The sequence below is a fragment of the Salmo trutta genome, chromosome 17 (assembly GCF_901001165.1).
Source record: "Salmo trutta chromosome 17, fSalTru1.1, whole genome shotgun sequence".
Classification (NCBI taxonomy): Eukaryota; Metazoa; Chordata; class Actinopteri; order Salmoniformes; family Salmonidae; genus Salmo; species Salmo trutta.
The window spans coordinates 36,565,362-36,709,540 of record NC_042973.1 but is presented as its reverse complement, the minus strand read 5'-3'; positions in this window follow the sequence as shown (position 1 = coordinate 36,709,540).

The following is a 144,179-nucleotide window of genomic DNA, read 5'->3' as shown; positions in this document are numbered from 1 at the left end:
GTGAGTAACATACAACAAGAGGAAAACTGCTGATGCACAACCACGTTTTGAAATTGCACATTGTGTATTCTACTATTCTAACTCTCATAAGTAAATTCAGACCGCGACTGAGTTCCAAATTATTTTATAAATTTTAATTTAATCGGTGTTCTCATATCTAGCTACGGTCCTGGCTCTAGTACATAGTGTACTGTAGAGTGTAGCCAGCATATATCAATTGACAGCATGTCAGAGTCTGAACAACACGGGTCCCACTGGGCACAGATGTCAATTCAACCTCTAGTCGACATTGGTTTAATGTAATTTCATTGAAATGCCGTGGAAACAACGTTGATTCAACCAGTGTGTGTGTGGTGCAACCAGTGTGTGTGTGTGTGGGGGGGGGGGACTTTGAGTCTCGGGACTTTGATTAATCAGGCTCATTTGAAAGATTTCACATGTTCTATATTTATTTGATTCACACAGCGAGTGCTAAGGAACAGATGGTATCTGGGAGTGACACACACTCATTAGGAGGTCCAGAATCTGCACTTCTGAGGAAAGAGAACACTAAAAGAAAGAGGGGGGCAAAAAATCCTCAGAGTTTTGGCAGCACTAGACGCTCTGACCTTCTGTCCAGTCTGCTGGCTGGCCGATGGGCAAGAATGAAAGGATGCAGCGGAGGAGAGGAACTGACAGAATGAAAGGATGCAGCGGAGAGCAGAAAGTGACAGGGAGCAGGTACAGGGAGCTGTGATGGGATCTGAGCCAGGCCTAATCAGTAATCACTGTTAGCTGCGTCCACCTTTTACACTCCTTTGGCTACAGAGAACAAATCAATAGACAGGAATAGTGTTCATACAAATACAACGTTTGAGCTGCTAGTAGGGAGGATGTACACTGTGTGTGTGTGTGTGTGTGTGTGTGTGTGTGTGTCACCTTCCAACAACCATTTCAGCACAGCTCTATCTATGAAGGGAATATATACAGTGCTACTGTACAAAACACCATCAGTAAAACTGAAAGACTCATGGACAATCTGAAGACCTTGGTATATCACAACACAATAACATTCTGAATCTCTTCTTTTAACACAAACCAGAGGCAGTTTCTTTCTCTCTTTCCTTCTGTTTATTATTTTCTGTGATGCCATATATGCTTATCTCTTGAGAAGAGCCCTTTGCTGATCAGAAGTGACCCTGAACATATTTCCCAAATCAAATGGGACAAAATGAACAGAGAAAGGCCAAGAGGAAAGCATATGAATCACACTGTGAAAAAATGCAGTGAACAGTGCTGACATTGCTGCTCCATAAAACTGTTCAACATGTGTCACCATTTCATTAGCCAAGGGTGAGCGATACTTCTCACATAAAAGGACCCTCATTTTTTACTTGCACACTGAAGTATCTCTCCACCAACAAACATAGCATAAGAGTTCAACTCAATTAATCAAGCAATTAATTGAAACCTTGATAAAACCAACTAATGGTATTTACCTGGCAACTGAACATCATGCCAAGTAACTGGACTGATACGTGTCAAGCAGGCAGAGGTGTTCCTTTCTGAGTTCAAAGTGTAAGTAAATGTACTGCAGCACAGACCCCCATAGCCCTGGTTTGACGGTTCTTTCCCTTACTGGCACCCCCTCTCTCTCCTTCATTTGTGGCTCCAACAGATGGGAGTCATTACCCTGGTCGCCCCTGCCAATTGTGTTTGATTCATCACTTGGTCAGTCCTCACTCCGAGAGAGCGAGAGAGAGAGAGATTCACACTCACCCAGCCCTCTCTGCTGCCTGCCACTGCCCCACTTAGGGACTCCACAGTAACTGAGGATAAAGGGTATGAGCATGGATGGGGAAGAAGGCCTGACAGTTTAATTGGAGGCAAAATAATGGAATTAAAATGGCCAGACATGGACAACCTGAGTGATGGACTTTTTTTCTATCCAAGTGGATATTGTGAGTAAACAAAAGGATCTGGGGTACCCAGAACATACTTTTTGATACTGACAATATTCAGTCTAAGAGACCATCTCTTCTTCGGAATGACATTATAGAGCTACATAGTAAGTGCCATACTTACAGGAAAGATATACACAAAGATAGATGTATAGCGAGACTGAGAGAATGAGCGATAGAGAGCTCAAATGCTTCCACAACAGCTCCCGATCATCTGCTTCGATGAACCAGGTCCCCACTATCCCCTCTCCGCTGCTTCCCTGTCACTACTCCAGCTTTCCTGCATCTGCTCTGGGCAGGCTGAGTGATGTGGCTCCATGCCTCAGGGCCCGCCAAAGGGGATGTGTCCTTGCACAGCCCAATGTCTGGCTCATCTACTGCCTCACAGGGCAGTAGATGAGCCCTCTGCCCTAGCCACAATTCCCAGGTCTCCCCAGGTGGACGCTGTGAAGCGGGGATCTGTGGAGCCGGCAGGGAGAGGCACAGGTAGCTACCGAACACCTGGCTGTCACCGCGGGTGACGAGGCAGCCCCAGGACTGTCTCTACCACCAGTCATCGAGCCATGGGGGCTACAGGAGGAGCTGCTTTGATATCATTCTGCAGCAGCAGCCAGGCAACACTCACTGCACTGTAAATAACCATAGCGGATGCATCAAAACGTGTAAATTTAAACAAAAGGGCATGGTTTGGTTTGATTTCTGTAAAAGTACAGCATAGACACAAATGGCGGTGGGTTCAATAAATGCAGGCTTCAACTGACGTCAATTGTAGTAAGTAATTGATTCATGTGTGTGCCCAAAATCCATTAATTTACTTGATTAACCACTGGACAAAATTGGAGGCCTGCTGTGCCCTGTGACATGTAATAAACACTGAAGGTGTATCCGCCACAATGTTAATTGAAACAATCATACGTAGCTTTAATTCTACCCATGATCCGTGGTAGTTGCGTTGCCATTTATGAGCCAACGGTGTGGAACAATGAAAACAAATGGAGCCTGGTGGCACAGATAATGAAATTCTATCCAGATATTGTGGCTTGCGAAAGTATTCACCCCCCTTGGCATTTTTCCTATTTTGTTGCCTTACAACCTGGAATTATTATTTTAATTTTTTTTATTCACACATGCCTACCACTTTGAAGGTGCAAAATATTTTCTATTGTGAAATAAACAAGAAATAAGACAAAAAAACTGAAAACTAAAACGAAAGTAATACTTTGTAGAGCCACCTTATGCAGCAATTACAGCTGCAACTCTCTTGTGGTATGTCTCTATAAGCTTGGCACATCACGCTACTGGGAATGTTAACCATTCTTCAAGGAAAACTGCTCCAGCTCCTTCAAGTTGGATGGGTTCCGCTGGTGTACAGCAATCTTTAAGTCATAACACAGATTCTCAATTGAATTGAGGTCTGGGCTTTGACTAGGCCATTCCAAGACATTTAAATGTTTCCCCTTAAACAACTCAAGTGTTGCTTTAGCAGTATGCTTAGGGACATTGTCAAGGTGAACCTCCGTCCCAGTCTCAAATCTCTGGAAGACTGAAACAGGTTTCCCTCATGAATTTCCCTGTATTTAACGCCATCCATCATTCCTTCAATTCTGACCAGTTTCCCAGTCCCTGTCGATGAAAAACATCCCCACAGCATGATGCTGCCACCACCATGCTTCACTGTGGGGATGGTGTTCTGGGGGTGGTGAGAGGTGTTGGGTTTGCGCCAGACATAGTGTTTTCCTTGATGGCCAAAAAGCGACATTTTAGTTTCATCTGACCAGAATACCTTCTTCCATATGTTTGGGTAGTCTCCCATATACCTTTTGGTAAACACCAAATGTGTTTGCTTATTTTTTTCTTTAAGCAATGGCTTTTTTATGGCCACTCTCCGTGATGCCCAGCTCTGTGGAGTGTATGGCTTAAAGTGGTCCTATGGACAGATACTCCAATCTCCGCTGTGGTGCTTTGCAGCTTCTTCAGGGTTATCTTTATCTTAATTTTTTAATAATGGATTTAATGGTGCTTCGTGGGATGTTCAAAGTTTCTGATATTTTTTTATAACCTAATCCCGATCTGTACTTCTCCACAACTTTGTCCCTGACCTGTTTGGAAAGCTCCTTGGTCTTCATGGTGCCGCTTGCTTGGTGGTGCCCCTTGCTTAGTCGTGTTGCAGACTCTGGGGCCTTTCAGAACACTACTGAGATCATGTGACAGATCATGTGACAGCCTGAAAGTAAGCATTTCACTGTAAGGTCTAAACCTGTTGTATCGGCGCATGTGACAAATAAACTTTGATTTGATTTGACTTAAATAAAGTCCACCTGTGTGCAATCTAACTAATTATGTGACTTCTGAACATAATTGGTTGCACCAGATCTTATTTAGGGCCTTCATAGCAAAGGGGATGAATACATATGCACACACAAGTAATTATTTTCATTTAACTTCACCAATTTGGACTTTTGTGTATGTCCATTACATGAAATCTAAAGAAAAATAAATTTAAATTATAGGTTGTAATGCAACAAAATAGTAAAAATGCCAAGGGGGATGAATACTTTTGCAAGGCACTGTATATGTATATTTAATAGTAGTGGTAGAGTTATTATATCATGAACAGCCATATGCACTTTGGAATGTGCGATTTCTGTGCAAAGGATGTGTAAGATCAATGACACCTTCTGTAAGTGATCCCCTCCCCCCTCCTCCCTGAAAAATACATATTTTGGTGGTCCAGTGTAGGGTTTATACTTGTTTGTTTGGTTGCTGGAGCGTAAATACCGTAAGAAAAGTATTATCTCCTCGTAACGTCTAATGGAACGGTGAGTTTTGTAAATACTCTTTCAAAGGTTTAGAAATAAAAAAAACCTTGCTGCATAATGCATACAAATGTATGGTTTCACTCATCTGTATGTTGTTTGTGTCTGATACATTGCAGACAACCAAAAGCAGAGAGATGGTTTTAAGTGTCTAGGAGTTTGAAGATTCTTTGACATAATAATGTTTATCCGAAAGTGGTGCTATTAAGAGTGTTTCTCCAAATGGCTCATATTAGAGAACAAATGTTTTTGGTGCATCAGAGAGATGGAGTGTAAAAGCTTTCTTTCATTTTCACCATACTATCTTTGCATGTTTTACTCACTAAGATATGGAGATCAGACAGCTACGAAGAAAACTGCAATCATACCAAATATAATTGCGATGAAATGATTGCATTCAAATGGGAAGGCGAGGCTACATACTGGATGTATTATACAAATTGATCATGCAGTCAGAAGTGTATGCAATAAATCTACCTCCTGTTGAGTCTCATTGAATTGTCAGTTCTTAATGATATTGAGGATAACATGTTTGTGCAAATCCTTCACATCTGTATTTGTGTGCGCGTGTGTGTGTGTGCGTGCATGTAAGAGAGAGAGAGAGAGAGAAAACAACAAAGCTAAAGAAAAATACAAAATAAGCACTTGCACAACATTTCCCTCTCCTATGCCTGAGCACTTCAGCAGCACTTGCACATATGCTATGGCTGGGTTGTACCGTCAGCTTCGGGGACCACAAATCACTGTTGGTAATGCAGCAATTAATGATGGCTGGGGGAAAACACTCTGAAACACGTAGGTTAGCAGCCTGCTCTGCCCTCCCAATTTCCCCTGCTCCCCATGCTGCTCTGGACCTCCCAGGCTCCATGTGGAAGTCTCCATCCCCCACCCCTCTCCTCCCCAGGAGGCAGAGCACAATGTGGGGGCAATCATCTCAGCATCCACTGGGTCTGGAACCTTAGAGACCAGCAGGAGGTCCACAGACAGGACTATTATCTCAATGGTATGTCTTATCTAAGGGAGGGAAATATGTTCCTGGACAGAATCCCTTTGGAGAGAGCCTGTCTTTAAATCCAGGGAACAAATGCAGGCTTTAGATTGAACAAGGGTTAATCAAGGATCAGATTAATTATGTAATTGTGCCCTCATTACATTGTACTCTCAATGACCTGTATATACAGTTTAAGAAAATGTGTGCATGGATACCATGTTCTTCAAAATAATCAGATTTAAATTCACATACAGTTGGAAGTCGGAAGTTTACATACACTTAGGTTGAGTCATTAAACCTCGTTTTTCAACAAATCCACAAATTTATTGTTAGCAAACTATAGTTTTGGCAACTATAGTTTGCCAACTTTGTGCATGACACAAGTAATTTTTCCAACAATTTTTACAGACAGATTATTTCACTTATAATTCACTGTATCACAATTCCAGTTGGTCAGAACTTTACATACACTAAGTAGACTGTGCATTTAAACAGCTTGGAAAATTACAGAAAATGATGTCATGGCTTTAGAAGCTTCTGATAGGCTGATTGACATAATTTGAGTCAATTGGAGGTGTACCTGTGGATGTATTTCAAGGTCTACCTTCAAACAGTGCCTCTTTGTTTGACATCATGGGAAAATCTAAAGAAATCAGCCAAGAAAATTGTAGACCTCCACAAGTCTGGTTCATCCTTGGGAGCAATTTCCAAATGCCTGAAGGTACCACGTTAATCTTTACAAACAATAGTACCCAAGTATAAACACCATGGGGCCACACAGCCGTCATACCGCTCAGGAAGGAGACGCGTTCTGTCTCCTAGAAATGAACTTGCTTTTGTGCGAAAAGTGCAAATCAATCCCAGAACAACAGTACAAAGTATCTATATCTACAGTAAAACAAGTCCTATATCGACATAACCTGAAAGGCCGCTCAGCAAGGAAGAAGCCACTACACCAAAACCACCATAAAAAAAGCCATACTACGGTTTGCAACTGCACATGGGGACAAAGAGTGTACTTTTTGGAGAAATGTCCTCTGGTCTGATGAAATAAAAAATAGAACTGTTTGGCCATAATGACCATTGTCATGTTTGAAGGAAAAGGGGGAGGCTTGCAAGCCGAAGAACACCATCCCAACCGTGAAGCACAGGGGTGGCAGCATCATGTTGTGGGGGTACTTTGCTGCAGGAGGGACTGGTGCACTTCACAAAATAGATGGCATCATGAGGAAGGAACAGTATGTGGATATATTGAAGCAACATCTCAACACATCAGTCAGGAAGTTAAAGCTTGGTCACAAATGGATCTTCCAAATGGACAATGACCCCAAGCATATTTCCAAAGTTGTGGCAAAATGGCTTAAGGACAACAAAGTCAAGGTATTGGAGTGGCCATCACAAAGCCCTGACCTCAATCCCATAGAAATTTGGTGGGCAGAACTGAAAAAGCGTTTGCGAGCAAGGAGGCCTACAAACCTGACTCAGTTACACCAGCACTGTCAGGAGGAATGGGACAAAATTCACCCAATTTATTGTGGGAAGCTTGTGGATGACTACCTGAAACGTTTGACCCAAGTTAAACAATTTAAAGGCAATGCTACCGAATACTAAATAAGTGTACCTCTGACCCACTTCTAATGTGATGAAAGAAATAAAAGCTGAAATAAATAATTATTTCTACTATTATTCTGACATTATACATTCTTAAAATGAAGTGGTGATCCTAACTGACCTAAGATAGGGAATGTTTACTAAGATTAAATGTCAGGAATTGTGAAAAACTGAGTTTAAATGTATTTGGCTTACGTGTATGTAAACTTCCGACTTCAACTGTATACAGTACATGTACAATTAGCCCCTTACTATATACTATATGATTCGTAGTCTTCCAGTAAAAGGGAAAGGATAGCAAATAAGTGTTCCATTTTCTACGCAAGCCTTTGGTGGCGGTAGCATAAAGTGCATACATGTCACTGCCAAGATAGAGGAAACATTTGAGTAAATGAGGGATACAAAGTATATTGAAAGCAGGTGCTTCCACACAGGTGTGGTTCCTGATTAAGTACAGCTTTTAACATCCCATCCTTCTTCGGGCCATGTATCAAATGCCCAGTTGCCCATTATTTTGCCTACAATTGCCAGAAAAAGAGATCTGAAAGGAGCATAGGAGGTTTTAAGGGCGTGTTTGTGTTTCTTAGTCACCAGATCTCAACCCAATTGAACAGGTATGGGAGATTCTGGAGCGGCGCCTGAGACAGTGTTTACCGCCACCATCAACAACAAACAAATGTTCAAATTTCTCTTGTAGTAATACAGATGTCTGCCTACAAGATCTGAATGTAACTTTTGACTGTCTGACTGCAGGCAGGGCAGATGGAGGCTTGTGGACCTGAGATGATCTGCCCCAGCTGCCTGTGTGCCTCTCAGCCCTGAACCTCTGCCAACTCAGCCTCTACCCACCAATCCTCAGAAGGGTATATTACCATCCAGATAACCAGGCAGGAGCTCGGATAGAGAGGATCACCACTGCACTGCCATCCATCTACCTCTGCTCGCTAGTTAATAAGATAAGCGCCCACTATCCTCACCCACAATGCTCTCTGCTATTAGAGACATGGGCTGCGGTACCTGCTTGGCACTGTAAAAAAGTAAAATGCTTTCAACAGCCTAATCCAAAGAGTAGAGCCTGGCACCCCTCATTCTATTCAAGTACAAAAATGATTTTGGGGGAATGGAAAACAGCTTTTGCTGACCACAACCTGCTTAGGTATGATATATTTATTTCACTGTCAAGTCAACACTGGCTCACCCTGATATTGTGACAGCAGCACTATTTGGAGCGTGACAAGTCATGCGGAGCAGGAATGCAAAACGCAGCATCATTTCAACGTTTGCACAGATGTAATCGAATGGTGTCGAGGCCAATATAAATGTGTTAGGGCTGCACTTTCTTGACGCGATAATACGCGCCGTGAGAATATGGATACTGGATAGTGTGCTGAGGTGTTTAGATTCAACAGAATGATAGTATTCGTGGACATATTCCTGCTTTGGCCAATTTCTGCCTCAGTGGACAAGAGAGGAAATGGAGAGAGGTGCTACTATAGGCCTGTCTGTGGTTCCATTACACATCCAGCAGCAGTAATGACAAGCATTGGTGGCTGTTTGAAGCGTGAGACGGTATACACCAGTGGAGAGCCTTTGAATCCCTGTAGGGCCAAATACTTAAAGCTGACCTGTGTGGTAACTCCTCTGATTTGGACATAACACCAGGGTTGACTGTTAAACATGTTTGAATAGGAAATGGCAGCCCTCTGTGTAGAAACATTTTTGATTTCTCAATTAGATTAGATGCTTAGGATTTTACTCCATCCTTCTCTATGACGTGGCATGTATGCATGGAGAGAAAGGGAGTAGAGAAAAACATGTAAAGTGTGTGTACCATCATCCATAGTGGCCTTACATTTTGATCTATTTTTTACTCAAGGAGGAAGATTGAATGCACTTTAAAACAGCATTTTATAAAGGAACACAAGTGTATGCGCACAATCACTTGAATTTCCTTAAGTTGTTTTAAAGTGAGACCTGCTAATTTGGCAGTAACGGAAGCCAGCCCAGCCATTGTTGTGTAACCGACACCTGGGGAGAGGACTATGGCTCTGAACCTGGTCCAGGAATAATGTATATAGTAGTGTTTCCTGGATAATTACTTCCTGTGTGAGAGTTGTGTTACTTCCTGGCCTGCATGTGGCATCCTCTTCAGTCCCCACTGTGTAATTCTTCAATAACATAATTAGGCAGCATGAGTAATAGCCACTCCAAAGACTCATGATTTTAGTGCTATTGATTAACTCTTGAATTATGTCCATGTCCTGATCTTTTTTTGAAGGGGTGACAAAGACTAGGACATGGGACATACCACCCCAACATACAGTACTGTACATACCATTTTATTTTCTAAATGATATATTGTACTGTCTACAATATACAGTATTTATATTCACTCCAAAATATAGTTATTTCTTGAATTCTTGTTTAGATTTTTGAATTACTTGTGTAGTTGTATTGTATTTGCAAGACATTGTACTTCATAGTAACATAAACATTTCACTGCACCTGCTATAAAACCTGCAAATCTGTGTATGCGACCAATAAACTTTGATTTGATTTGAGGTAGCGGCAGGGCTGGCACGTTTGGCGTCCCACTGGGGGTTACATTGAGTTGGACTGCAATTACGAGGTTACATACCGATCACCTGGAGATGTCGATTTAGAGACAAACTGGGAAATGTTGCTATATTTATACATTATATACCTCCTGTTGATCGGACATTATCCACTTCATATAATAACCCCCTCTCATATTAATGTACCACTGTAGAATGCAGCTGCAGTGAATTAAACCACACAACCTCATCATACATGATCAAAACATGTGGATCTTTCTTGAGTAGGTGCATAATGCACTGTTCAATATGAAATGGAAATGTGAGTGCTTGAAATGATGGAAGAATGTACAGAAGAGTATGAGAACGAAGTGAAGAGAACAGCATCTGGTGGTGGTACTTGGATTACTATTTTTTGTAGTATTGTACTTAAAGAAGGTCAATATTTAAAGTGCAAAGTGGCAATATTTCGAGAATAAAGTCTAAATTAAATTTTGTGAAAAAAGTGCCAATATTTTGAGAATAAAGTGTCAATATTTCGAGAATAAAGTATCAACATTTTGAGAATAAACTTGAAATGTATTTTCGAGAATAAAGTCACACATTTTAAAGTCACAGTTATATTTCAAGATTAATGTAGGGGATTTGGTTACAGGTAAGTGCATGTCTCCCTGGTTCCTTGTTGCTGTGCGCTCCACTGTTAATTAAAATGCCTGCAGTTACAGTAGATGATCTGGTGATACTATACATTAGAATTGGCTTTAGTAAGAAGGAAAACCTGGCACCTTTAGCACATAATAATCATAAGGTTGTGCCACAGATTATTTTCCGAAGGAGGAACTGTGGTTACATACAAAGGTGGAGACGGCAGGTTGTGTGCATAGCCACAGGAAGTATGGGTGCTAAGGGTGTTGCAGCACCAACTGAAAAAATTACAATAAAAACAAATATATAAATTAATAATAAAAAATATGTAATATATCATTTTTAAATAAATATTTTCCGACAAAAGTAGTGCACTGGGCCATTAATAATCCCTTCCCCCCCAGTGATCTAATACACTCATTCAAACATGCTTATCAATCTAATGATCTAATATCTTGCACGCACAAACACACACACCAAGTTTCCCCCTGGCAATTTCAGACTACAGGCATACACTCTTCTAACGACCATGGTGCATTATGAGCACAAACAAAAAACTTTTTTGGCACTGTCACTGAATGGGAAGAGAACTGGGTTTGAGTCCCTGTCAGTCTGCCCTCCGAATTCGCTATAACGTTCTACTGCGTAGCCTAAGCGAACACCTTGTAAAAAATCTGTGCATAATGGCAACTATTAACGACCTTATCCATGGTGATTTACTAACAGTAGTACATTATTTCCCCCTTATGGCAACTATCCTTCTAACGACTATAGACCAGTAGGCTACGTGAGCACACCCAATAAAACAAATTATCTTGGGATCCTGGAGACTGGGGGCTATGAGTGTGTGTATGTCCCATGTCAAGCTGCTCTTCAAATTCTCCACAACACCTCTATTTTGCAGCCCATTATAAACCTATAGCGGCCCACTAGATTGAGTACCCTAACCTGTAGGCTAATCGTACATTACAGTGGATAAGTGAAAGTAAATTATAGGCCTATCCAACGGCTGCGGGATGAATGAACAATGAAACAAGTGTCTGTGGGAGGAGAGGCAAATCAAGGACCACTCGTACACGCGCAAACCAGCTAATCTGAGACGGTGTTTGAATATATTCATGGATGGATTGTCCATTTCTTGATCTAAATATAGGCCTATTAGATAAATGATGATAGACTATATAGGCTATAAAGAAATAATCATTGATCTGACATGACTTGGTTGGTAACCTAACGTAATATCTCCTTTCACTACCCATCTACCAGTCTTCAAGGATGGGAGGAATGAAGGATGCATAGGTTATCCCAAATCAGTGGCATCGTCTCTGTTATAGACTATTTGGCTAAACTATACCACTACCACTTGTTCACCTTATTGAGGCTAGTGGCTAAACCTGTTGGCTGTTAGGTGATAATAATGGAATGTAAACTGTCTCAGACTGGGCTTTACCCAAACCCCTGCCCCGTGGCTATGCAAGTTCCATGACATTGGTTTTGGGTCAGCCTTGAGCCCGACAGAGACGCCCAATCCTTCTCTACACACAATCCGTGACCTACATTCACAAGATAATAAGCATATGCCTATGAGGCTACTTTGGTGAAAGTGTAGCTTACATGAAACACCATGCCATTAGGCACACATTTTTAAATTAACTTTAAGTTTCGACATATAGGCTGCTGGCCTACCTGTTACTCTAAAATATACTATGTACGGTTTCAGTATACGCAGGGGACTGAGGATAAAATTGTAAAGATTTGGAAAGGCACCACACATGCAACTCGATGCCTCTTGCAGTCTGACAAGGCACCATGGCCTTTAGAATGGTATTGCATTGTGGATTCCGTGTGTTTGTGCATGTGTGTGTGTGTGTGTGACGCCTGTTTGAATGACTGTATTGGACCCCCCCCCCCCGCCGACTTCTTAAAAGATAATTTGTGGAATTTCTTTCCTTCTTTATGCGTTTGAGCCAATCATTTGTGTCGTGACAAGGTAGGGGTGGTACACAGAAGATAGCTCTATTTGGTAAAAGACCAAGTCCATATTATGGCAAGAACAGCTCAAATAAGCAAAGAGAAAAGACAATCTATCATTACTTTAAAACATGAAGGTCAGCCAATGTGGAAAATCTCAATAACTTTTAAAGTTTCTTCAAGTGCAGTCACAAAAACCATCAAGCGCTATTATGAAACTGGCTCTCATGAGGACCGCCACAGGAAAGGAAGACCCAGAAGACCCAAGTTCATTAGAGTTACCAGCCTCAGAAATTGCAGCCCAAATAAATGCTTCACAGAGTTCAAGTAACAGACACATCTCAACATCAACTGTTCAGATGAGACTGTGTGAATCAGGCCTTTATGGTCAAATTGCTGCAAAGAAACCACTACTAAAGGACACCAATAATAAGAAGAGACTTGCTTGGGCCAAGAAACACGAGCAATGGACATTAGACAGGTGAAAATCTGTTCCTTGGTGTGATGAGTCCAAATTTGAGATTTTTGGTTCCAACCTCCATGTCTTTGTGAGATGCAGAGTAGGTGAACGGATGCTCTCCGCATGTGTGGTTCCCACCGTGAAGCATGGAGGAGGACGTGTGATGGTGTGGTGATGCTTGCTGGTGACACTGTCAGTGATTTATTTAGAATTCAAGGCACACTTCACCAGCATGGCTACCACAGAATTCTGCAGCAATACGCCATCCCATTTGGTTTGCTCTTAGTGGGGCTATCATTCGTTTTTCAACAGGACAATGACCCAACACACCTTCAGGCTGTGTAAAGGCTATTTGACCAAGAAGGAGAGTGATGGAGTGCTGCATCAGATGACTTGCCCTCCCCAATCACCCGACCTCAACCAAATTGAAATGGTTTGGGATGAGTTGGACCACAGAGTGAAGGAAAAGCAGCCAACAAGTGCTAAGCATATGTGGGAAACCTTTCAAGACTGTTGTAAAAGCATTGCAGGTGAAGCTGGTTGAGAGAATGCAAAGAGTGTGCAAAGCTGTCATCAAGGCAAATGGTGGCTACTTTGAAGAATCTAAAATCTAAAATATATTTTGATTTGTTTAACACATTTTTTTGCTTACTACATAATTATTTGTGTTGTTTCATAGTTTTGATGTCTTCGCCATTATTCTACAATGTAGAAAATAGTAAAAATAAAGAAAGACCCTCATCAAGGCAAATGGTGGCTATTCTACCAGTCAAAAGTTTCCAAACTAGTACTGTTCGTATGTAACCACTCAGAAATACCTCATCTGAATCAGAGTTGTTTCTCCTGAAAATAATCTGTGGCACAACCTCTTCCAGGTCCTAACAGTCCTACCTATAATAATATGGCTATTGTGTGCTTTAGAAGAAACGATTTCCTTGTTACTAAAGCCAATTCTAAAGTATAGTTTTATCAGGTAATCTAACTGCAGACATTTCAATGAGCTAGGTAATCTTACTGAAGGCATTTCAACGGTGGTGCGAACAGCAACAGGAAGCCAGGGAGACATGCATTTAACCAAATCCCCTACTTTAATCTTGAAATATAACTGTGACTTCTCGAATTATTGCCACTTTATTCTTGCAATATTGCCACTTTTTTAAAGTAGCCTGCTATTGTGCAAAAAGTACCATTACTTTTATTTAGTTTTTTCATACTTGGCCTTAATACTCTTCCGTAAGAATATAATCCTTTAGTAGATGTTATTTTGTGACAGAGCCCAGCACAGTCCATACAGTATATGAATTTACACTGGGCAGCATGTGCAGATATTTCAGCATACAGGATGGCTTCACATCTCTAACAACAGACTGCCTCCTTTGGGCCTGAACTAGCTCCACATCAGCTCCACCAGGCCATAAATATTAATCAGACCACGAGTGCTGCCATGGACCAGCACGCTGGTAACTACAGGAGTGCGAGCTCAGACAGTGAAGAAAGAGAGCCATGACACCAAAGCCGATGGAATGGAATGAATTCACTCATTAACAACACCCCATTCAGAATTCCAAACATTGCTTGTTTCTTCTCCCATTGATAGATGAGCGAGACTGTTCCGGTGAAGAATTCCGTCAGGCTAGGTATGTGTTTATTTGACTAGACACAGACAGACAGACAGACAGACAGACAGACAGACAGACAGACAGACAGACAGACAGACAGACAGACAGAGCATACAAAGGTTACCTCAATCATATATAATGCCCACATTACTACACAATCACTTTGAAGTTCCTTCCTTCTCCAAAGGATGCTGACATTACCATAGTCTACCTGTTCAGGCCGATCGCCAGTAAAAGCACTCATTCTGCATTGTGACATGCTGGCTATAGTCATCCAAAGTGTCTTCTCTGTATGAGCCTCAAGCCAGAGGGAATGTCTGGCTCTGTCACGCAACTGCAGTCATTGCAATACAGTGTGTCAGGGCACTCCTTTTTCTTTGTACAGGAGGACTTGACATTTTTGCCCACACCTGCCTTGCAGAAAGTGTCACATTAACGGTACCTCTCTGAAAACATAAGAGTCAGTGGGGATGATTTTCTCTGACAAGTGCCAACTAGGTTAGCTGATAATGGATGTGTGTCCTGTCCCTTATACATATGTACATGTTAGTCATTTAGCAGACACTCTTATCCAGAGTGACTTACAGGAGCAATTACGTGCCTTGCTCAAGGGCACATCAACACATTTTCACCTTTCGGTTAATGGCCCAACGCTCTTAAACACTAGGCTACATGCTGCCCATATATTCCATTGTTTGTTTCTTTAACAATATAAGTTTCAACTAACAAACCATTGGTTACATTTCCATTTAGTATATCTGTCAGGACCAATTATGCTGGAGGTAGGAGTCAACAGCAAAAAAAAAGATAGATAGGCGGTTAATTATCATACAGTGATAGAAACCTGTAATCAGTGTGCATATGCTGTCCCAGTAGAAATTAACACCACATGTGAGACAACACTCCACTGAGGTAATTCAAGCAAACAGGCAATTTAAACAAAGATGTCGGCAACTTAACAGTGTGAGACCACATTCATCTCTGGCGACTCTTTCTATCTCTCAGCAGAGCCAAGTGTCATATGTAATTATACAACAACCATACGGAGCACAAGGGAAACATGCTAACTAGCAGATGTGCATGAGCACGCACACACTGACACACACGCTGGCATGGATGCTCTCTCTCTCTCTCTCTCACTCACACACACACACACACACACACGACCGGTGATCACGTCTCAAGCAGAGAGGAATAGGCGAGATGTTTAAATCCTGTCAAAATTTGTCAATGCAGGAATACAGCGATTCTGCTCTTAATACTCAGACCGATAAGCAGACCGCCTGCCTTCCTGCCTTTGCGACAACAACTCTCATTATTTGGGCGGAGACACAAGCATCACGTCATTATATCCAAATCTCTGTCTCAAGCCATGCATCTTTGGATGCATGTGCAGTCTATACAGGGCAGACCGAGAAAAAGACACAAAAGGGTAAATATGGTTAAATTAATAAATATAATTTCCTGAGCTTTATTATATGTCTGAGATATAGGACAGACACTTCAAAACATACTTCCTTTTGATTACTTTTTTGACTATCTGTTTTGCCATGTATGAATATGTTGTTCAATGTGTATCTATGGGCTAATAGTGGCTAGGCCAAATTCAATGTTTCATCAAATACTTTATTTTTATTTGATACCTACAGTACAGTGGTCCTAAAATACTAAATCAAATAGCTAAATGATCCTTTGTATGACTATCTTAAAACAATTCCATACGTTAGCTTGGAAGAAACCCAGCCTCGAGACAATACACCTAGGGGGTTCTAGGCACTACATCATTTTGGTTCAGTATTTATCAGTTTTGAGCAGTTTCATTAAGCAATAGTTAAATGTATTGTTAACAATTGTTAAAGAAAATCATATCAAAAGTAATGTGAATATTGCATTTTGAAAAGCAGATAGATACTATGATCAAATATGTATACAAATTGAAATAATGATTTGGTGCAGTGAACAAGTGACTTTGTGAATTTGTTTGTTGTACAATAACAATTATTGTTCACATACACATGGTTAGCAGATGTTATTGCGAGTGCAGTGAAATGCTTGTGCTTCAAGTTCCGACAGTGCAGTAATATCAACAAGTAATCTAACAATTTCACAACAACTACCGAATACACACAAATCTAAGTAAAGGGATGTAATAGGAATATGTACATATAAATATATGGATGAGCAATGACAGAGCGGCATAGGCAAGATGCAATAGATGGTATAAAATACAGTACAGTGTATATACATACGGGATGAGTAATGCAAGATATGTAAACATCATTATTAAAAACCTCTTAAGGATCTTTACAGATCGGTGTGTCCCCCGGGGGACGGTTGAGCTAATGTGCGCTAATGCGATTAGCATAAGGTTGTAAGTAACAAGAACATTTCCCTGGACATAGACATATCTGATATTGTCAGAAAGCTTAAGTTCTTGTTAATCTAACTGCACTATCCAATTTACAGTAGCTATTACAGTGAAAAAAAAACCATGTTACTGTTTGAGGAGAGTGCACAGTTATGAACTTGAAAAGTTATTAATAAACCAATTAGGCACATTTGGGCAATCTTGATTAAAAAAAATTTGAACAGAAATGCAAAGGTTTATTGGATCAGTCTAAAACTTTGCACATACACTGCTGCCATCTAGTGGCTAAAATTTAAATTGTGCCTGGGCTGGAATAATAGATTTGCATTTCAAAGATGATGGTACAAAAATAATACAACATTTTTTTCCTTTGTATTATCTTCTTCTAGATCTAATGTGTTATATTCTCCTACATTCATTTCACATTTTCACAAACTTCAAAGTGTTTCCTTCCAAATGGTATCAAGAATATGCATATCCTTGCTTCATTTCCTGAGCTACAGGCAGTTAGATTTGGGTACGTCATTCTTGGTGAAAAAAAAATAAAAAATGGGCGGATCATTTTAGTGGCATTAATAAAGTGACTAGTGACCCATTTGTTAGAGTGGCCAATGATTTCAAGTCTGCATGTAGGCAGCAGCCTCCCTGTGTTAGTGATGGCTGTTTAACAGTCTGATGGCCTTGAGGTAGAAGCTGTTTTTCAGTCTTTCGGTCCCAGCTTTGATGCACCTGTACTGAATTCGCCTTCTGGATGGTAGCGGGGTGAACAGGCAGTGGCTCGGGTGGTTGTTGTCCTTGATGATCTTTTTGGCCTTCCTGTGACATCGGGTGCTGTAGGTGTCCTGGAGGGCAGGTAGTTTGCCCCTGGTGATGCGTTGGGCAGACCGCACCACCCTTTAAAGAGCCCTGCAGTTGTGGGGAGTGCAGTTGCAGTACCAGCCAGTGATACAGCCTGACAGGATGCTCTCAATTGTGCATCTGTAAAAGTTTGTGAGGGTTTTAAGTGACAAGCCAAATTTCTTCAACCTCCGAAGGTTGAAGAGTCTCCGTTGCGCCTTCTTCACCACACTGTCTGTGTGGGTGGACCATTTCAGTTTGTCTGTGATGTGTATGCCAAGGAACTTAAAGCTTTCCACCTTCTCCACTGCTGTCCCGTCGATGTGGATAGGGGGGTGCTCCCTCTGCTGTTTCCTGAAGTCCACGATCATCTCCTTTGTTTTGTTGACGTTGAGTGAGTGGTCTAGTCATTGTTGGTGATCAAGCCTACACTGTTGTGTCGTCTGCAAAATTGATGATCGAGTTGGAGGCGTGCTTGCCACGCAGTCATGGGTGAACAGGGAGTACAGGAGGGGCTGAGCACGCACCCTTGTTGGGCCCCAGTGTTGAGGATCAGCGAAATGGAGATGTTATTTCCTCCCTTCACCACCTGGGGGTGGCCCGTCAGGGAGACCAGGACTCAATCGCACATGGTGTGGTTGAGACCCAGGGCCTCAAGCTTAATGACATGCTTGGAGGGTACTATGGTTTTGAATTCTGAGCTGTAGTCAATGAACAGCATTCTTACATAGGTATTCCTCTTGTCCAGAAGGATAGGGCAGTGTGCAGTGTGATGGCGATTGCATCGTCTGTGGACCTATTGGGGCAGTATGCAAATTGCAGTGGGTCTAGGGTGACAGGTAAGGTGGAGGTGATATGATCCTTGACGTGTCTCTCAAAGCACTTCATGATGACAGAAGTGAGTGCTACGGGGCGATAGTCATTCAGTTCAGTTACCTTTGCCTTCTTGGGTACAGGAACAATGGTGGACATCTTGAAGCATGTGGGGACAACAGACTGGGATAGGGAGAGATTGAATATGTCTGTAAACACACCAGCCAGCTGGTCTGCACATGCTCTGAGGACGCGGCTAGGGATGCTGTCAGGGCTGGCAACCTTGCAAGGGTTAGCATGTTTAAATGTCTTACTCATGTCGGCCATGGAGAAGGAGAGTGTTGGTGGCACTGTATTATCCTCAAAGCGGACAAAGAAGGGGTTTAGTTTGTCTGTAACCAAGACGTCGGTGTTCGTGACATCGCTGATTTTCTTTTTGTAGTCCTTGATTGTTTGTAGACCCTGCCACATACGTCTTGTGTGTGAGCCGTTGAATTGCAACTCCACTTTGTCGCTATTCTGACATTCCCGTAGTTTGATTGCCTTGCGGAGTGAATAACTACACTGTTTTTTATTTGGCCGTTTTCCCGGTCGTCTTTCCATTTTTAAATGCGTTGGTTTGCGCTTTCTGTTTTGCGCTAATGCTGCGGTTTCTGGTTAGGTTTTAATTGTCACAGTGGGTACAACAGCTCCTATTCACTTCCTTATTAACTCACTCACAGAATCAGTGTATATTATTCTCTGAGGCTACACAGAACATGTCCCAGTCCACAAATCAAAATAATCTTGAAGCGTGGATTCCAATTGGTCAGACCAGCGTTGAATGGTCCTTGTCACGGGAACATCCTGTTTGACTTTCTGCCTACAGGAGGGGAGCAGCTAAATGGAGTCGTGGTCAGATTTTACCAATTGGAGGGCGGGGGAGGGCCTTGTATGCATAGCAGAATTTAGAGTAGCTGTGATCCAGTGTTTTGCCAGCCCGGGTACTACAATCAATATGCTGATAGAATTTAGGTAGCCTTGTTCTCAAATTTGCTTTGTTAAAATCCCCAGCTGCAATAAATATAGCTTCAGGATATATGGTTTCCAGTTTGCATAGAGTCCAGTGAAGTTCCCTCTAGCCATCGTGATATCGGCTAGAGGGGGATATACACGGCTGTGACAATAACCGATGAGAATTCTCTTCAGAGATAATACGGTCGGCATGTGATTGTAAGAAATTCTTGGTCAGGTGAACAGAAGGACTTGAGTTCCTGTATGTTGTTACAATTACACCATGAGTCGTTAATCATGAAACATGCACCGCAGCCCTTCTTCTTCCCGGAGAGATTTTTATTCCTGTCAGCGCAACGCACAAAAAATCCGGTGGCTGCACCAACTCCGACAGCATGTCCCCGGAGAACCATGTTTCAGTGAAACAGAGTATGTTACAATCCCTGATGTCTCACTGAAAAGCAACCCTTGCCCTAATTTCGTCTTCCTTGTTATCTAGAGACTGGACATTAGCTAGTTATATACTCGGAAGCGGTGGGTAGTGTGCGCGCCTCCAAAGTCTGACCAGAAGGCCGCTCTGTCGACCTCTTCTGCGGTGATGTTGTTTTGGGTCAGCCTCTGGAATCAGTTTCAATGCCTTGGGTGGTTCGAACAAATGATCCGCTTTGGGAAAGTCGTATTCCTGGTCGTAGTGCTGGTAAATTGACGTTGCTCTGATATCCAATAGTTCTTCCCGGCTGTATGTAATAACACTTAAGATTTTCTGGGCTAACAATGTAAGAAATAATACATAAAATAACAAAATATTGCATAGTTTCCTAAGGACTAGAAGCGAGGCGACCCTCTCTGTTGGCACCATCTTGCTTTTGTTGTACTTAGAGTTTTGAAACATGAGCCATTTTGGTGGTCTGTTTAGATATTGGTGCTTAGAGTTGAAAATGTACCACATTCTTGTGAAAATTGCACCAAAGTGATTGAAAAAAACAATAATATGTTCAATATTAAAATGCAGCAATTTTTTGGACTCGAGAACGTTTTCTACAATCTTTGTCATGGAAATGCTCAGCCATTGCAGTAGCTTTAGTAGTCTGTATGCACTGGCTGGTGAGCAATGCCCATTCTGTATCATTTAGATATTGGCAGGATTTAAAACAATATTAACCAAGTCAGCATTGCTGAGATAAATAAATCTGGGTAACAAATGTATGACTTTTTAATCCTTGTCCTCACAAAAAAAAATTAATATCTTAGACAGAAAATCACAGCTAGTGCTGATGAAATTAGCGGACAATGAATTTGTATGAGATGCTCATTATATTGAGGGTAAGGCTGTACATCTAATCTGAAATCAGAGAACACAGGCTAGTCTATTGGTTCAGAAACACAATTAACCTTGGGCACAGTACAGCATACCCAAACACAAGTCTAAGCCTCTCAGGCACATGTCTTAATCTGTAGAAACCCAGAACATATTCATACTGCAGACCTCATTATCTGTAGGAGTTTAACTTTCACTTTCAGAGCTGAAGAGGCCACTAGGTCCAACTGGATATTGTGCAAATTAGATGATTGTTAGTGCACTAAAAGTCTTTAGAGTTCATATCATCCAAATAACCCTGCCTGGGTAACAAAAGACCGCCAGTCTAATACGAGAATCATAAACTTTTCCCTTGTTCTACATCAGCACTAACACACACTCCATTATTAATTTTTTTAATCCCAACAAGGATCACTGTTTCATCCATGCTTACGATAATCTAGCAGGGAGGCTGTGGTAATTGTTATTTTTTAATGGGAAAAGGAGATGGGTGTTCTACCTCCCTGCGCAGCGGTGTCTCCTAAACACCTGGGGTCTCATTAATAAACATTGCATAGATACAAAATAATCCCCAAATCATACATGCTCCAGTTTTCAGGCAACAGTTAGCATTTATGAAAACATTTATTTGAATTGAAAATATGCTCACCTTCCTGCAAATGTTTGACCATGCATATGCACAGTTTCTAGTGGTTGAAGTATTGCATTTCAAGCTGGCAAGTATGTAGATTAGTATTTTGTGCAAATGGGGGACATGATGGACACGCTTATTCATAACAATAAACAGGTTAATTACAAGACGGAATCATTTGCCATTAGTGAGAAGAGAGAACATCTATTTTGTTTTTAAAAATATACAAAACAAAATTCTAAACTAACTGGGTATGGGCACAGCCATGGGTGGGCCTGGGAGGTCATTTTTCCCCACAAAAGGGATTTATTACAGACATAAATACTCTTCAGTTTCATTAGCTGTCCGGGTGGCTGGTGTCAGACGATCTCTTAATTGGGCCAATTAGATACACTATTATTTCAAGTATTTTGCTATATGCATCAGAAAAGAAGTGTGGTTTATAACATTCAGTAGAACTTAACCTGTTACATCTAGGGGGCAGTATTTTCACGGCTGGATAAAAAACGTACCCGATTTAATCTGATTATTAGTCCTGCCCAGAAACTGGAATATGCATATAATTATTAGCTTTGGAGAGAAAACACTCCAAAGTTTCTGAAACTGTTTGAATGGTGTCTGTGAGTATAACAGAACTCCTATGGCAGGCAAAAACCTGAGATGCTTCTGTTCAGGAAGTACCCTGTCTGAACATTTCTTGCCCTTCTTGATTCTCTCTATCGTTTACAAAGGATCTCTGCTCTTACGTGACACTTCTCACGTCAACAATGGAGTCTCACAGCCCGGGAAAAACAGGAATGATGTCATTCAAAGCCCTGGCTGAAGCACACGAGAGCAAATGCTGAGTGGTCAGTCAATGGACTAAGCCTTAGGCGCGTGACACGCCCCGCCCCCGGCTTTTGGTTTTTTCCTCAGTTTACAGACAGGCAGATTCCCGGTCGGAATATTATCGCTTCTCTACGAGATAAATTGCATAAATATTGGTTTTAAACAGCGGTTGACATGCTTCGAAGTACGGTAATGGAATATTTCGAAATTTTTTGTCATATTTTGCGTCATGCTCGTGGCCGAGATTTAGCGTTGGGATAGTGTCTAGAACGCACGAACAAAACGTCGCTGTTTGGATATAACGATGGATTATTTGGGACCAAACCTACATTTGTTATTGAAGTAGAAGTCCTGGCAGTGTATTCTGATGAAGAACAAGCAAGGTAAGAACATTTTTCTTATAGGAAATGTGATTTTGGTGAAGGCTACACTGGGTGGGTGTCTAAATAGCTAGCCCTGTAACGCCGGGCTATGTACTTACATTATTGCAAAATGTGCTTCATCCGAAAAGCTATTTTAAAATCGGACATATCGAGTGCATAGAGGAGTTCTGTATCTATAATTCTTAAAATAATTGTTATGCTTTTTGTGAACGTTTATCGTGAGTAATTTAGTAAAATCACCGGAAGTGTTCGGTGGGAATGCTAGTTCTGAACGTCACATGCTAATGTAAAAAGCTGGTTTTTGATATAAATATGAACTTGATTGAACAGACATGCATGTATTGTATAACACAATGTCCTAGGTGTGTCATCTGATGAAGATCATCAAAGGTTAGTGCTGCATTTAGATATGGTTTGGGTTTATGTGACATGATATGCTAGCTTGAAAAATGGCTGTGTGATTATTCCTGGCTGGGTACTCTGCTGACATAATCTAATGTTTTGCTTTCGCTGTAAAGCCTTTTTGAAATCGGACAGTTTGGTTAGATAAAGGAGAGTCTTGTCTTTAAATAGCTGTAACATAGTCATATGTTTGAAAAGTGTAAGTTTTCGGATTTAGAGGAGTTTGAATTTCGCGCCCCGCCCATCATTGGATATTGGAGCAGACGTTCCGCTAGCGGAACGTGTAGATTTAACAGGTGAACAGACAGTTGATCTTTTGCAGTGAAGTGTGTATGGCTACCACTGCAAGTAAACAATGTTTGAGAATTTGGGCAGCACAGCACAAGTTTGAGAAAAATTAAATGCAAAACATTAGGCCCTATCAATTTCAAACGGTATGTTTATAGGTCCACAAAAATGTGCAATTGTTGCCTTTCAAAAACATTTTGTCTGTCAGATAGCATAGGCCTACAGAAAATGGAACTGCAAAAGTTTAACATTCTGCCATCCCATATAAAGACATTTGATCAAGTTCACTATTGCTATTTCCTTTAGAAAACTACATTGGCTTAATTTGAATACCTCCGAAGTATACAGCAAATAAGGGCGTTATTGTCACCATAAAAGGTGAATGATTGGTTTTAATGCTTGTTCACGAGCACGAGCACAGTATCAGGATGGGTCTGATTTCTAATGGGAAACATGCGTATGTACAGTAAGAGATTTTCTTATAGGCAGAGCGCATTGGAGTAGGATTATACTGCATTGACAGGTACTGCTCAGACCCCTTCTCTACACAGACCGGTGCACCGTAACCAATCAGAGCTGTAGTCCTCCTATATGCAAATAATCATTGCCATATATGGCTCTGTGCCATTCACTTTGAACTGGACTGTGTTTAGGCTATGGCATGAGCAGTCAAGAGTAGATGCACTTGTTTTGAGATTAAAGTGATAGCTGGATGTAGCCAAGTGTGCACATTTGTTCATATTCTTTACTAGTTAGTGAGTTATTATACCAGTTATAGCTAATTCCTAGTCAACAATGGGGGAGTGGTTGCTTCCTACAAGAGCACAAAATGTGTGCATTTCTAGCCATGTAAAGAGATGTATGTCTTAAAGGGGCAGTGTTGTATGTTGAGACGGTCTTGAATAAGCTAAGTAGCCAATAGGGAGAGTGTAATATACTTGTTTGATTCATTGTTATTATTGTATGGGAATATAAATACATTTTATTTTGTAAAGTGGTTTCTTGCATCAAACAACACAACAATTTTAGTTACCTCCTTGTCTGAAGATCAAGTGGATAAATGGGTTAATGTCCTGCATGTTGTTTTTTTCTCATGAAAGTAGGCCTACATTGAACACCACACATTGGCTGCTACTGTAGGCTTAATGGTGGAACAGCTAATTCCTAGTTAAATTGTTATGGGATGCATTTTGCTCCATTGTTTTTGGTGGTATGCCACTCTGGTAGGCCTACATTATAATCAAATAGCGAAAGTAGCCTACTTGGCCACTGTTAAAACTGTCACTTAAAGCAGGTATAGCCTCCGTGTTCACAGTAAAAGCACCCCAGAAGTTGCACGGAATTTTCACAATGTTCATGTTTGCACTCAGCAGACCTGAAATTTGATCAGGGACAACATTTCTTTAGGGAACATTGAGCAGGAGGTTTAATGCAAAATGTATTGTCAAATGAAAGAGGGAGCACAAGAGAGAGGATAGTAGAGAGGGATGGATAGAGGAAAGAGAGAGAGAGAGAGAGAGAGAGAGAGAGAGGAAGGAGGGAGGGATTGAACAAATGCTCCCTGAAATTTCCATCCTCACCCTTACATCGCTCTGTGATGTCCATGGAGTCAAATGAAAAGGTTGACTTGTGGAGGACTTAAGTGTGTATGTATAGGGTAGGGTGGGAGGTTGATGTGGAATGTGTGTGTTCCCAGGGTGACCATGCTTTTCTCACATCGGTGAGGACTGTCCTATGAGGTTTGTGACCCTGCAGTGTGATCCCAGTAAGTGGCCAGGCCATACCGCTCTGCCTTGGCCCTCAGGGAACCAGTCCTTCTCCATTATCACCACTTCCTGTCTCTGCAGAGCACACTATAGTGCAGGAGGATACAAGGTTGGCCTTCAATTAGAGCAGCATCAAGCAATTTCAGAGTCCTGTGTGCGTCTTACTCTTTTGGGGCCCTAGCCTCCAGGGGAGAAGGTAAGAAATGCACCAGAGTGCATCAGGTTGAGCTTCTGATCGGGATGGTCCATTAAAAGAGAAAGGCAAATCTAGACATTCCGCTCCAAAGTATCAAGACGTTTTAAAAGTAGTGCACTGCCTTCAGGTGCAGGATCTTAATTTGAGCCAGTTTGCTACAGCAGGGAAATAATTATCACATTGATTATAACTAATGGCCAATTTTGGAGGGGTTGATACATTTTTCGTAAGTGGAAATTACAAACATCAAAAGCCTTTTTAAACTTAAAATACAGTACAAGTTTTACATTTCCTGCAGGGCGATCAAATTCAGATCCTAGATACTGTATGTACATCCATGGTTCTATTTATGGGTTGATAAATTACTGCTCCATTGACCATATTACCTACATTGCAGAATCAGTGCCTTACAGCAGTACAGCATGCGGTCTCCCCTTCAAACAGAGGGGGAAAAAGAGGAGCTGAATTCATAGGGTTTGAGTAAAAGACAATCCCTACTGTATACACCTTTCAAACCATCTTTTTATTGCCAGCAACAAAGCCTCTACTTTTATTTCTGCCAACCAACGTAGTCATGATTGCTGTAAAGTTCTGCCTACGGCTATGTATAAAATGTGGCCCGCTCTACGCTCTTAAACTCTTGATGATTGCTATGCAGCGCCCATTACTATCCTCCTGCCAGTTCTAAACTTTGCAAGGCATGTCACCCATCTTTTCGAATAGCCCACCACATGCACTGCTTTTTTTTTACCATAACCAGATGGATCCATAAAGAATTATTGTGGGAAAAAATATCACTGAATGACGAAAATATTTGATTAAAGTAGGCTATTACAATTGAAAGCATCAAATTGTTGCTTACTGAATCTCCTAAAGCAACCTGGTCTCTGCATGTAAATCTGAGACACTCTGTTTAGTATGATATGTTACGTTTAGTATGGTATGTATTAATTTGTGGATGTCCATCATCCATATTGTATGATATTTTCCGAATTACAATTTGTATGATATGTTACGAATTTGCAAAATGTACAATTTGTTACAAATTTGCAAAATGTACAATATTTTACAAATTTGGAAAATGTGTTATTTGTTACGAATTCCAATTTGTTGTAGTCAACAGTAGCTAGGTGGCTAACGTTAGGTCGGCTAAGGGGTAGGAATTAACATTAAGGTTAGGGTTAAGGTTAGGAGTTAGGTTAAAGGGTTAGGGGAATTGCAAGCTAAAAGGGTTAAGGTTAGGGTTAGTGGACGACGGGTTAGCCTGATGAAGACTGTCGAAACGTTGGATATTACATTTTTGCATCTGAGCTCCTAGAGTGTGCGGCTCTCCCTTATTTTCAAGTTTTCTACTCCGCTAGCCAGCACCTCACCTTAATAGGTGTTTGTTTATTTTTCTTCTAGACGACGGGTTAGCTAACATGCTAAGTAGTTGCAAAGTTGCTAAAAAGTAGTAAATAGTTGAAATGTTGCTAAAATGCTAATATTGTCCATGAAGAGATTCAAACATGCAACCTTTGGGTTGCTAGATGTTCACTTTATATGCCTACCCATCCACTCCAACCAACCACCCTCCTTTATTGACCTTATTTTTATTTGATCCTTTATTTAACTAGGCAAGTCAGTTAAGAACAAATTCATAATTACAATGACGGCCTACCCCGGCCAAACCCGGCCGACGCTGGGCCAATTGTGCGCCGCCCTGTGGGACTCCGAATCACGGCCGGATGTGATACAGCCTGGATTTGAACAAGTGACTGAGATGCAGTGCCTTAGACGACTGCGCCTATCGGGTTCTGTCTTATGTAACCATACCAAATGTAACATATCATACTAATTTGACTGTCCCGGATTTACCTTTAATATTTTACGGCTAGTCTATGAGACCAGGCTGCCTAAAATCATCCAATTTTTATAATCCATTTGAAGCAATAGCCTACCGCATGTGGTCAACTGTTTCAGTATCGTTTCGTTAGAGACGAGCATGGGGACTCGTCTTAATAAATCAATCAATGTTAGATTTTTGTGTTCATTAAATCTCTGTTTGGATATCGTTTAGGCCACAATTAGACTGTGAAAATATTAGCTAAATTGAGGTTATGTAATGTGCATGATCATCTTGTCTAGTTGGCTCATTTAACAGCACTGAACAAAACACTTCCCCAGCATATACTGAACAAAAATATAAATGCAACATGCAACAATTTCAAAGATTTTATTGAGTTCCAGTTCATATAAGGAAATCAGTCAATTTAAATAAATAAATTAGGCCCTAATCTATGGATTTCACATGACTGGGAATACAGATATGCAAAAGTAGGGGCTTGGATCAGAAAAACAGTCAGTATCTGGTGTGACCACCATTTGCCTCATGCAGCTCAACACATTTTCTTCACAAAGCGTTGATCAGGCTGATTTTGGCCTGTGGAATGTTGTCCCACTCCTCTTCAATGGCTGTGCAAAGTGGCTGCATATTGGCGGAAACTGGAACACGCTGTCGTACACCATGATCCAGAGCATCCCAAACGTGCTTCTGGTGACTTCTGGTGAGTATGCAGGCCATGGAAAAACTTGCAACTTCCAGGAATTGTGCACAGATCCTTGCGACATGGGATCGTGCATTATCATGCTGAAACATGAGGTGATGGGTCTCAGGACAATGGTCCTCAGGATGGGCCTCAGGATCTCATTACTGTGTGTATCTCTGTGCATTCAAATTGCCATCGATAAAATGCAATTGTGTTCATTGTCCGTAGCTTATACCTGCCCATACCATAACCCCACCGCCACCATTGAGCACGCTGTTCACACCATTCACATCAGCAAACCGCTCGCCCACACACAGCCATACACATAGTCTAGCTAGCCAGCAAGCTAGCAAGCAATCCTAAAGGCATTGCAAAAGGATTTTCCGAAATATTAGCTTGCTAGCTAGTATTTATGAGGCCATCAAACATGTTCTTCACACACTAGGAATGTGTTTCCTCCAACGTTATAATGAAAAGGTGCCTCTGGGTCCCAAAACACAAGTTTTCCGGAGACTTGTGGGAGGAGTGATGATTACATGCCCACTGTATGCGCTTTCGTCAGCCTGATTGGGCCCAGAGTGAGGAGAAATCCGCACACAATGCAACACAATCGGACCACGAAGCAACTTTTGTGTGTCTAGACCGCCTTTTCTTTGCCATCTTCGTATTCTGATAGCATAAGTTGCAATTAAGTGTCAAGTGTAGACACGACCTTAGTCGCCTAGGCCTACTCCCGACCAAAAGCCTGTGACTTGTCTTAATCAATCAATATGATTTGTTTCACTGAATCTCCATCTGTAGCCTATATTTGGTTAATTCTCTGGCTGGGCAAATAAGTAGAGGTGGTATAGCTCATCTATTAGTTTTACTCAACTTTTTTTGATTTGAAACATTTAGCATTTATAAACATTTATCATGTACCCTAAATGAAGCGTAAGCCAACTTGCGTATAGGCAACGTCAGAGTTTGTGAAATATGAACACGAGACTTCATGCTTTAATAATAGATTACTATTATTTTCTATCAGTATCATGATGAAGATACTCTCAATGTAATACCCCAACAAAGTGGAGTGAGGGAAGAGAAGAGATCAAATAACAAAAAATGAAATGTTCACATGCTTCGTAGACAACAGTTCTAGACTAACATTGAAATGCTTACTTACGGGTTATTTTCCAACAATGAAGAGTTAAAGATAAAGTAAAACATTTAATTAAATTAAAATGAGAAATAGTTACACAATGAATAACAAATAAATTAAATATCAAGAATAACACGGGTATATATAGGGAGCAGAAAATATCATGGCTATATACAGCAAGAACCAGTACTAAATTGAAGTGCTAGGTAATTGAGGTAGCTATGTACTGTTGACCTACAGTATAACTAACATTTCAATCTGAATTTGGTTGGCTCACTCAAAAAGTTACATATTGCAGCTTTAAAATAGACGCCCAACCACATTGGCCCAAGTCTACTCCTTCTGCTAAACTTGCCGGCATGTGCACAGGAGCTATAAAAGTCATATCCCGGGAAAGAATGTGGTGAAAATGGGACTGTATGAATTGGGTTCTAAAAAACATTGCCAGGTTTTTTTTTTACAGGCAAGATACCATAACGTATGTCTGTAAAGGGTGTTACTCCTCCCTCCACAACTGGATCCTGGACTTCCTGACGGGCCGCCCCCAGGTGGTATGAGTAGGTAACAACACATCCGGCCCCTCGGGTGTGTGCTCAGTCCCCTCCTGTAGTCCCTGTTCACTAAGGACTGCATGGCCAGGCACGTGTCCATCACCATCATTAAGTTTGCCAATGACATGACAGTGGTAGGCCTGATCACCGACAACGATGAGACAGCCTATAGGGAGGAGGTCAGAGACCTGGACGTGTGGTGTCAGGATAACAACAACCTCTCCCTCAACGTGATCAAGACAAAGGAGATGATTGTGGACTACGGGAAAAGGATGACCAAGCACTCCCCCATTCTCATCGACGGGGCTGAAGTGGAGCAGGTTGAGAGCTTCAAGTTCCTTGGTGTCCACATCACCAACAAACTGTCATGGTCCAAACACACCAAGACAGTCGTGAAGAGGGCACAACAAAGCCTATTTCCCCTCAGGAGACTGAAAAGATTTGGAATGGGTTTTCAGATCGTCAAAAAGTTATACAGCTGCACCATCGAGAGCATCCTGACTGGTTGCATCAATGCTTGGTATGGCAACTGCTCGGCCTCTGACCACAAGGCACTACAGAGGGTAGTGCGTATGGCCCAGTACATCACTGGTGCCAAGCTTCCTGCCATTCAGGACCTCTATACCAGGCGGTGTCAGAGGAAGGCTCTAAAAATGTTCAAAGACTCCAGCCACCCTAGTCATAGACTGTTCTCTCTGCTACCGCACGGCAAGCAGTACCGGAGCACCAAGTCTAGGTCCAAAAGATTTCTTAACAGCTTTCTCCCAAGTCATAAGACTCCTGAACAGCTAATGAGATGGCTACCCAGACTATTTGCATTGCCCCCACCCGTATTTTACACTGCTGCTACTCTCTGTCTGTTATCTATGCATATATCACTGTAACTCTACCTGCATGTACATATTACCTCAATTAACTCAACTAACCGGTGCCCCCGCACATCGACTCTGTACCGGTACCCCCGTATATAGTACCCCCATTTTAGCACCCCCCGGTACCCCCATTTTACTGCTGCTCTTTAATTAATTTGTTACTTTTATTTTATTACTTATCTATTTTTTACCGAACACTTATTTTTTGGAACTGCATTGTTGGTTAAGGGCTTGTAAGTAAGCATTTCACTGTAAGGTCTACACCTGTTGTATTTGGCGCATGTGACAAATACAATTTGATTTGATTTGATTCTGTACAGTAGGGTTCACTTAAATTTGAGATTGGGTAGAGAGAGATGTATCTCTCCAAATGAGACATTACGCAAGCCTCTGAGCAGGCCATGTGGTGTACAGCAGGGGTTCCAGATAAGCACGCTCCCTCCCGTGACATCATAAACACCCAGTTCCTCTCGCTGGGTCTCATCCCCCCTCTCCCCTCTCCTCAACATGCCCCTGTCACAGAAAAGAAACCCAGAGAGTGTACATCTGCCATCCTCTTCACTGTGATCTCAACCCTTTTCAAAGAAACAAGCTTGCATTCTAGCAGATTCAGCTGAAGCAGAGAAATTGACTCTGGTTGTCAACTAGGAACGCATATTGTATATAGTTGTATATAGTTTTACTAGCCAAGAATGCATTGATGAAATGAATGATGGTTTTGAACAAATCAAGTGAAAAATGGCACTAGTCAGACATGTGTTTATCAGACACTTCTGACGTTTCACAAATATTTTTCACATGTGAACAAAACACGTGAAATGGAATGTGGGAAAAACAGACATGTGAGTCAGACACATTATTTTCACATGTACACTACCATTCAAAAGTTTGTTGTCACTTATAAATGCCAATGTTTTGTCCATTAAAATAACATCAAATTGATCAGAAATACAGTGTAGACATTGTTAATGTTGTAAATGACTATTGTATCTGTAAAAAGCAGATTTTTTATGGAATATCTGGTTTGCAGATGTTATTGCAAGTGTAGTGAAATGCTTGTGCTTCTAGTTCCGATAGTGCAGTAATATCTAACAGTAATATAACAATTCCACAACAACTACCTAATACACACAAATGTAAGTAAAGAGATGGAATGAGAATATATAAATATATGGATGAGCGATAACCGAGCGGCATAGACAAGACGCAATAGATTGTATAAAATACAGAATATACCGTACTCATGAGATGACTAATGCAAGATATGTAAACATTATTAAAGTGGAATTATTAAAGTGGCTAGTGATCCATTTATAAAAGTGGTCAATGATTTCAAGTCTGTATGTAGGCAGCAGCCTCTCTCTGTTAGTGATGGCTGTTTAACAGTCTGATGGCCTTGAGAAAGAAGCTGTTTTTCAGTCTCTCGGTCCCAGCTTTGATGAAGCTGTAATGACCTCACCTTCTGGATGGTAGCGGGGTGAACAGGCAGTGGCTCGGGTGGTTGTTGTCCTTGATGATCTTTTTGGCCTTCCTGTGACATCGGGTGCTGTAGGTGCCCTGGAGGGCAGGTAGTTCCTCCCCAGTGAAGCATAGTGCAGACAGCACCACCCTCTGGAGAGCCTTGCAGTTGTGGGGGGTGCAGTTGCTGTACCAGGCGGTGATACAGCCTGACAGGATGCTCTCAATTGTGCATCTGTAAAAGTTTGTGAGGGTTTTAAGTGACAAGCCAAATATTTCCAGCCTCCTGAGTTTGAAGAGGCGCTGTTGCGCCTTTTCAACACACTGTCTGTGTGGGTGGACCATTTCAGTTTGTCCGTGATGTGTATGCCGAGGAACTTAAAACTTTCCACCTTCTCCACTGCTGTCCCGTCGATGTGGATAGGGGGGTGCTCCCTCTGCTGTTTCCTGAAGTCCACGATCATCTCTTTTGTTTTGTTGATGCTGAGTGAGAGGTTGTTTTCCTGACACTACACTCCGAGTGCCCTCACCTCCTCCCTGTTGGCTGTCTAGCCATTGTTGGTGATCAAGCCCACTGCAGTTGTGTCGTCTGCAAACTTGATGGTCAAGTTGGAGGCGTGCATGGCCACGCAGTCATGGATGAACAGGGAGTACAGGAGGGGCTGAGCATGCACCCTTGTGGGGCCCCAGTGTTGAGGATCAGCGAAGTGGAGATGTTGTTTCCTACCTTCACCACCTGGGGGTGGCCCGTCAGGAAGTCCAGGACCCAATCGCACATGGTGAGGTTGAGACCCAGGGCTTCAAGCTTAATGACGAGCTTCGAGGGTACTTTGGTGTTGAATGCTGAACTGTAGTCAATGAACAGCATTTTACATAGGTATTCCTTTTGTCCAGAAGGATAGGGCAGTGTGCAGTGTGATGGCGATTGCATCGTCTGTGGACCTATTGGGGTGGTATGCAAATTGAAGTGGGTCTAGGTTGGCAGGTAAGGCGGTGGTTATGTGATCCTTGACTAGTTTGTCAAAGCACTTCATGATGACAGAAGTGAGTGCTACGGGGCGATAGTAATTTATTTCAGTTGCCTTTGCCTTCTTTGGTACAGGAACAATGGTGGACATCTTGAATCATGTGGGGACAGAAGACTGGTGTAGGGAGAGATTGAATATGTCCGTAAACACACCAGCCAGCTGGTCTGCGCATGCTCTGAGGTTGCGGCTAGGGATGCCGTCTGGGCTTGCAGCCCTGCGAGGGTTAACACGGTTAAATGTCTTATTCACATCGGCCACGGAGAAGGAGAGGGAGGGCCCACAGTCTTTGGTTGAGGACCGCGTCGATGGCACTGTATTATCCTCAAAGCTGGAAAAGAAGGTGTTAAGTGTGTATGGAAGCAAGACCTCGGTGTCCGTGACATGGCTGGTTTTCTTTTTGTATTCCGTGATTGCCTGTAGACCCTCCCATATACGTCTCATGTCTGAGCTGTTGAAATGCGACGTCACTTTGTCCCTATACCGACGTTTCGCTTGTTTGATTGCCTTGCGGAGGGAATAACTACACTGTTTGTTTTCTGCCCTATTCCCAGTCAAAGGCGATGTTTCGCTCTTTCAGTTTTGAGCAAATGTCTATCCATGGTTTCTGCTTAGGGTAGGTTTTAATTGTCACAGTAGGTACATCATCTCCGATGCACTTCCTTATAAACTCACTCACCGAATCAGCTTATAAATTGATATTATTCTCTGAGGCTGCCCGGAACATTTCCCAGTCCACATAATCAAAACAATCTTGAAGCGTGGATTCCGAATGGTCAGACCAGCATTGAATAGTTCTCGTCACAGGTACATCCTGTTTCAGTTTCTGTCTATAGGACGGGAGGAGCAAAATGGAGTCATGGTCAGATTTGCAAAAGGGAGGGCAGGGAGGGCCTTGTATGCATCGTGGAAGTTAGAGAATCAGTGATCCAGTGTATTGCCCGCAGGAGTTCTACAATCAATATGCTGATAGAATTTAGGTAGTCTTGTTCTCAAATTTGCTTTGTTAAAATCCCCAGCTACAATAAATGCAGCCTCAGGATATATGGTTTCCAATTTGCATAGAGTCCAGTGAAGTTCCTTGAGGGCCATCATGGTATCGGCTTGAGGGGGGATATACACAGCTGTGACAATAACTGTCGATAATTCTCTTGGGAGACAATACGGTTGGCATTTGACTGTGAGGAATTCCAGGTCAGGTGAACAAAAGGACTTGAGTTCCTATTATCTAGAGACTGGACATTGGCGATATACTCGGAAAAGGTGGGTGGTGTGCAGCCTCCGAAGTCTGACCAAGAGGCCGCTCTGTCTAACTCTTCTGTGGCGACGTTGTTTTGGGTTGGCCTCTGGAATCAGATCAAATGCAAACAAAGGACCCTTTTCAGGAAAGTCGAATTCCTGGTCGTAATGTTGGTAAATTGACATCGTTCTGATATCCAATAGTTCTTTCAGGCTGTATGTAATAACGCTTAAGATTTTCTGGGCAAACAATGTAAGAAATAATACATAAAAACAAAATACTGCATAGTTTCCTTAGGACTAGAAGCGAGGCGACCCTCTCTGTCGGCGCCGTCATGATGCCAACGTCTTGACCATTAGACCAAGAGTCTAACACAAATTTCTCCAACACCAACTTTGAAGTTGCAGGGTGGTTACCTCATCACATCAGTTAGACTTTTACATGTGCATTTTCACATTTTAATGTCAGCTAGGGGTGTAAAACTATTTTATAAAATGCATTGAGTTAATCGCAGGATTTGCTGTCATTAATCATAATTAATTGCAAATTCATAATTAGCCAAAATTTTGCTGCAATTTAAGATTTTTTTTACACAAAAATCATTACAAGATTATTGACATCTTGATTTTGTCCCAAGTAACGGTTACCTAAATCAGGTAAATTGATAAACACACTTTCTTTAACCACAAAGTCAACTTTTTTTGACATCGTATTGTTGTTTTTACCTGAATAGATTATGCATTTTCAATGTTTTCAGTATATTTCGAATGCTTTCAGACATTGTGATGAAATTATTATTTTTTTTATTACCAAAAGTTAACTGACAGCGCAATTGTAACAAAAAAGGAGATAGAGGACTAGATTCGTTATTTAAAAAATATTTGTTCCACTTTTCCATGGTATCCAATTGGTAGTTAGCTTGTCCCATAGCTGCATCTCCTGTACAGACTCGGGAGAGGTAATGTTCAATATCCATGCATCCTCCGAAACATGATCCAGCCAAGACACACTGCTTCTTGACAAAATGCCCGCTTAACCCTGTAGCCAGCCTCACCAATTTGTCAGAGGAAACAGAACCTGACAACCGTGTCAGTGTGCATGCGTCCAACCCACCGCAGGAGTCACTAGAGCACGATTGGACAAGGACATCCCAGGCTGGCCAACCCTCCCCTAATGCGGTCGACGTTGGGCCAATTGTGTGCCGCCCCATGGGTCTCCCAGTCATGGCCAGCTGCGACAGAGCCTGGACTCAAACCAGGATCTCTAGTGGCATGGATAGCACTGCGATGCAGTGCCTTAGACCACTGTGCCACTCGAGAGGCCCATTCTCTGTTCTTGTAACTAGGCTTCTCCCAATGATCACTGGCCAACCTATGATCACTGGTCAACGACAGTTATTTTTAACGCACTGGAATTGTTACAGTGACTTTTTTTTACATTTTGTTACGTTACAGCCTATTTTTAAAATGGATTAAATAAATAAACTCAGCAATAAACTGCGTTTATTTTCAGTAAACTTAACATGTGTAAATATTTGTATGAACATAACAAGATTCAACAACTGAGACATAAACTGAACAAGTTCCACAGACATGTGACCAACAGAAATTGAATAACGTGTCCGTGAACCAAGGGAGTGTCAAAAAGAAAAGTAACAGTCAGTATCTGCTGTGGCCACCAGCTGCATTAAGTACTGCAGTGCAGCTCCTCCTCATGGACTGCACCAGATGTGCCAGTTCTTGCTGTGATATGTTACCCCACTCTTCCACCAAGGCACCTGCAAGTTCCCAGATATTTCTGGGGGGAATGGCCCTAGCCCTCACCCTACGATCCAGCAGGTCCCAGACATGCTCAATGGGACTGAGATCCGGGCTCTTCGCTGGCCATGGCAGAACACTGACATTCCTGTCTTGCAGGAAATCACGCACAGAACGAGCAGTATGGCTGGTGGCATTGTCATATTGGAGGGTCATGTCAGGATGAGCCTGCAGGAAGGGTACCATCTGAGGAGGATGTCTTCCCTGTAACGCATAGCGTTGAGATTGCCTGCAATGACAACAAGCTCAGTCCGATGATACTGTGACACACCGCCCCAGACCATGACCAACCCTCCACCTCCAAATCGATCCCGCTCCAGAGTACGGGTCTTGGTGTAACGCTCATTCCTTCGACGATAAACGCGAATCTGACCATCACCCCTGGTGAGACAAAACCGTGAATCGTCAGTGAAGATCAATTTTGCCAGTCCTGTCTGGTCCAGCGATGGTGGGTTTGTGCCCATAGGCGATGTTTTTGCTGGTGATGTCTGGTGAGGACCTGCCTTACAACAGGCCTACAAGCCCTCAGTCCAGCCTCTCTCAGCCTATTGAGGACAGTCTGAGCACTGATGGAGTGATTGTGCATTCCTGGTGTAACTCGGGCAGTTGTTGTTGCCATCCTGTATCTGTCTGTAGGTGTGATGTTCGAATGTACCAATCCTGTGCAGGTGTTGTTACACGTGGTCTGCCACTGCGAGGATGATCAGCTATCCGTCCTGTCCAACAGGACAATGACCCTAAGCACACAGCCAAGAAAATACAGAAGTCACTTCGGGACAAGTCTCTGAATGTCCTTGAGTGGCCCAGCCACAGCTCGGACTTGAACCCGATCGAACATCTCTGAAGAGTGTAAGGACCGACACAGGGAGATGTGAAGCAAGTACAGGGAGTGAACATTTAACTTCTTATGGCAGGTGGGACGGTAGCGTACTGCAACATGTTAACACCACTTTTTCACATGTGATGAGAATAAAACTATTTCACCACATGATGTGAACTTGCAATTACACATGTGAAAGTGAGATTTTCACATGGAGTTTTCTTACATGTGAAACTGCAAATTAGATTTTCACATGTGAGCTTGCAATTCCACATGTGAACGTGAGATTTTCACATGTGAAACTACAATTCACATGAGGTGAAATATTTTTTTTCTGAAATATGACTGACCAGCTTGATTCGGTCTTATGTAGCAACATTTGAAATTGTGTTTTTTACATTGGGTAAAAGTAGAGACTCAGAGATAAAAAATGATGTATCATACACTACAGTTGAGGAATAAAGGAAACATTATTCTGCTTTGAATGATGATGAACTTGTAACCTCACTTTTTAGAAAATGGCCCTTGAATATTTTTGGTAAACCTACTGGAGACCTCTTCTTTGTCTACACCCATTCAGCATCATTCACACCCTCGTAAGCCTTAGCCCCCCATCTCTTTAATATTTACATGTGATGCCTTGTACTAAACAACCAAAGATTTCAATACTAAAGGCTGGTCTATACTACGGGTGTGTTTGTAAATTAAATCTGGAATGCCAGAATGCACTCTGGACGTCTGTAAACTCATAAAATCAGAGAGTATCTCTCTCGGAGCATTCAGAGCGCACACTGGACGCTCTGGCCAAGGAGTAGGGTTAATCCGAGGGTTCTGATCTGACAACAGCAGTCAAGCACCCATGCTAAATGTCAAACGTTGGCTAACTTGCTAGCTACTTCCAGAGACAAATGAGAGAACAGCTCACTCGGACCATTTTACTCGCCCTAGCAGTGCTTGTTAGGCTGTTTTTATGTTATCCAGAGCGTTGGTGACTGTAACTGTGCTGCTGGCAACAATTTAATTACGCATTTTTTGCCAACGTTTACTGACACCGGCCATATTCAACGGGTGTTGAGCGTTCGTAAATTCATCGTGCTCTGGCACACAGACTAGAGTGCTCTGATATCGGAGTAGATAGCCAGAGCGAATTTACCAACTGTGTCTATCAACAGTTGTCACAGGGACATCATGAACATTCTATTGAAATGGTTACTTTCATAGTGGAGTCTTTTGATTAGACATTTAGCTAGCTAGATAAACAATGATCCATAATCCCAACTCATAACGTTACTACCCTGCATGAATCTGCAGGTAACTAACCAAACAGGTTCAATGTTAGCTAGCTAGCTAATATTAGGCTATAGCTAGCAATACAAATGTCTCTGAGATTGGAATAATATTACTACACAGATCATACACGTAACATTAGCTAGCGAGCCAACCAGCTAACGTTAGCTAGCTAACTAATAGTACGCTTTAACTTGAAGTGAAAACAACATTCTGAGAAAATTTGAAAAATGTAATATCTGAAAATGTAGCTAGCTAGACTATTTTACCCATATACATGGATGGACGTTTCTCCTTCTCTGTCACGGATGCCATGGTTGCCCTTAGTTTGAAGATGAAATACGGAGACAGGTGTTTTATACAACAGCCTTCTGTGTTCTCTTTTCTACTCCCTCTGCATATTTGCAATCAAAAGCGAATTTTCTCAATCTCCTTAGCTATCATACTGTAATTCCACTGGGCATTACACTGATTTCAAAACCCAGTCCCCCAGAAAGTGGAGAGCAACGCTTTTACAGTTCAACTATGTGATATCTTAAAAAAAAGCTGTGTTAGAAAGGATTACCTACACCTACTGACCAATCCAAACTCATCTCTCGGCAGGTCCAGCCCACCCATTATCTCAGCCAGTCATGGCTAGCTGGAAGGTTCCTGGCTTTTTCTTTGGCTAAACCAACTAGGCTCACATTTTAACAATGTTAATCATATTTACAGATGGCATACAAGTTTGTTATTAAGGCACATGAAAGTTCACATGTTCCAGAAGGCATTTCTGCCCAAAAAAACATTTTGATAAAAAGTTTACGTTCAAATACGCTTAGTTTCCTAACACGAGTCACAAATGTGAAAAGTTGGTGTTAACATGTGAACTCTAAATCAAATACATGTGAAAATATGGTTTCCCATGTGAAATTTAAGCTCAACATGTGAAACTTCAAATGTGGCTTGTGTTTTTTTTAACGAGGAATGTCTTTATACATTTTTCATGTTGGCACCTGAGCTGTGTTGTTGGTGTTTCATGTCAACATTTTATTTGATAATATTTTTATCAGTTCTCCACAGAGATTCGATTATATATTGTTGAGAGGTGAGACTGGGAAATACATCTCAGAGAAAAGATAAGAGAAACACCAGATGTCTATGTTAGTAGATAGTTAGTTGAAATGTTACTGATAGTCTGTAGATAGTCCGTAGAGCATCTACAGAGGGACTTTCCAAATAAAGTGTTACCCAGATCTTTCTATATCAAAGATTTCATGACATTTACACTCAACAATTTGTTTGAGAGAAAATACATCTTCAAGATGCTTTTCCATAGAGGTTTATGTAAGGCTTTAGCTTTCAACACACTATCATCAGATCTCCCTTGGTGAGGTAGAAGAGAACACATATGAAATACATTTGTCTCAGATGGTCTGTGGCTCCAGACAGCTTTGTTGTTCAACGTTAATGAACCTCTTCAAATTCTGACCCCCTTTGAAGAGCGAATTAACAACAAGAACATTTGGGGAAAGAGGAGGACACATTTCAATGACTGCAAAGAAAAGTTGCTGTCTAGTTAGACTGTATCATTTTTATTTATTTAAAATGACATGAATAATATATATAAAAGTACACAAAATCAAAGCACCAGGTTGAGAAAACAGATGTTGTTGTCAATTCTGTCTTTCACTTTACACTCCCTTGTTCATAAATTGTGTTCCATGGTTTGCAGATCCAGAGCTTCACTTTGCAAAGCCCAGGATATAATACAGGAGACACAAATCTGCCTCATCTGTAAGTGTGTTTACTTTCCAGTTGCCTGCTTGAAACCAGCTTTAGCAGAGCTGATAACAGGAGAATATTGTGAGCAGGTGAATGCATGGACATGGCTTTAGGGAGATTATTGAGAGCATAAGATTCTTCGATAGCCTTCTTTGAGAAACTGACTGGGATCTGTTCCTCAGACCATCATTCACTAGAGCCTCAAAATAACAGAGGGACTACCATCTCAGTCTTTTCATCTTTATGTGCTTTATTCTAGCACTAAGTAGGCCTGCTATCCCATTCCATCCCTGAGCTTGGTTATAACATTTGCTGGCTCTTTTCATCAACCTCTTGCCAGGCATCTACCAGCCAACCTTCAAACTTATAGACATTCAGTTTAGATTCTTTCACTGTTTTTGTTTGGGAAAAAATGCAATGTTCAATATCAGATCTGCAAAACTTCAGTGGAAAATGTATAAAGCAGAACTGAAAATAGTGGCTTCAATCACTCCCATCTAAAAATTAAAATTCTCCTAATAACCCTTGCTCTTCTTTCCAAGAGTCAATTAGCTGTCTCTAAATCATTACAGCAGAGGGAGTGTCAAAATAAAATTCTCACATTAGGTACATCATCATGCAATATAGCACAATAATAGGTGTTAAGTTCTATTTCTGTGTTTATCGGCTAAATCTTGATCCACTGGAGGCATCTGAGCATTTATAGATTATCATAATTGGCTGGGTTGTTATGTGGAAGCTGATGAGAGACAGAGGATCTATTTATCGTGCAGCAGAAGCCTGTCAACAACAAGAGCTTAACTCTTATAAGATTCCATTCATTTCAATTATCCCCCATCAGGCTAGGGAAACAGAAATGAACAGAAATTACACAAAAATGGCAAAGAATCACAGCAAATAAAAAACAAGAATGTTCAACCTGCAGCTCAATGATTTTTTAACCTGTTATATGCTGAGCCTGCTCGATGTGTTCTGATAAACTGGATTTAGAGTAATATTACTATGTTTTGGAACATAATGTTCTCATTCCTAGCAGCATCAATATATTGCTTATTGTGCAAGGCAGAGACAAGCTTTACACTCCACTCATTGAAGCATGTTATAATCAGATTGTTTTCAATTCATTTTCAATTATATATTCAAGGTTCAGTAAGACTTAGTACGATATGCTAATTGATAATATAGCTTATGCACAATTAACAGGTAAAATGCATTCATTACTTAACACAAATACTTATAACACTTTGCTTAAATATCATGTATATTATTGTGGTTTTCATTTTATTTCACTGACATGTATGATTTAACTTAACATAAGCGTTTCTGGCCTACTGTATACTGTATGTGTCATAATTTGTTTTAAGTTCAGCAACCTTGAGCCTCATCCACAGTGCTGACATGCAAATCATTTTGGGACTGTATCAACAGGGGAGTAAAGAAAAAATAGCAAAACAGAGTTTCCCTTTAACATAACTATGTTATTTAGCCTACCTCTGCTTTTATCTCTCTGCAGTGGGCAAGGAATACCCTGATCAAATCAGGAGACTCTGCTATACTCTGACAAACCTCTAAAACTAAAATAATTGAATGAAGTTAGAAACAAATAAGGGAAGTAGAGAGTTACAGAAAGAGAGCAAGAGGATGACAGAGAGCATTCAAAGCAAGTCTATGTTGAAAATGTCAAAACCAATTGTCCTTGTGCTTATAGCCACTGAACTCTTAGGGAGTCATCAAAACACAACAGAGGAGCCTTAAAACGTCTGAATTTGTTTGGGAGGAATGCTGCCCTAAATGCATTAATGGTTAAAAACGGGTGGGATAGGACATTAAGAAAGTATAATGGAAAAATAGCTTTTCCTCATACATTCAAATATTTTGAAGTTCTTACAAAACTCAGTAGCATTCCAAATGCAAAGCTGAGTAGAAAAATTAGCAACAAAGAACCAACTTTCAATGACAATGACAGGGTGTTGCTGTACTTTAGCTATGTATCTCAACAACATAACTTGGCTACTTGTGATGTGTGTATCAGCACAAAAGGTGTTCTACTACCAAGGACCAATTGATCTATCTTCTTATCAGTACCTTAAGATGTCCTGTGTGGGACCATCATACCAATTTCCGATCAGATCCAATTAACATTGCATGCCCCCTCCAGAAAAATGCATTACAGAGGGATTACGCAGCTATCTGTACTGCTCTGATTAATGACCGCAGTAATTAATGCTGAAGGGGTCTGTCCAAGAGGCTCGGTGGATACGTGCGTACAGCAGTGATCCAGTTGCAGCCAAGAGAACACACATATGCGCACTCAGGAATGCATGCACACATTCAAGCACACACACATTCGAGCATGCATACACTCAGGAAAAATACAGACAAGATTAGACAGGCTTGTTTATAAATGTTTGCTGTAGACTTTATACTGATGTTAAATAAAACAAGTTGCAATGACAGTTGGTCTAGTTAGAGAGAAAAAAGAGAGATGAGATGATAAATAAATAAGAGATACAACTGAGGAATGGCTGAGGTTTGATGACTACAATATGTCTCCTTGAACGTATGCACAGAAGTTAGTGAATAATTCATTAAATCATTCAAAAGTTAAGAACACCAGAGGCATCTTCAATAATCTGGCACCGATTCACCAATCAAGCATGTAAAACACTCTGCTCTCACAAGCGATTTCACAGATGACTGTGAAGCCTACAAATTGAAAGAAGAATAATCATTCAGACTTATCGGACAGCAGGTCAAATATTCACCTTTAAAAGCTGATCTTAAAGGATAATTCAACCTTGAAGACTCTATTGTTATGGTGTGTCGTGCCATCCTTCTATATTCCAAGATCAAATGTTGTTTATCATTGATCAATGACATTGTTATCCCATATTTGAAAAGAGCTACCTTATGGACCCTGGATCTGGCTGATAAGAGGAGAGAAAACAGTTTAATCCACAGGCCTACTGTGTGGAGAGCCCTTTGTCCTTCTCTGACAGTGCCTGTGATCACACTGGAGGAGAATATAAGGTCTTATCTTTGTCTGGTCCTCTGCATTAAGAAAAAGCTAGCTCTGTTGCAGCAAGATATATACAGTACCAGTCAAAAGTTTGGACACATTCCAGGGTTTTTCTTTTTTTTAAACTATTTTCTACATTGTAGAATAACAAGGAAGACATCAAAACTATGAAATACCTCATATGGAATCATGTAGTAACCAAAAAACTGTTAAACAAACCAAAAGAGAAGAAGATGAAATACGTATATTTAGAATTGTTTAACACTTTATTGGTTACTACATGATTCCATATATGTTATTTTATAGTTTTGATGTCTTCACTATTATTCTATAATGTTGAAAATAGCAACAACAAAAAATGGAATGAGTAGGTGTGTCCAAACTTTTGACACTTGTACTGTATATATTGATCCTCTCATGCAATTACAAAATGTACCTTCAGCTCCCTCATAGGATTATTCAATCCCACCACCACTCTGCAGTCTATTACCAGATTAATACAGCCTTGTGTGAGTGAGGCCTATTGATGCAGATATGATAAATATATAATAAAGATAAAGACTTTAGTGTAACAAAAGACCAATGCATGAATAATACTCTGTCTATGGGGTGTAATTATAGCATCTGGAAGAAATCTGACAAAGGAATGAAAATAAAATTGGCTAATCTGCAGATCCATTATGAATATTAAGTAAGTGCAATTCTAAGAACTGGCCCAAAGGTGCTATTATTTCATAATGTTTCACACTGAGGTTCGAAACCAGGACCTCTGTTTTGCTAGCACATGTTACCGCCATCCCGAAGCGTCTTACTAGTCACACGATGCAAAAAGCTAGCTATTTTCTGGCGTAAGTGGGGACACTTCAAGCTGAGAAGTAAGTTTCACACATCCCCATGTGCTACAATAGTTTGCAAATTACTAGTTGCAGTAGGCGTTATGGTCAGCAAATTGAAAGGCATTGCATGTAGCCAGACTACTTTTTAAGGGCTTTTTAAAGGCAATGTTCTCACATTGGCAGAGACTGCAATTACGTTAAATGTCACATGTTGGCTCAATGGGAAATTACCTTTATATTTCTATTGCACAATCTGTAACACTTCAGCGATACAGATTGAACAGAGCCCTAAGTGTAGAATACATAAAAAACACAACAAATAGATTAATCAGCAACCTTCAGCCTCACCCACAGTAACACTAACTTGCTTAAAACAGATCCAATCCTCCCTCTGATTGAAATACCATTGACCTGGGGCTTGCTGTGGTGTCTGTAAACCAATATGTAATCCAGCAAGTGATGATTTCATAGTTGGTGTGGCTGGAAATACCCGTAAACGTCTGGTAAAGGCCAACCTGCCATCATTATTAAAGCTGTCTAGCCTTTTGAACCAGTCTGGAATAGAAGTAAACAGGCCTGCTGTAGAGCTAAATGTTCTGGTGTACCTTGAATAGATCAACCTGTACAAGAATGCAAAGATGAACACTGGGTTCGCACACAGTAAATAGGCCTTCATACACGTAGGCACATGCTTGTACATGAATGCACATACACACACAGTGCCTTGAAAAAGTATTCACCCACCTTGCAGTTTTTCCTATTTTGTTGCATTACAACCTGTAATTTAAATGGATTTTTATTTGGATTTCATGTAATGGACATACACAAAAAAGTCCAAATTGGTGAAGTGAAATGAAAAAAATTGTTTGAAAAAATTTGAAACAAATTCAAACGGAAAAGTGGTGCGTGCATATGTATTCAACCCCTTTGCTATGAAGCCCCTAAATAAGATCTGGTGCAACCAATTACCTTCAGAGGTCACATTATTAGTTAACTAAAGTCCACATGTGTGCATTCTAAGTGTCAAATGATCTGTCACATGATGTCAGTATATATATACCTGTTCTGAAAGGCCCCAGAGTCTGCAACACAATTAAGCAAGGGGCACCACCAAGCAAGCGACACCATGAAGACCAAGGAGCTCTCCAAACAGGTCACGGACAAAGTTGTGGAGAAGTACAGATCGGCCTTGGGTTATAAAAAAATAGCAGAAACGTTGAACTTTCCACAGAGCACCATTAAATCCATTATTAAAAAATGGAAAGAATATGGCACCAAAACAAACCTGCTAAGAGTGGGCCGCCCACCAAAATTCACGGACCAGGCAAGGAGGGCATTAATCAGAGAGGCAACAAAGAGACCAAAGATAGCCCTGAAGGAGCTGCAAAGCTCCACAGCGGAGATCGGAGTATCTGTCCATAGGACCACTTTAAGTTGTACACTCCACAGAGCTGGGCTTTACGGAAGTGGCCAGAAAAAAGCCATTACTTAAAGAAAAAAATAAGGAAACACATTTGGTGTTCTCCAAAAGGCATGTGGGAGACTACCCAAACACATGGAAGAATGTACTCTGGTCAGATGATACTAAAATGTAGCATTTTGGCCATCAAGGAAAACGCTATGTCTGGCTCAAACCCAACACCTCGCATCACCCCGAGCACACAATCCTCACAGTGAAGCATGGTGGTGGCAGTATCATGCTGTGGGGATGTTTTTCATCGGCAGGAACTGGGAAACTGGTCAGAATTGAAGGAATGATGGATGGCGCTAAATACAGGGAAATTCATGAGGGAAACCTGTTTCAGTCTTCCAGAGATTTGAGACTGGGATGGAGGTTCACATTGACAATGACGCTAAGCATACTGCTAAAGCAACACTCAAGTGGTTTAAGGGGAAACATTTAAATGTCTTGGAATGGCCTAGTCAAAGCCCAGACCTCAATCCAATTGAGAATCTGTGGTATGACTTAAAAATTAATGAACCCATCCAACTTGAAGGAGCTGGAGCAGTTTTGGCGAGACGTGCCAAGCATAAAGAGACATATCCCAAGAGACTTACAGCTGTAATTGCTATAAAAGGTGGCTCATCAAAGTATTTACTTTTGTGGGGGGGTGAATAGTTACAGTGAGGGAAAAAAGTATTTAATCCCCTGCTGATTTTGTATGTTTGCCCACTGACAAAGAAATGATCAGTCTATAATTTCAATGATAGATTTATTTGAACAGTGAGAGACAGAATAACAACAACAAAAAATCCTGAAAAACGCATGTCAAAAATTTTATAAAATGATTTGCATTTTAATAAGGGAAATAACTATTTGACCCCTCTGCAAAACATGACTTAGTACTTGGTGGCAAAACCCTTGTTGGCAATCACAGAGGTCAGACGTTTCTTGTAGTTGGCCACCAGGTTTGCACACATCTCAGGAGGGATTTTGTCCCACTCCTCTTTGCAGATCTTCTCCAAGTCATTAAGATTTCGAGGCTGATGTTTGGCAACTCGAACCTTCAGCTCCCTCCACAAATATTCTATGGGATTAAGGTCTGGAGACTGGCTAGGCCACTCCAGGACATTAATGTGCTTCGTCTTGAGCCACTCCTTTGTTGCCTTGGCCGTCTGTTTTGGGTCATTGTCATGCTGGAATACCCATCCACGACCCATTTTCAATGCCCGGGCTGAGGGAAGGAGGTTCTCACCCCGTCCATCGTGCCTTTGATGCGGTGAAGTTGTCCTGTCCCCTTAGCAGAAAAACACCCCCAAAGCATAATGTTTCCACCTCCATGTTTGACGGTGAGGATGGTGTTCTTGGGGTCATATGCAGCATTCCTCCTCCTCCAAACACAATGAGTTGAGTTGATGCCAAAGAGCTCCATTTTTGTCTCATCTTACCACAACACTTTCACCCAGTTGTCCTCTGAATCATTCAGATGTTCATTGGCAAACTTCAGGCAGGCATGTATATGTGCTTTCTTGAGCAGGGGGACCTTGCGGGCACTGCAGGATTTCAGTCCTTCACGGCGTAGTGTGTTACCAATTGTTTTCTTGGTGACTATGATCCCAGCTGCCTTGAGATCATTGACAAGATCCTCCCGTGTAGTTCTGGGCTGATTCCTCACCGTTCTCATGATCATTGCAACTCATGATCTTGCATGTTGCCCCAGGCTGAGGGAGATTGACAGTTCTTTTGTGTTTCTTCCATTTGCGAATAATCGCACCAACTGTTGTCACCTTCTCACCAAGTTGCTTGGCAATGGTCTTGTAGTCCATGCCAGTCTTGTGTAGGTCTACAATCTTGCCCCTGACATCCTTGGAGAGCTCTTTGGTCTTGGCCATGGTGGAGAGTTTGGAATCTGATTGATTGATTGCTTCTGTGGACAGGTGTCTTTTATAAAGGTAACAAACTGAGATTAGGAGCACTCCCTTTAAGAGTGTGCTCCTAATCTCAGCTCGTTACCTGTATAAAAGACACCTGGGAGCCAGAAATCTTTCTGATTGAGAGGGGGTCCAATACTTATTTCCCTCATTAAAATGCAAATCAATTTATGACATTTTTTACATGCGTTTTTCTGGATTTTTTTGTTGTTATTCTGTCTCACTGTTCAAATAAACCTACCGTTAAAATTACAGACTGATCATTTCTTTGTCAGTGGGCAAACGTACAAAATCAGCAGGGGATCAAATACTTTTTTCCCTCACTGTATGCACGCTCAAGTTTTCTTTTTCACAAGAAAAAATATTTTGCATCTTCAAAGTGGTAGGCATGTTGTGTAAATCAAATGATTACAAACCCCCCAAAATCTTTTTTAATTCTAGGTTGTAAGGCAACAAAATAGGAAAAATGCCAAGGGGGGTGAATACTTTCGCAAGGCACTCTCTTATTGGAAATGTGTTTGCCAAATGATGAGATAGCGAAAAGCAGAAAGCTGGGCCTTTCAGTTTGACATATGTTTTATTATTCTTGCATTAAGCAACCATTGCTAAATGTCATGTAAACGCTTCAATGAATTTCAATTTACCATCAAACCAATATGCCCCCACTTTTATTTTGAGCTGATAAAGGGAAATTGAGGGATGAGAGAAATATGTAGGAGGAGGGAAGGGGGACAGAGGTCCCTGCCGGGGAGCTGTATCAGCCACGGTGAATACAGACAGTGCTGGCAGAGAGAGAAAAGTCATTTGTCAGCCGTTAGTCCGTCAAGTGTCCCGGTGTAATGAATAGAGAATCAGCAGCATTGTGATTAGCCTAGCAGAACAAGTACAAGATAGGAGGCGTCTGTTCAAGCCTGGCCTGATCAAACAGAGAAGGGCCAACCACTAGCCTCTTATATTAGGGATCATAACTAACAGAAGGGGCTGTGTGATGACAAAATGCTGGTCAAAAAGGAGCCAAATTGCATCACAACAGAAATTGAGACACAGCTTTAGTGCCCATTTCAACAAGTGTTGTCTAATATCCCTATGACATACGACTAGCTAGAATGCATCAATGGACTTTTAAATGGATTCAAAAGTAAGTGTTCATTCACACTGCACATTTGTTGCTCTGGCTTCAAAAAGGGCAACCTCCTGGGTGACCAAATTTTATTGTTGCAATCCACTCTGAACAAATTAATGGAACGTACATAAGTAATCTAGTTCCCCTCACAAAGCAGCTAGTTAGCCTTAGTCAATAGCACAGAGCAGGGGGAGAGATAGAGAGAGAGGGGGTGAGAGAGAGAGAGAGTGACACGAACCTACCAGACGAGGTAAATTACTTCTTTGCTCGCTTCGAGGCAAGTAACACGGAAACATGCATGAGAGCATCAGCTGTTCTGGAAGACTGTGTGAACACGCTCTCCGTAGACAATTTGAGTAAGACCTTTAAACAGGTCAGCATTCACAAGGCCGCAGGGCCAGACGGATTACCAGGACTTGTACTTCAAGCATGGGCTGACCAAATGGCAAGTGTCTTCACTGACATTTTCAACCTGTCCTTGTTGGAGTCTGTAATACCAACATGTTTCAAGCAGACCACCATAGTCCCTGTGCCCGAGAACACTAAGGTAACCTGCCTAAATGACTACCGACCCGTAGCACTCACGTCTGTAGCAATGAAGTGCTTTGAAAGGCTGGTAATGGCTCACATCAACACCATTAATCCAGAAACCCTAGACCCACTCAATTTGCATACCGCCCCAACAGATCCACAGATGATGCAATCTCTATTGCACTCAACACTGTCCTTTCCCACCTGGACAAAAGGAACACCTATGTGAGAATGCTATTCATTGACTACAGCTCAGCGTTCAACACCTTAGTGCCCTCAAAGCTCATCACTAAGCTAAGGACCCTGGGACTAAACTCCTCCATCTGCAACTGGATCCTGGACTTCCTGATGGGCCGTCCCACGGTGGTAAGGGTAGGGAACAACACATTCGTCACGCTGATCCTCAACACGGGGGCCCCTCAGGGGTGTGTGCTCACTCCCCTCCTGTACTCCCTGTTCACTCATGACTGCATGGCCAGGCACGACTCCAACATCATCATCAAGTTTGGAGGACCGAGCATGTCCCCATTCTCATCATCGGGGCTGTAGTGGAACAGGTTGAGAGCTTCAAGTTCCTTGGTGTCAACATCACCAACAAACGATCATGGTCCAAACACACTAAGGCAGTCGTGAAGAGGGCACGACAAAGCCTATTCCCCCTCAGGAGACTGAAATGATTTGGAATCGGTCCTCAGATCCTCAAAAGGTTCTACAGCTGCACCATCGAGAGCATCCTGACTGGTTGCATTACTGCCTGGTATGGCAACTGCTCGGCCTCCGACCGCAAGGCACTACAGAGGGTCGTGCGTACGGCTCAGTACATAACTGGGGCAAAGTTTCCTGCCATCAAGGACCTCTATATCTGTCGGTGTCAGAGGAAGGCCCTACAAATTGTCAAAGACTCCAGCCACCCTAGTCATAGACTGTTCTCTCTGCTAACATACAGCAAGCGGTACCGGGGCGCCAAGTCTAGGTCCAAAAGTATTCTTAACAGCTTTTACCCCAAGCCATAATCCTGGCTACCAAGACCCCACTTTTACGCTGCTGTTACTCTCTGTTTATAATCTACGCATAGTCAATTTAACTCTACGCATAGTCAATCTACCCACGTGTACATATTACCTTAATTACCTCAACTTACCGGTGCCCCAGCACATTGACTCTGTACCGGTACCCCCTGTATATTGCCTCACTTGTTATTTTACTGCTGTCACGACTTTCGCTGAAGTCGGTCCCTCTCCTTGTTCGGGCGGCATTCGGCGGTCGACGTCACCAGCCTTCTAGTCATCGCCGATCCACTTTTCATTTTCCATTTGTTTTGTCTTTGTTTTACACACCTGGTTTCAATTCCCAAATTACATGTTCATTATTTAACCCTCTGTTTTCCCCATGGTTTTTGTGCGTGATTGTTTTATGTATGTTCGGTCCGTTATTGTGGGCTCGGTATCACGACATGTTATTGGAATATTTGAGTAAAGTTACTTGTGTTACTCATCTCTGCTGTCCTGCGCCTGACTCCTCTGCACCAGCTACACCCAGACCACTACAGAATCACTCAACCAAAAATGGAGTCAGCAGGAGCAGACAACCCCCCTTTGGTGGTCGACGAGCACGTCCAGCAGCATGTGACCATGTTGCAACGTCTCGGCACCGCCATGGATCGCGTGCTGCAGACAATGGACTAATGGGAGACAGCAGGATTTCTTCCAGCGCCTCCACCGGCACCACTACAACAGACACCACTGTTCACCCCTCCTTCACCCGGTCCCAGTGGGATTCAGCTCGCGCTCCCGAGGGAGTATGATGGGACGGCTGCCGGATGCCAGGGGTTCCTACTCCAGCTGGAACTCTACCTGGCGACCATCCACCCGGCTTCTTCGGGACGTGAGACCGTGTCTGCTATTGACCCCACTATTTCGTGGCAACAGAGGGCTCTCAAGGGGTGGTCACGAAAGTGCTTGGGGAGGGGTTTAGGGGTTTCCGTCGGTGCTACTATGGTGGAAAGTCCAGACCAGGTCTCCACCGTGCGCATCACCTCTGAATATGCCGATTTGGCTCTCGCCTTCTGTAAGAAGAGGGCAACTCAATTACCACCCCATTGACGGGGGGATTGTGAGAAAAATCTCCTGGTAGACGCAGCACTTACCAGGAGTCAAGTGTATCCCGTCACAGGAGGAGATGGCGGCTATGGAAACATATGTCTCCGAATCTCTGGGGCAGGGTACATTCAGCCCTCCACTTCACCTGCCTTCTCGAGTTTCTTTTTTGTGAAGAAGAAGGATGGAGGTCTGTGCCGTGCATTGACTATCGAGGTATCAACCAAATCACTGGAGTCAATGCACGGGGTGCGCTTCTTCACAAAATTGGATCTCAGGAGCGCTTACAACCTGGTGAGTATCCGGGAGGGAGACGAGTTGAAGACAGCATTTAGTACCACCTCAGGGCACTATGAGTACCTCGTCATGCCGTACGGGTTGATGAATGCTCCATCAGTCTTCCAGGCCTTTGTAGACAAGATTTTCCGGGACCTGCACGGGCAGGGTGTAGTGGTGTATATCGACGACATTCTGATATACTCCACTACACGCGCCGAGCATGTGTCCCTGGTGCGCAGGGTGCTTGTTCGACTGTTGGAGCATGACCTGTACGTCAAGGCTGAGAAATGTCTGTTCTTCCAACAGTCCGTCTCCTTCCTAGGGTACCACATTTCCACTTTAGGGATTGAGATGGAGAGTGACCGCATTTCAGCCGTGCATAATTGGCCAACTCCCACCACGGTAAAGGAAGTGCAGCGGTTTCTATGGTTTGCCAACTACTACCGGAGGTTTATCGGGGCTTTGGTCAGGTAGCGGCTCCCATTACCTCACTGCTGAAGGGGGGAATGGTGCGACTGCAGTGGTCGGCTGAGGCGGACATGGCTTTTGGTCACCTGAGGGCTCTGTTTATCTCGGCTCCCGTGCTGGCTCCTCCGAATACATCTTTGGCGTTCATAGTGGAGGTGGACGCGTCTGAGGCTGGGATAGGAGCCATGCTCTCTCAGCGCTCGGGTACGCAACAAAAGCTCCGCCCCGTGCTTTCTTTTCGAAGAAGCTCAGCCCGGCGGAGCGAAACTATGATGTGGGGACCGGAAGCTGTTGGCTGTTGTCAAGGCTCTGAAGGCGTGGAGACATTGGCTTGAGGGGGCTAAACACCCTTTTCTCATCTGGACTGACCACCGCAATCTGGAGTACATCCAGGCAGCGAGGAGACTGAACCCTCGCCAGGCAAGGTGGGCCATGTTGTTTACCCGTTTTGTTTTCACCCTGTCCAACAGACCAGGTTCCCAGAACACTAAGGCAGACGCCCTGTCCCGATGTATGACAAAGAGGAGTGGTCCATAGATCACACTCCCATACTTCCGGCCTCTTGCCTGGTGGCACCGGTGGTGTGGGAGCTGGACGCTGACATCGAGCGGGCGTTACGTACAGAGCCCACTCCCCTCCAGTGTCCAGCTGGCCGTCTGTACGTTCCATCTGCTGTCCGCAACTGTTTGATCTATTGGGCCCACACGTCACCCTCCTCTGGTCATCCTGGCATCGGTCGGACAGTGCGCTGTCTTAGTGGGAAGTACTGGTGGTCCACCTTGGCCAAGGACGTGAGGGTTTATGTTTCCTCCTGCTCAGTGTGCGCCCAGTGAAAGGCCCCTAGGCACCTGCCCAGAGGGAAGTTACAGCCCTTACCCGTTCCACAACAGTGGGCTCGGTATTACAACATGTTATTGGAATATTTGAGTAAAGTTACTTGTGTTACTCATCTCTGCTGTCCTGCGCCTGACTCTGCACCAGCTACACCCAGACCACTACAACTGCTGCTGTTTAATTATTTGTTACTTTTATTTTAAATGTTTTACTTATCTGTTTTTTACTTAACAATTTTTTTTTCTTAACTTCTTAAAGCACTGTTGTTTAAGGGCTTGTAAGTAAGCATTTTACTGTAAGGTCTACTCCTGTTGTATTCGGCGCATGTGACAAATACAATTTGATTTGAGAGGATAAAAAGTACTCATTCAAGGTTTTTAAGGAGTCAGATTGTGCATAAAGCTTTCCGACACGTTTTTTCCTCTTACTGTAGCTGACAAAAAAGTGACAAAATGTCTCATTAATAAGCGTCAGGGTAGTTTGAGGTGGTTGGAGCCTTTACAGCCCACTATGTCTATGCTGAGCCAGCAGCCGCCAACATAGAAGTTCAGCCAGCTGGACAATGTAGCAGCCACGCTACCTGGCTTTCCGTCTATCTGCCATCTCATCTCCAACACCTAATAAATGCATTGAGAATTATTGCAATGAGGTAACAATTAGTCCAATTAAAATAGACAAAACATCTTTGTGTGTGATAATTTGCTAAATATGCCTTTTGTCGAGCAGAATTGGACACGTATTGCAGACAATGGTGGCTGAAGGCAAATCATGAATAGGCTGATTTAAGCATACAACAAAGTGGCTGGGATTTATTTATTGTCTTTGATCTTCACTGGAAAGTGAGCTAATTGTAGCAGAAAGGAATTTTCTGAATTTGAAGTGATCATTGACTATCAAACAAAAAATAATAAGTTAAATAATAATTTAATTGACAGCTTCTCTATTTAACACTAGAACCGCTAAAGCAGTCATTTTGACTGCTTATGAATGTATTTTACTACTCTGCCATTTTTTAAGTCATGAATAAACAAGTATATATAATACACTGCCGTTGTTAGAACCTTAATATAACAAACAGAACTTGAGTTATAACCAGTTTTAGGAGTGCATGTCATAACTGAAATGGTTTCCCCCCATTGTCCCTCCTTTTCTTACTGTAGTGCCTGCTCCGCTCATTCTCCCGACATTGCAAGGTGTAGTGGCCAGTTGATAAACACCCCGATAATTGCCTCGAAACTGAACCTAAACTATACCGAAGCAAATTTCACACAAATAATAGATTAAATAAATGAAGTAAAATATGATGGGGAGAGAATGGGTGAGTTGATGAGAGAGGGGAAGCAGATAATGCATAATTATGTAATCACCAATTGTGCATGAAGAACATGGCGTGCCATTCTATTGTGTTGGTATATTCTAATCTCAAAATGGTATGTACCCTATATCACTCCATCAAATCCAATACGTTTTATCAGTCTACTCTGGCCTCCTTGTAGTACACAGTGAGTGCATGATTTCAAATGGCCAGAAGACCAGGACAAATTAATGAACATGCTGTGTTAGAGCTGCTACAAGATCTGAATGAAAAAAATTATAAATTAATTATTACATCTCTGTTGATTATTCTTCTAAATTTGAGCCTCAGCCTGAACTGAGAATTTTGCTGACCGTGCATGTGTCTGTGGTATGTTAAAAAATAATACACGCAGTACCAGTCAAAAGTACCAATCAAAACACACCTACTCAGTCAAGGGTTTTTCTTTATTTTACTATTTTCTACATTGTATAATAATAGTAAAGACATCAAAACTATGAAATAACACCTTTGGAATCATGTAGTAACCAAAAAAGTGTTAAAGTCTAACTAAACTCAGCAAAAAAAGAAACACCCTCTCACTGTCAACTGCGTTTATTTTCAGCAAACTTAACATTCAACAACTGAGACAACAAGTTCTACAGACGTGACTAACATAAGTTGAATAATGTGTCCCTGAACAAAGGAGGGTCAAAATCAAAAGTAACAGTCAGTATCTGCTGTGGCCACCAGCTGCATTAAGTACTGTAGTGCATCTCCTCCTCATGGACTGCAACAGATTTGCCAGTTCTTGCTGTGAGATGTTACATCCACTCTTCCATCAAGGTATCCGGAAGTTCCCAGACATTTCTGGGGGGAATGGCCCTAGTCCTCACCCTCCGATCCACAGGTCCCAGACGTGCTCAATGGGATTGAGATCCGGGCTCTTCGCTGGCCATGGCAGAACACTGACATTCCTGTCTTGCAGGAAAAACGCACAGAATGAGTAGTATGGCTGGTGGCATTGTCATGCTGGAGGGTCATGTCTGGATGAGCCTGCAGGAAAGGTACCACATGAGGGAGGAGGATGTCTTCCCTGTAATGCACAGCGTTGAGATTGCCTGCAATAACAATAAGCTCAGTCCGACGATGCTGTGACACACCATCCCAGACCATGACAGACCCTCCACCTCCAAATCGATCCCGCTCCAGAGTACAGGCCTCGGTGTAACGCTCAATCCTTCGACGATAAACGTGAATCCGACCATCACCCCTGGTGAGGAAAAACTGCGACTCGTCAGAGAAGAGCACTTTTTGCCAGTCCTGTCTGGTCCAGTGACGGTGGGTTTGTGCCCATAGGTGATGTTGTTGCCGGTGATGTCTGGTGAGGACCTGCCTTACAACAGGCCTACAAGCCCTCAGTCCAGCCTCTCTCAGCTTATTGAGGACAGTCTGAGCACTGATGGAGGGATTGTGGGTTCCTGGTGTAACTCGGGCAGTTGTTGTTGCCATCCTGTACCTGTCCCGCAGGTGTGATTTTCGGATGCACCGATCCTCTGCAGGTGTTGTTACACGTGGTCTGCCACTGCGAGGATGATCAGCTGTCTGTCTTGTCTCCCTGTAGCACTGTCTCAGGCATCTCACAGTATGGACATTGCAATGTATTGCCCTGGCCACATCTGCAGTCCTCATGCCTCCTTGCAGCATGCCTAAGACACATTCACGCAGATGAGCAGGGACCCTGGGCATCTTTCTTTTGTTGTTTTTCAGAGTCAGTAGAAAGGCCTCTTTAGTGTCCTAAGTTTTCTTAACTGTGACCTTAATTGCCTACTGTCTATAAGCTGTTAGTGTCTTAACGACCGTTCCACAGGTGCATGTTCATTAACTGTTTATTGTTCATTGATCAAGCATAGGAAACAATGTTTAAACCCTTTACAATGAAGATCTGTGAAGTTATTTGGATTTTTACAAATTATCTTTGAAAGACAGGATCCTGAAAAAGGGCCGTTTCTTTTTTTGCTGAGTTTATATTTTATATTCAGGCAGCCACCCTTTGCCTTGATGACAGATTTCCACACTCTTGGCATTCTCTCAACCAGCTTCATGGCGTAGTCACCTGGGATGCTTTTCCAACAGTCTTGAAGGAGTTCCCACATATGCTGAGCACTTGTTGGCTGCTTTTCCTTCACTCTGCAGTCCAACTCATCCCTAACCATCTCAATTTGGTTGAGGTAGGGTGATTGTAGAGGCCAGGTCTTCTGATGCAGCACTCCATCACTCTCCTTCTTGGTGAAATAGCCCTTACACAGCCTGGAGGTGTGTATTGGGTCATTGTCCAGTTGAAAAACAAATTTTAGTCCCACTAAGAGAAAACCAGATGGGATGGCATATCGCTGCAGAATGCTGTGGTAGCCATTCCTGTTTAAGTGTGCCTTGAATTCTAAATAAATCACTGACAGTGTGACCAGCAAAGCACTGCCACACCTCCTTTTCCATGCTTCACGGTGTGAACCACACATGCAGAGATCATCCGTTCACCTACTCTGTGTCTCACAAAGACACGACGGTTGGAACCAAAAATCTCAAATTTGGACTCAGACCAAAGGACAGATTTCCACTGGTCTAATGTCCATTGCACATGTTTCTTGGCCCAAGCAAGTCTCTTCTTATTATTGGTGTCCTTTTAGTAGTGGTTTCTTTGCAGGCAGGGGTCGATAATCCAGAGTAGAGGACAAGATACAGAACGGCAGGCAGGCTCAGGGTCATGTCAGGCAGAGGTCGGTAATCCAGAGGTGGAGCAAAGGTACAGGACGGCAGGCAGGCTCAGGGACAGGCAGAGTGGTCAGGCGGCCAGGTACAGGGTCAGGACAGGCCAGGGTCAAAAACCAGGAGGACGAGAAAAGAGAAACTGGAAACTGCAGGAGCTGAGACACAAAACGCTGGTAGGCTTGAACAAACAAGAACTGGCAACAGACAGACAGAAAACACAGGTGTAAATACACCAGGGATATAGGGGAAGATGGGCGACACCTGGAGGGGGATGGAGACAATCACAAAGACAGGTGAAACAGATCAGGGTGTGACACACTGTTAAAAGGTTGCAGTCCGAATGACCGCTCCTTAGCTTGATGGGGGGACCCTCGATGCCTTGCTGTTCTAGTATTAAATGGTCAATATTGGGTTTGACTGACTTGAGTGGTCAAATAGTTCATTGAGTGTCACCATTTTGTCACACACCAAATATATCAAGTGATGATTGGGCACGTTGATTGTTCTTTTAATTCTCTAAATCTATGTTGTGTCATTCTTACAACCCTGCTACACTACAGACATTGGGCCTCCAACACTGCCATCGGCCATTGAGGGAATGCTTTCTTTGAAATCAATGAAAGCTGCTACACTGCTCACGTTGCGTCGTGTCCAATGGCAGTGTCCTGCTCATGAATTGCAGAGGTTAAATCTTTGATGGCTGACGCGTGCATTCATTCTATCCTGGGAATTAAAATAATAAGAAATACAGTTGATTTAGGTTGGTATCTGTCTAGTAGGTAGAACGTCACATTGAAGGCACATTGACGCAGTGGTATAGCGGAAGTTTAATTTCCACCAGTTGAATTGTAGTCCCCTAGCAATCCCACAACTGGGATTATTTTGAGGCAAGGCCAGGAGCCCTAAAAGGGAAAAGAGGGGGGGAGAGGGAGAGGCTACTGTCATGACCATTCTGAACCCAGCAGTTGATCGATTTGATTTGGTCTTGCCACACATGGTTTCCCATTCCAAAACAGTGTTTCCATGGCAGGTGAGGGCTCCTCCTCTGTTGACATGAGATGGTTAAAACACAATGAGTAGGAGGTGTACTGCACATACTGTCACAACATGACAAAGTTTATTTTTGTGAAACTAAAGCTTTGTGTATCAAGCCTAAACTTTAGTTTGCCTTATTGTCATACTTTATTTCTCAGTTGTATCAATAGTGGTGACGTATAAAGAAGGAGAAAAACCCTTGAGAACTTCCAGGGAGATGGCAACCCATGGTTGAACTTCAATTTTCTGATCAGATAAATGGTGCATTCCTAACATAACAAACCAATGTCTGTATAGACTGTAACTGAGATAATCTACTATTTTTTTTAAACAAATGAAATGTTTCGATCCACATACTCCATGAGCACTTATTTATAGCTTCTCTCTTTCTCCATATTTTGCTCTCTCTGTTTATCTCTCTCTCTCTCACACACACACACACACACACACACACACACACACACACACACACACACACACACACACACACACACAAAAGCAAGCATGAACGGACACACACAAACACACGCAAGCACGGACACACACAGACACACACTCACAGCAGCAGCAGATCTGTTGGCAGTATTCTGGTCCTTAAAAAAGCAGTGAGCAGAAACTCCTGACTCTGGGAAGTATTGTAAATTGCATCAGATCAATTGAAAATGAAACCTTCATGGGCTGTTTGATTTAAGGAAACTGCTGAATACTCTTTATTCTCTAGGACCCAAGCCTTAAGTCTGGGGGACTGACATTGCAAAGCAGAACACATTGGGAATGTTGATGAGGAGTAACCTTTGTGCACTAAGCAAGGTGCTGTTTCTGTAACTGCTGGAAACACAACCACTATTAGTATTTTTATTTTTTTGCAGATACTGTTATTCAGAGTGACTTACCTTTGTGTACATTTTCATACTTTTTCATACTGGTCCCACATGGGAATCGAAACCACATCCATGGTGTTGCAAGCACCACACTCTACCAACTGAGGCACACGGAATATGAACTATTTTACTTAAATGTAACTTTTAGAGTTTATAGTTACAGTATGTACTAGAGTTATTCACGGATCCACAGGAACCCAAATACCCGAGATCGGACCCGGGGCCCGAGTGGGTCTCGGATCCAAAATTCTACTTTGTCAACAGGGTTGGGTCCTGTTTGAATGTCATGGGTCTCGGGTCTATGTAACACAGTTGATAGACCAGAGTGGACCTGAATGGACACGACCACGGCTCTGCATAGCCTATAGAATACTTATTTTACACTAATGGGAATTTATTGACTTATAGAAGGCCTAGCCAACATGTAAAGCCCTACTCGTTAACCAGAAGAGCAACTTGGCTGATAAACATATATTTTATTGTCACTTGGGTCCAATCTGGTCTGGTCTAGACCCAGACTTGTTAGGGTACGGGTCGACTCTAGGTCAGGTTGTCCTAGGGTCCATTCGGGTTCGGGTCTGATTGTCCTTGGGTCCTCTTGTATGTACTCCAGCCTCCATTGAGACATGGGTTGAGAGAGAATATGAAGGAAGAGATCTATAGCCAAGTTGGTAGGTACTGAAGCACTGCTGAAAATATGTGTTTTGTAAAAACTCTGTTAGATGCTGACAGGTCACTGCACTCTGGCTTTGGGAGGTGCCCTTTGCCCCTTTCTGTTGATGCCAATCATCCACTATGATTCACTGCACACTGCAAATGTCCACCTTCTTTCTGTGTGCAAGCCAGAGTGGAAGAGAGAGGAGAGTAAAATACCAAGAAGCACAAAAAGACAGTGCATACATGAATGTGTGAGTCCCAGGCATGTCAATATATTGCGGTTTCTCAGCTGTGCAGGGAGGTTGGTGATTGGAGTGTGGGTGTGCGCATGTGAGTATGAGTGTGAGAGTGACATGCCTGTGTGTTTGTGCGTGTGTGTTTGTGTGTCTGGGCACAAGTGTGTGTTTTGATGGTAGTCCACCATCGTTCAGCCTCTCAGTTGTGTCTGACACTTTGCCGCAGGCCTGTGGCATATGTTTTCCTAAGAAACAGCTCTCCAGCCAGGTGGGTTGTCTGCACTTTCTATCATCTGCAGCAGTTCCATTGTCCTTGCTATCTTACTCCAAAACACATTGGCAATTTATTAGCAATTCCACTCGCAGACGCCGCTAGTTGTTTTCTTTACAGCTGCCACTACTCCAACTCTCAGAGCTCACTGTTTTTCTCTATCTATAGTGAGGGGTTTTGTGTATCTAGTCTTTGCTGGACTCAGTGTTACTTCTACTGATGTTATTTTTCCTTTAAAGTAATTTAATCGCTTGTACTGTTAAGCTCCTTTGCTGTGTGATGTGTTAGAAGTGTTTTTAACCTATAAGAGTTTAGCTGGTATGATTCTTCCAGATGGGCCCAGAGGGGATTTTGAAAAATAAATCACGAAAACACAAATCTGTCACATCTTTATTCTCCACTCACCTTTTGTTCTTCTTTTAAAAGTAACCGGTGCTAAGTAGTCAAATCTGTCTCACATTGTAGTATCTGATATCATGGCGTAGGGTCAGCCATGCATGAGAGAGATTACTTGCTAATAGTGTATTGTTTTGTTGCAAATGAATGGTCTGTCTTGTCCACTTTGATTTGACAAATTAAACTTACTCTAAAACAAAATACATTAATGATCTGTGTGAGCGGATGAAAGAGGATGCGAGAGAAAGAGAGACAGACACAGAAACGACAAATAGAGATGCTGTCAGATGTAGAGAGAGACATTAGTTAGGTTTCCATGAACTTATCCAGGGATTTTGTGTCGACATATAGAAAGCTGGGATAGAAAATAGATGCGACAGTTGCCCACCATGGTGTGTTTCCATTGAACTCTCTTTTGTGGATTTAAACAGCTGGACTTATGATTTTTTTTGTTACTAAAAACCTAAATGCCTACTGCTTGCAAAATCCATTTATTAAAGTATATAAAAGTATTTTTACTTTCAATGCAAGGATTGTCTTGACATTCAAGAATGCCTGAATTGCTTTACATTGCGATTTGAAGTTTCACCACCAATTTGTTTCAGATCTCTGTACATGAATGAATGCAAGTGACATTTGCGGGCTACCTGAGAAATGCAACAGATATGTGTGCTGGGCATACAGGCTGTCGCCACTTTATTAATGCACAATTTACCTAAATGGACAAGGGAAAAACTTGAACAACTTAACCTAGAATGTCGAATAATTTTTTTTAGGAACATTTAAAAATCATAGTCCAGCTGTTTAAATCCACAAAAGAGAGTTCAACGGAAACACACCTTCAAAATTATTCAGCAACCATAATTTATTAAAAAACCTCTGTTTCCATCATCATTTGTTGCAGCTTCTACCCCCAAGCCATAAGACTGCTAAACAATTAATCAAATGGCCACCGGACTATTTACATTGACACTGCCCCCTCCATTTGTTTTGTACACTGCTGCTACTTGCTGTTTATTATCTATGCATAGTCACTTCACCCCTACCTACATGTACAAATGACCTCGACTAACCTGTACACCCGCACACTGACTCGGTACCGGTACCCCCTGTATATATGTCACGATTATCGTCGGTGAAGGAGGACCAAAATGCAGCAGGACTGTGTTTGTTCATTTTGAACATTTATTAACTCAAAATGAACACAAAACAAACTCACGCTCACCGAACAGTCTTCTCACGCTCACATACGCTAGACAAGAAACAATCTCCCACAAATGACAGACACAAATACACCCTAATATATGGGACTCTCAATCAAAGGCAAAGGGAAAACACCTGCCTTCAATTGAGAGTCCCAACCCCAATTAACCAATCATAGAAACACACTCACTAGACTACACATAGAAATACATAAACATAGACCATAAACCAAAAACCCGGAAATACTAAATCAAACTCCCTTTTACCAAAACACCACCCCGAACCACATAAAACAAATACCCTCTGCCACGTCCTGGCCAAACTACAATGACAATTAACCCTTATACTGGCCAGGACGTGACAATATAGCCTCGTTATTGTTATTTTATTGTGTTACTTTTTTAACTTTAGTTTATTTAGCAAATATTTTCTTACTCTACATTGTTGGTTAACTTAAGGCCTTGTAAGTAAACATTTCACGGTAAGGTCTACACTTGTTGTAGTCGGCGCATGTGACAAATAAAGTTTCATTTGATTTGATTTGATTTGATTTTAAAAGCTTTGACAAAAGAAAAATCTACCACTGTTGAAAGAATAAAATTGTACTCCATTTTTTTAAAATCACTCCTATAGTAAATCTGCCATTTCCAGTACAAATGTCACAATGATTTTTCTTCAGACATTGTTTTGTCGACTAAACCTGGGTCAATGGAAACCTGCCTACTGTGAGAAAGAAAGTAGGGAAAGCATGGCCACAAAGAGAGGAAGAGTAGAAGGACAGAGATAATTAATATTGGAATGTCTGTGACAGAATATTTTTTTAGAAAATCCATCACCAGGGTTCACTGAGGAGATGGGCTCTGGGTGGCGTGGGGGGGCGGGAGGGCTATATCTCCATCAGAGGAAGCGTGTGCGCTTGCCAAAACGGACCTCATCTCCTATACCCAAGGAACAGTGCCTTCAGAAAGTATTCACACGCCTTGAATTTTTCCACATTTGGTTGTGTTACAGCCTGAATTTAAAGCCATGGGCCTTGTGGCAATCTGTGGCTCTGGCTCAGTCATGTCGGCCCCACACCACTGATTTATCTTGTATGTCTACCTGGCCGGCTTTTCCTGCCAACGCATAGATGGAGATGTGCAGTACAGTGCCTTCAGAAAGTATTCACACCCTTTGACTTATTTCTAATGTTGTTGTGTTACAGCCTGAATTCCAAATAGATTAAATAGTTTTTTTTTCTCCTACCCATCTACACACAATACCTCATAATGACATGTATTGAAAAACGAAATACAAATATATATAATTCACAAAAGTTTTCACACCCCTGAGTCAATACTTTGTAGAAACACCTTTGGCAGCGATTACAGCTGTGAGTCTTTCTGTATAAGTCTTTAAGATTTTTCCACAACTGGATTGTGCAACATTTGTCCATTATTATTTCAAAATTCTTCAAGCTCCATCAAATTGGTTGTTGATCATGGCTAGACAACAATTTTCAGGTCTTGCCATAGACTTCCAATTAGATTTAAGTCAAAACTCTAACTCGGCCACTCAGGAACATTCACTGTCTTCTTGGGAAGCAACTCCAGTGTAGATTTGGCCTTGTAGTTTAGGTTATTTTCCTGCTGAAAGGTCAATTTATCCGAGTGTCTGGTGGAAAGCAGGCAATAACAGATTTTCCTCTAGGATTTTGTTGTACTTTGCTCCATTCCGTTTATTTTTATCCTGAAAACTCCCCAGTCTACGATTACAAGCATACCCATAACATGATACAGCCATCACTATACTTGAAAATGTGGAGAGTGTTACTCAGTAATGTGATGTATTGGATTTACCCCAAACATAACACCTTGTATTCCGGACTAAAAGATAATTGCTTTGCAATTTATTTGCAGTATTACCTTTGTGCCTTCTGTACAGGCTTTCTTCTTTTCAGTCTGTCATTTAGGATAGTAACTTAGTGCCATGTTATTGATCCATCCTTAGTTTTCTCATATTACAGACATTAAACTTTGTAACTGTTTTAAAATCAACATTGGCCTCATGGTGAAATTCCTAAGCCGTTTTCTTCCTCTCTGGCAACTGAGTTAGGAAGTACGCCTGTATCTTTGTAGTGGCTGGGTGTATTGATACACTATCCAAAGTGTAATTAATAACTTCACCATGCTCAAGGGGATATTCAATGTCTGCTTTTTTTTACTTTGAGATGCATTGGAAAACCTCCCTGGTCTTTGTGGGTGAATCTGTGTTTGAAATTCACTGCTCGACTGAGGGATCTTTCTGATAATTGTATGTGTGGGATACAGTGATGAGGTAGTCATTCAAAAATCATGTTAAACACTATCCATGAGATTATGTGAATTGTTACACATTTTACTCCTGAACCTATTTAGGCTTACCATAAAAATGGAGTTGAATACTTATTGACTCAAGACATTTCAGCTTTTCATTTTTTTTATTAATTTGTAAAAAATTTGAAAAACATCATTACACTTTGACATTATGTGGTATTGTGTGTAGGCCAGTGACAAAACAATCTCAATTTAATCCATTTTACTGACGCGCAGTGAGCCAGTATGTAAATCTGCAGCTGGCATCTCATCCTCTCCTCGCGGCTGCAGCCTTAGCCTCCACTCTCCTTCGCCACAGAGACGCCCATCAAAGTCACCTTTGTGCCGGCTGTGTAAGGTGCACGTGTAAGGGGCCATTTGAGCTATGCTAGCTGTGTATCAGCAAGCAGAGACTACTCTGTCTGATACACATGCCATGAGATGAGATGCACATATCTTTTTTTTTGGTAACAATTCTTAATCATTAATTGCCCTGCTGCATTTTGATTTAGTGTGAAATTGATAAAATTGTTAAATCGAATAATCTGAGGTGTATATTTTCTCCTCAACATTAACCTTTTGTTCCTACTCTATATTATTCAGTGAGTGGCTTTGCCAGACACCCAGTGAACAGTACTTGGGAATTTTCTCAATGTTGGTGACTACCTGGAGAATTTGTGCTAAAAACAGAATAAAATGCATTGTCAAGGAAATTGTTCTTGAAAAATAATTAAATGCGTTGTCATAGTATCATGGAAGAGTTAGATGTGTGATCCCACACAGTGTAATGCTTATCATATATCCAGGCACATTTTCTGTTGAGGTAGAGATTATAAGAATGAATAATAGTCCCTTTTCTTTTTATTTCTCTCTATTTCTCTGCATTCTGTATATAATATAATTATCTGTATCTCTCTCTCACAAAGTTGCAACCAAGCTATGTGTAACACTCTCACCACAGACCTGGATAGATCAGCATGAGAATAATGGTAAAAAGTGAAAAGGACATATCAGTAAATTAACTTGAACGATATTGACTCGCTAGGGAAAAAACGAGAGGCTAGTGATATTACTAATAGATATATAAAGACTTTGATTACTGTTTCAAGAATGTTCTCCCATGCAATCAGAATGAATGACTCAAATAAAATACAACCACACACAGAATGCAATTTCACTTGAATGCATTATCTAGTAAAAATGATCAGGTAATACAAATACAATCATTCACAATATAGCAATACAAATAAAACCATTGGGTGTAGAGAGCACTCTCAAAACCAAGTCATGCAAGCTAACATTGGCACATGTTGGAGCTCAACAAATGCCGATGTAAACCGAATGATTCAGCAAATGAATGGGAAAACCCAATGTTACTCACAGCACCATAGCAAACCCCCTGAAACAATAATTCCAAGGTCGTCTCCTATCTGTAATCCATGGTGGAAAATGCCCTAAATGCAATAGAGAGATGTCCAGCGTCACAAATTAAGTTCTCTGGTTATCTTGGAACAAAGCCCTTCTCAGCAGCTCCCGATCCAACAAGCTACGCTAGCTCCTGTTGCAATGATGGCTAATCCTCCACACAGCAGGCAAATTCAGGTTAGTTCGATAGATGGATGTTTAACTACGTAGACTTTTTGTACACTTGCAACATGTAAGTTAAAGCAACAGTACTTTTGCTTAATACAATTTCGTTATCTCTTCACAGGTGTAAAAGTTTTAAGCTCAACAGCAATAGTGTCGTCTCTCTCTTCTCCTCATGTTTCGAGCAGCATCACGAGTCCGAGCAACTCAAAAGTGTTCCTCATAACAGTAATTCCAGAGTTCATGTGATTGGCCCAAAAACTTAACAAGGCTTCTTATTGGCTAAACCAACCCAGGGTACTTTAGTTCACATTAACGTAAAAGTTAAACTAATTACGTGGATAGCATATTAGAGAATTCAATCAAACAGTGACAATTAAATTATGAATATGTGGTTTCTTTGTAGTTTGAAAGCAACACAATTGTTTGCTGCAATGCAAATCAACATAGGGTCAACAGCAAAGGCTGTAGTAAACATAGTGTTTCTAATACATGGTTTTCACAGGGTATTACAGTGCCTTGCAAAAGTATTCACCCCCTTTGGCATTTTTCCTATTTGGTTGCATTAGAACCTGTAATTTAAATTGATTTTTATTTGGATTTCATGTAATGGGCATACACAAAATAGTCAGAATTGGTGAAGTGAAATGAACAAAATAACTTGTTTCAAAAAATTCTAAAAATAAAATACTGAAAAGTGGTGCCTGCATATGTATTCACCCCCTTTGCTATGAAACCCCTAAATAAGATCTGGTGCAACCAATTACCTTCAGAAGTCATGTTATTAGATAAATAAAGTTCACCTGTGTGCAATCTCAGTATACATCCACCTGTTCTGAAAGGCTCCAGAGTCTGCGTCACCAAGCAAGGGGCACCATGAAGACCAAGGAGCTCTCCAAACAGGTCAGGAACAAAATTGTGGAGAAGTACAGATCAGGGTTGGGTTATAAAAACATATCCGAAACTTTGAACATCCCACGAAGAACCATTAAATCCATCATTAAAAAATTTAAAGAATATGGCACCACAACAAACCTGCCAAGAGAGGGCCACCCACCAAAACTCATGGAGCAGGCAAGGATGGCATTAATCACAGTGGCAGAGTATCTGTCCATAGGACCACCTTAAGCCGTACACTCCACAGAGATGGGCTTTACGGAAGAGTGGCCAGAGATTTTTTTTTTTCTTCAAGACAAAAATAGGCAAACGTGTTTGGTGTTTGCCAAAAGGCATGTGGGAGACTTCCCAAACATATGGAACAAGGTACTCTGGTCAGATTAAACTAAAATTGAGCTTTTTGGTCATCAAGGAAAATGCAATGTCTGGCGCAAACCTAACACCTCTCATCACCCCGAGAATATCATCCCCACAGTGAAGAATGGTGGTGGCAGCGTCATGGGAAACTGGTCAGACTGGGAAACTGGTCAGAATTGAAGGAATGATGGATGGTGCTAAATACAGGGAAATTCTTGAGGGAAACCTGTTTCAGTCTTCCATAGATTTAAAAAATATATATATATTTTACCTTTATTTATACAGGTTTTTCTCATTGAGATAACATCTATTTTCCAAGAGAGACCTGGTCCAATAGCAGCAGGAGGAACAATGTTTCAGACAAAACAACTTACATACACTAACACAACATTAAACAAAACTATAAACACCCATACAGTACTCTAGAACAAAAATATTGTACGTAAAAAACACAAAAGTCTTGACTAAAAACAGCTGTCCTGTCACATCCTGACCATAGTAAGATGTTATTTTCTATGGTAGAGTAGGTCAGGGCGTGACAGGGGGTGTTTTGTGTTTTTCTATGTTTTGTATTTCTATGTTTAGGTTCTAGTTTTCTATATGTTTTTTTTGTGATGATCTCCAAATAGAGGCAGCTGGTCCTCGTTGTCTCTAATTGGAGATCATTCTTAAGTAGGGGTTTTTTCCACTTGCGTCTGTGGGTAGTTGGTCTTCTGTTTAGTTTTCTGTACCTGACAGAACTGTGCGCTTTCGTTTTCTCTTTGTTATTTTTTCTTTAGTGTTCTGAGTTAAAATAAATATTCATCATGAGCAATCAACACGCTGCGCTTTGGTCCCCTCTCTATGATAGCCATTACATGAACTAAAGACAATTACACTCTTCTATGATATATACATCGATCAAGTGTTTAAACTCCACCAACAAAACTAGATCATCAAATTTTAAAATGTTCAGGAGAGAATTCAGGACCACGGAGCTAAGTAACTAAAACTATTTCTACCATGACCTGTTATAATTTATGGTACTGTTAGAAGCAAATGAGAATGGGACCGTAATTGATATTTATTTACCAACCTAAAAAAGAACAGAGATAAAATTGCATTTTACCCAATATAGCCTTATAAATCAGTGTTTAAGCCTACGCAAGGTCAATGACGACCAGTCAACAGCGCTGTAGAGATCACAATTATGTGTCAGACGTTTTTGATTTTTATGAAATTACAATCTCAAAATCCCATTTGAGACTGGGACAGAGATTCACCTTCCAGCGGGACAATGACCCTAAGCATATTGCTAAAGCAACACTCAAGTGGTTTAAGGGGAAACATTTAAATGTCTTGGAATGGCCTAGCCAAAACCCAGACCTCAATCCAATTGAGAATCTGGGGTATGACTTAAAGATTGCTGTACGCCAGCGGAACCCATCCAACTTGAAGGAGCTGGAGCATTACCCCAAGAGGCTTGCAGCTGTAATTGCTGCAAAAGGTGGTTCTACAATGTATATTGACTTTGGGGGGGGGGATAGTTATGCATGCTCAAGTTTTCAATTTTTTTGTCCTATTTCTTGTTTGTTCCACAATAAAAAAATATTTTGCATCTTCAAAGTGGTAGGCATGTTGTGTAAATCAAATGATGCAAACCCCCCAAAAATCTATTTTAATTTCAGGTTGTAAGGTAACAAAATAGGAAAAATGCCAAGGGGGTGAATACTTTCACAAGCCACTGTACATACGGGATTGTCATGTTCAGCCATAGTCATTCTAATTGCCAGTCATTAATCAAAATCCAAGAGGTCAAAATGGTAATGTCGCTCCGCTGCTCCGCCATGTTTTGTAATTGTTTATTGAAGCTTGTAGCACATTTTTTTAAATAATCCTCTAATCAAGATTAAATCCATTCAATTGGGTTGCACATCCAAGTGTCAATAATTAAATCACACAAAGGAGCTGTGAGAAAATTGTTAATAAATTAAAGTGTAATTAAAAACCTTAGTGCCTTTGATTTGTCAAAACATGTGGCTATCGAGGCTAGAGCCCAAAAAATTGTCAAAGACTCCAGTCACCCAGGCCATATCGAGCAGCATACCACCCTGCATCTCGCTGCTGGCTTGCTTCTGAAGCTAAGCAGCATTGGTCCTGGTCAGTCCCTGGATGGGAGATGAAATGCTGCTGGAAGTGGTGTTGGAGAGCCAGTAGGAGGCACCCTTCCTCTGGTCTAAAGAAAATATCCCAGAGCAGTGATTGGGGACATTGCTCTGTGTAGGGTAATGTCTTTTGGATGGGACGTTTAACGGGTGTCCTGACTCTCTGCGGTCATAAAGATCCCATGGCACTTATTGTAGGGGTGTTAACCCTGGTGTCCTGGCTACATTCCCAATCTGGCCTTTGTACCATCATAGCCACCTAATCATCCCCAGTTTACAAATGGCTCATTCATCTCCTCTCCCCTGTAACTATTCCCCAGGTTGTTGCTGTAAATTAGAATATGTTCTCAGTCAATTTACCTGGTTAAATAAATAGACTGTTTTCTCTGCTACTCCATGGCAAGTGGTACCGGAGTGCCAAGACTAGTAACAAAAGGCTTCTTAATTAAAAGCTTCTACCCGCAAGCCATAAGACTGCTGAACAATTAATCAAATGGCCACCGGATTATTTACATTGACACTCCCCCCTCCATTTGTTTTTTAAACTTCTGCTTCTCGCTGTTTATTATTTATGCATAGTCACTTCACCCCTACCTACATGTACAAATTACCTCGACTAACCTTTACCCCTGCACGTTGACTCAGTACAGGTACCCCTGTATATAGCCTCGTTATTGTTATTTTATTGTGTTACTTAAAAAAAAAATGACTTTAGTTTATTTGGTAAATATTTTCTTAACTCTTTATTGAACTGCACTGTTGGTTAAGGGCTTGTAAGTAAGCATTTCACGGTAAGGTCTACACATGTTGTATTTGGCGCATGTGACAAATACAGTTTGATTTGATTTGATTTATTATGGCAAATGGCTAGCTGTGCTATGTGTCGCCTTAAGATATTACTGACAACTCCATCTCTGTAAGAGTCATTGACACAATATCTGAGGGCTGCTGGGGGATAAGAGTGCCTTACATTTGAACTAGTGGAATGAAAAAAGGATGCAAAACAGTCCCACTCTTCAGCAGGTTTTAGATCATCAATTTAATTATCTTAGCATTCAGGAGGTACACTCTCCAAACAGCTGTCAGGTACAGCCCATGCCCAGGTCACAAGTGGTGTGGAAACACTAATCAAAAGACTGTTTGACTGAAAGTTTTCATTCAGACTGTTAACTTTGAATGCCTGCAGAATATGTAACATTCCATCAATATGCCATTTACTTTTACCCTAGTAATAAACCTTGACTCAAGATTAGAGATTTGACAGGTCCCGGCTAGTCTGGTCTGTTTCTGAGTCAGCACTACACCACTGGCCTCATGCACTTTGCTCCTCTCTGTCAATGGATCCTGACACTGATGAATAACATAAACCTTTTGGTATGCGACAAGATACCTAAACAGATCCTCCCTATCATCCCATATAAAATAAGTATAGCAACATTACCATGGGATGCATAACAGCAGCGCATCTTCAGTATGTTTATGTTATAACAACAATCTCTATACAGCGAACAGGAAGGTCTTAAACATGACATGACATTTGGGAAGTATTCAGAATGGTGAGGCACAATATGCATTATTAATGCTTCTTCAATGGACTCTGTTCTATGTGCTACTTTATGAACTCCTCTCTAATTTTTATACTTCAATAATCATTTAAAATCCCATTCCTGCCTCTCCATTTATTCAATTATAGTCTGTTTCTCCTCTTTATGTCAACTGGAGCCAATCTGCCCTGATTTTATGGCACCAGCTGATCTCTACTCACACTTGTCAGTGCAATTTATCTATTCAAACACTGAGCTACCTTCACTTCAGTTAGACAAATGAAATAAAAGTAACACAATTCAATGGAAGGTCAATGCCTGGTCAACCAATAGTTTATTTCCTTGACTCAGACTCTGCACCACTTCAGACATTACAGCTCATCACAGGTTCCAACACTAAGCAGTGGAAGTGATTGAATTTAGCACGGTCCATTGTACAAATGTGTCCTTCACAGACAATAAACCACCCTGGAATTTAGATATGCCAGCCTGATTTGTTAGTGCTTGTTCTATAGCACACACTCAGATTCCGCAGGGTTCAATGTGGATCCATCTCATTCCATAGCTACTTGGAGCAACAGTAACTCAGTAGATAAGGGGCATAGTCACATACAGTAGATAAAAGCAATATATGCAGTGCTTGATTACAGCTAACACTCAGCCATGGAACTTTTCTCATTGGTGAAAGAACTGTAGGCCTATACCTGATTTAACTTAGTATTAATTAGTAGTATTAATATTATTATTAGTAGTAGTAGTATAAAACTACACTACACTTTTTGTTTTCCTAGACCAGCCCCATTTTAGCACATCTGTTATAATTCAGTAAGCGATACTGTACCCTTTAATGTCGTATCATTAGCTTGGTCCATTATTTCCTGTGATTGTGTAAAAGAGAGAGAGAGATCATAAGGTGCATACACAAGCACAGATGCAAGACTTCTAAATCAATCTAACTAAGATGAACTAAGACTTCTAAATCAATCTAACTAAGAAGAAATAAAGAGGGTAATCAAATGGAAAACTCTTGTTTAAGGACTATGGAGAGTACATGACGGACGGAAATGTCAACGTAATACACTTGACCTTGCATTCATCCTGCATCAGGGGAGTATTCGGAGAGCGATCGCTGCACTCAGATGCTTGAGTTTGTGTTGGCTCTCAACCTCCCTGTAGACCTGGATTTGTGGTATTTTCTATAGCAGGATCGTAGGGAAGCAGAGGCGGTGTTGTTTTGACTTCTTCATAGCCAAGGGATGATAGCACCATTTTAGTAAGAGTGTATCTAGAACCGAAAAGGGTTCTATGGTTGTCCCCATAGGAGAACCCTTTGAAGAACCCTTTTTGGTTCCAGGTAGAACACTTTTTGGTTCCAGGTAGAACGCTTTTGGATTCCATGTACAACCATTTCCACAGAGATTTCTATATGGAGCCTGAAAGGGTTCTACCTAGAACTAAAAAGGGTTCTACCTGGAACCAAAAAGGTTTACTCTATGGGGACAGCCGAAGAATCCTTCTGGAACCCTTTTTTCTAAGAGTGTAGACTAGAGAGAGGTTAATGACACTGTGTGGAGATGGCTGTTTTTTTCAGTTTCCTTTGTGTCAAGGGGCCATGATTTATACATGAAGGTATCCAAAATGCCAAACCATTCTATTGTCTAAATATAACGGTGCATTTTGCATAATTCAGTCTTGTTCACTGCAAGCATGAATTAAATAAATCAAATCTATTTCATATAAACTGCTGCCGGATACAATGTCCTACACTGACATGCCTTTCACTCCTTGCCTCCTCCCCATCTTTCCATCACCCTGAACACGATTATGAAACAGTGCTTCTGTGTTTATTTTTGTTTTAATGTGTGAGATAACAGCAGACAGTGTATTAGATAATGTGCTGGTGGATCTGGGGATTAATTGTCTCACTAAAGACTTTTGAGGACATCCGCAGTACTGGGCTCATTAACCATTAAATATTGTTTATACTACATAGATCCCCACCATCTTCTTTGACCCATTGAGATAAATAAAATAAAATCAAAACAAGTTGTATTAGTCACATGTACCGAATACAACAGGTGTAGACTTTACAGTGAAATGCTTACTTAGATAATGGTTGTGTGTCTCGCATTGACTTCTGTTTTTCTACTTACTTCAGCAGCACTATCATACAAATGTTCAGAAAAGTCCAAGTGTAGGTGATATCATAGTTTTGATACGATGGCAGATTGTTGATTATTTATGTCAGCATAAATTTAGTTTTTATTTCATAACCTACCTCTCGTCAATTATTCCGATTTTTTTCCCCCCTCTTGATCAAGATTAAACAAGTGTCCCCTATGTAAGAAACTGCTTTCACCCATAGCAATACAGATTAATTACACTGAAAAATCCGAAACTTGCACAATAGTGTAGTGCTGTGCAATGTGTTAATTGTTTTGGCTTGTTTAGATGGTATAGCCCCTGATACATTGACCCCACACCCCACCCCTCCCTCTTCTTGAGAGAATGCCAACCAAAACATGCTCAATACTCCATTAGGTTCACCCCTGCCACATGGGGCAAAAGCTACACACAGCTCAAGTGGATAAGCCTGCTGTAATTGAATTGGCTTCAACACCGTAGAGGAACAGACTGCAGTGATGTGTTTATTTATTGTTGGGGTGAGCCCAGAAAATGTACCATCCACAACATTTTTCAAGCAACGTAAAAAAAAATTCTACCACCAAGGAGTCAACCAGTGCTCTCAGCCAGTGTGCTGTTCCCTCTCTACTGTAGCTCCACTCGAACAGAGCCTGAGAATGAAAATGGCTCTTCTGTTTACCTGGATGAACAGCATAATTTAAACATTTTTTTAACAGTTTTGATTCTAGGTGTGTGTGATGTTATATTATTATGCTCATTTAATCTGTAGCTATATATAGTAGGACCAGTTATTTTAGCTGATGATAGGCTAGGGATTCTTGAAAGTCGGGACAATCATTGTGCGGCAAGGAAACTTTATTTTAAAGTTGAAAATAAATATGTTGTTGCATTATTTGAGCTTAAAAATAACATTTTGGTGAACATTATAAGGGGAATGATTTTCAATACTATTCATTTTCATGCCTATAGAAATGCCCTTCTCCAGAGCAAAGGATCCACATTTCAAACTCTCCAATTGCCAGAAACCACATACTCTCTGGCTCTAAATAATATTTCTCACAAAAATGTTATTCCTAAAAATCAATATGTCTGAAGATTTGGTGAATTTGTATCTAAATTCCTAAATTAAACAGGAATTAACAGGTTCAGCTACATCATAAGGACCACTTCTCCATGACCTCATTACACGTAGTGCAACAAGATCACTCATGGTCGGTAAAGCTCTCTATTTTTGATAGATTTAGGTGCAATTTCAAAATTTGGTTGTGCATCAGCAGATTCTCTCTTTTTACGTCAGTCACTGACACTCCCTTAATTAGCCCACGTAGGCTAAACATTTTTTGATATATAAGTTTGTCTAGCCAGACATCTAAACCTGTAGTAGTCATGGTCGCATTACCGACCGGGGGCCCCCATTGATTTTGTTTCATTTATGGGAAAATATTTGGTTTTAGAATTTTCTAAAATGTTAACATAATTAATTTCCTTGTCGGCTCTATGCCTGGAAATTCCATGTCCGGAGCAAAGGATACCATCTTCAAACTCTCCAAAAAAGTGTCTAGATTTAAACAAACAATATTGGAATCACCATGGTCACAATCATAAACTGTGAACACCATCTGCCTGATCGATTAAGATAGAATATGAATTTTGGTGAAAATATGTTAGATTAAATTAGGTTTTAAGAGTCATAAAGAAACTGAGGAAAAACAACATTGCTGCTGTGTATACTACTAGAATGAAGATGAAAAATACAATAAAAACATAAACAGATTTTTGTCTAACATCAACTCAACACGGTCAGAACGCTGAAAGATTTGATAGAATGTTATGTTTTTATTGGGGATTATCAAATTAATTATTTTTCATATATTACAAATGTCTGTGTTGAACTTTTATTTAAAAAATATGGCAAAATATTTATGTTTTGAGTATCTGTTGTCAAGTCCGTCAGTGGCTTGTCAATTCCGTCACTGATGGCTAACCCCCTTAAAGGGATACTTTGGGATTTTGGAAATGAGGACCTTGATCTACTTCCCCAGAGTCAGTGTAGTTTCGTATTCCTTTAAAACCTTAATATTCAGAAAAAATATTTGTATCACTGTTCGGCAACGTACAGTATTGTATGCGTAAACAATTGAAGTATTTTCTGTGCAAGACCTAAGAGATAATGTTTGCTTCAAAATGTATTTTCATGTTCTTAATCTATAAGAACATGCCAAAATGTACCCCTGGAGCATTTAATAGTGGTATAAAACAAATCAAAAAGAGATTGAAATTGTCCCATCTTTCAATAATCCCTAAACTCTAAAACATGGAAAAATGTGTAAAATAGCATGAGATTAGCTATAAAACTGCACATGTTTCTCTCTGCCCCATTGAAACAATACAACACAATCCCTCCCAATGACTTTGGGGTTGGGAACTTGCCCTTGCTCGAACCTTGCCGGCAAACTGCGCTACTCCACAACACCGTTTACGGTATATACGGTATACAGCCCAAGCCTACTAATTGGTCTTGACAGTCGGGAATCGATTCTGTCTGACTGTACCCTTTACACAAAGAAAAAAACATCCCTTAAAGTAATATGCTGAACCACACTACTGACATCTTACCATATTCTTTAGGTCAGCGTTTCCAAAACTTGAATCTGGGAACTGTAAGGGGTGCACTTTTTGTTGTTGTTGATGTACTTCATTAAACAGCTGATTCAAATAATCAAAGCTTGATTATCAGTTGATTATTTGAATTAGCTATGTAGTCGTGCTAGGCCAAAATGTCCACCCCTTTGTGTTCCCAGAACCGAGTTTGGGAAACGCTGCTATAGGTCCTTGGCAGAGTCAGCAGTCAGATCAAACAATTCAGGAAGGGCCTGAAAGAAACGGGAGCTTGACTAATGTGGAGTTGCAGTAGGGTCCAAAAGCAGCTGGTCAGTGGGTAGAACAGGCCAAGCGGGGTCATGGTTCTTAGATTGACTCAGAATGGACAACTCTGTGGGAACAGTAGGAATATAATAACAATATTCAGTAGCATGTACCACTTCTTACACAGAACAAGACATTTCAAATAGCATGTTATTAAGCTATTTGTTCAAGCTTATAAACAGGAGTTACTCAGAAAAAGGAGGCAAGAGGACCACATGCTGAAATCACTAGCTCTCAGTCTCACTTAAGAAATAGACAGTCATCCATGTTTCTCAAATGTTACATTGCAAACTTAAAATGTCAAAGTGTTTAAGGTTTAGTTTAGGAATTAACTCTGAATGGTTAAGGCAAGGGTTCATGTTGGGATAGGATTCAAACTTGCAACCTTTAGAATCAGAGGCAGATGGTTAGAATTTCCACTGCCCCCATGCAAAACTGAAACCTACTGTTGCCCGTAGTGACCTGTTTCCACGTCATCTTCCGACGTCCTTAGACATGGACGCAGCGTCCCACCTACTCAACAGCCAGTGGAATCCCGTGGCGCGATATTCAAATACCTTAGAAATGCTATTACTTCAATTTCTCAAACATATGACTATTTTACACCATTTTAAAGACAAGACTCTCGTTAATCTAACCACACTGTCCGATTTCAAAAAGGCTTTACAACGAAAGCAAAACATTAGATAATGTCAGCAGAGTACCCAGCCAGAAATAATCAGACACCCATTTTTCAAGCTAGCATATAATGTCACAAAAACCAAAACCACAGCTAAATGCAGCACTAACCTTTGATGATCTTCATCAGATGAAACTCCTAGGACATTATGTTATACAATACATGCATGTTTTGTTCAATCAAGTTCATATTTATATAAAAAAAAAAGCTTTTTACATTAGCATGTGACGTTCAGAACTAGCATAACCCCCGCAAACTTCCGGGGAATTTACTAACAGTTTGCTAAATTACTCACGATAAACGTTCACAAAAAACATAACAATTATTTTAAGAATTATAGATACATTACTCCTCTATGCACTCGATATGTCCGATTTTAAAATAGCTTTTCGGATGAAGCACATTTTGCAATAATCTAAGTACATAGCCCGGCATCACAGGGCTAGCTATTTAGACACCCACCTAGGTCAGCCTCCACCAAAATCACATTTCCTATAAGAAAAATGTTCTTACCTTGCTTGTTCTTCGTCAGAATACACTGCCAGGACTTCTACTTCAATAACAAATGTTGGTTTGGTCCCAAATAATCCATCGTTATATCCAAACAGCGACGTTTTGTTCGTGAGTTCTAGACACTATCAGAATGCTTCATCACGGTCTCGCGCATGGCGCATTGGCGTGTCAAAAATGTCTAAATATTCCATTACCGTACTTCGAAGCATGTCAACCGCTGTTTAAAACCAATTTTTATGCCATTTATGTCGTAGAGAAGTGTTAATATTCCGACCGGGAGTATGCATTGAGCCTAAACAGCCGAATAAAATTTCTCCTCACTACCATCTGTTGTGCCTTGTGGTCAGAGGCCGAGCATTTGCCGTACTAGGCAGTGATGCAACCAGTCAGGATGCTCTCGATGTTGCAGCTGTAGAACATTTTTGAGGATCTTAGGACCCATGCCAAATCTTTTTTGTTTCCTGAGGGGGAATAGGCTTTGTCGTGCCCTCTTCACGACTGTCTTGGTGTGTGTGGACCATTCTTTTTTGTTGTTGATGTGGACACCGAGGAACTTGAAGCTCTCAACCTGCTCCACTACAGCCCCGTCGATGAGAATGGGGCGTGCTCGGTCCCCCTTTTCCTGTAGTCCACAATCATCTCCTTAGTCTTGGTTACGTTGAGGGATAGGTTGTTATTCTGGCACCACATGGCCAGGTCTCTGACCTCCTCCCTATAGGCTGTCTCGTTGTTGTCGGTGATCATGTCGTCTGCAAACTTAATGATGGTGTTGGAGTCGTGCCTGGCCATGCAGTCGTGAGTGAACAGGGAGTACAGGAGGGGACTGAGCACGCACCCTGTGGAGCTCCAGTGTTGAGGATCAGCATGGCACATGTGTTGCTACCTACCCTCACCACCTGGGGGCGGCCCGTCAGGAAGTCCAGCATCCAGTTGCAGAGGGAGGTGTTTACTCTCAGGATTCTTAGCTTAGTGAGGAGCTTTGAGGATACTATGGTGTTGAACGCTGAGCTGTAGTCAATGAATAGCATTCTCACAGAAGTGTTCCTTTTGTCCATGTGGGAAAGGGCAGTGTGGAATGCAATAGAGATTGCATCATCTGTGGATCTGTTGATTGGTGTTAAAATACACCAGATATGCTATTTTGGACCACCAGGCTGCTGCCTGTAGTTTTTTTGTTTATACTTTTTCATAACGACAACGACAAGTTTGATGTCGGATGACAATAGAATGTTCATGATGCCACTGCGACAACTGTCTACAGGCATGTCGATAGATTTAGTATAAACCAGCCTTTAGTCTTGAAATCTTTGGTTGTTTAGTACACTACCATACTCACTCTGTATAGGACGGGCGGCAGGTAGCCTAGTGGTTAGATTGTTGGACTAGTAACCAAAAGGTTGCAAGATTGAATCTCCAAGCTGAAAAGGTAAAAATCTGTCGTTCTACCCCTGAACAAGGCAGTTAACCCTATGTTCCTAGGCTGTCATTGAAAATAAGAATTTGTTCATAACTGACTTGCCTAGTTAGATGAAGGTAAAATAAAAAAATATGGGAATCCTTAAATTGGCTAAGTCTTTTCTGAACGGGTACAGACAAAGAAGTAGGTGTACCAAAATATTCAAAGGCCATTTTCAGCAGAATTACTTTCCCATTGTTCCTCAAATGTAGTGTATGATTTACCATTTTCTAGCTCCGAGTCTCTACTTTTATCCAATGTAAAAACACATTTTCAAATGTTGCTACATAAAACCGAATTGACCTGGTCGGTCACGTATCCTAATCTGAGTTTGAAAGTGTTCAGATACAAATATAGTATAAATATTTTATAAATATCAGATGCTTACCCAGACACACTTGTCTAAATTGATGGGTCATGTGAAAGAAATGCTAAACCACCCCCCAGCCACATCTAGCTAAGTGGATGGGTCACAATTATCTAGACATGTACATATGTTCATAAAATACAATAGATGGCCATAATCACCCCAAGAGACACCTGGCAAACTTGATGGGCCATGTAATCATCTGGCGAAGTGTAGTCTTTTGTTTAGCTAGCAAGCTAAACAATGACCCATAATCCCAACCGATAGCTACAGCATAAACAGATTGTCAAAGTTAGACACCATGCATGAAATGCTGGAATATGTATCTGCAGGTAGCTAAAGCTAACCAACTAGGTTTAATGTTAGCTAGCTAGTTGCAAGTGGCTTTCTGAAATATGAATAATATTACTACCCAGACCATACACGTGACGTTAGTTAGTGAGCCAGCACGTTAACGTTTGTTAGCTAGCTAACAGTATGATTTAACTTACAATGAAAATTACTTTCTGACTAAATTAGAACTGTTTAATATCTGAAAATGTAGCTAGACTTTTACCGATGTACATGGATAAAAGCTTTTCCATTTGGTTTGTAGATAGCAACAGCTGCAGCTAGCTACAGCTTGCTTGGTACGGTTCACACTGACCGTGTGCAGAAAGTAGTCCATCACAAATTTTATTTCGATAGCACTTGCTAAATTCTGGGCAGCAATGTTGTTGAGAGAGGTAGCAACACGTTTGCAGTTGTTAATGGCTAACTTAAAAATCTTTGAAAAAAGCCATGGTAGCAAGGATTATCTACACATAAAGAGCAGCTCATGTTATAGACAGAAGCGGGCTTCATGACAGACCAATCCAAACTCATCTCTCAGCATGTCCAGCCTATCCATTATCTCAGCCAATCATAGCTAGCGGGAAGGTTCCTTGCTTTTTCAGTGGCTAAACAAAGTAAGTTCATAATTTAACCATTTTATTTGTGTTTACAGGTGGCATACAAGTTTGTTATTAACCTCTTAAGAATTAGCAACTTAAAAAAATGTTGGGGCCTAAAATGACAAATCTAACTGCCTATAGCTCAGGCCCTGAAGCAAGGATATGCATATTCTTGGTACCATTTGAAAGGAAACACTTTGAAGTGTGTGGAAATGTGAAATTAATGTAGTAGAATATAACACAATAGATCTGGTAAAAGATAATACCAAGAAAAAACTGACCGTTTTAAAAAAAAAAATTTGTGCCATCATCTTTCAAATGCAAGAGAAAGGCCAAAATGTATTATTCCAGCCCAGGTGTAATTTAGATTTTGACCACTAGATGGCATCAGTGTATGTGCAATTTTTTGGACTGACCCAATGAACCATTGCAATTTCTGTGCAAATGTTGTATCAAGACTGCCCAAATGTGCCTAATTTGTTTATTAATAACTTTTCATGTTCGAAATTGTGCACTCTCCTCAAACAATAGCATGATATTATTTCACTGTAATAGCTACTGTAAATTGGACAGTGCTGTTAGATTAACAAGAATTTAAGCTTTCTGCCAATATCAGATATGTCTATGTATTGGGAAATGTTCTTGTTACTTACAACCTCATGCTAATCGCATTAGCCTACGTTAGCTCAACCGTCCCGTGGAAGGGACACCGATTCAGGCACATGAAAGTTCACACGTTCCAGAAAGCATTTATGCCCAAAAAACACATTTTATAAATTAATAAAAAATTGGTTCAAATGCCTCACCTCTGAACTAGTAATGGGCGACATACGTAGCTTCTTGAAACGGATCACAAATGGAAATGTCATCAACACATCGTGTGTACAGTGTATATTCAACATACAGTGGGGCAAAAAAGTATTTGATCCCCTGCTGATTTTGTACGTTTGCCCACTTACAAAGAAATTATCAGTCTATAATTTTAATAGTAGGTTTATTTGAACAGTGAGAGACAGAATAACAACACAAAAATCCAGAAAAACGCATGTCAAAAATGTTATGAAATTATCTGTATTTTAATGAGGGAAATAAGTATTTGACCCCTCTGCAAAACATGACTTAGTACTTGGTGGCAAAACCCTTGTTGGCAATGACAGAGGTCAGACGTTTCTTGTAGTTAGCCACCAGGTTTGCACACATCTCAGGAGGGATTTTGTCACACTCCTCTTTGCAGATCTTCTCCAAGTCATTAAGGTTTCGAGGCTGACATTTGGCAACTCGAACCTTCAGCTCCCTCCACAGATTTTCTATGGGATTAAGGTCTGGAGACTGGCTAGGTCACTCCAGGACCTTAATGTGCTTCTTCTTGAGCCACTCCTTTGTTGCCTTGGCCATGTATTTTGGGTCATTGTCATGCTGGAATACCCATCCACGACCCATTTTCAATGCCCTGGCTGAGGGAAGGAGGTTCTCACCCAAGATTTGACAGTACATGGCCCCATTACATCGTCCCTTTGATGCGGTGAAGTTGTCCTGTCCCCTTAGCAGAAAAACACACCCAAAGCATAATGTTTCCACCTCCATGTTTGACGGTGGAGATGGTGTTCTTGGGATCATAGGCAGCATTCCTCCTCCAAACACGGCGAATTGAGTTGATGTCAAAGAGCTCCATTTTGGTCTCATCTGACCACAACACTTTCACCAGTTGTCCTCTGAGTCATTCAGATGTACATTGGCAAACTTCCGACGGGCATGTATATGTATTCTTGAGCAGGGGGACCTTGCAGGCGCTGCAGGATTTCAGTCCTTCACGGCGTAGTGTGTTACCAATTGTTTTCTTGGTGACTATGGTCCCAGCTACCTTGAGATCATTGACATGATCCTCCCGTTTAGCTCTGGGCTGATTCCTTACCGTTCTCATGATCATTGCAACTCCACGAGGTGAGATCTTGCATGGAGCCCCAGGTCGAGGGATATTGATAGTTCTTTTGTGTTTCTTCCATTTGCGATTAATCGCGCCAAATTTTGTCACCTTCTCACCAAGCTGCTTGACGTTGGTCTTGTAGCCCATTCCAGCCTTGTGTAGGTCTACAATCTTGTCCCTGATATCCTTGGAGAGCTTTTTGGTCTTGGCCATGGTGGAGAGTTTGGAATCTGATTGATTGATTGCTTCTGTGGACAGGTGTCTGTATAACAGGTAACAAGCTGCGGTTAGGAGCACTCCCTTTAAGAGTGTGCTCCTAATCTCAGCTCGTTACCTGTATAAAAGACACCTGGGAGCCAGAAATCTTTCTAATTGAGAGGGGGTCAAATACTTATTTCCCTCATTAAAATGCAAATCAATTTATAACATTTTTGACATGCGTTTTTCTGAATATTTTTGTTGTTATTCTGTCTCTCACTGTTCAAATAAACCTACCATTAAAATTATAGACTGATCCTTTCTTTGTCAGTGGGCAAACATACAAAATCAGCTGGGGATCAAATACTTTTTTCCCCCACTGTACATACTACCTCAATCAGCCTGACTAACCGGTGTCTGTACGTAGCCTCGCTACGTTTATAGCCTTTTTTTGCACTTTTGGTTAGAGCCTGTAAGTAAGAATTTCACTGTAAGGTCTACCTACACCTGTTGTATTCGGCGCAAGTGACAAATAAACTTTGATTTTGATTTGATCAACCCATCCATTTAAAATTAATTAAGTATATGTCAATCTACCAAAACAAGCAACTAAAATCAACTTTCTAAACACTGTTTTTTTTGTTTCTAGCTTGTTAGCTAGCTAGCTAACATTAAGTTAGCTGGCTAGGCAGTTGAAATAAGGACCATATCATGTTGCTGACAATGTCTTGACTAATTTGTATTTGTCATTACAGGAAAATAAACTTACAACAAGATCATTATATACAAGTCGATGGCGAGCTAATTACAGAAAATACCTCACGTGCATTGTTAAAGATATGTGAGGGGCTAAGGCTTAAGAGGGTGTGAACGATGTTGAATGGGTGTAGAAAAAAGAAGAGCTCTCCAGTAGGTGTAACAAAACATTCAATGGACATTTTTTGAAAATTGGGGTTACAAGTTTGTCAACTTTCAAAGCAAAATTACTTTCCCATTGTTCCTAAACTGCAGTGTATGATATAGCATTTTGTAGCTCTTAGTCTCTACTTTTATCCAATGTAAAAACACAATTTCAAATTTTGCTACATTTAACCTAGTCGAGGCGGTCAGTCACATTCGTGCAAGTAGAGGCACAGCCCTAAAAACAGTAACATCCAATAGAGTTTTTCAATGGAAGTTTTTCAAGAGCCAGGTAAATGAGTTCATAGCTTTTTATTTATCGCTTGCAAGGCCTTGATCAAAGCCAAGGTTGTCACAGTTATGTTAACCTCTTGCGTATATCCTACCACTGGGGGCGCCACAGCGCATTTTGGAAAAAATTCGTTCCCATTTTCAACGGCCTACTAATCAAACTCAGAAGCTAGGACATGCATATACTTATTTTATATGGATAGAAAACACCCTAAAGTTTCTGAAACTGTTTGAATGGTGTCTGTGAGTATAACAGAACTCGTATGGCAGTCAAAACCTCGAGACCGATTGAACCAGGAAGTGGGATTCTGAATTGTGGACTCGACTTCACAGCCTTCCCTGTAATTCACAACGTGAAAAAATTATAATTGAGCACTTTCCAGTGCATCCACTAGATGTCCCCAGTCTTTACAAAGTGTTTTGAAGCTTCTGCTGTCAAAACTCAGTGCAGGAGACGATGTGGCAATTGGTCACAGTAGGAGGGCCATCAGCATTGTGACGTCGGCGGCCGTGTCTGCCCCCACCTTTGGAAACGTTTTGAAACACAATGAAATTGTCCCACTCGAATCTGATTGGCTCTCTTGTTGAAACAGGCCCTGAAGATTAATGTTATACAAAGGTTTGACACGTTTGAACGAACCTAACGAAGGGAAAATAGTCATTTTTCGTTAGCCAAGTGCCGCGCACGGATCAACATTTGGTTACAGCCTTAGGACGCGCTAACAACAGCAAGCTAATGGAACATAAAGGATGGACTTTTCGACCGAAAATACATTTGTCGTGGACCTGCGATTCCTGGAAGTGCTTTCTGATGAAGACAACTAAAGGTGAGGGATTATTGGCAATATTATACAAGATCAGATGTGATGTGCAATTGTTCCAAGATGGTGACGAGCTAGGCTTTCTAGCTCATTTTCTGAGTATCGCATCCCCTTTTATCTCAAAGTGTGATTACCCTGTAAAGTTAATTTAAAATCTGTTATGACGGGTGTTTTCAAGAGATATTCATCTATAAATCTTAGATTGACAATGTAAAAAAAAAAATCGTTTTCGAATAGTAATTTATAAAATTGTAGCACTGTTTCCCGGGACGCATTTTATGAAAAAATAGTTAGTCAATGTCAGGTGCCGATGTCAAATGCTGTTTTTATATAGAAATATGACCTTTATTGAACAAAAGATTGCATGCTGTGTGTAACATGATGTCCTAGGTGTGTCATCTGATGAAGTTTGTAAAAGGTTAGTGCTGCATTTAGCTGTTTTTTGGTTATATGTGATGCATGTGCCTGGTTGGAAAATTCATATGATGCTACTTTTACCATGTACTCCTCTAACATAATCTAATATTGTGCTTTTCCTGTAAAACCTTTTTGAAATCGGACAACGAGGGTCGATTCAAGAGAGGTGTATCTATAAAACGATATGAGACAGTCCTATATTTGAAAAAATATATATATTGAATTTCGTTATGCTAATGTCGCTAGGAGTTTTTCGCTGGAAAATGATCCCGCTAACGGGATGAGAGTCTCTCTTCTAGTCTGATGGTGTTCACATAACAAGCTGTGAAAGTGAATTATTCTGACATCAAATCAAATTAAATATTATTTGTCACATGCGCCGAATACAACAGGTGTAGACCTTACAGTGAAATGCTTACTTACAAGCCCTGAACCAACAATGCAGTTTTAAGAAAAATACCTAAAAAAAGAAATAAAATTAAGAAATAAATAGAGAGCAGCAGTAAAATAACAATAGTGAGGCTATATACAGGGGTTACCGGTACAGTGTCAATATGCGGGGCACCGGTTAGTCGAGGTAATTGAGGTATTATGAACATGTAGGTAGAGTTATTTAGTATGCATAGATAATATTTTTGTTCTATCAAGTTCATATTTATATCCAAAAACAGCATTTTACATTGGCGCGTGATGTTCAGAAAATGTATTTCACCCAAAACCTCCGGTGAAGCAGCACTACAATTTACAAAAATACTCGTCATAAACGTTGATAAAATATTAAACTGTTATTCAAAGAATTATAGATTAACATCTCCTGAATGCAACCGCATTGACAGATTTCAAAATAACTTTACTGGGAAAGCACACTTTGCAATAATCTGAGTACTGTGCTCAGAAAAATACACTACGCAATACAGATAGCCACCATTTTGGAGTCATTCACTTACCTTTAATAATCTTCATCAGAAGGCACTTCCAGGATTCCAGGTCCACAACAAATGTTGTTTTGTTCGATAAAGTTCATAATTGATGTCCAAATAACTCCATGTTGTTTGCGCGTTCAGTAAGCTACTCAAAATGTAGGATGCGCGAGGAAAATGTCACGACAAAAAGTTAAAAAAAAAATCTATTTACGTTCGTTCAAACATGTCAAACGTTGTATAGCATCAATCTTTAGGGCCTTTATAACGTGAAACTTCAGTAATATTCCAACCGGACTCATGCATTGTCTTGAAAAATGTTTTGGAACAGAGCTACCTCTCATGTGAATGCGCGCCAATGAATTGAAATCCTTCCCTGGGTTACCAACTTCCCAGCCTTCTCATTCGGTCTCTGTTCATTATAGACGCCTCAAACAACTTTCTAAAGACTAGACATCTAGTGGAAGCCTTAGGAAGTGCAAAATGAATCCTTAGTCACTGTGTGTTCGATTGGCAATGACTTGAAAAACCTACAGGCACCAGATTTTTCATTTCCTGGTTGTAGTTTTGTCAGGTTTTTGCCTGCCATATGAATTCTGTTATACTCACAGACACCATTCAAACAGTTTTAAAAACGTCAGAGTGTTTTCTATCCAAATCTACTAATAATATGCATATTCTAGTTTCTGGGCAGTAGTAATAACCAGATTAAATCGGGTACGTTTTTTATCCGGCCGTGCAAATACTGCCCCCTACCCTAGAGAGGTTAACAAGAGTCTTGTCTTTAAAATGGTGTAAAATAGTCATATGTTTGAGAAATTGAAGTAATAGCATTTCTAAGGTATTTGAATAACGCGCCACGGGATTCCACTGGCTGTTGAGTAGGTGGGACGACTTCGTCCCACATACCCTAGAGAGGTTAACAGTCTGATGGCCTTGAGATAGAAGCTGTTTTTCAGTCTCTCGGTCCCAGCTTTGATGCACCTGTACTGACCTCGCCTTCTAGATGATAGCGGGGTGAACAGGCTGTGGCTCGGGTGGTTGTTGTCCATGATGATCTTTTTGGCCTTTCTGTGACATCGGGTGCTGTAGCTGTCCTGGAGGGCAGGTAGTTTGCCCCCGGTGATGCGTTGTGCAAACCGCACAACCCTCTGGAGAGCCTTGCGGTTGAGGGCGGTGCAATTGCCGTATCAGGCGGTGATACAGCCCGACAGGATGCTCTCGATTGTGGATCTGTAAAAGTTTGTGAGTGTTTTAGATGACAAGCCAAATTTCTTTAGCCTCCTGAGGTTGAAGAGGAGCTGTTGCGCCTTCTTCACCACTCTGTCTGTGTGGGTAGACCTATTCAGTTTGTCCGTGAGGTGTACGCCAAGGAACTTAAAACTTTCCACCTTCTCCAGTACTGTCCCGTCGATGTGGTTGAGGGGGGGGTGCTCCCTCTGCTGTTTCCTGTAGTCCACGATCATCTCCTTTGTTTTGTTGACGTTGAGTGACACCACACTCAGAGGACCCTCACCTCCTCCCTGTAGGCCATCTCATCATTATTCGTAATCAGGCCTACCACTGTAGTGTTTTCTGCAAACTTGATGATTGAGTTGGAAGTGTGCATGGCCACGCAGTCATTGGTGAACAGGGAGTACAGGAGAGGGCTAAGAACGCACCATTGTGGGGCCCCAGTGTTGAGGATCAGCGGGGTGGAGATGTTGTTTCATACCTTCACCACCTGGAGGTGTCCCGTCAGAAAATCTAGGACCCAGTTGCACAGGTTTGGGCTCGAGACCCAGGGAGGGTACTATGGTTTGGAGGGTACTATGGTGTTAAATGCTGAGCTGTAGTCAATGAACAGCATTCTTACATAGGTATTCCTCTTGTCCAGATGGGATAGGGCAGTGTGCAGTGTGATGGTGAATGCATCATCAGTGGACCTATTGGGGCGGTCAGCAAATGGGGGTGTGTCTAGGGTATCAGGTAGGGTGGAGGTGATATGATCCTTGCCTAGTCTTTCAAAGCACTTCATGATGACAGAAGTGAGTGCAATGGGGTGATAGCGATTTAGTTCAGTTACCTTAGCTTTATTGGGAACAGGAACAATGGTGGCCATCTTGAAGCATGTGGGGACAACAGACTGGGATAGGGATTGGTTAAATATGTCAGTAAACACACCAGCCAGCTGGTCTGCGCATGCTCTGAGGATGCGGCTAGGGATGTCGTCTGGGCTGGCAGCCTTGCGAGGGTTTAAATGTTTTACTCACGTTGGCCACGGAGAAGGAGAGCCTACAGGCTTTGGTAGCGGGCCGTGTCAGTGGCACTGTGTTGTCCTCAGAGCGAGCAAAGAAGTTGTTTAATTTGTCTGGAAGCAAGACTTCGATGTCCGCGACGGGGCTGGTTTTCTTTTCGTAATCTGTGATTGACTGTAGAACCTGCCACATACGTCTTGTGTTTGAGCCATTGAATTGCAACTCTACTTTGTCTCTATTCTGACACTTTGCTTGTTTGATTGCCTTGCGGAGGGAATAGCTGCACTGTTTGTATTCGGTCATGTTTCCGGTCGCCTTGCCATGGTTAAAAGCGGTGGTTCGCGCTTTCAGTTTTGCACGAATGCTGCCATTAATCCACGGTTTATGGTTAAGGAAGGTTTTAATAGTCACAGCGGGTACGACATCTCCGATGCACTCGCTAATAAACTCACTCACCGAGTCAGCGTATACATCAATGTTGTTGTCAGAGGTTATCCGGAACATATCCCAGTCCACGTGAATGAAGCAATATTGAAGCGTGGAATCTGATTGGTCAGACCAGCGTTGTATTGACCTGAGCACAGGCGTTTCCTGTTTTAGTTTCTGTCTCTAGGCTGGGAGCAAAGAAATGGATTCATGGTCAGATTTGCCGAAGACAGGGCGCAGGAGGGCTTTGTATGCATCGCGGAAGTATGAGTTGCAATAATCCAGAATTCTGCCAGCTCGTGTCACGCATTCGATATGCTGATAGAACAATACTCCTTAAAATCCCCAGCTACAATAAATGCAGCCTCAGGATGTATGGTTTCCTGTTTACATAGAGCCCAGTGAAGTTCTTTCAGGGCCGATGAGGTATCTGCTTGGGGGGGATATACGCGGCTGTGACTATATTGGAAGAGAATTCTCTTGGAAGATAATGCGGTCGGCAATTGATTGTAAGGAATTCTAGGTCAGGTGAACAAAAGGACTTGAGTTCTTGTATGTTGTTGTGATTACACCATGAGTCGTTAATCATAAGGCATACACCCATGCCCTTCTTCTTACCAGAGAGATGCTTGTTTCGGTCGGCTTCGATGCGTGAAGAAACCGCATGGCTGTACCAACTCTGACAACGTATCCCGAGTGAGCCATGTTTCCGTGAAACAGAGAAGGTTACAACCTCTGATGTCTTTCTGGAAGGCAACTCGTGCCCTAATTTCATCCACCTTGTTTTCTAGAGATTGGACATTGGCGAGTAATATGCTAGGAAGGGGTGGATGGTGTGTTCGCCTTCTGAGTCTGCCCAGTAGGCCGCTCCATCTGCCTCTCCTGCGGCGACCTTGTTGTTTTGGGTCGGCCTCTGGGATAAGATCGCATGTCCAGTGTTGAGGTCTGAACAAAGGATCTGCTTCGGGAAAGACGTATTCCTGGTCGTAATGATGGTAAGTTGACATCGCTTTTATATTCAATAGTTATTCTCGGCTGTATGTTATAACACTTGAGATTTTCTGGGCTATGTAAGAAATAGAAATAGTACATAAAAAACTAATAACTGCATAGTTTAAGGACCTGAAGCGAGGCGACCATTTCTGTCGGCACCATCTCCAAAACAAATTAACAAATTTGATGTTCAGGAGTCTTATGGCTTGGGGGAAGAAGCTGTTTAGAAGCCTCTTTGACCTAGACTTGGCGCTCTGGTACCACTTGACGTGCTGTACCAGAGAGAACAATCTTTGACTAGAGTGGCTGGAGTCTTTGTCAATTTTTTTTGTCTTCCGCTGACACTGCCTGGTATAAAGGTCCTGGATGGCAGGAAGCTTGGCCCCAGTGATATACAGGGCCGTACACACTACCCTCTGTAGTGCCCTGTGGTTGGAGTCCGAGCAGTTGCAAATCCCGGCAGGGATGCAACCAGTCAGGATGCTCTCGACGGTGCAGCTGTAGAACCTTTTGAGGATCTGAGGACCCATGCCAAATACTTTCAGTCTCCTGAGGGGGAATAGGTTTTATTTTGGCCTCTTCACGACTGTCTTGGTGTGCTTGGACCATGTTAGTTTGTTGGTGATGATCTCAACCTGCTCCACCACAGCCCCGTTGATGAGAATGGGGGCGTGCTCAGTCCTCCTTTTCCTGTAGTCCACAATCATCTCCTTTGTCTTGACCACGTTGAGGGACAGGTTGTTGTTCTTGCACCACATGGTCAGGTTTCTGACCTCCTCCCTATTGGCTGTCTCGTCATTGTTGGTGATCAGGCGCTACCACTTAATGATGGTGTTCAAGTCGTGCCTGGCTGTGCAGTCATGAGTGAACAGGGAGTACAGGAGAGGACTGAGCAAGCACCCCTGAAGGGCCCCCGTGTTGAGGATCCATGTGACGGATGTGTTGTTACCTACCCTTACCATCTGGGGGCTGCCCGTAAGGAAGTCCCGGATCCAGTTGCAGAGAAAGGTGTTTAGTCCCAGGGTCCTTAGCTTAGTGATGAGCTTTGAGGGCACTATGGTGTTAAACGCTGAGCTGTAGTCAATGAATAGCATTCTCGCATAGGTGTTCCTTTTGAACTGTGCCTTCTTTTACTCATGACCTGATGATCTCGGGGCAATCTAACTGCGAATTGGAAGATTGTTTCTCAGTGTGTGCCTAGAAAGTTTTTGCTCATCTGTGAGTTTCTTTCTGTAGTGTTTGTATTTTCAATTGTTGTTTCAACCAAATTTTTCACCATGGTATCCTATCCCATGTGACATATCAAGTTCATTACGGCAAACATTTTGGGGCGATTTGCAGTCCCTGCCACATCCAGACCCAAATATGTCTGTTGTGACTATATGCTACGGCTAATGAGGTTGCTCTGAATGACAGTTTGCTGAAGATGGAAATAAAAAGGAGATCATTAAATAATGTTTTTGGAATGCACTGAGAAAGCTGTGGGACTAAGGGATTTATACAGATCAGTTCAAGACAACTTGTTTATGCTGGATCAGAAAAATTGTGTATTTCAACATTTGAAATATGTTGAGTAAATTGGCCTTCTGGAATAATAAATCATGCATTCACTTGCTCTATTTTACCTCCATGGAGAAGGTTTAAGGTCACAAACAAAACTTTGAAATCCCCACTGTGTTTAAAGCGCCTCCTTTTCTTCAAATAAGGACTAAAACACTAGCACCCAGCAGATTTAGAAACAACAGAGAAAACCATGTCAAAACTGACTAAATCACTAAGTCTGGTTCTGCACTAAACTGATTCATCTTCCGTTCACACCCAGTGTCTGGCCCTTTAGTGCCATTCGGCGATCTATAAAGGGCCAATTAGTTGTCCCCTGGGCAGCTCGTTCACACATTCAGTACTCCCTAACCTGACACAGCCATAAACGCACAACATACACTAACGTGGGACCCTCTCTCATAACCCTCTACAGAGGTGTACATTCCCGTAAGTGATGGATGGTTATATACCAAAGCTCACACAGAAAACTTTAAATCAGACGCTGTCTATGTGGTTATGTGTGGTAAGTGGTATGTTGTTAGGGTTGTATGTTGTCAGCTCTGAACCCATGGATAGCTGCCATCTTTGTACCCCATGTTATAATCAAAATGGTGGACTCTTGTCACTTGAGCATCTCAATGCTTTATGTGTGCGATGTCAGGTTTAAAACGTTTTTTTAGGAGCATGCCACTAGAGGATCAGTGATATGTTAGCTCAGGGTTATGCATAACTCTGCTGGAGTCTTTGTTACACATACGCAGAACGCAGAATTCTAAATGGTGACCTTCACTGCCTGTCCACCCTGCCACCTACATCCAAAGCAGAAAACATTTTCCATTGTTTATTTACAGTCTCCTAGAAAACAAGATGCTCCAGCTATGATATTTTAATGTAAGTAAGATTTTTGAGGAACACCCCTTAATTGATTTATGAGTAATTAGGATACCTGTACAAACAAGTATTGGTTTTTAGAGTATTAATGTTTCCACATCCAACCCTAGAACAGTGCCTGGTGTAAACAACACTGTTGGTTATCATAGCTCTTGAAGCCAAAGACGTGAGATGTAACATCTGAATGCACCAATGAGATCGATGAACAGCTGAGCAGATTAATAGAGTCTCAATGGGTAAATAAATAACCCTGAGAGCTGGGAGAAAAACAGCAATAGAGTAATTGACATGAAAACAGTGGTGGCTGTTGACCAGATGACTAATAGGTGTGTGATGTTGTGGTCAGACACCAGCTCCAGCCAGCCCCATTTTTAGAGGAATTGATTTTTAAGATGTGAAGAATCCAAACAGTCACTGGGGTCGTATTGTTACATGTAGAGATCTCATTCTCTCCTCTTCCCCCCTCCTTTATCCATTCTGCCATCCCCAGTCCCACAGCTCCATATTGATGGATCTCTCTCTGTGAATAACTGGGATGGCTGTCCATGTCTCTGTTACAGCCTTCGTCTTGCTACACCATGTTGTTTATGTCTGCAGTAGCAAATGCCAATCAGTTTTTAGTCTGAAAGACTAGTCTGCCTTTCATTTCCTGCCAAAGCCCCCACTCAATGAGCCATTTGAATCAGAATGTAACATAAGCTGTATTATCCACTGTGTAGTATTTGTCTTCCACCTCATTGTCCCTCTCTCTGTCAGGGCTTTCCACCCAAAATTCAATTTCCAGGGGAAGAGATAAGACTTGATCAAAGAGATACTTGTGTATTATAAGGATGAATGATACTTAAAAAGAGTTAGCTGTTCCGTTTACTACAGCTGACATAAAAGCACCCTGCAGACTCACCACTAGCACCAGACAATTGGTATGGGATCATAAATGGCCCAACAGGACAGGTATTGAAGTGCTTTGTCCCTCACAGCGAAACTGCATCCACCTCTGTTGTTCTGTTCCCTGCTCGCCAATCAATACTGGAAGGCCGCCAACCTGACTATCCAAAAAGCACTGACAACCCTTGCTGTGACCCATAATCAATCAGCCAGGTTATTAATCGCTAATACTTCATAATTCCCTTCGACTGGATACAGGGCGACCTGCAGTTCTCTCCTTCTGACATTACTGAAGGAGAAAGGGATTGCTGTCGCACTCAGAATGCCCATCGATAGAAGGCAAGGTAGGGGGTAGAACATTTCAGCACAGCAATTTTCATACCGCATGTTAGGAAATTGACAGAGTTTTTCCAACACTGGAAATAAAACAGGACTTTTTAGTTGGTTGAGAGAATGCCCAGAGTGTGCAAAGCTGTCATCAAGGCAAAGTGGCTACTTTGAAGAATCTAAAATCTAAAATATATTTTGATTTGGTTTAACACTTTTTGGAGTTATTACACAAATCCATGTGTGTTATTTCATCATTTTGATGTCTTCACTTTTATTTTACAATGTAGAAAATAGTAAAAATAAAGAAAAACCCTTGAATGAGTAGGTGTGTCCAAACCTTGACTGGTACTGAATATCAGAGGAAATGGCTTTCCCTGTCTTTTGTTCTTTATTTTACAGCAAGCAAACACTCAAACAAACAAGTGAGAGGCCCCATAGTTGTGCACGGGAGACGCCTCATCTAATCCCGCTGTTTTTAGCTACATGGGCTTATCGCTAGGCACAGAGTGGGGCTGGCAAAGAAAGGCCCAGCCGTATGTGATGCAAATGAAAGTCATAGCGAGGGGCTCTCAGCACTGTGCACTGTCTGACTGAGGTATTGTGTGCAGTCTGCTGCCAGTGAATCTCCTGAGGTTTGGTTAGAAGAGGAGCGAAAGTGCAGGCAGGCCATGCTACAAATGCAACCAGAGACTGTGAAGGGCTACATGCTCAGCATAAGGTGAGTTGGATGTATACCAATGATGAGAATGCACTTTTATTTAAAGTCCTTTCATGAAATAAAAACAATGTCAATGTGTGTTGACTTTTGTTTATATGTACAGTACATTGTACTTGTGGTTTTTAATGCAAATGTCTGTCTGCCTCTCACGCCACGATTTGATGAGCAGAGCAGAGTACATCTATTTTTGAATTGCGAGAAAAAGGTTGCCTTCAACCTAAACTATGAATGTACAATTAGCTGTCTTATCAAGCCCTCTATATTTAGTCAGAAGGACTCAATTAAATTATTCATTATGGTAATACAATGCTTAGACACATACAAATGACTCTGAGTCATTAGGTTTAAAAGGCCGGCTGACTACTGTGTAATCTATTTACATGCTCCTGGCAGTGAGTACTAATATTCCTTACCAGAACATTACTTACCTAACTGAATGTCTTGTGGACAGCAAAGGAACACGAAAGACTGCTGAGTGGCCATAAAAAATGATTTTCCTAATGTATGTCATTAACTCATGGATTTCAAATTCTTCAGGGCACACATAAGACACACAGTAGAGGCCATGACGCAGTTGTCTGCGCTGTAACTGAGTGATCAAATTCACCATTTTGTGAATAAGAAATTGCTTTATCGTAGTCTTAGTGTTTGCTTACTCAAGCATTTGGAGGTCAACTCCCTCCCTTTTGGGGTGGCAAGTAGCCTAGTGGTTAGAGCGTTGGGCCAGTAACCGGAAGGTTGCTAGATCGAATGCCTGAGCTGATCATGTAAATATCTGTTCTTCTGCCCCTGAACAAGGCAGTTAACCCACTGTTCCTAAGACATCATTGTAAATAAGAATTTGTTCTTAATTGACTTGCCTAGTTAAATAAAAAAATGTATTCAACACCTTCCTCTGGTAAGAGTCATTAAGAATCTGAATTTTAATTAAGGAATTGAGTGCGGCCTAAGAAACAACAATAAAATAACAGGAAAACCAGAAAACAATCCTCCAAATGTTTCAAATAATTGATTCAGAGAAACCGGCCAGGCTTCCCCACAGTTACAGCATTGGGTTCAGACTGGGTTAATCAATCTCTGCACTGCTGAGGATGAGGATAGAAAGGCCTCCAGACAGGTGGCAGAGGCGTGGGCGTTGCACAAAGGCCTCTCATTATATATTTAATCCTTTATGCAATATGGACAGAGATTCAGGTGGACAGGCTGGAGAAGTGGGGCGGGAAAGTTAAAGTACCAACAGTAATGGAGCTCAAGTTGGACGAACTCCACATTATTTACATTCTAAAGACGTCTAATGTTCACATTAGCAGGGTATGTAAGTTCTTCTAGCTAACTTATGTTTGTGTAAAGAACACAGAAGACCCTCCCATAGCTGCAGCAGCCAAATGTTGGCAGGAAGGGAGGAAAGAAGCAGGAAGCGTGAGGCTTTGCCAGTGGTGAACGATTGCTCATCTATGAGTGCTGATATGTTACAACTGTGTCACTTATCATTAACATAATTATACAAGAGCTAAGCTGACAGGCCAGAATATGGAAGGAGAGCAGAATGCAACAGCACTCATAAATTATGAGCACATCAGAATTTCTGCATGCCTTGGCACCGCAGTGGCTGGTGGAGGAGAGAGAGAGAGAATAACAACAGTGGCCTGAACACAGCAGCACAGGCCAGAACACAAGCAGAAAGCTTGAGATAAGCGACCACAGTGGCTAAGACAGATATGCGCACATTATTTACAGTGTGCAGTGTGATTCTATCAGATAAGATTCATGGTGTAGTGGAGGGATAATATCTCATGTACACTCTTTCATCGGCTAACAGGTGTGCTGTCAACAAGTATACAGCTGTAGATAAACTGGTCTTAACTAGCACCTCCACATTTACTAGGGGCATAAATATACTCTACCCCATGCTTACCGTGTCTGTGTGCGTCTGTGTGCTTGTGTGCATTCGTGCCATGTTTGTCTATGTGTATTATGTGTATAACATCCCTGTGTGCCCTTGCTACTGTAAGGAAACATGGAAATAAAATGAAGTTTTCAATGAAGTGATATATTCACAGGAACGGAAAAAAGAAGCCGAATCCCTTTGAATTTTACTGTTGTCTCAGCAGTTTCAAAGATAGTCATGTTGATATGTTAGCTGTGAAATAGCACAGTGGTTTTCCATACAGTGTAATTGATTCTGCCGTTTTGAATAAAGCCTCTTTATTTCTGCATGGGGAAGGGGCATTGTTAACCTGTTATGGATAGGGGGCAGTATTTTCACGGCCGGATAAAAAACGTACCCAATTTAATCTGATTATTACTCCTGCCCAGAAACTAGAATATGCATATAATTATTTGGATAGAAAACACTCCAAAGTTTCTAAAACTGTTTGAATGGTGTCTGTGAGTATAACAGAACTCATTTGGCAGGCCAAAACCTGAGAAGATTCCAAACAGGAAGCGCCCTCTCTGACCATTTTTTGCCCTCCTTGATTATCTCTATCCAATACAGGGGATCTCTGCTGTTACGTGACACTTCCTACGGCTCCCATGGGCTCTCAGAAGGCGGCAAAAAGCTGAATGACGTAATTCCAAGCCCTGGCTGAAAAGCTTTAGCGCATTTGCTAAGTGGTCTATCAGCGGACAATGGGACTCATGCTCGTGCACGAGACGACCCCATGTTTTTATTCTATCGTCTTTGAACGGATACAACTCCCGGTCGGAATATTATCGCTTTTTTATTTACACGGCCGCATAAAAAACGTACCCGATTTAATCAGGTTACTACTCCTGCCCAGTAACTAGAATATGCATATAATTATTGGCTTTGGATAGAAAACACCCTAAAGTTTCTAAAACTGTTTGAATGGTGTCTGAGTATAACAGAACTCATATGGCAGGCAAAAACCTGAGAAGATTCTGAACAGGAAGTGGCCTTTCTGACAAGTTCTTGTTAATCTTGGCTCTTTTTATTGAAGACTGAGGATCTTTGCTGTAACGTGACACTTCCTACGGCTCCCATAGGCTCTCAGAACCCGGGAAAAAGCTGAACGATATCGAGGCAGCCCCAGGCTGAAACACATTATCGCGTTTGGAAAGTGGCCGATCAGAGGGCCGTCAGACTAAGGCTGGTTCACGAGGGGATCCCATGCTTTTACTTTCTCTCTCGTTGAATGTAAACAGGCTTTGCCGGTCGGAATATTATCGCTTTTTTACAAGAAAAGTGGCATAAAAATTGATTTTAAACAGCGGTTGACATGCTTCGAAGTACGGTAATGGAATATTTAGAACTTTTTTGTCACGAAATGCGTCGTGCTCGTAACCCTTCTTTACCATTCGGATAGTGTCTTGAACGCACAAACATAACGCCGCTGTTTGGATATAACAATGGATTATTTGGGACCAAACCAACATTTGTTATTGAAGTAGAAGTCCTGGGAGGGCATTCTGACGAAGAACACCAAAGGTAATCAAACTTTTCTAATAGTAAATCGGAGTTTGGTGAAGGCTAAACTTGCTGGGTGTCTAAATAGCTAGCCCTGTGATGCCGGGCTATCTACTGACAATATTGCAAAATGTGCTTTCACCGAAAAGCTATTTTAAAATCGGACATATCGAGTGCATAGAGGAGTTCTGTATCTATAATTCTTAAAATAATTGTTATGTTTTTTGTGAACGTTTATCGTGAGTAATTTAGTAAATTCACTGGAAGTTTGCGGGGGGTATGCTAGTTCTGAACATCACATGCTAATTCAAAAAAGCTGGTTTTAGATATAAATATGAACTTGATTGAACAAAACATGCATGCATTGTATAACATAATGTCCTAGGGTTGTCATCTGATGAAGATCATCAAAGGTTAGTGCTGCATTTAGCTGTGGTTTTGTTTTTTGTGACATTATATGCTAGCTTGAAAAATGGGTGTCTGATTATTTCTGGCTGGGTACTCTGCTGACATAATCTAATGTTTTGCTTTTGCTGTAAAGCCTTTTTGAAATCGGACAGTCTGGTTAGATAAAGGAGAGTCTTGTCTTTAAAATGGTGTAAAATAGTCATATTGTTGAAAAATTGAAGTTTTCCGATTTTAGAGGAGTTTGTATTTCGCGCCACGCCCATCATTGGATATTGGAGCAGGTGTTCCGCTAGCGGAACGTCTAGATGTAAGTTAAGGGGAGACAAGGGAGGCTGTAATCAAACTGAGAAGTCGCTTAAACCAGATAACCTAAATATTTGACATATTTGATTACAGGCTCAAAATGGCCAGAAACAAATACTTTCTTCTGAAACTCGTCAGTCTTTTCTTGTTCTGAGAAATGAAGGCTATTCCATGCGAGAAATTGCCAAGAAACTGAAGATCGCCTACAACGCTGTGTACTACTCCCTTCACAGAACAGTGCAAACTGGCCCTAAACAGAATAGAAAGAGAAGTGGGAGGCCCTGGTGCACAACTGAGCAAGAGTACAACTACATTAGAGTGTCTAGTTTGACAAATAGACGCCTCACAAGTCCTCAACTGGCAGCTTCATTAAATAGTACCTGCAAAACACCTGTCTCTACGTCAACAGTGAAGAGGCGACTCCGGGATGCTGGCCTTCTAGGCAGAGTTGCAAAGGAAAAGCCATATGTCAGACTGGCCAATAAAAATAAAAGTTTAAGATGGGCAAAAGAATACAGACACTGGAACGAGGAACTATGTCTAGAAGGCCAGCGCTGTTCTGTTCTGTGAGTTGTACACAGCGTTGTACGACATCTTCAGTTTCTTGGCAATTTCTCGCATGGAATAGCCTTCATTTCTCAGAACAAGAATAGACTGATGAGTTTCATAAGAAAGTCTTTGTTTCTGGACATTTTGAGCCTGTAATCGAACCCAAAAATGTTGATGCTCCAGATACTCAATTAGTCTAAATAAGGCCAGTTTTATTGCTTCTTTAATCAGAACACAGTTTTCAGCTGTGCTAACATAATTGCAAAAGGGTTTTCTAATGATCAATTAGCCTTTTAAATTGATAAACTTGGATTAACTAACACAACGTGCCATTGGAACACAGGGGTGATGGCTGCTGATAATGGGCCTCTGTACTCCTATGTAGATATTCAATAAAAAATATCCCGTTTCCCGCTACAATAGTCATTTACAACATTATCAATGTCTACATTTTATTTCTGAATAATTTTATGTTATTTTAATAGACAAGAAAAATTAGCTTTTCTATATACACTGCTCAAAAAAATAAAGGCAACACTAAAATAACACATCCTAGATCTGAATGAATGAAATAATCTTATTAAATACTTTTTTCTTTACATAGTTGAATGTGCTGACAACAAAATCACGCAAAAATAATCAATGGAAATCCAATTTATCAACCCATGGAGGTCTGGATTTGGAGTCACACTCAAAATTAAAGTGGAAAACCACACTACAGGCTGATCCAATTTTGATGTAATGTCCTTAAAACAAGTCAAAATGAGGCTCAGTAGTGTGTGTGGCCTCCACGTGCCTGTATGACCTCCCTACAACGCCTGGGCATGCTCCTGATGAGGTGGCGGATGGTCTCCTGAGGGATCTCCTCCCAGACCTGGACTAAAGCATCCGCCAACTCCTGGACAGTCTGTGGTGCAACGTGGCGTTGGTGGATGAGCGAGACATGATGTCCCAGATGTGCTCAATTGGATTCAGGTCTGTGGAACGGGCGGGCCAGTCCATAGCATCAATGCCTTCCTCTTGCAGGAACTGCTGACACACTCCAGCCACATGAGGTCTAGCATTGTCTTGCATTAGGAGGAACCCAGGGCCAACCGCACCAGCATATGGTCTCACAAGGGGTCTGAGGATCTCATCTCGGTACCTAATGTCAGTCAGGCTACCTCTGGCGAGCACATGGAGGGCTGTGCGGCCCCCCAAAGAAATGCCACCCCACACCATGACTGACCCATCGCCAAACCGGTCATGCTGGAGGATGTTGCAGGCAGCAGAACGTTCTCCACGGCGTCTCTAGACTCTGTCACGTCTGTCACGTGCTCAGTGTGAACCTGCTTTCATCTGTGAAGAGCACAGGGCGCCAGTGGCGAATTTGCCAATCTTGGTGTTCTCTGGCAAATGCCAAACGTCCTGCACGGTGTTGGGCTGTAAGCACAACCCCCACCTGTGGACGTCGGGCCCTCATACCACCCTCATGGATTCTGTTTCTGACCGTTTGAGCAGACACATGCACCTTTGTGGCCTGCTGGAGGTCATTTTGCAGGGCTCTGGCAGTGCTCCTGCTGCTCCTCCTTGCACAAAGGCGGAGGTAGCGGTCCTGCTGCTGGGTTGTTGCCCTCCTACGGCTTCCTCCACGTCTCCTGATGTACTGGCCTGTCTCCTGGTAGTGCCTCCATGCTCTGGACACTACGCTGATAGACACAGCAAACCTTCTTGCCACAGCTCGCATTGATGTGTCATCCTGGATGAGCTGCACTACCTGAGCCACTTGTGTGGGTTGTAGACTCCGTCTCATGCTACCACTAGAGTGAAAGCACCGCCAGCATTCAAAAGTGACCAAAACATCAGCCAGGAAGCATAGGAACTGAGAAGTGGTCTGTGGTCACCACCTGCAGAACCACTTCTTTATTCGGGGTGTCTTGCTAATTGCCTATAATTTCCACCTGTTGTCTATTCCATTTGCACAACAGCATGTGAAATTTATTGTCAATCAGTGTTGCTTCCTAAGTGGACAGTTTGATTTCACAGAAGTGTGATTGACTTGGAGTTGTGTTGTTTAAGTGTTCCCTATATTATTTTGAGCAGTGTATATATATATATACACAACCGGTCAAAAGTTTTAGGACGCAAACTCATTCAAGGGTTTTTCTTCATTTTTTATTCTTTTCTACATTGAAAATACATTTTCTACACTTTGAAATAACACATATGAAATCATGTAGTATTTTTTTTTAAACAAATCAAAATATATTCTTCAAATTAGCCACCCTTTGCGTTGATGACAGCTTTGCACACTCTTGGCATTCTCTCAACCAGCTTCACCTGGAATGCTTTTCCAACAGTCTTGAATTAGTTCCCACATATGCTGAGCATTTTTTGGCTGCTTTTCCTTCAGTCTGTGGTACAACTCATCCCAAACCATCTCAATTGGGTTGAGGTTGAGTGATTGTGGAGGCCATGTCATGCAGCACTCCATCACTCTCCTTCTTGGTCAAATAGCCCATACATAGCCTGGAGGTGTCTTGTGTCATTGTCCTGTTGAAAAACAAACGATAGTCCCACGGCTTTCTTCTGTATGCCACTCCTACCTTGTCACAACACAGCTGATTGGCTCAAATGCATTAAGGAGGAAAGAAATTCCACAAATTAACTTTTAACAAGGCACACCTGTTAATTTAAATGCATTCCAGTTGACTACCTCATGAAGCTGGTTGAGGTAATGCCAAGAGTGTGCAAAGCTGTCATCAAGGCAAAGGGTAAATATATTTTGATTTGTTTATCACTTTTTTGGTTACTACATGATTCCATATGTGTTATTTCATAGTTTTGATGTCTTCATTATTATTCTATATGTAGAAAATAGTAAAAATAAAGAAAAAACCCTGAATAAGTAGTCGTGTCCAAACTTTTGACTGGTACTATATATATATATATATATATATATATATATATCATACAAGATGTAACCTTTACCAGTGAGATTCAGTGGCTTTGGTTGACACCCAATGAGCATTCTCCATTTTGCAATTCCTCTGGATTCAAAGCTACTGTCATCTTCACTTACTGTCATAGTGACTGCCTCTTGCACCCAGTACTATATAATTACTGCATACACGTAAATCATACATACACATATCAAAGCCGGGATATACACTGAGTGTCCAAAACATTAGGAAAACCTGCTCTTTCCATGACCTACTTTGACTATGTGAATCCAGGTGAAAGCTATGATCCCTTATTGATGTCACCTGTTAAATCCACTTCATTCAGTGTAGATGAAGGGGTGAAGACAGGTTAAATAAGGATTTTTAAGCCTTGACAATTGAGACATGGGTTGTGTATGTGTGCCATTCAGAGGATGAATGGGCAAGACAAAAGGTTTAAGTGATTTTGAATGGGGTATGGTAGTAGGTGCCAGGCGCACCAGTTTGAGTGTGTCAAGAACTGCAAACCCGTGTGTTTCAAGTATGCTCATCCACCCGAAGGACATCAAGCCAACTTGACACAACTGTGGGAAGCATTGAAGTCAACATTGGCCAGCCTCCCTGTGGAATGCTTTGAACACCTTTTAAAGTCCACACCCCACGGAATTGAGGCTGTTCTGAGGACAAAAGGAGGTGCAACTCAATACAAGGAAGTTGTTCCTAATGTTTAGTACACTCAGTGTATACAGTCAGGTCCAAAGTTTAATGGACCCTTGATAAAGATGATTTAAAAAAGACTGTTAAATACAACTATATTTTTTTATTATATTATTTTATACTACAATATTTTGTTTAACAAGTGAAACATTTGTTATTGAAAAGGAAGGATTCAACATTATTGGCCCCCCTCTTTTCAATAACTTTTAATACCTCACATTGTGATTGGAGAACACAATGGGAGGGATCTTAAACTATTCTTCTATACAGAATCTTTCCAGATCATTAATATCGTTTGTGTGCACTTATAGACTGCCCTCTTCAATTCAAACCACACGTTTTCAATGAGGTTCCAGTCCATAGACTGAGATGGCCATTACAAAATGTTGAATTTTGTGGTCAATAAACCATTTATTTGTGAATTTTGATATGTGCTTGGGGTTATTGTCTCGCTTGAAGATCCACTTATGGCCAAGTTTTAGCCTCTTGGCAGAGCCAACCAGGTTTTTGGCTAAAATGTTCTGGTACTGGGTAAAGTTCATGATGTCGTTGACCTTAACAAGAGCCTCAGAACCAGTGGAAGCAAAATAGCCCCATGCCATCAAAGATCCAGAACCATATTTTACAGTAGGTATGAGGTTATTTTCAGCATCTTTATTTCAACGCTAAACCCACCACTGGTGTGCTTGGACATAGAGCTGTATTTTCATGTCATCCAAAAAATGGAAATGCCTGGAGTATGTTAAATGGTATTGGCACTTGGATTGGAACTGGTGCTATGTTCAGATGACATAAGAATAGAACTATTCAGTTATGCACACCAGTGGTGGGTTTGGCATCGAATGAGGATGCATTTTTTTATGTAGTTCTATCCTTGAGCTGTTCTTGTCTATTAATGTTCTGTATTATGTCATGTTTCATGTTTTGTGTGGACACCAGGAAGAGTAGCTGCTGCTTTTGCAACAGCTAATGGGGATCCTAATAAAATACCAAATAAGCAGAAAAGAACCAGATAAATAAATCAGTCTTCAAAGTTCAAGTATTCAAAGTTCAAAATAGGCTGGGTATCACACAGTGCTGTTCAAATCCTGACTGTACACATACACATGTAGGATCTTAATTTGACCTATATGCAAAATAATCTTGCAGCAACAGGATTTTAACGTTTAGTCCATATTGTTGCTTGGTCCGTGGTTAGGCTATTAGATGGCCAAAATATCAGTGAATTTCAGTACATTTATTTAAATCACAAAGCTCATCTGCATTCCCGGTGCAGGAAAATTCTCAGCAACAAAAGAGTGATCAAATTAAGTTCCTATATCTGTATGAATTGTACATGTTATATGCACTTTATCATGTGACAGACACGTGTTGGCATCCCAAATGCAATATTCAAAGGCTATTGGTTTGTATTGTGTCTTGGGACTAATGAAGAGCTGAGGTATCATATCTGTGCTTGTTTTGTTTTTGTTTTTATTTATTGTTATTGCACAAACAGATTTTTTCACAATAAAACTTTGTGACAGGAAGTTTGTGCTTGTTTGGGAGCAGTCACATGATAGCACTCTACAAGCCGTGTATTCCCTATTGAATACACTAAGGGTTGCAGCGCCAGAAGACACAGTATCTATCAATAAGGCACAGTATGCACCAACAATTCCCTCTCAGCGTTGACTTCTCCACCACAGGTGCAATGGAACTCTAACTTTACAATATCAAGCACATAGAGAGGCTGTACAGTATCTAGTTAGTAATTAATGCATGGATGAATACAATGCACCAAGCAACCAGGGAAGCAGAAACTTTGCTTAGAATGCTAAAACACTTCCTGTACACCTGCCTCTTGTCCTCCCAGCAGCTGTTGTGGAGCTGATCTTGTTTCCAGCTATCTACCAGGGGCTGTTTGGGCCCTCCCAGACTATGCCACAGATCCCCTAACTCTCCCAAACATCTGCCCAGGCCTCTGAGGTAGAGGAACAAGCCCACACCTCACTACCGCTGAAGTGATTCGCTCATTTCCCCCTCACCAGTGTGTGCCCCCCCCCACAAAAAAGCATGCATTTGGTTGCTTTCTCTCGCTCGCAAAATTTTTAGAGCAGAATAAACTCCATTAAGTTTTATGCTGGAGCTAGAGGTAGAGGAGGAGGGCAGTGAAAGGAATGAGTGCATGCTATCTCTGTGAGACCCAGGGCATGGCCGTTTATGGCAGCCTAATTCTCACTGACCCCTGGAAGGGGGTGCATGCCAAGAGAGTGGTTGCTCTGGGCCCTGGCCGCCGTGCTGCCTTCTCAGCTGAGAGGAAGTGACAGATTGGTGCTGGAAAACTGTGGGGCAGAGCAGAGTATAGAGGATTCAGGGGCCCAGAGCCTGAGGGCTTGGGCTGTTTTCTACACAGCTTAACATTCTGCAGACACACAGAAAGAAGGTTGCTGAGCAGCAGAGATGACCATTCAGGAACCGCTCTCTATTCTCAAAGGATAAGCCTTCGAGAAGTAGAATATTAAAAATGACCAACACCGGCAGTAGAAATGCACTAAATGTGGATTTACATAAACCTCTTCTCAACTAATATATGCTTATATAAATGTATTTTAGTTGATGAATATTCAAATGACCCATATCTGCACCCAAATCATATATTACAGTAGTATGTAAAAGGCAACAAAATAACATTATTTAAGTAAACATGGAGCATAATCCACATATGATTTTGCATACATTCATCCCTCAATAGATTTAGATGAGAAAAGTCACATTTTTGAGAAACCAACAGAAAGAACAAATATCACTCTAAAACAGAATATCCAGATCTGAGCCTGAGCCCAAATTGCGGTGACATCCAGAATAGGGCACTCTGGCTACAAACTACGGCATCTAAACAAACAACTCAGATTTCTGCTGCTCTCGCCAAATTGGGTTGTGTGCATAAAAGGTCACAAAAAAACAGTAGCCATCCACTCTGCAATATGAACACTCAAAATATACTGCAAGCTTATTCACAGCATGCGGATGACTGCAGAAAAAAATGTGTCAAAGGCGTCTGGTATGGCTCCCCCCAGCCTCAGAGCATGCCCAGTAACCAGGGGTCAGGTTGGGCTCATCTTCATTAGCTTTCTGAATAGAACCCAACATTACACCGTTATGAATTTGTATGTGTGATCATGGATATGGCTATCATACTCTTATCGGTGTGTTCAATGAGAATGAGGGCTAATTAGGTTGTTTACATACCATAGTAATGACGATGGCTAATGAACAGGTTGCTATACATAACCAATGCTGCTATTTGTGGAGGGAAATGACAATACCAGACAGAATTATTATTACAACTACAGTTTGCAGGGGCATAGCAACTGCCACGGTATGGTAGTCAGTTTCAACAAAATGAGCGTAAGATAGAAACATCTAGTTGAAGGAGTTTGTTTGTCAGCTTGTAAAGCATGAAGTTCCTTGTTGTCCACATCACCAACAAACTAACATGGTCCAAACACACCAAGACAGTTGTGAATAAGGCATGACAAAACATATTCCCCCTCAGGAGACTGAAAATATTTGGCATGGGTCCTCAGATCCTCAAAAGGTTCTACAGCTGCACCATCGAGAGCATCCTGACTGGTTGCATCACTGCCTGGTATGGCAACTGCTCAGCCTCCGACCGCAAGGCACTACAGAGGGTAGTGTGTACGGCCCAGTACATCACTGGGATCAAGCTTCCTGCCATCCAGGACCTCTATACCAGGCAGTGTCAGAGGAAGGCCCGAGAGTGTTCTCTCTGCTACCGTACGGCAAGCACTACCGGAGCACCAAGTCTAGGAGGTACCGGAGCACCAAGTCTAAGAGGCTTCTAAACAGCTTCTACCCCCCAAGCCATAAGACTCCTGAACATCTAATCAAATGGCTACCCAGTCTATTTGCATTGCCCCCCCCTTTTTCACCGCTGCTACTCTCTGTTATCATCTATGCATAGTTACTTTAATAACTCTACCTACATGTACATATTACCTCAATTACTTTGACTAACCGGTGCCCCCGCACATTGACTCTGTACCGGTACACCCTTTATATAATCTTGCTATTGTTATTTTACTGCTGCTCTTTAATTACTTGTTAGTCTTTTTTCTTACTCTAATTCGTATTTCATTTTTTTAAACTGCATTGCTGGTTAGGGGCTCGTAAGTAAGTATTTCACTGTAAGGGTTTACCTGTTGTATTTGGCGCATGTGACTAATACCATTTGATTTGAGTTGATTTTGATTTGATTTGAAGACAGCTGACCTGACAACACATGTAAGTCATTCTGAAGACAGCCCACATGAAGAAAGAAATACAATACACACACATGCCCAAATACATTTGAAGTGTTTATAATGACGTCTGTGTTTTTGTGTGGAAAAGCAATTGGTCTTCTATTATTTGTCCGTTATTGTATGCTTTTGATTCACTGCATGTGCAATGTCAACATGTGTTGACAGTCACACACATCAAATTGTCCAGTGTTCAATCAACTCTGAGAGTGTTGAATTTAACACTTTTTCAGAATATGTGCGGGTAGACACTTTTCAGAGTTCAACAGCATCAGACCTTTCTCAATGTTACACTTGTAGAAAAAAAGGTTCCATATAGAGCCAAAAATGGTTAAATTGCTTGCTTCAAATATGGAACCCATAAAAGTTATATATAGAAACCTTTATCAGAACCCTAGGGGTTCTTCTTCATTGAACCAAAATTGGCTCCAAATACAGTGGCTTGTGAAAGTGTTCACCCCCTTGGGTTTTGGGGGGTTTGTATCATTTGATTTACACAACATGCCTACCACTTTGAAGATATTGAATAATTTTTATTGTGAAACAAACAAGAAATAAGACAAAAAAACAGAACACTTGAGCGTGCATAACTATTTACCCCCCAAAGTCAATACTTTGTAGAGCCACCTTCTGCAGCATTTACAGCTGCAAGTCTCTTGGGGTATGTCTCTATAAGCTTGGCAAATCTAGCCACTGGGATTTTTACCCATTCTTCAAGGCAAATCTGCTCCAGCTCCTTCAAGTTGGATGGGTTCCGCTGGTGTACAGCAATCTTTAAGTCATACCACAGATTCTCAATTGGATTGAGGTCGGGGCTTTGACTAGACCATTTCAAGACATTTACATGTTTACACGTAAACCACTCGAGTGTTGATTTAGCAGTATGTCTTACCCTGTGCCCTTACAGTACAAATTGGCCATGACAGACCCAGCAGACCTGGAGCAGCTCAGCTACGCTGTCTCCCCGCAGAGAGCCACCATTGAGGAGCTACTACAGGACCCTTTGGAAGGACTTCGTTCCCTGACGGAACACCACGACCAAGGGTTGAAGGCAAATCAGGGAGTTAGCTCATAGGCAGCCTGCCACCTCTCAGAACCCCAAACCACCCAGTAACCTTTTTTCTATTAATGGTGAGTTTGTACAGCCTACCCTGGCTCACCGAGAACCCTGCTTACCTCCTCCGGAGTGATATTCTGGAGATCCTGGAACCCGCCGGGGTTTTCTTTCTCAGTGCTCCCTTATTTTTGAGCTTCAGCCATCTTTGTTCCCTTCGTACTGATCAAAGATAAGGTATATTATTACGCTAATGTCGGGAAGGGCACTCTCCTGGGCTACGGCAGTTTGGGAGCAACAATCCGCCATTTGTCGTCATCTAGAGGATTTCTTGGCAGAACTGAGGAAGGTGTTCAATTCTCCGGTATCCGGGAGAGAGGAGGCCCGAAACTACTTGAATTAAATTACTTGGTGTTATTAACATCACCAACAAACTAACATGGTACAAACACACAGTCGTGAAGAGGGCATAACAATGCCTATTCCCACTCAGGAGACTGAAAAGATTTGGCATAGGTCCTCAGATCCTCAAAAAGTTCTACAGCTGCACCATCGAGATCATCCTGACTGGTTGCATCACCGCCTGGTATGGCAACTCTCCGACCGCAAGGCACTACAGAGGGTAATCCGTACGGCCCAGTACATCACTGGGCCAAGCTTCCTGCCATCCAGGACCTCAATACCAGGCGGTGTCAGAGGAAGGCCCAAATAATTTCCAAGGACTCCAGCCACCTTAGTCATAGACTGTTCTCTCTGCTGCCGCATGGCAAAAGACTCTTGAACAGTTAATAAAATGGCTACTCGGACAATTTATATTGTCCCCACCCCCCATTTTAACTCTCCTGCTTCTCTGTTTACTATGTACATATTACCTAAATTACCTCGACTAACCGATGCCATGCACAATGACTCTGTACTGGAACCCCCTGTATATAGCCTCGCTAGTGTTATTTTATTGTCGCTCCTTAATTATTTGTTATATTTCTATAATTTGTTTATTTATTTTTTCTTAAAACTGCAATGTTGGTTAAGGGCTTGTTAGTAAGCATTTCACTGTAAGGTTGCATTTCACCTGTTGTATTCAGCGCATGTGACAAATAACATTTTTGATTTGATAGCCGATATAAAATAGGTTATGTCACACTTACAGGCAGCATACTTTCTCCCCGTGGGCATATAATATTATAACACAGACTTTGGTGGGATTTACGCACACCCGAACTTGTCACAGTAGTTGGACAAAGATCCAATATGAATAGAAGGGATAATGTCCACTCACAGTTATACTGCTCCCAAATAGGCCTATGTTTTATGAACATAAACGTAACCATTTTACAGATCAGATCGCATTCACACATCTCCAGAAGTTCCATTGCAAGCGGGCCACAGAAGTTGTCACCATAAAAGACATAAGGTGAAAAATTCTATTAAGTTTGGTTGTAATAAAATGAAATGAAAAACAACAACAAGGTAACTTGTAAGATGGCACCGGAGCAGAAGGCAGGTGTTTTACATGCCCCCAACCGATTGTGTTTTTTTTTTTTTTTTATACATGCATTTTTTGCAAATATTTTTTTACACATTTTGTACATTATGTTGCCTCTACTCTCTCTTATGACCGAAAATAACTTCTAGGCCCCGACCCCCAAGATCTGCGTGAAGAGGAGGTGGAGAAAGAGAGTCCGGAGAGCAGACTGCCTTCTGAGAATTCGGAGGCGATCGAATAAACCCCCACTTCCCTCAATTCTGCTAGCAAACATGCAATTTTTGGACAATAAAATCGACGAGTTACGGGGAAGATTAAACTACCAACAAGACATTAAAAACTGTAACATCTTATGCTTTACGGAGTCGTGGCTGAACGACGACAATATCAACATACAGCTGGCTGGTTATACGATGAACCGAGAGGATAGAACAGCGGCGTCTGGTAAGACAAGGGGCAGCGGACTATGTATTTTTTTAAATAACAGCTGGTGCACTTTATCTAAGGAAGTATTTTGCTATTGCTCACCTGAGGTTGAGTATATCATGATAAGATGTAGACCACACTACCTACCAAGAGAGTTCTCATCTGTATTCTTCGTAGCTGTTTGCATACCACCTCAGTCAGAGGTTGGAACTAAGATAGAATTGAATGAGCTGTATTCCACCATAAGCAAACAAGAAAACGCTCACCCAGAGGTGACGCTCTAAGTAGCCGGGGACTTTAATGCAGGGAAACTTAAATTAGTTTTACCAAATCTCTATCAGCATGTTAAATGTGCAACCAGAGGGAAAATAACTCTGGACCACCTATGCTCCACACACAGAGACGCATACAAAGCTCTCCCTCACCCTCCATTTGGCAAATCTGACCATAATTCTATCCTCCCACAAGCAAAAACTAAAGCAGGAAGTACCAGTGACTCACTCAATAAGGAAGTGGTCAGAGGATGCAGATGCTAGGCTACAGGACTGTTTTGCTAACACAGACTGGAATATGTTCCAGGGATTCTTCCGATGGCATTGAGGAGTACACCTCATCAGTCACTGGCTTCATCAATAAGTGCACCGATGACATCATCCCCACAGTGACTGTACGTACATTCCCCAACCAGAAGCCATGGATTACAGGCTGCCGCTTTCAAGGACCGGGACGCTATCCTGGAAGCTTTTAAGAAATCCCGCTATGCCCTCCGACGAACCATCAAACAGGCAAAGCGCCAATACAGGACTAAGATCGAATCATACTTCACCTGCTCTGACGCTCGTCGGATGTGGTAGGGCTTACAAACCATTACAGACTACAAAGGGAAGCACAGTCGAGAGCTGCCCAGTGACACAAGCCTACGAGACAAGCTAAACTACTTCTATGTTTGCTTCGAGGCAAATAACACTGAAACATGCATGAGAGCACCAGCTGTACCGGAAGACTATGTGATCACGCTCTCCGCAGCTGATGTAAGTAAGACCTATAGACAGGTCAACATTCACAAGGCCGTAGGGCCAGATGGATTACCAGGACGTGTACTGCGAGCATGCGCAGACCAACTAGCAAGTGTCTTCACTGACATTTTCAACCTGTCCCTGTCCGAGTCTGTAATACCAACATGTTTTAAGCAGACCACCGTAGTGCCTGTGCCCAAGAGCAGTAAGGTAACCTGCCTAAATGACTACCGACCCGAAGTGCTTTGAAAGGCTGGTCATGGCTCACATCAACACCATCATCCCAGAAACCCTAGACCCACTCCAATTTGCATACCACCCCACAGATTACGCAATCTCTATTGCACGCCACACTGCCCTTTCACAAGTGGACAAAAGGAACACCTACAGTGGCTTGCGAAAGTATTCACCCCCCTTACAATCTAGAATTAAAATACATTTTTGGGGGGTTTGTACCATTTCATGTACACAATGCAAAGTATTTTTTATTGTGAAACAAACAAGAAATAAGACAAAAAAACTGAACTTGAGCGTGCATAACTATTAATTCTTTGTGGAGCCACCTTTGCAGCAATTACAGCTGCAAGTCTCTTGGGGTATGTTTCTATAAGCTTGGCACATCTAGCCGCTGGGATTTTTGCCCTTTCTTCAAGGCAAAACTGCTCCAGCTCCTTCAAGATGGATGGGTTCCACTGGTGTACAGCAATCTTTAAGACATACCACAGATTCTCAATTTGATTGAAGTCTGGGATTTGACTAGGCTATTCTAAGACATTTAAATGTTTCTCCTTGAACCAGTTGAGTGTTGCTTTAGCAGTATGCTTAGGGTCATTGTCCTGCTGGAAGGTGAAACTCCGTCCCAGTCTCAAATCTCTGGAAGACTGAAACAGGTTCCCTTCAAGAATTTCCCTGTACTTAACCTGTTGTGGTATAGGGGGCAGTATCTTCACGGCCGGATAAAAAACGTACCCGATTTAACCTCTCTCGGGTATGTGGGACAAAATCGTCCCACCTAGTCAACAGCCAGTGGAATCGAGTGGTGCGAAATACAAAAACCTTAAAAATGCTAAAACTTCAATTTCTCAATCATATAACTATTTTATACCATTTTAAAGACAAGACTCTCGTTAATCTAACCACATTGTCCGATTTCAAAAAGGCTTTACAGCGAAATCAAAACATTAGATTATGTCAGGAGAGTAACCAGCCAGAAATAATCACATAGCAATTTTTCAAGCTAGCATATATCTCACAAAAACCAAAACCACAGCTAAATGCAGCACTAACCTTTGATGATCTTCATCAGATGACACTCCTAGGACATTATGTTATACAATACCTGAATGTTTTGTTCAATCAAGTTCATATTTATATAAAAAAACAGCTTTTTACATTAGCATGTGACGTTCAGAACTACCATACACACCGAAAACTTCCGGTGAATTTACTAAATTACTCTTGATAAACGTTTGCAAAATACATAACAATTATTTAAAGAATTATAGATACAAAACTCCTTTATGCAATCGCTGTGTCAGATTTTAAAATAGCTTTTTGGCAAAAGCACATTTTGCAATATTCTGAGTAGATAGCTCGGCCATCAAGGCTAGCTAAACAGACACTCGCCAACATCGAGGCTCAGTAAACTCAGAATTACCAGTAGAAAAATTGGATTACCTTTGCTGTTCTTCATCAGAATGGACTCCCAGGACTTCTACTTCAACCACAAATGTTTTTTTGGTTCAAAATAATCCATCTTTATGTTCAAATATCCTCCGTTTTGTTTGTGCGTTCAGGTCCCTGTCCGAAGGGTGACGCGCGGACGCATGTCTTGACAAAAAAATTCTAAATATTCCATTACCGTACTTAGAAGCATGTCAAACGCTGTTTAAAATCAATTTTTATGCGATTTTTCTCGTAAAATAGCGATAATATTCCAACCGGGCGACGTTGTTTTCATTCAAAGGCTGAAAGAAAAACATGGCCACTTCTCGGGGCCGCGCATCTCCTGTCTCTGAGCCACCAGCCTGACCACTCAAACAGCGCTCCTGTACCTAGCCCAGAGACAGCAGAGATCTCATTCCACTTTCTGGCGCCTTCAGAGAGCCTATGGGAGCCTTAGAAATTGGCACGTTACAGCAGAGATGCTGTATTTTCGAAAGAGATGCCACAGAAGCACAAGAAATGGTCAGAGAGGGCACTTCCTGTATGGAATCTTCTCAGGTTTTGGCCTGCCATATGAGTTCTGTTATACTCACAGACACCATTCAAACAGTTTTATAAACTTTACAGTGTTTTCTATCCAAATTTACTAATTATATGCATATTCTTGTTTCTGGAAAAGAGTAGTAACCAGTTTAAATTGGGTACGTTTTTTATCCGGCCGTGAAAATACTGCCCCCTACCCTAGAGAGGTTAATCTGGTTACTACTCCTGCCCAGAAACTAGAATATGCATATAATTAGTAGATTTGGATAGCAAAAATTCAAAAATTTCTAAAACTGTTTGAATGGTGTCTGTGAGTATAACAGAACTCATATGGCAGGCCAAAACCTGAGAATATTCCATACAGGAAGTGCCCTGCCTGACAATTTGTTGTCCTTCTGTTGCATCTCAGCATCTCTGCTGTAACGTGACATTTTCTAAGGCTTCCATTGGCTCTCTAAAGCCGCCAGAAAGTGGAATGGGGTGTCTGCTGTCTCTGGGCAAAGTACAGCAGCTCTGTTTGTGAGTGGTCAGCCTGGGGACAGTGAGACTGAGATGCGCATTCACGAGACTTCTCAATTTTTTTCTTTCATTCTTTGAATGAATACAACGTTGCCCGGTTGGAATATTATCGCTATTTTACAAGAGAAGTAGCATAAAAATTGATTTTAAACAGCGTTTGACATGCTTCTAAGTACGGTAATGGAATATTTTGAAATGTTTTGTCACGAAATGCACTCGCCCGTCACCGTCTGGATAGTTACCTGAACGCATGAACAAAACGGTTGTATTTGGATATAACTATTGATTATTTGGAACCAAAACAACATTTGTTGTTGAAGTAGAAGTCCTGGGAGTGCATTCTGACGAAGAACAGCAAAGGTAATATAATTTTTCTACTAGTAATTCTGAGTTTAGGTGACCCCGAAGTTGGCGGATGTCAAAATAGCTAGCCGTGATGGCCGAGCTATGTACTCAGAATATTGCAAAATGTGCTTTCGCCGGAAAGCTATTTTAAAATCGGACATAGCGAGTGCATAAAGGAGTTCTGTATCTATAATTCTTAAAATAATTGTTATGTACACTGCTCAAAAAAATAAAGGGAACACTTAAATAACACATCCTAGATCTGAATGAAATAAATAATCTTATTAAATACTTTTTTCTTTACATAGTTGAATGTGCTGACAAAAAAATCACACAAAAATAATCAATGGAAATCCAATTTATCAACCCATGGAGGTCTGGATTTGGAGTCACACTCAAAATGAAAATGGAAAACCACACTACAGGCTGATCCAACTTTGATGTAATGTCCTTAAAACAAGTCAAAATGAGGCTCAGTAGTGTGTGTGGTCTCCACGTGCCTGTATGACCTCCCTACAAGGCCTGGGCATGCTCCTGATGAGGTGGCGGATGGTCTCCTGTGGGATCTCCTCCCAGACTTGGACTAAAGCATCCGCCAACTCCTGGACATTCTGTGGTGCAACGTGGCGTTAGTGGATGGAGCGAGACATGATGTCCCAGATGTGCTCAATTGGATTCAGGTCTGGGGAACGGGCGGGCCAGTCCATAGCATCAATGCCTTCCTCTTGCAGGAACTGCTGACACACTCCAGCCACATGAGGTCTAGCATTGTCTTGCATTAGGAGGAACCCAGGGCCAACCGCACCAGCATATGGTCTCACAAGGGGTCTGAGGATCTCATCTCGGTACCTAATGGCAGTCAGGCTACCTCTGGCGAGCACATGGAGGGCTGTGCGGCCCCCCAAAGAAATGCCACCCCACACCATGACTGACCCACCGCCAAACCGGTCATGCTGGAGGATGTTGCAGGCAGCAGAACGTTCTCCACGGCGTCTCCAGTCTCTGTCACGTCTGTCTCGCGCTCAGTGTGAACCTGCTTTCATCTGTGAAGAGCACAGGGCGCCAGTGGGGAATTTGCCAATCTTGGTGTTCTCTGGCAAATGCCAAACGTCCTGCACGGTGTTGGGCTGTAAGCACAACCCCCACCTGTGGACGTCGGGCCCTCATACCACACTCATGGAGTCTGTTTCTGACCGTTTGAGCAGACACATGCACATTTGTGGCCTGCTGGAGGTCATTTTGCAGGGCTCTGGTAGTGCTTCTCCTTCTCCTCCTTGCACAAAGGCAGAGGTAGCGGTCCTGCTGCTGGGTTGTTGCCCTCCTACGGCCTCCTCCACATCTCCTGATGTACTTACCTGTCTCCTGGTAGCGCCTCCATGCTCTGGACACTACGCTGACAGACACAGCAAACCTTCTTGCCACAGCTCGCATTGATGTGCCATCCTGGATGAGCTGCATTACCTGAGCCACTTGTGTGGGTTGTAGACTCCGTCTCATGCTACCACTAGAGTGAAAGCACCGCCAGCATTCAAAAGTGACCAAAACATCAGCCAGGAAGCATAGGAACTGAGAAGTGGTCTGTGGTCACCACCTGCTGAACCACTCCTTTATTGGGGGTGTCTTGCTTATTGCCTATAATTTCCACCTGTTGTCTATTCCATTTGCACAACAGCATGAGACATTTATTGTCAATCAGTGTTGCTTCCTAAGTGGACAGTTTGATTTCACAGAAGTGTGATTGACTTGGAGTTACATTGTGTTGTTTAAGTGTTCCCTTTATTTTTTTGAGCAGTATATTGAGTAATTTAGTAAATTCACCGGAAGTTTTCGGTGGGTATGTTAGTTCTGAACATCACATGCTAATGTAAAAATCTGTTTTTTTATTTAAATATGAACTTGATTGAACAAAACATGCATGTGTTGTATAACATAATGTCCTAGGAGTGTCATCTGGTGAAGATAATCAAAGGTTAGTGCTTTTTAAAAAATATATATTTTTACTTTAGAGTGTTTTCTATCCAAATCTACTAATTATATGCATATTCTAGTGTCTGGGCAGGAGTAGTAACCAGATTAAATCGGGTACGTTTTTTATCCGGCCGTGAAGATACTGCCCCCTATACCACAACAGGTTAAGAATGGATTTAATGGTGATCCGTGGGATGTTTAAATTTCAGATATTTTTTATAAACCAACCCTGATCTGTACTTCTGCACAAGTTTGTCCCTGACCTGTTTGGAGAGATCCTTGGTCTTCATGGTGCTGCTTGCTTGGTGGTGCCCCTTGCTTAGTGGTGCTGCAGACTCTGGGGCCTTTCAGAACAGGTGTATAGATACTGAGATCAAGTGACAGATTATGTGACACTTAGATTGCACACAGGTGGACTTTATTTAACAAATTATGAGACTTCTGAAGGTAATTGATTGCACCAGATCTTATTTCGGGGCTTCATAGCAAAGGCTGTGAATACGTATGCACGCACCAGTTCTTTGTTTTTTTTTGTAATAATGTTTTGAAATACGATTTTTTTTCATTTCCCTTCACCAATTTGGACTATTTTGTTTATGTCCATTACATGAAATCCAAATAAAAATCCATTTAAATTAAAGGTTGTAATGCAACAAAATAGGAAAAAACACCAAGGGGAATCAATTATTTTACAAGGCACTGTATGTGAGAATGCTATTCATTGACTACAGCTCAGTGTTCAACACCATAATGCACTCAAAGCTCATCAATAAGTTAAGGACCCTGGGACTAAACACCTCCCTCTGCAACTGGATCCTGGACTTCCTGACAGGCCACCCCCAGGTGGTAAGGGTAGGTAACAAAACATCCGCCACACAGGGGCCCCTCAGGGGTGCGTGCTCAGCCCCCTCCTGCATTCCCTGTTCACTCATGACTGCACGGCCAGGCACAACTCCAACACCGTCATTAAATTTGCCGATGACACAACAGTGGTAGGACCTGTTCAACGACAACAACGAGACAGCCTGAAGGGAGGAGGTCATAGACCTGGCCGTGTGGTGCAAGGACAACAACCTCTTCCTCAACGTGATCAAGACAAAGGAGATGATTGTGGACTACAGGAAAAGGAGGACAGAGCACGCTCCCATTCTCATCAACAGGTCTGCAGTGGAGTAGGTTGAGAGCTTCCATTTCCTCGGTGTCCACATCACCAACAAACTAACATGGTCCAAGCACACCAAGACAGTCATGAAGCTGGTACGACAAAACCAATTCCCCCTGAGGAGACTGAAAAGATTTGATAAGGGTCCTGAGATCCTCAAAAGGTTCTACAGCTGCACCATCGACTGCATCCTGACTGGTTGCTTCACTGCCTGGTATGGCAACTGCTCGGCCTCCGACCGCAAGGCACTACAGAGGGTAGTGCGAATGGCCCAGTACATCACTGGGGCCAAGCTTCCTGCCATCCAAGACCTCTTTACCAGCCGGTGTCAGAGGAAGGCCCTAAAAATGTTCAAAGACTACATCCATCCTAGTCATAGACTGTTCTTTCTGCTACCGCACAGCAAGCGGTACCGGAGCACCAAGTCTAGGTCCAAGAGGCTTCTAAACAGCTTCTACCCCCAAGCCATAAGACTCCTGAAAATGTATTCAATTGGCTACCCAGACTATTTGCATTGCCCAACCCCCCTCCTCTCTCCACATCACTGCCACTCTCTGTTGTCATCTATGCATGGTTACTTTGATAACTCTACCTACATGTACATACTGCCTCATCTGGCCGTTGCCCCCGCACATTTACTCTGTACCAGCACCCACCTTGTATATAGTGTTATTTTTACTGCTGCTCTCTAATTACTTGTACCTCTTATTCTTATCCATATTTTTTTGAAACTGCACTGTTGGTTAGGGGCTCGTAAGTAAGCATTTCACTGTAAGGTTTACACCTGTTGTACTCGGTGCATGTGACTAATAAAAATGGATTTGATTTGAATAAATAAAGGTCAAATGGAATGAATTATATCATAATATTGGCAGTATAAGACAGAAGTTGGAAGTTTACATACACCTTAGCCAAATACATTTAAACTCAGTTTTTCACAATTTCTGACATTTAATCCTAGTAAGAATTACCTGTTTTAGGTCAGTTAGGATCACCATTTTATTTTAAGAATGTGAAATGTCAGAATAATAGTAGAGAGAATTATTTATTTCAGCTTTAATTTCTTTCATCACATTCGCAGTGGGTCAGAAGTTTACATGCACTCAATTAGTATCTGGTAGCATTGCTTTAAAATTGTTTAACTTGGGTAAAACGTTTCGGGAGACTTCTACAAGCTTCCATAATAAGTTTTGTGAATGTTGGCCCATTCCTCCTGACAGAGCTGATGTAACTTAGTCAGGTTTGTTGGCCTCCTTGCTCGCATACGCTTTTTCAGTTCTGCCCACACATTTTCTAAGGGATTGAGGTCAGGGCTTTGTGATGGCCACTCCAATACCTTGACTTTGTTGTCCTTAAGCCATTTTTCCACAACTTTGGAAGTATGCTTGGGGTCATTGTCCATTTGGAAGACCCATTTGTGACCAAGCTTTAACTTCCTGACTGATGTGTTGAGATGTTGCTTCAATATATCCACATACTGTTCCCTCCTCATGATGCCATCTATTTTGTGAAGTGCACCAGTCCCTCCTGCAGCAAAGCACCCCCACAACATGATACTGTCATACCCGTGCTTCACAGTTGAGATGGTGTTCTTCGGCTTGCAAGACCCTCCCTTTTTCCTCCAAACATAACGATGGCCAAACAGTTATATTTTTGTTTCATCAGACCAGAGGACATTTGATTCCAAGATGGCGTAGCAGTGCAGACGTGATGTGTCGTCCTCTCATTTACTTTTTGTGTTTTTCGTCTTTTTTTGAATATATTTAAATTTATTGACAATCTCTTTTCTATTTTTAAATTAAATATACCTTCTAGTAACCCGCCTCACTCAGTGTGACACGGATCCGCAATTCTTTTTAGACCTTATAGCCAGGACCTCGATCAGTAGCTAGCCGCTAATTAGCTACTACATTTTTTAGTCATTGCTAGCCACTGCTAGCGTCCTTTACCTTCTGCTCAGGCACCAACCGTTTTTTTAGCCTGGATAATACCTACCAACCTCAGACTGTTTTTCACCCCATACAACGATGGATTCCTGCCGTAAACCCTGGATCATTACTCCTGATCATCACAGCTAGCTAACTGCTACAGAGTCATCCAGCCCCGAAGCTAGCCCTGAGCCAGGCCCACCTCCCAGCTCACTCTGTGATCACCCGGCTACCCAGCCGATGCCTCCCGGACACGGCTAGAATCCACTACTTCTACCGGATACTTGTCGTAAGCTCTGGACCTTTGCAGCGGATCATCGCTGCTACCGAGTGGCTATAGTGGCTAATTCTCCTGCCCCAAAGCTAGCACCAGTTAGCCACGAGCCAGGCGCATCTCCCGGCTATCAAACGAAACTACTACAACTACAATACCTCTTTCACCATCTGTCTCGGACCATTTGTCGACACGACACCCTGCCGTACCACCACGACTGGTCCGCAGACGTAATTCCATCCGCTGTGCCCTCAACCGGCTGTTGTCGGACGTCGGAGCAGACGCTTCTACTTACCCCGGCCTGCTAACTTTAAACGCCGTGTCTCCCGCGTGCTAGCATAGTAACGACTACGCCGCAGCTTCCCTGCTCCATTTATTGCTGTTCACTGGACCATATGATCACTTGGCTACATAGCTGATGCCTGCTGGACTGTTCATTTATCACGGTACTCTATTTAAAAAAAAAAAAGTTTTATCTGTCGGCCCTAGCCCCAAACTCAGGCCCTGTGTGTAGTTAACCGACCCTCTCTGCCCATTCATCACCATTTTACATGTTGTTGTTGTTGTCTTAGCTGATTAGCTGTTATTGTCTTACCCGTTGTTGTCTTAGCTAGCTCTCCCAATCAACACCTGTGACTGCTTTATGCCTCGCTTTATGTCTCTCTCAAATGTCAATATGCCTTGTATACTGCTGTTTAGGATAGTTATCATTGTTTTAGTTTACAGTGGAGCCCCTAGTCCCACTCATGATGCCTCAGATTCCTCCTTTGTTCCACCCCCACACATGTAGTGACCTCACCCAGTATAACCAGCACGTCCAGAGATGCAACCTCTTATTGTCATTCAGTGCCTGGGCTTACCTCCACTGTACCCACACCCCACCATACCCCTGTCTGCACATTATGCCCTGAATCTATTCTACCACGCCCAGAAATCTGCTCCTTTTATTCTCTGTCCCCAACGCAATAGACAACCAGTTTTGATAGCCTTTAGCCGTACCATCATCCTACTCCTCTGTTCCTCGGGTGATGTGGAGTGTGGACTGTCTTCCCTGTGGCTGGACTGTCTTCCCTGTGGCTCAGTTGGTAGAGCATGGTGTTTGCAACGCCAGCATGGTGTGTGCAACGCCAGGGTTGTGGGTTTGATTCCCACGGGGGGCCAGTACAAAAAAAAAAAAAAAAAAGGCATGAAATTAAATGTATGAAATGTATGCATTCACTACTGTAAGTCGCTCTGGATAAGAGCGTCTGCTAAATGACTAAAATGTAAATGTTAACCCAGGCCCTGCGTGTCCCCAGGCACTCTCATTTGTTGACTTCTGTAATCAAAAAAGCCTTGGTTTCATGCATCAGAAGCCTCCTCCCTAAGTTTGTTTTACTCACTGCTTTAGCACACTCCACCAACCCTGATGTCCTTGATGTGTCTGAATCCTGGATTAGGAAGGCCACCAAAAATTCGGAGATTTCCATACCCAACTACAAAATTTTCCATCAAGATAGAACTGCCAAAGGGGGAGGAGTTGCAATCTACTGCAGATAGCCTGCAAAGTTCTGTCATACTTTCCAGGTCTATGCCCAAACAGTTCGAACTTCTAATTTTAAAAATGAATCTCTCCAGAAATAAGTCTCTCGCTGTTGCCACCAGTTATAGACCCCCCTCAGCTCCCAGCTGTGCCCTGGACACCATATGTGAATTGATTGCCCCTCATCTATCTTCAGTTTGTTCTGTTAGGTGACCTAAACTGGGATATGCTTAACACCCCAGCAGTTCTACAAGCTAGATGCCCTCAATCTCACACAAATCATCAAGGAACCCACCAGGTATAACCCTAAATCCGTAAACATGGGCACCCTCATAGATATTATTCTGTCCAACTTGCCCTCCAAATACACCTCTGCTGTTTTTAATCAGGATCTCAGCAATCACTGCCTCATTGCCTGCATCCACTATGGGTCTGCGGTCAAACGACCACCCCTCATCACTGTCAAACGCTCCCTAAAACACTTCTGCGAGCAGGCCTTTCTAATCGACCTGGCCCGGGTATCCTGGAAGGATATTGACCTCATCCCGTCAGTCAAGGATGCCTGGTCGTTCTTTAAAAGTAATTTCCTCACCATCTTAAATAAGCATGCCCCTTTCAAAAAATGTAGAACTAAGAACAGATACTGCCCTTGGTTCACTTCAGACCTGACTGCCCTTGACCAGCACAAAAACATCCTGTGGCGGACTGCAATTGCATCGAATAGTCCCCGCGATATGCAACTGTTCAGGGAAGTCAGGAACCAATACACGCAGTCAGTCAGGAAGGCAAAGGCTAGCTTTTTAAACAGAAATTTGCATCCTGTAGCTCTAACTCCAAAACGTTTTGGGACACTGTAAAGTCCATGGAGAACAAGAGCACTTCCTCCCAGCTGCCCACTGCTTTGAGGCTAGGTAACACGGTCACCACCAATAAATCTATAATAATCAAAAATGTCAATAAGCATTTCTCTACGGCTGGCCATGCTTTCCTCCTGGCTACCCCAACACCGGCCAACAGCTCCGCCCCCTCCGCAGCTACTTGCCCGAGCCTCCCCAGCTTCTCCTTCACCCAAATCCAGATAGCAGATGTTCTGAAAGAGCTGCAAAACCTGGACCCATACAAATCAGCTGGGCTAGACAATCTGGACCCTCTCTTTCTAAAACTATCCGCCGCCATTGTTGCAACCCCTATTACCAGTATGTTCAACCTCTCTTTCGTATCGTCCGAGATCCCTAAAGATTGGAAAGCTGCCGCGGTATCCCCCTCTTCAAAGGGGGTGACACTCTAGACTCAAACTGTTATAGACCTATATCCATCCTGCCCTGCCTCTCTAAAGTCTTCGAAAGCCAAGTTAATAAACAGATCACTGACCATTTCGAATCCCACCATACCTTCTCCGCTGTGCAATCCGGTTTCCGATCTGGTCACGTGTACACCTCAGCCACGCTCAAGGTACTAAACGATATCATAACCGCCATCGATAAAAAACAGTACTGTGCAGCCGTCTTCAAAGACCTGGCCAAGGCTTTCGACTCTGTCAATCACCGTATTCTTATCGGCAGACTCAATAGCCTTGGTTTCTCAAATGACTGCCTTGCCTGGTTCACCAACTACTTTGCAGACAGAGTTCAGTGTATAAAATCGGATGGCCTGTTGTCCGGAACTCTGGCAGTCTCTATGGGGTACCACAGGGTTCAATTCTCGGGCCGACTCTTTTCTCTGTATATATCATTGATGTCGCTCATGCTGCGGGTGATTCCCTGATCCACCTATATACGCAGATGACACCATTCTGTGTACATATTTCCCTTCTTTGGACACTGTGTTAACCTCTTTGGGCTAGCGGGCAGTATTTTCACAAACCTGCTCAAATATATATTTACCATGTGGTGTTATACAAATCAAGGACAAACATTTTTCTGATTCACAAGAAAAAATGGGCAGCTGATATTTGGTTTAAACCTAAACTTAGAACGTACACTCTCATCAAAGAGAGCCCTGAACCACATGCCCTGAACCATATGCACACCTGAACCTAACAAAAAGCCAACGGACAGTTTGTGTATAACTCAAATCCGGAGCCCTCTCTCTGGCTATAGAGATGGGTAGATTTAACAGTGCCTGAAGAGGAGAAAATTAACCTACTGTGTGATCTTGGGGAAATCGAAACAAAATCCATTTTGTGTTTTTTTTTGCCCTCTGTATGACAATCTGAGATGTTATTTTTTGTAAAAGAAAAATGGTGATAACCCTGAAGTATTCTGCATACGGGACGATCAGAAGATTGAATTTTGTTTCAGACAGGGCATGTTTGAGATTATTCAGTTTGTTCACGATGCCTGGAGGAGAAATGTACTGTTTATGTAGTTGTGCTTGCTATGATTACTGCATGTTTATAATTTGTACATTTTTATTTCATTTTGAGTACAAGGAAAATGGTACTGTGTTTAGTAAATCATAGTAAAAAGGTATGGCTGCCATAGAGAAGCAAGAAGGACTCTAGAATATATATTTATACTGAGAGGCCATGTCTCTGCAAAGGCATAAGAAATACCAATTAAAGCGTGATAGCCGTATTCTCGGATGTGAATATAAATTGAGACATGTTGTCATCACGTTACGTACACTGAGTGTACAAAACATTAGGAACACCTTCTCAAAACATTAGGAACACCTTCTCAAAACATTAGGAACACCTGCTCTTTCCATGACACAGACTACCGAGGTGAATCCAGGTGAAAGGTAGGATCCCTTATTGATGTCACTTGTTAAATCCACTTCAATCAGTGTAGATGAAGGGGAGGAGACAGTTTAAAGAAGGATTGCAACTCGGTGTTCTTAATGTTTTGTGCAAAGTGAGCTCCAAAAGTATTGAGACAGTGACACATTTTTGTTGTTTTGACTCCCTAATCCAGCACTATATATATATATATATATATATATATATAAATAAATGTGGATGCTACCATGACTACGGATAGTCCTGAATGAACCATAAATAATGAGGAGTAAGAAAATTACAGATACACAAATATACCCCCCCCAAAAACGACGAACCTCCCTATATTGTAATGGTGAGAGTTTAGTATATCTTGGGGGTATGAATATTTGTGTGTCTAACTTTCTCACTCATCATTATTCACGACTCATTCAGGACTATCCATAATCATAGTAGCATCCACAATAAACATATTCCATTCTTTTTTACAATAAAAATGACTCCAAAATGACAATATATTATTTACCATGAATTTTTATTGGGCACAAAATAATCTGAAATAAAACCAAAACAAACAGCAAATGCATCCAACAAGCTTGATGTAATCATTGCATGCTAGGAATATGGGACCAAATACTAACCTTTTGACTACTTTAATTTTTACATTACATTTACGTCATTTGGCAGACACTCTTATCCAGAGCGACTTACAGTAGTGAATGCATACATTTCATACATTTTTTCTCCATACTGGCCCCACGTGGGAATCGAACCCACAACCCTGGCATTGCAAACACCATGCGCTACCAACTGAGCCACACGGGACCACATACACATACAGTGATTTCGGAAAGTATTCCAACCCCTTGACTTTTTCCACATTTTGTTACCTGACACCCTTATTCAAAAATGTATTTAATTGCATATTTTCCCTCATCAATCTACACGCAAAACCCCATAATGACAAAGCAAAAACTGTTTTTTTTTACACATTTTTGCTAATTTCTAAAAAATATAGAACTGAAATATCACATTTACATAAGTATTCAGACACTTTACTCAGTACTTTGTTGAAGCACCTTTGGCAGCAATTACAGTCTCAAGTATTCTTGGGTATTATGCTACAAGCTTGGCACACCTGTATTTGGGGAGCTTCTCCCATTGTTCTCTGCAGATCCTCTCAAGCTCTGTCAGGATGGATGGGGAGTGTCGCAGTACACCTATTTTCAGGTCTCTCCAGAAATGTTTGAACGGGTAAAAGTCCGGGCTATGTCTGGGCGAGTCAAGGACATTCAGAGACTAGTCCCGAAGCGACTCCTGTGTTGTCTTGGCTGTGTGCTTAGAGTTGGTTTACCTTCCAACAGGACAACATCACCCCAGTCTGAGGTCCTGAGCACTCTGGAGCAGGTTTTTTACAGGGATCTCTCTGTTTTTTGCTCAGTTAATCTTTCCCTCAATCCTGACTAGTCAGTCTCCCAGTTCCTGCGCTGAAAAACATCCCCACAGCATGATGCTGCCACCACTGTGCTTCTCTGTAGGGATGGTGCCAGGTTTCCTACAGATGAGACACTTGGCATTCAGGCCAAAGAGTTCAATCTTGGTTTCATCAGACCAGAGAATCTTGTTTCTCATAGTCAGAGTCCTTTAGTTGCCTTTTGGTAAACTCTAAGCGGGCTGTCATGTGCCTTTTACTGAGGAGTGGCTTCCGTCTGGCCACTCTGCAATGAAGGCCTAATTGGTGGAGTTCTACAGAGATGGTTGTCCTTCTGGAAGATTCTCCTATGTCCACAGAGGAACTCTGGAGCTCTGCTAAGAGTGACCATTGTTTCTTGGTCACCTCCCTGACTAAGGCCCTTCTCCTCAATTGCTCAGTTTGGCCGGGCGGCCAGCTCTAGGAAGTCTTTGTGGTTCCAGACTTCTTCCATTTAAGAATGATCGATGCCACTGTGTTCGGAGCTCTACGGACAATTCCTTCGACCTCATGGCTTTGTTTATTGCTCTGACATTTATTGTCAACTGTGGGACCTTGTATAGACAGGTGTGTGCCTTTCCAAATCATGTCCAATCAATCAAATTTACCACAGGTGGACTCCGATTAAGTTGAGGAAGCATCTCAAGTATGATCAATGCACCGTATAAGTGAATTTGTCCCAATACTTCTAGTCAACTGAAATGGAGGAGGAGACTATATAAGAAAATACCCTCAAATTAAAGCTGATAGTCTGTAAATATTGTATAATTTCAAATCCAAAGTGTTGGAGAACAGAGCCAAAACAACAAAAAATATGTCACTGTCCCAATACTTTTGGAGCTCACTGTATGTCATCTGTAAACAACCGCTTGCCTTCCAAATGGGATTCAGGGATCAGCTGTGTTTAACACATGTGCTTTCCCAGGACAATCCTTCAGCAGAGAAATAGGACAAGAGTAGACCTGTACCTCACAGGGAAGTAATTACAGGAACAAATACATTTTTACCCCTGCTCTACCTTTTGTTCGGGGTGTGTTGCTTGTTCTCCTTTGCTTTGCTTTGCTTTGCTTTGCGAGAGAGAGAGAGAGAGAGAGAGAGAGAGAGAGAGAATATATATATATATATATATATATATAGTGGGTTCCATAGTCTCTTATAGTTGGATGTTCCTCTCCCTGCCTACCCATTTCTCATTACAATGCTGTGTTGTTTACCTTCAGTGGGAGGAAAATGGTGGAACAAAAAGAAGCAATTTTTGCCTGCTAGATATTGCTGAGGGTGCACAGCAGGGTCAACATGAGGCCTGATGAACATTGCCCCAGTTCCACACAGTGTTGAGGCTCACTCCTTCACAGGGTGGCCAGTCCACCATTTTTATAGACCTGAAAAACAACCGATGGACCTCAGCAGTGTCCAGGGCAAATCAGAGGAAGGAAAAAGACAGATTCAGGTGTGCAGTCATCTGGAGAAGAGCAGAAGGCAATACCAGTCTGATGCTGCAATAAGCTTTAAAGCTACATGCTTATACACAAACACAACACACACACACATGCATACACACACTAACTCAGAAAACTGTCATATGGTCTGTAAAAAAACATGTTTAAGAATGGGTTATTTTCTCATTCACCCTCTCTATGCCCCCCCCCCCCCCACACACACACACAAGCACTGTTACACACACACACACAGTTACATTTTCTTTCAAATTGATTTCGGAAAGGAATTGGGAATGTGCAAAAGTGCCTCTTCAGGCATTCACATGGAATCTATCATGAGGCCCTGTGCCTTTTTCAATTGATTCCAGAATTGAAGTCTTCATGGACAGTTTACAGTAACTCCTCCACCCATTTTTTACCCACTCCATCCCTTACAGTTTCCTGGTCCTCTTTTGATGGGCTGGGGAGCTATAGGCGCCTGTGAATGTCTGGGGAGCGGAGCAGCAATATCCAGCCATTGGAAATGTCAGCAACAGCCAACAACACAATACTCTCACATATCACCACCCATCCCAGCGGGCGATGTAATAGGGCTGTGACATTTAAAAACAATACCGGCAAAATATCGAGCATGCAAGATGGTGGGTTACAAGCGAGCGGGGGTGTTTTGGATGCGCTGGTTAATTTTCTAGCTCATAATGCACTAATATGGTTGCAGTTTATTTTGTGACACTTCCACATGATTTCTCAATGAAAGATTGATCAATTCCTGCCTGTCTGCATGTTGTCCGGAGGGACAGGCTTTTTTCGATCTCCGGTTGACCAGTAATGAGACACACAAAAGCGCAATCAACAGAGAAGAATATTCCTCTGACATTGATGAATGGCTAGTTTAAAAGCATGAATAGCTGTAGACTTTACAGAATATTAGCATGCCGGCACGAGGTACACTTGTGTGGCATATAATTACCTCAACGAGAGAAAGCAGTAATCGCAGATAATAATTTTTCAGGAGCAAGTGAGGTGTAAAAGTGTGTTTCCTAAAGAGAAGGGAAGTGTTGCAGAACCCCAGTTGAGATAGTGTCTCTGCACAGGGCTCCTGAGGTGAAATCCTACCCACTGATTAATGAAATGTCGCAATCAATTATGAACCTACAGCTACATTACAAACCTGACTAGAGGATGGTGTGTGTTTGTGTGTGTGTGTTTGTTTGTGCTTGTGTGCTTGTGGGTCTGTGGCATGCATGTTGTGTGCTTGTGTGTGTGTGTAGCTGTGTGTGTGCGCATCTGCCTGGGTGCCTGTTTGTCTTCTTGCCTGTGTATACAACACTGTATATCCATACTGTATGTTTGTGCTTTGTGGCTGTGTGGGATTGAGCATGTCTGCAGCATGTGTGGTTGTCTGTGACTGTGTACATGTGTAGAATATCAATGAGTCTCAGTGAGAGGCAGCACTCTGAGAGAACCTGGAGTCAGCACTAGTCGCTGCCAAGGTTATTGATGAGAGACAGAATGTCTCTGAGGCTCCGTGCTACAGCTTGGGACTGGAAAAAAGAGAAACCGCAGCCCCATTGGTGCACAGCTGCATTTGTATGTGTGTGTGTATTTGACTGTATCCTTGTGTTTATCAGTTGGGGACAGCACTGCTCCTCACAAAGTTACAGCCTGTCAGCTACTGTACAGGTAAAGACACAAAGATGCCTTGCTGCAATGCCTCCCTCCCCTGACTTTCTCCCTCTCTTCCCTCTCACCATGTCTCTCACCATCCCCTTCTGTCCTTCTTAATGGAGTGGCCTGACAGATAGATCAAAAAGATGCACAATCATTGCAGATGCGTCATGGTTGGGGCTGGGGACAGAGCATTCCCATTATTCTAAAGCAAAGCTCTGGCGGGGCGAGGCCTGAGCACTGCATGGCACCCTGATAGATGGAGGCCATTAATCAAGGTAAGGGCTGGGGCCCAAGATGTATGCGCATAAATTCAAATCCTCAAGCAGCATTTAGAAGATTAAAGCGTCATAGGCAAGTTTAGGAAAGAGTGGAGGACCACTCCCCCAAAGGTGAGATAGAATGGATGGATCGGGTGTGGGAGAGCTGTTCTCCTGTAACAACTGTGTCATAAGTGTTCTGTCCCATAAGGATTCCCTTGTCTGATAATGAGGAAGATGTTTTCCATTTGTCATTGTCCCACAGACTTTTGTGAAACTGTGTGTTCAAGAGATACAGTAGATTGTTTTATCCAGGACCTGGAATGTAGTCTCAGAGGGGAATTCACATTTTAGGAATAATTGAGACAGTTGTTCAGATTATGGGGCAGCATAATGAGCTAGTGTCCCACTAAGGTGAGCTGGGAAACTCTGAATAATATGTTTCTCAGGTAAATACAATCTATTTGTGTTGGAGTTAGTTTCAGAAATAAGGAAATATCATCTTTACCTATCTCCTGACACATTTTTAGGAAGAGGTAATCATTTTAACAGGCATACCATGATCCTAGGAACCATTTCTCAATCCTTTACTGGGATTTTATATGTTGTGGACATCATGGACATCATGGAATCCTGATATTTCCTCAGGTTCTTGAAAGGAGGTGGAAAAAATACAACATACTATTAATGTCTAGGGCAGGGGTTGCCAATCCTCCTCTTAGAGAGCCATTGTATCTGCAAGGTTTTTCTCCAGCACTACACAAACATACTTATTCAGACAATAAGGTTCTGAGAAGCAGCTGATTGTTAGATTAGGGTAGCTCTGTAGGAGGGCACCGCTCCAGGAGGGTAAGTCATCAACAGGGTGAACAAGTGTGACGTGTCACAACCTGAAGATCTCCTCTAAATGTGAATCATGTGACATATGTGGCTATTAAAGCTGTGCGATAGGAGGGACATCAAAGGTGCGAGAGAACAGAGAGAACAGAGCTGTGGATCTGTGGAACAGGAAGCCAGGAACAGATGGGGACATTGTGGATCATTACCACGGCTTTGAATCAAAGACAACAGAAATTCAATTAGAAAAGGAGTGCCTGTTGGAAAGAGATTAATTGTGTCAGCTGCAAAGTGCCCAGCAAACTAGAAGAAAAAAGGAAAGCCAAACACATCTCACCTTTTTCTGGAATCAGCATTACACACCCTGTGATATTTGCTCATCAAACACATTCCTGTGTTCCGAAGTGATTGCCAGCCTCATCAGATTGTTTCATTTAATAGGTACAGAGGGGGGAAAAAGTATTTGATCCCCTGCTGATTTTGTACGTTTGCCCACTGACAAAGAAAGGATCCATCTATAATTTTAATGTTAGATTTCTTTGAACAGTCAGAGACAGAATAACAACAAAAATATACAGAAAAAGGCATGTCAAAAATGTTATAAGTTGATTTGCATTTTAATGAGGGAAATAAGTATTTGACCCCCTCTCAAACAGAAAGATTTCTGTCTCCCAGGTGTTTTTTATACAGGTAACGAGCTGAGATTAGGAAGATTAGGAAGATTAGCAAATGGAAGAAACACAAAAGAACTGTCAATATCCCTCAGCCTGGGGCTCCATGCAAGATCTCACCTCGTGGAGTTGCAATGATCATAAGAACACTGAGGAATCAGCCCAGAACTATACGGGAGGATCTTGTCAATGATCTCAAGGCAGCTGGGACCATAGTCACCAAGAAAACAATTGGTAACACACTACGCCATGAAGGACTGAAATCCTGCAGCGCACGCAAGCTCCGCCTGCTCAAGAATACATATACATGTCCATCTGAAGTTTGCCAATGAACATCTGAATGACTCCGAGGAAAACTGGTGAAAGTGTTGTGGTCAGATGAGACCAAAATGGAGCTCTTTGGCATCAACTCAACTCGCCGTGTTTGGAGGAGGAGGAATGCTGCCTATGACCCCAAGAACATCATCTCCACCGTCAAACATGGAGGTGGAAACATTATGCTTTGGGGGTGTTTTTCTGCTATGGGGACAGGACAACTTCACCGCATCAAAGGGACGATGGACGGGGCCATGTGCCGTCAAATCTTGGGTGAGAACCTCCTTCCCTCAGCCAGGGCATTGAAAATGGGTCGTGGATGGGTATTCCAGCATGACAATGGCCCAAAACACATGGCCAGGGCAACAAAGGAGTGGCTCAAGAAGAAGCCCATTAAGGTCCTGGAGTGGCCTAGCCAGTCTCCAGACCTTAATCCCATAGAAAATCTGTGGAGGGAGCTGAAGGTCCGAGTTGCCAAATGTCAGCCTCGAAACCTTAATGTCTTGGAGAAGATCTGCAAAGAGGAGTGGGACAAAATCCCTCCTGAGATGTGTGCAAACCTGGTGGCCAACTACAAGAAACATCTGACATCTGTGATTGCCAACAAGGGTTTTTCCACCAAGTACTAAGTCATATTTTGCAGAGGGGTCAAATACATATTTCTCTCATTAAAATGCAGATAATTTCTGACATGCGTTTTTCTGGATTTTTGTGTTGTTATTCTGTCTCTCACTGTTCAAATAAACCTACCATTAAAATTATAGACTGATAATTTCTTTGTAAGTGGGCAATCGTACAAAATCAGCAGGGGATCAAATACTTTTTTCCCCCACTGTATTTCTCACCTCACTAAGACCCCACACGCCATCTACAACAATGTAAATACACATCCCACGCACCGCCTACCCCTCTGTCTGTCCTTCGTTTCATCTTCTGTCTAAAGATACAGCCATGTACTTAAGCAATAATACATGAGAAGCCATGTGTTATGACATTTTATCATAGCTTTGATGTGGTCACAGTATATTATTGCTTTTATACAACGGGTTACCAGCATTAAAAATCAATTTTTCAACAAAACGTGATACTACATTCACTAACACTGGTTGTCAAATGATATTTTAGGTGTTTCTGGTCATTAGTTCTATTCGTATTGATTGGCATGTAAAGCAAAACTACCCAAGCGCTGGTTGATACATTATATATACAAAAGAATGTGGACAGCCCTTCAAATTAGTGAATTCGGCTATTTTAGCCAAACCGGTTGCTGACAGGTGTATACAATCGAGCACACAACCATGCAAACATTAGACAAACATTGTCAGTGGAATGGCCTTCCTGAAGAGCTCAGTGACTTTCAACGTGGTACCGTCATAGGATGCCAGCTTTACAACAAGTCGGTTTGACAAATTTCTGCCCTGCTAGAGCTGACCCGGTCAACTGTAAGTGCTGTTATTGGGAAGTGGAAACGTCTAGGAGCAACAACGGCTCAGCCGTGAAGTGGTAGGCCACACAAGCTCACAGAACGGGACCGCCAAGTGCTGAAGTCCAAGTGGTTGCAACACTCACTACTGAGTTCCAAACTGCCTCTGGAAGCAACGTCAGCACAATAACTGTTAGTCGAAATCTTAATGAAATGGGTTTCCATGGTCGAGCAGCCGCACACAAGCTTAAGATCACCAAGCGCAATCCCAAACATCGGCTGGAGTGGTGTAAAGCTCACCACCATTGGACTCTGGAGCAATGGAAACACGTTCTCTGGAGTGAGGAACTACGCTTCACCATCTGGCAGTCCGACGGACGAATCAGTTGCATAGTGCCAACTGTAGAGTTTGGTGGAGGAGGAATAATGGTCTGGGGCTGTTTTTCATGGTTCAGGCTAGGCCCCTTAATTCCAGTGAAGGGAAATCTTAATGCTACAGTATACAATGACATTGTAGATGATTCTGTGCTTCCAACTTTGTGACACTTTGGGGAAGGCCCATTCCTGTTTCAGCATGACAATTCACTTGTGCACAAAGCAAGGTCCATGCAGAAATGGTTTGTCGAGATCGGTGTGGAAGAACATGACTGGCCTGCACAGAGCCCTGACCTTAACACCATCAAATACCTTTTGGATGAATTGGAACCCCGACTGCGAGCCAGGCCTAATCATCACACAACATCAGTGCCAAACCTCACTAATGCTCTTCTGCACGAATGGAAGGAAGTCCCCACAGCAATGTTCTAACATCTAGTGGAAAGCCTTCCCAGAAGAGTGGAGGCTGTTATAGCAGCAAAGGGGGAACCAACTCCATATTAATATCCATGGTTTTGGAATGAGATGTTCGACAAGCAGGTGTCCACATACTTTTGGTAATGTAGTGTAGTTTCAGAAACTTGGTTTCTAGGGACGCTGTCCATGGTTCTGAAACAGTGCACGTCTGGCCTATGCATAGGACAACTAAATGCCAGATCAGAACATTGCATTGGGGCGCTGTTCATGGATATGAAAACAGTGCTGAACATTGTAGCAAAGACATTGATACTGTAGATCAGAATAGAAACCACAATGACACATTGTTTCAGATGGTCACAGCATCGGAAGCTAATATACTGAATTGCACATTTCCACGGGGCAGAGATCTTGGTTTCTTCATTGAAAGTCAGTGTTGCTTATCTCAAAATGTTTGTCTTTTTGTCTTCTTTTATTACGAATAACTCTAGCTTCAGTTTGTGATTTCCATCGGTGCCTCAGCTATGGTGCAACTGCAAATCAAACCACACCTTATTCAGTAATCCTCTAGGGGTGGTGGGTCTCAAGGCTTCAAACTAGCAGAAGATTTTTAGTTCCTGCTGTGTAATAGTTGGGTAGTTGCTGGTTCTGTCCCTGCCCTCCCTTCCCAGCTGTTTTATGATACCAGCAAAGACATTGTTTGAGTTAAGAAACTCAGTATCTCTCATCAGGCACCAAGACCGGCACGTTGGAGGCTCATTTAAGTGACGGTTTTGACCTGCCCGCAGTCTGCAAAGCTGCTGATTCCATATCGGTCTCCTTTAGCAGTCCTTGCGGTGGTGTAGAAACTCCAGAGAATATTACCCATTTCCTGTTTTGAAACAGTTGCCAAATTGATGTTTATCCCCTTTTTTGACAGCCATTTCAGAAAGCACTTCAATGCTCAGTTGGTTTGTCTTGATGTAGCTTTTTCATTTCTCTCCTTATCTATGTCGTCTATAGCAGCGGTGCTGATTAACGCTAGTCTCAGGGTGCTGGTTCACTTTCTCTTCTTCTTGTTTCATTTCTTTCATATCCTCCTCCTAGTTGTAAATGTAGTAGTGGTAGTGCATTGCTTGGTAACAACGTAAATGATGCCACTTCATATGAATTTGGTCATGTGTATGTTGTCTCATATATCATGGGCAGGATAGGTTCTAACAATGGAAATTCCAAACCTCCCGTTGAATAAATTAAAATATTTAGAAAAGAACATTAATTATAATATACATGTATTCTGCTGTATTACACTCAGTTGATCATTGTTGCAATGGCTCTTTCAAGCAGATTGAGCTAACTGACTCCTGTGCCAAAGTAGGGCACACTTTACTAATAAAATTCTCGCTGCGCTGTCTGCCCATTAAAATCAGGTGTGAGCTTCGTTCTCTGTGAGCTCCTTAATTTTAACACTGACTGCAGAGGTCTAGAAAGTTCCTGCTACTCTCAAACTCTACCCTCATCAAAGCGTATTAGTCCAAACTCTCCAACAGACTATGTGCTTTGGTAGACTTTAACACAAAACAAGTTCTCATTAGTGAGTGATACCTTTTCTCAAAATGGATTTCCCCATTATATTAATATATCTGCAGTTCCATATCTGCAGACTAGCTCAGGCTAGTCAGGGTCACAAACATATGCAGGTCAAGATACAATGTTTATTTGATACCAACAGAGCACAGGTCATCTGAAAAATAATATGTAGGTGTATTCATAATAAATGATCTTGTTTTGACAGTGCTGGTTGAAAAGTGACAACCAGCTCTTGTTTACCTAACAGTAGACACATATTCACTGCAAAGGAGGAATTAAGCTGGACAAAGGAACTGCTTCCTTTAAATAATTTCACCATGGGGAGAATTTCTTTCTAAGTTTTCTGACATTTCATTCATATCCACCGGCAAGAGATTAGGATAAATTGTAGTTTAGAATATTAGATGAAAGGAAAATGAACAGACAGTTCATTAAAGGAAAAATTACTGAGGCTTTATGCAAGTCTTCAGAGACAGAATAGGGGATACGACAATCGACAGACACATCAGTAATAATAAAAATTGACAATTAAATAGTCATGACGTTGCTCTGATATTTAGAGTGCAAATACATCAATGCCAATGCAACTGTATTTATCCACAGTGGTAGATCAGTACTAGTTTCAGGGCTCTATTTTAACAATCTAATGCATTAGTAAATCTAAGCGCTGGTGGTAGCGCTATAGGTCCAGGAGTGTGTCAGAAATATCTTTGCTATTTTTACAGCCAGAATTATGACGGCAATAGCCAGCGGTGATGTGAAAGGGCAGGGTTTTAATTAATAAACAAGTTTTAGCTGTAATGAGGGCTTGGCCAATCACTGGCAAATCAAGGCGTTCCATGGCTTAATACTACATGTGTTTGTCTCAAGTTCTGTAGGTCAATAGCAACAGTTTCCTATATATGTTTGGAGTGTTGACAGTCAACATTCTTGTCACTTTCTTCAACGAGTACAGGCCTTTATGCATTGCACTTCTCTCACCCCAAAAATTACTAGGCTCCCGGAAATTGTATTGTATGTGTGAGGCACATTCTCAATAAGCAAGATATAGCCTAGGTCTACCATTGATATGACCTTCTAGGATTGAAAAATGTGAATATGTTTGTAGGAGCCCTCTTTAGTAACCGCACTATGGAAATTGGGGTGGATAAAGGCTTAATGGAGTATGCACTGCAGGTAATCTTATGTGAATTGTGAATAATACAAAAGCATGATGGAAAAAGCCTCACAAGTAGACCATTTAGAAACCTTTTATGGATATGTTACTTGGCTAATGCATGGCGAGGATAAGAAATACACCAGAAACGTTGTTGAACCAGTAGGTTAAGGACAGCCTACTATGGGCTTGTTTTTTAATTAAGAAAACAAAATGGAAAATATTACAGGAAAATAACTGAAATGTATCTAAATATGAGTGTCACCGGATTATCTCATGTCTTGTTCGATGATGGGCATAATTAGCCTACATGGAGTGTTTAATCACATCCAAAATAATAACAGGAGCTGGCAAAAAATGTTGACAATAGCCTACATACATAAGAAGGTGGTGTCCACTCAGTGATTTGCTGCTCCCAAATTTGATCTTTTAATAAAGCTTTGGCGATTAAGATTCATTTCAGTCTCACGAGCCAAACTCAATATCTATATTCTTGAACACTTGGCGAATTAATTGGGCAGGACAAAAAAAAACAGCCTTCATTGAGAGGGGGGGAGGCTATGCTTGTTTTTTAATCAAATTAAATGAAATGGGAAAAATACATATAAAAAAACTGTCTTTGAACAGGTCGAAATTGCAAATGAGTATGCATTTGACAAATGCATTGGGTTAATAATATATTGCCAGCTGAAATTAGAGCCCGCAGACATAAGTGGATACGGGTATGTGGACTGCGGTGTGAAGGGTTGAGAGAGGCTCGCCTCATAGGGGACTGCTTCCTTACTACTGCCAAAGTGTGGTGGTCTTTCTGGAGCTTATAGCTGCCGAAGTATCACTCAGGTGGGTGCTACACTTCAGTAGTGGACAATCCAGCCTACCTACAGAGGAGGAGACAATGAATAAGGTGCCTGATAAAGAGCTCCGGGCCTGTCTAAGTAACTGACTGACGCTGCTCCCTCTCTGTGCCATCGAATCTGCCCCCGCTTAATTAATACTGCCCAGCCTTTCTGAACTGCCTGGCTGAAGAAAATATTTTGATCTGAAGCTGTGGAAGAACATTGCCCAAGACCTGTCAGATCTTTATATTTGGGTGCTTTCGTAAATTCACTCTGTTAAATGACCGGTGTCAGTAAACGTCGGCAAAAAAACTTTATTAATTTGTTGCCAGCAGAACAGTTACAGTCACCAACACTCTAGATAACATAAAAACAGCCTAACCAGCTCTGCTAGGGCTAGTCAAATTTGACCCGTTTGAGGAAACTAAGCATATGTTGCGGGTCACTACTTCACAGGAGTGCAGTTTGAACAAATTCTTACATTTTTTTTAATCAAAATTCCAGAAATGCCTTCTCGAACATGTGAAATTTCATGTGCCTTAATAACAAACTTGTAAACCATCTGTAAATACCAATACAATTGTTAAATTACGAGCCTAGTTGGTTTAGCCAAAGAAAAGTCGGCAACCTTCCCACTAGCCATGATTGGCTGAGATAATGAGTGGGGTGGACATACCGAGAGATGAGTTTGGATTGGTCTTCCATATAGCACGGTTCTGTCTATTTGAGCTGGTCAGTATGTTTAGGTAATCCTGTCTAAAGCTGCTTTTTTAAAATGTATTGTGTATTAAAACTACAAAAGTGTTGCTCTCCACTTTCTGGAGGACTGAGTTTTGAAATCAGTGGAATTCGAGTATGATAGCTTCTGGATTACATCTTCAAATGAAGGGCAACCATGGCATCCGACAGGAGACGCGTCCAACCGTGAATGATGTGTACGGGTAAAATAGTCTGGCTAGCTACATTATCAGATATTACATGTTTCTAATTTTGACAGAAAGAGACATTTATTTGGCTAACTAGCCAAGCTAACGTTAGCTGGCTCGCTAGCTAACGTTACATCTATGACCATATTATTCATTTCTCAGAGCTGTTTGCTTAGCTAGCTATAGCCTAATGTTAGCTAGCTAACATTGAACCTGGTTGGTTAGCTACCTGCAGATTCATGCAGGCTAGTAACGTCATGAGTTGTGATTATAGTTCATTGTTTACCTAGCTAGCTAGCTAACATTAGCTGGCTGGCTCGCTAGCTAACGTTATGTCTATGACCTTATTATTCATTTCTCAGAGCTATTTGCATAGCTAGCTATAGCCTAATGTTAGGTAGCTGACATTGAACCTGGTTGGTTAGCTACCTGCAGATTCATGCAGGGTAGTAACGTCATGAGTTGTGATCATGGTTCATTTTTTACCTAGCTAGCTAGCTACATGTCTTAACAAAAGACTCCAATATGTAAGTAACCATTTCGGGTGCGTTTTCGATTTTAGAGCACTCTAGTCTTAGTGTGCCAGAGAGCGCAGAATAACTGATGAATTTACAAATGCTCAACAGCCGTTACATATGGCCAGTGTCTGTAAACGTCAGTAAACTCATCGGCTAGAGTGTTTGCTGTGCACTCTGAACGTGAAACGCTTTGAATTTACGAACGGACAATCTGACAGCACAGTTGCAGTCACCAATGCCCTGGATAACATAACAGCCTAAACAGCTCTGCTAGGTCGAGTAATGTTCAGTGAGCTGTTCTCTCTCACTTAGATGTCTGGAAGTAGCTAGCAAGTTAACTTGGGTGCTTGGCTGCTGTTGCTAGTACATTCAACCCATAAGAGTGTGTGAACGATGCTGAATGGGTGTAGACAAAGAAGGGCTCTCCAATAGTAGTACCAAAACATTCAAAGGCCTTATTCTCAAAAGTGAGTTTAAAAAAGCAAAATGACTTTCCCATTGTTCCTCAACTGTAGTGTATGATATACCATTTTGTAGTTTTAAGTAAAAATTTAGACGGATTTGTCACATATGGTGAGGTGTTCTCTCATTTGTGTCTGGAAGTAGCTAGCAAGCTGAATTTATGAATGGCCAGGGTGCACTCTGGGCGCACTCTGGCACTCCAGAGAGCATTTACGAACACACTCTTTGTTTTCTTTGTTTTTACAGCGTCTTTGTAATGGACAGCAGTACATAGAATAAATCTATTATTATTATTATTATATAGTTTGTATTGATGTTTCATTACTATATTAGCTCAGTAGTACTGTAATAAACAAAATGACACAGTGGGAAGTTGAAGTTAGGAGAGAGAAAGATGAGTTTGAAGAGGAGAAAGAGTTTGCACAGATACTGTATCAGCAGGAATATTTGCAAAGCAGAATGGTGTGAATTACATTTCAACAGCTGAATCCCAATTCGTTGGGTAAAGCTTTGAGGATGGCCCCAGCAGGGTTCCTATTGTATTCCTTTCTGCCAGAACGCAACGTGTTCGATCCCCATCATCTCTCTCCCTGTTACGTTATGGATAAAATCTCATTATATTACTCAACCATGAGCTACTAATCATCCAACTGTTGACCTGTACCCTCCAGAGATGCTGTTTTGAAATTAAACAGACATTTATAAGAATTGTGTATATTTACAGTAGTGCTCGGTAAAGTCACATGATAACTTCGTACAAAATATAGAAAAGAAAACAGTAAATCATTGTAGGCTTGTACTTGTCAATTGCAGCAACATGGATTAACTGTGCCATCCTGCTGGTGTCAAAGTTCATTTGGGAATACCTTCACTTCATAAGACTGTTCATTACATTGTTCCCTCACAGGGTGAGTCTGATAAGTAGTTAATTACGGAGAAGATCTCATTGAGGGGTACAATTTAGATGTGTTAGCCAGACTGATTAAACAGCTTACACTTCACATGTTTTTATGTCAACTGCTAAGACATCACAGGCAAACTTTCTGTTAGATATCCTCAATTGCAGGAGAGCATATTAAAATCATTCCAGAGGTTCGCCATTGGATTGTGACTACCACTGATCAGAATAGTACTAAATATGTTATTATAGTTAGTGAGTGTAGCCCTGTATTTGGAGGTCTGGTTGAGGAAGTCACTACAGGGGGAGGCATAAGGACAGAACACTGGTGGGGCAACCTGGACTCAGGGGTAGACATAACATAGTAAAAGTAAATCTCTCCCTCCATTTAGTATGATATACAGTTGAAGTCGGATGTTTGCATACACTTAGGTTGGAGTCATTAAATCTCATTTTTCAACCACTCCACAAATTTATTGTTAACAAACGATAGTTTTGGCAAGTCAGTTAGGACATCTACTTTGTGCATGACACAAGTCGTTTTTCCAACAATTGTTTACAGACAGATTATTTCACTTATAATTCACTGTATCACAATACCAGTGGGTCATAAGTTTACATACATTAAGTTGACTGTGCCTTTAAACAGCTTGGAAAATTCCAGAAAATGATGTAATGGCTTTAGAAGCTTCTGATAGGCTAATTGACATAATTTGAGTCAATTGGAGGTGTACCTGTGGATGTATTTCAAGGCCTACCTTCAAACTCTGTTCCTCTTTGCTTGACATCATGGGAAAATCAAAAGAAATCAGCCAAGACCTCAGAAAAGAAATTATAGACCCCCACAAGTCTGATTCATCCTTGGAAGCAATTTCCAAACGCCTGAAGGTACCACGTTCATCTGTACAAACAATAGTGTACAAGTATAACACCATGGGACCACGTAGCCATTATACCGCTTAGGAAGGAGACGTGTTCTGTCTCCTAGAGATGAACGTACTTCGGTGCAAAAAGTGCAAATCAATCCCAAAACAACAGCAAAGGACCTTGTGAAGATGCTGGAGTAAACAGGTAAAAAAGTATCTATATCCACAGTTAAATGGGTCCTATATCAAATAAAATAAAATGTATTTATATAGCCCTTCTTACATCAGCTGATATCTCAAAGTAATGTACAGAAACCCAGCCTAAATGTCATGATCACTGTCCTCGAACTCCCTGTCATAAATAAGCCAAGGCACAGCGTGCCGGTAATTCCACATCCTTTATTTAGAAGTTAAACCGAACAAAACAATGAACAGGATATTCAGAAAGAAACGTGACGTTCTGGAGTGCTCAAAGGCAGCTACACAAAAACAAGATCCCACAACTCAAGGAGGGAAAAAGGGTTGCCTAAGTAGGGTTCCCAATCAGAGACAACGATAGACACCTGCCTCTGATTGGAATCCATACCTGGCCAAAACATAGAAATAAAATACATAGAATGCCCACCCCATATCACACCCTGACCTAACTTAACAGAGAAAAATGTCTCTCTCAGGTCAGGGCGTGACACTAAAACCCCAAACAGCAAGCAATTTAGGTGTAGAAGCAAGTATGCATGTTGAACGAGTGGATTACTGAAATCAATGGCGCCACATAAACTGACTTTTTTGGATATAAAGAAGGACTTTATCGAACAAAACGACCATTCATTGTTTAGCTGGGACCCTTGGGATTGCAAACAGAGGAAGATCTTCAAAGGTAAGTGATTTATTTAATCACTATTTGTGATTTTTTGTGATGCCTGTGCTGGTTTGAAAAAGTATTTTGATGTGGGGCGCTGTCCTCAGATAATCGCATCATGGTATGCTTTCGCAGTAAAGCATTTTTGAAATCTGACAACGAGGTTGGAACAAGAAGTTAAGCTTTTAAATGATGTAGGACACTTGTATGTTCATGAGTGTTTAATATTACTATTTTGTCATTTGAATTTGGCGCGCTCCAACTTCACCGGATGTTGTCGATTTTGATCCCGGTAACATGATCGGATCCCTAAGAGGTTTTAAGGACAACAAAGTCAAGGTATCGGAGTGGCCATCACAAAGCCCTGACCTCATTCCTATAGAAAATTTGTGGGCAGAACTGAAAAACTGGGTGCAAGCAAAGAGTCCTACAAACCCAACTCAGATACACCAGCTCTGTCAGGAGGAATGGGCAAAAATTCACCCAACTTATTGTGGGATGCTTGTGGAGGCTACCCGAAATGTTTGACCCAAGTTAAACAATTAAAGGCAATGCTACCAAATACTAATTGAGAGTATGTAAACTTCTGACCCACTGGGAATGTGATGAAAGAAATAAAAGCTGCAATAAATCATTCTCTACTATTATTCTGACATTTCACATTCTTAAAATAAAGTGGTGATCCTAACTGACTTAAGACAGGGCATTTTTACTAGGATTAAATGTCAGGAATTCTTAAAAACTGTGTTTAAATGTATTTGGCTAAGCTATATGTAAACTTCCGACTTCAACTGTACTGCTCTTTACCTTTAAAGAGATTTGTGGATGTCCAGCAATCATTTCACATGATATGTTATGAATTACAAATTGTATGATATGTTTCGAATAGCAATTCGTACAATATGTTCCAAATTACAATTCGTACATTAAGTTACAAAATGTATAAATGATTGACATGTTATGAATTCCAATTTGTTGTAGCTAACGTAAGTTAGGTAGCTAATGTTAATGTTTCCTAGGTGGATAATATTAGCTAGGCTAGGGGTTAGGGTTAAGGTGTAGGCTAGCGGAAGGGTTAGCTAACATGCTAAGGAGTTGCAATGTAGATAAAAAAGTAGAAGGTAGCTGCAAAGTTAAAATGCTAAAGTTGTCTCTGATGAGATTCAAACATGAAACATTTTGGTTGCCAGATGTTCACGTTATACATCTACCCATCCACCCCGATCAACCACCCTACTTTCATTTTTTTGCCTTAAGTAACTTTGTCTTATGTAACCATACCAAACATAACATATCAACAATTGAAGTGTCTCGGATTTACATTTAATTTGTTACGTCTAGTCTATGAGTCCAGACTTGGTGGGGAAGAGAAAGGCTGTTTCTCGATGGTTCTAAAAACCATGTCAACCCCCTGATGGGGACAGCACCCAAATGGAATGCAGTCATCTGGCTCTGACAAAATGAAATAAGTTAAGGCCCAGAAAAGGACTGCTTTATTTTTATATTGTTCCCATGACAAAATGGACCTTGGGCAACTACAAACCCATCCACACAAGCATCTTTAATGGCTGTCTCACCCCCCAGGGATGACATAAACCATTGAGAGTGAGAGAGAGATTCTCTGTCAGACTTGGGCCCTGACAGTAAATCTCAGTAAGACAAAAATAGTGGTGTTCCAAATAAGGTCCAGTTGCCAGGACCACGAATACAAAATCCAATCTAGACACCGTTGCCCTAGAGCACACAAAAAACTATACATACCTTGGCCTAAACATCAGCACCACAGGTAACTTCCGTAAAGCTGTGAACGACCTGAGAGACAAGGCAAGAAGGGCCTTCTATGCCATCAAAAGAAGCATAAAATTCAACATACCAATTAGGATCTGACAAAAAATACTTGAATCAGTTATAGAACCCATTGCCCTTATAGTTGTGAGGTCTGGGGTCCGCTCACCTACCAAGAATTCACAAAATGTGACAAACACCAAATTGAGACTCTGCTTGCAGACTTCTGCAAAACTATCCTCTGTGTACAAATAATGCATGCAAATAATGCATGAGGTTCAGAATTAGGCCGATACCCGCTAAATATCAAAATCCAGAAAAGAGACGTTAAATTCTACAACCACCTAAAAGGAAGCAATTCCCAAACATTCCATAACAAAGACATAACCTACAGAGAAATTAACATGGAGAATACCCCCCTAACCAAGCTGGTCCTGGTGCTCTGATCACAAACAGACCACACAGAGCCCCAGGACAGCAACACAATTAGACCCAACCAAATCATCAGAAAACATAAAGATAATTACTTGACACATTGGAAAGAAAAACTGAGCAAACTAGAATGCTATTTGGCCCTAAACAGAGAATACGCAGTGGCAGAATACCTGACCACTATGACTGACCCAGAATTAAGGAAATCTTTGACTATGTACAGACTCAGTGAGCATAATCTTGCTATTGAGAACAGTCGCCAAAGGCAGACCTGGCTCTCAAGAGAAGACAGGCTATGTGCACACTGCCCACAAAATGAGGTGAAAACTGAGAGGCAATTTCAAACCTGACAAATGTATGAGTAGAGACACATATTTCCCTCAGATTACACAGACCCACAAAGAATTAAAACACATCCAATTTTGATAAACTCCCATATATATTGGGTAAAATACCACAGTGTGCAATCACAGCACACAGGAAAAGGGCAACCAGTGAAGAACAAACATAATTGTAAATACAACCTATAATTTATTGTTTATTTATTTTCCCTTTTGTACTTTAACTATTTGCACATCATCACAACACTGTATATAGACATAATGTGACCTTTGAAATGTCTACATTCTTTTGGAACTTTTGTGAGTGTAATGTTTACTGTAAATTTTTTATAGTTTACAGTGGGGGAAAAAAGTATTTGATCCCCTGCTTATTTTGTACTTTTGCCCACTTACAAAGAAAGGATCAGTCTATAATTTTAATAGTAGGTTTATTTGAACAGTGAGAGACAGAATAACAGCAAAAAAATCCAGAAAAACACATGTCAAATATGTTATAAAATGATTTGCATTTTAATGAGGGAAATAAGTATTTTACCACTCTGCAAAACATGACTTAGTACTTGGTGGCAAGACCCTTGTTGGCAATCACAGAGGTCAGACGTTTCTTGTAGTTGGCCACCAGGTTTGCACACATCTCAGGAGGGATTTTGTCCCACTCCTCTTTGCAGATCTTCTCCAAGTCATTAGGATTTCAAGGCTGACGTTTGGCAACTCGAACCTTCAGTTCCCTCCACAGATATTCTATGGGATTAAGGTCTGGAGACTGGCTAGGCCACTCCAGGACATTAATGTGCTTCGTCTTGAGCCACTCCTTTGTTGCCTTGGCCGTCTGTTTTGGGTCATTGTCATGCTGGAATACCCATCCACGACCCATTTTCAATGCCCTGGCTGAGGGAAGGAGGTTCTCACCCCGTCCATCGTCCCTTTGATGCGGTGAAGTTGTCCTGTCCCCTTAGCAGAAAAACACACCCAAAGCATAATGTTTCCACCTCCATGTTTGACGGTGGAGATGGTGTCCTTGGGGTCATAGGCAGCATTCCTCCTCCTCCAAACACGGCAAGTTGAGTTGATGTCAAAGAGCTCCATTTTTGTCTCATCTGACCACAACACTTTCACCAGTTGTCCTCTGAGTCATTCAGATGTTCATTGGCAAACTTCAGACGGGCATGTATATGTATTCTTGAGCATGTCTATGTGCTTTCTTGAGCAGGGGGACCTTGCAGGCGCTGCAGGATTTCAGTCCTTCACGGCGTAGTGTGTTAACAATTGTTTTCTTGGTGACTATGTTCCCAGCTGACTTGAGATCATTGACAAGATCCTCCCGTGTAGTTCTGGGCTGATTCCTCACTGTTCTCATGATCATTGCAACTCCACGAGGTGAGATCTTGCGAAAAATCGCACCAAATGTCACCTTCTCACCAAGCTGCTTGGCAATGGTCTTGTAGCCCATTCCAGCCTTGTGTAGGTCTACAATCTTGTACCTGACATCCTTGGAGAGCTCTTTGGTCTTGGCCATGGTGGAGAGTTTGGAATCTGATTGATTGATTGCTTCTGTGGACATGTGTCTGTTTTACAGGTAAGAAGCTGTGGTTAGGAGCACTCCCTTTAAGAGTGTGCTCCTAATCTCAGCTCGTTACCTGTATAAAAGACACCTGGGAGCCAGATATCTTTCTGATTGAGAGGGGGTCAAATACTTATTTCACTCATTAAAAATGCAAATCAATTTATAACATTTTTGACATGCGTTTTTCTGGATATTTTTGTTGTTATTCTGTCTCTCTCTGTTCAAATAAACCTACTATTATAATTATAGACTGATCATTTCTTTGTAAGTGGGCAAACGTACAAAATCAGCAGGGGATCAAATACTTTTTTCCCCCACTGTATTTCACTTTTGTTTATTATCTATTTTACTTGCTTTCCCGTGCCTGAAATTGAGAATTGTGAGAGAGAGAGAGACAGAGAGATCAGGTGCAGACGTTCCCCTCTAAGACATATGGAATCTTATGGACATGCGCTTGATTTGTTTACTGGTCTAATCCTATCCCTATTATATGTTTCCTTAGAAACCACCATTCCCCAAGTGGTCCAATGCTTTTTACCAGACTTTTATTCAATAATTTCTTATTTTTTTAAGTTAGATATTTTAAATCACCGCTAAGCCTTGTGTCTGTTGTAATTTGAATGAGAAGCAGGTAATTATAATCACAAGATTGTCGTAGTCAGAGAGAATTAACATGATTGACAGAAGTAATAGACATGAAATAATAGAGAAAATACAAGAAAGAGATGTTCAAAACCAGTTCACAAGTATAGTCACCTCCCAAATTATTGGCACACTTAAAGATTAGCAAAAAAATACTGTATAAAATAAATAATACAAATATTAAGCTATATTGTCCGCTCAAAACATTTTGACAATTATTTTATTTCATATTTCATATATATATATTTCCACGCTATGAGGTTGGAATAATACTGTGAACGTGTGAAAATTATGATAGTGACCTTTTCGTGTAAGAGCTGTTTGAAAAGACCTCCTGAAATTTCAGCCTGTTGTAGTGGGATGGAGTTTTGGCCTGCCTGGTGACATAAATTGGTCTATTAATATTAATTAAACTGACATTCATTTTAAAGTAAAATGTTAATGCAGATTCAATTTTGTTTTATTTTAATTATATGAATCTTTAGGGGTGCCAATCATTTTGACTCCTATCTATTTGAGAAAAAAAAGTATTACCTGTTAAACAAAATCTCTTTCTCTGTGCAATTGCCTTAGTATAAAATAAT